General features: G+C 50.0%; 10 protein-coding genes, 1 long non-coding RNA gene and 6 other non-coding genes across 17 annotated transcripts in view; 9 read left to right on the top strand and 8 right to left on the bottom strand.

Annotated features, from left to right (window-relative positions):
- Positions 1-3,726, bottom strand: part of USH1G (USH1 protein network component sans) — an 8,998-nt gene extending 5,272 nt beyond the window's left edge. The window contains exon 1 of the mRNA XM_009819070.2: positions 3,563-3,726. Within this exon, the coding sequence (XP_009817372.1) occupies positions 3,563-3,726 (164 nt within the window). The remainder of the gene's footprint in view (positions 1-3,562) is intronic.
- A 3,876-nt stretch (positions 3,727-7,602) lies between these two features.
- Positions 7,603-12,773, top strand: OTOP2 (otopetrin 2). The gene is made up of 6 exons (XM_009819069.2): positions 7,603-8,008; positions 8,490-8,626; positions 9,286-9,344; positions 10,018-10,151; positions 10,606-11,495; positions 12,603-12,773. The coding sequence occupies exons 1-6, from the start codon at positions 7,603-7,605 to the stop codon at positions 12,771-12,773; spliced, it is 1,797 nt and encodes a 598-aa protein (XP_009817371.1).
- Positions 12,774-20,774: 8,001 nt separating this feature from the next.
- Positions 20,775-26,534, top strand: OTOP3 (otopetrin 3). The gene is made up of 6 exons (XM_009819068.2): positions 20,775-21,165; positions 22,270-22,406; positions 23,150-23,208; positions 23,851-23,969; positions 24,640-25,571; positions 26,364-26,534. Exons 1-6 carry the CDS (start codon positions 20,775-20,777, stop codon positions 26,532-26,534), a joined length of 1,809 nt encoding a protein of 602 aa, XP_009817370.2.
- Positions 26,535-29,783: 3,249 nt separating this feature from the next.
- Positions 29,784-60,620, bottom strand: HID1 (HID1 domain containing). The gene is made up of 19 exons (XM_059828113.1): positions 60,555-60,620; positions 52,002-52,151; positions 49,464-49,634; positions 46,577-46,690; positions 44,229-44,335; positions 43,626-43,742; positions 42,470-42,692; positions 42,041-42,097; positions 41,804-41,944; positions 41,298-41,388; positions 40,520-40,671; positions 39,167-39,245; positions 38,331-38,495; positions 36,926-37,153; positions 36,320-36,426; positions 33,111-33,191; positions 32,624-32,715; positions 32,120-32,278; positions 29,784-31,655 (listed from the first exon to the last, which is right to left on the bottom strand). The coding sequence occupies exons 1-19, from the start codon at positions 60,618-60,620 to the stop codon at positions 31,592-31,594; spliced, it is 2,364 nt and encodes a 787-aa protein (XP_059684096.1). The 3' UTR covers positions 29,784-31,591.
- Positions 60,621-64,004: 3,384 nt separating this feature from the next.
- CDR2L (cerebellar degeneration related protein 2 like) lies at positions 64,005-82,210 on the top strand. Its single transcript, XM_059828275.1, has 5 exons — positions 64,005-64,083; positions 76,770-76,882; positions 78,190-78,338; positions 79,315-79,479; positions 81,325-82,210. Exons 1-5 carry the CDS (start codon positions 64,005-64,007, stop codon positions 82,208-82,210), a joined length of 1,392 nt encoding a protein of 463 aa, XP_059684258.1.
- Positions 82,211-87,423: 5,213 nt separating this feature from the next.
- On the top strand, positions 87,424-89,848 carry MRPL58 (mitochondrial ribosomal protein L58). The gene is made up of 6 exons (XM_059828305.1): positions 87,424-87,585; positions 87,942-87,975; positions 88,257-88,316; positions 88,959-89,041; positions 89,139-89,308; positions 89,606-89,848. Exons 1-6 carry the CDS (start codon positions 87,424-87,426, stop codon positions 89,688-89,690), a joined length of 594 nt encoding a protein of 197 aa, XP_059684288.1. The 3' UTR covers positions 89,691-89,848.
- A 531-nt stretch (positions 89,849-90,379) lies between these two features.
- On the top strand, positions 90,380-90,452 carry TRNAR-UCU (transfer RNA arginine (anticodon UCU)). Its single transcript has one exon. It is a non-coding gene; the product is annotated as a tRNA-Arg (tRNA).
- An 894-nt stretch (positions 90,453-91,346) lies between these two features.
- TRNAR-CCU (transfer RNA arginine (anticodon CCU)) lies at positions 91,347-91,419 on the bottom strand. The gene has a single exon. It is a non-coding gene; the product is annotated as a tRNA-Arg (tRNA).
- A 392-nt stretch (positions 91,420-91,811) lies between these two features.
- On the top strand, positions 91,812-91,884 carry TRNAR-CCU (transfer RNA arginine (anticodon CCU)). Its single transcript has one exon. It is a non-coding gene; the product is annotated as a tRNA-Arg (tRNA).
- Positions 91,885-92,396: 512 nt separating this feature from the next.
- Positions 92,397-92,469, bottom strand: TRNAR-UCG (transfer RNA arginine (anticodon UCG)). The gene has a single exon. It is a non-coding gene; the product is annotated as a tRNA-Arg (tRNA).
- Positions 92,470-95,773: 3,304 nt separating this feature from the next.
- On the bottom strand, positions 95,774-95,846 carry TRNAR-CCU (transfer RNA arginine (anticodon CCU)). The gene has a single exon. It is a non-coding gene; the product is annotated as a tRNA-Arg (tRNA).
- Positions 95,847-96,158: 312 nt separating this feature from the next.
- On the bottom strand, positions 96,159-96,231 carry TRNAR-UCG (transfer RNA arginine (anticodon UCG)). Its single transcript has one exon. It is a non-coding gene; the product is annotated as a tRNA-Arg (tRNA).
- Positions 96,232-97,776: 1,545 nt separating this feature from the next.
- Positions 97,777-101,752, top strand: LOC104252821 (5-hydroxytryptamine receptor 3A). Its single transcript, XM_059828386.1, has 9 exons — positions 97,777-97,822; positions 98,012-98,172; positions 98,687-98,731; positions 98,828-98,937; positions 99,589-99,755; positions 100,454-100,617; positions 100,771-100,981; positions 101,239-101,343; positions 101,508-101,752. The coding sequence occupies exons 1-9, from the start codon at positions 97,777-97,779 to the stop codon at positions 101,750-101,752; spliced, it is 1,254 nt and encodes a 417-aa protein (XP_059684369.1).
- A 1,018-nt stretch (positions 101,753-102,770) lies between these two features.
- On the bottom strand, positions 102,771-105,971 carry ATP5PD (ATP synthase peripheral stalk subunit d). Its single transcript, XM_059828222.1, has 6 exons — positions 105,929-105,971; positions 105,396-105,526; positions 104,608-104,704; positions 103,515-103,586; positions 103,109-103,171; positions 102,771-102,974 (listed from the first exon to the last, which is right to left on the bottom strand). Exons 2-6 carry the CDS (start codon positions 105,515-105,517, stop codon positions 102,843-102,845), a joined length of 486 nt encoding a protein of 161 aa, XP_059684205.1. The 5' UTR covers positions 105,518-105,526; positions 105,929-105,971; the 3' UTR covers positions 102,771-102,842.
- A 181-nt stretch (positions 105,972-106,152) lies between these two features.
- Positions 106,153-116,267, top strand: KCTD2 (potassium channel tetramerization domain containing 2). The gene is made up of 6 exons (XM_059828065.1): positions 106,153-106,443; positions 107,958-108,066; positions 108,719-108,810; positions 109,514-109,609; positions 112,227-112,352; positions 112,959-116,267. Exons 1-6 carry the CDS (start codon positions 106,153-106,155, stop codon positions 112,986-112,988), a joined length of 744 nt encoding a protein of 247 aa, XP_059684048.1. The 3' UTR covers positions 112,989-116,267.
- Positions 116,268-125,556: 9,289 nt separating this feature from the next.
- SLC16A5 (solute carrier family 16 member 5) lies at positions 125,557-133,744 on the top strand. The gene is made up of 4 exons (XM_009809595.2): positions 125,557-125,776; positions 129,813-129,956; positions 130,971-131,837; positions 133,503-133,744. Exons 1-4 carry the CDS (start codon positions 125,557-125,559, stop codon positions 133,742-133,744), a joined length of 1,473 nt encoding a protein of 490 aa, XP_009807897.2.
- Positions 127,647-131,005, bottom strand: LOC132318966 (uncharacterized). The gene is made up of 3 exons (XR_009484420.1): positions 130,965-131,005; positions 129,222-129,307; positions 127,647-127,681 (listed from the first exon to the last, which is right to left on the bottom strand). It is a non-coding gene; the product is annotated as an uncharacterized LOC132318966 (long non-coding RNA).
- Positions 133,745-137,869: the final 4,125 nt, after the last annotated feature.

The raw sequence follows: 137,869 nt of genomic DNA, 5'->3' as shown, positions 1-137,869 counted from the left end.
AACATCCAAAGCATCCATGACCCCCATTTTTGTAAGAAGGGAAACTGAGGCACGCCTCTGCAAAGCAACGCTGGGTGACAGAGCTGACTGCGGACCTGTCTAGCAGAAAGACACATCCTCACCTCTCCAGTTGTCCACTCCAAGGCAAGAAAGCCCTGGCTGTTCCCAGCCGAGGCCCCCAGACCCATGGTTAACTGGAGCTGGACTGATGCCCGCCACTGCCACGGCAGTTCGTAACGAACCGTGCTGAAGAATTACTGCCTCTGAGAAGCGGCAATTCTAAATGCCAGTTAGCCTGCCTTTTCCCAGCCATCATGTTAATTGAGTTTGCTTCCCTCGCTGGAGCCCAGCCAGGAGGAAGAAAAAGGCTTTTTGTGTTGCAAACAAGAAGGATGAGCTACTGCTGATCCCTCCATCCCAAACCCTCTTCTCCATCCCCGTGCAAAGGGGGCACAGAGGCACAGACACATCACCGGCTGTTACGGACAGAGCAATAAGCCTGCTTTCTTACCCCTTCTGTGTGAGTTGAGACGACGAACTTTCCTCAAGGATCCCCAAAGGGATTTATTATATTTTCTTTCCCCCTCCCCATTTCAGCCTTACACCACAACCTGCTGATCACGCAGGCGTATGAATGAGGCTCCTTCACTGATGACAGAGCCTGGATAATCCCAAGTGTCCATCAGCCTGGCCTGCAGCAGGGCAGGACGATCAGAGCCGTGATTTTTGCCCCCAGCAGCCCCCCTCCCTCGCCGCTCAGCACAGCCCTGCTTTCTCAGGGTGCCTCTGGCCAGCCTTGCTAGGACGTTTCATAACAGTCTGGCCCCAGCACTCAATCTCCTGGCTTGTCTGGGCACCAGTACCACTGCCCAGCGCTGCCAAGGAGGATTCAGTGTTGCTTGCTGCCGCCCAAGACTCCCACATCACCCCCTGCACCTTGGCATCCCCTTGCAACCCCATCGGAGGCTAACCAGCCCTCCCAGGCTCTGAAGCTGCCTCCCACCCCATCGCCGCACGGAGCCAGCCCAGCCCCGAAGCCTCCGCTCCCCCAGGCACTGCTCCACACTCTCCTGCCTCACAGTGCAGGGCTCTCCATCCCAAAGGAGGAATATTTTGACAGCAGACGCCAGAGAGAAATGCCCTGACATTTTGGGACACTCGGGGGTCCTCCCTCTTGCCCCCCAATTGTTATAGTGCAGGTGTAATGGTAACATATCCAACACAGAATTAAGTTTCATCTCTGAACAAGATTTAAATACCGTTGCACATCGTCCTAAGCACTAGCAGAGAATTCCAGGGTCGGCCCATGGGCTCTCCTGGGCGCCGCATGACTTCCCCTCTCTGGCACCCCTGTCCCCAGGCTGGGGCTCTCCTGCCTCTCGCAGACCCAAAACCAGTCCAGGGAGCAGAGGTGTGCCTGCCTCCGCACCGAGCTGGGCGAGGAGGCTTCGCTGACCTCTGCGTGGTCTTGGGCGAGGGTCTGACACACGGAGATGAATGCATGGATATAAAGGCATCCTGCAGCCCCACAGACACACACTTTGCTCCACCATCCATCACGTAAAGGGCACTGGGCTTTTGCCAGGCTATTTTCCCTGTCAGGAACAAATACATATTAGACTGTTAATTAAACAGCAGCCAAGCTGCACTCAGACATGATTGAGCCCACGAGGACCTTTTAATCCAATGTGAATTTATAAAAGGGACCCTCCATGGAAAAGCAGCCCTTGGGCTTTGTGGAGAGGTAGAAACTGCTGGCTTGGATGCGTGGATCGGCAGGGTGGGTAGCAGTGCTGCGGTGCGTCTTGTGATGGAGGCGAGCAATTTAAGGAGATATAATGATATATAATGAACGCCCATCCACAGCATGGGCCTTTCAAACTGACTTTTTGGCCATCAAAGAGCCTTTGGAACCATTTCTAACTCCGGTGTCTCATCCCCAGAGCTCCTGCCCTTGTCTCTCTGGCCCTGGGTGGCGATTCCCCTCCCAGCAGGAGCTCAGAGCAGGTTTCTGCTGGGCACAGTCTCTCCTGGGAGGTACACAGTAAGTCACACATCCCCCAGCCAGGGAAGCATCCCGGGGCTCTCAGCCCCGGAGCATCTCGGGATGCACCCCTCAGAGCGATGTCTTGCTCTCTCTCCTCCGGACTCTGAAATCATCCTTTCCTGAGCACACTCCCATTGCGCCAGGCACACAAGGACTTCTCAAAGTGACTCTGTACACAACCTTTCCCACCCCAGGATCTGAAAAGAAAATGCTTTACAACAGAAGGACAGCAATGTGTGGGGGAGCTCTGCCTGTAAGTACAGCTGGCCGGGGCTGAAGGTTTTGCACGAGCAGATGGGAGTATCAGGAGATGCTGAGAGCCCAGGAACAGGCACAGCGGAGACATGGCCGATGGGGTACGAGAGCTGCAGGGTGGACGCAGAAAATCCCTGCTTGTGAGCTGATGGCCCCACTGAGCCCCAACCCAACAGAGCAGCGAAGTGCTTCCGAGGAGGTGGGATGGACATCCAGGCTGCCGCCCTAGCACTATTCTTCAATATTAGAAGGAAATAAATGAAAATCAGCAGTACCACCAATCTCTCAGCACAAGGCGGAGGCCACCCCACTTTGGATGCCTTTAGATGAGGTGCTCAGAAAAGCTACCAGAGGGAGAAGGAAAGCACTGGGACGTGCTCCTTCGGGAGGTTGGTAAGAACAGGAGAGCCACGTGCTGCCCAGGAAGGAACTAGGTATGGCAGCTCTTGCTTTAGCACAGACCTTCTTGTGTGGTTCCCCCAACACCAAGATGTAACGCCCTCCAAGCCTGACAAGTCCCCTCAGTCCCAGTCCTTTCTCTCCACCACCATCCACGCTTATGGAGCCGGAGACCCTCAGATTTGGCACCCCGGGGTGAGGGACCGACAGACACATCAGCATCGAGCAGCCCCCATGGGAGAGACTGGGCTTAAAGAAATCTGCTCTTGGGAAATCTGCTGCTGAATTTCCTGGGCTCCAGGTGCACGACAGGCTGCCTGGGGGTCACAGATCCAGACCTTGCTTTGGGTAAAACAGACAAGTGTCACCTACCGCCAGCTGGCACTGCGCACATCTCTCTATGCGAGCATTTCTTGGGACAGAAGGAGCAGCTATTCTCTCTGTCCCCTCATTTAAAAGGGCTTTTTTTGTGGCAGTGACCCAGTATGCTACACTTCAGCTCTGTCTGTCTTTACAGGACCCGACTGTGAAAGCACTTGCAGGGGTGCAGGGGGGGACCCAGCCCCACCTGGGGAGCTGCAGGTGGGGTTTGGGGCAGGAGCAGAGTCACAGGGTGGTTATTGGGTCAGAGGAGCTGGGAAAACACAGAGTGGTCATCAGGAGCATCGGATTAGACTCAAAGCACACAAGGAGAGAAAAATAACAGAGGGGACGATGGGGGGGGGGGGGATGTTATGGACAGAAGCCGTCAATTTGTGGGGCACCTGCACCCATGCTGACCTGTGAGTGGGGAAGGGGGAAAGAGGGGGTCCCAGCTACTCTGTCCCCCGGGACCAGCACCGTGCATTCGCCAACGCTCACCCTCTGCTGACAATAAGGCGCAGGGCATCCAGGTTGCCGTGGTAGGCGGCCCATAGGGTCGGGGTCATGCCATCCTCGTCCGGTGAGTTCAGGTCCTTCTTGGTGGCTTCCTTCAGGAGGTCCAGGTAGCCGTCCCGGGCTGCTCGGTGGTACTGGTCATTCATGGTGCAGAGTGGTCCCTGGGCGAGCGCATGGGTGCCCAGGGGGTCTCAGAGGATGGGCATGGACGTGGGGAAGGGAGAGGTGCCAGGAGAGCCCAGCTCGACTCGGCGCTGCCGTACCAGTACCAGGACACCTGAGAAGTCCTGGCTGGGGAGGCAGGAGCTCCTCCGAGCCCTGAGCCCTGCCAGCCAGGCTCTCCAGCGCTTCCCCTGGGTCCTAAGCATCCTCCGGCCCTGAGAGCTTCTCCCAACAAACCTTTCACGCACCAGCTCCACCGCACATTAAAAGCTCCAATTAAGCAGCCTTGCTGCGTTGGGCTCAGCCGAGCGCTGCAGACACAAAGTCACGCAGCCTACACGACCCCATAGCAGGGCAGGCTGACAGAAAGGCTCAGGGGCCGTATCCTGCCCGATACCCCTGCCTGCTCCTTGCTGTGGCCACCCCATCTCGAGTGAGGGTCAGCAAAACCCCAGGGCAGAGCCGCAGGAGGAAGCGTGGAGTGATGAAGCGCCCCGCTGACTCCGCTCACAGCCCCCTCGGAGCAGGGCAGCAGCAGGGACACTCCTGCTCCCTAAGAGCAGTTTGGTGACTTCCCCCATTTCACAGCAACACCAGGGGTGTTCACAGCTCAGCTTTCCCTGGTTTAAAAAAAAAAAAAAAAAAGAAAGAAAGAACAAAAGGAAATATATAAATATTCCTATCCCCCCACTACCCTGCCTGCGCCCACAGGACTCTGCTTTCTAGGGAATTGCACAACAAACTGTACAACAGGAATCTGCAATAACCCAAATCTGTGGTAATTCGCACAGGCTGGAAAAATTCCCTTCCTCACCCCCTCTCCCTCTTTAGAGACCAAAAAAACCCCCCAAAACCAAACCCACTCCTGTCTGTGGCTCAGTACTTCCACCACGATGTGCACGAGGCGCAGCGTCTGGCCTCCAGTGTCTTTTATGCTGACATAGAATTTCTGGCTGCCGTGAGCCCTGCGGGGAGCTGGATGGCCCCAGGCAATGCCTCCAGGGCAGGATTCCCGGGCCCCGGGCCCCCTCTGCCGTCGGGAGAGATGGAGCCAAGCCTGGACATTGACCAAAGCACGGGGCTGTCATGGCATATTGAGCCCAACGGTGAATCGTATCCCTTGGGACATGCTGTCATAGACAAGGAAGTTCCTGCTCCTCGCTTGTGTGTTTTGCCTAGCGTGTCCTGGCTCTAGGGATGGAGATCTCTAGGGCTGGACCCCACGGCTGCCACCACGGCCCTGGGACAGCGAAGCCATGGGGGCAGACAGGGTTTGGAAAGGGGAAAGGCAAACCCAGCAGATGGGTGAGAAAGGGGGAAAAGAGTGGAAAAATGGGGAAAGACTAAAAGACAGCAGCAGAGAGGGCTGGAAGGTGATGAGCAGAGAGGAGGAAAACCAGAGAGAAATGCACCTTCTTTTTGTAAGCAAGAAAATTCCCCAAAACAGCAGGATGGCTCAAAAGCAGTCCCGGGTGCACCCACACAAGCCGCAGCGATTAACCCCTGGGTGACTGACACGGAGTCACTGTCCCGGCTGTCCAGGGACACCTGTAAGCATGTGCTTGCCACCTCAGGGAGGGTCTGCTCCCCCCACAGCTGGCTCACGTCGGCAGATTCGGACTCACGCACTCAGCCTCCCTAGGTGAGTTCTGACGGGATATACTAAACATCAAAGTATTTGGCGCTGGGATCCTTCAAGGTGAAAAGCAGCATAGTAACGTCTGCAGTTCATTACCGAGGTTATTTAATGATTCTTGTATTATTACTAATTAAGATTGTTATGCTGTATGGTGGCTCCCAGGGGGACTGGAAGCATTGCCCAAGGCAGTAAATGCTCTTTCCTCTGTTGGCTGTTAAGGACAAAAGAGGGAGGATAAATCAAGTGCATTTAGCCCAGGGGGACCCTGAACCTCTGGCCTCTGCAAAACATCCCATTATCAGCTCAGATTCACCTCATGGGGGTCTGGGCTTCCTCTGGGAAAGGCTACAGACTGAGAAAAGATCAACCACTGACCCCAAAGAGGAACCCCTAAGGATCAGCAGAGGCCAGGCAGGACAGACCCACTCCTGCTGTGGCAGCCAGCTTGTGGCAGCACAGCAAAGACACAGGAAGGTCTCCTTGGGCTGCAGAGTAGATCCTGAGCTCTCCTTCACCATCCCACACAGGTCAGTTTGATGTCCCTGTAGTGCTGCCAGGAGCACAGTGGTGAGCAGGAAGGAACGGGTCTGAGAAACACAGAGCAAACCGCCCCATCTCTGTGCTTGCCCCGGAGAAGGCAAGCGGCAGGAACATCTCCAAAAGAGGTGTCCTCATGAAGGAATAAAACTTGTCCCCATCCACTCAGAATTGCCCTGGGTCCCCCGATCTCCCCCACCAAAATAACAGCTGGGGTAAAAGAGATCTTGAGCAAAAGCTCTCTCCTCGCCTGGCAAATGCTTGAATCCCACCTGCGCCGTGGTTTGTAACACGGCTTCTTTCTCCTTGAAAGGAGAGAAGTTAAGCTCCTGAGGGCCACAGAAAGGTGATCGCAGCGTGAAAAGTCAAAGGCAGTGCGTCAGCAAAGGGGAACACGGATTCCAGTCCCCAAATCCTGCCCTGTTCTAGTACTAAACCTTCCTCATTGTTGGCACCATGGGTGGGAAAAGATTGAGCTGCCCTTGGCACTGAATAGATACAAATGCAATTTCTTCCTTTTCCTCAGAAACGTTCTGGGTGTAGAGCATACTGATGGGAATAGTATAGGGTGAGGCACAATATTTACTGTGATCAGCTAACCAGAAAGCCAAGCCCAAAATCATCAGCAAAGATAAGTTCATCACCTAAACCATCTTCTCTCAAGGGAAGAGCTCTCGTGCCTGCAGGTAGATGGGTCTGAATGGGTGGCTTTGCTCTACGGTGACCATGACCCTGCGACCGAGCGGTCCATGCCATGCTTAGCAGTGTTGTCATCTCATGCCCTCCCCGGGTAAATAACCTTTATCTTCTCATCTCTCTCCTGCTTCCCCAAAATCAGCTATTGCACAAAACAGATCACATGAGTTTCTCTGAGAAGCCCATGAAGCACTGCTGTCAGCTCCAGACATGGTATAAATCACAGAGACATCCCAACGGGTATAAATTCTTCGGCTGACCAAGCTGCAGCAACGGGGAAAATTCTCAGACAGCCTGGCAAGAGGAGAGATTTGGATTCCAGGCAGCAAAACAGGTTGGTGGAATGGCTTTGTTTCAATAGTTAATTTGCTTTGTTTCGGGCTTTTTATTGAGAACCAATGAAGTCCCAAGCTTGGCACAGCCAAAGGGCTTTAGAGGGAGTGACAGCGGAAATAGTTCACATCCTTCTTGCAGGGACTGGTATAAACCATGATGTGACGTTCTAAAGACTCCCAAGGCTTTCTTACCTTTCAGTGGCCTACTCCTCAGCCAGGAAGTATGACATTTTCTCGGAATGTTTAGTGGTTGACATTTAGAAATCAAACCACATTGGCCGTTTGCCCCAGGATATTTGATCCTGTGAGTGCTTTTCTGGTGCTTTTCCAATATCTTGCATCAATAAACACCTAAATGTTGTGCGACAAATTAGGCATGCTTTGTTAAACTGACCTGGGATCTCCCCAAGCAAAAGCATCTTAAGCAAGAACAGAGCCTTCAGGGAACCGGGAAGGGAAAGGTTCAAAATGAGCTCATCCCTCTTTTTGCGCTCCTTGTCTCAGCCTTCCCCGTTCCTCTGATACGTCTTCTCCTCCTCATCACATGTCCTGCTTTAGTCCAGCCCTGGACTATTCAAAATGAAATGACGCCTCTCATTCATGGGGCTCTCCTCCCAACAGCGTTAACCCTCAGCTAAGGCATTAGCTGAACCATGACCGAAGAGCCCGTGCGGAAGGACAGCGAGATCAGACACTCCAACTCCAGCATGGGCTGCGGACACAAGGATGACAAAGCCAGCCTGGCTTCGAGCCAGATAGCGTCTTTCAGCCACCAGCCTCATCAGCCCCCCTCCACTCCTGCCTCCAAGGAAGTGTGGAAAAAGGGCGGCCGCATGTTCTCCATCCTGCTGGCTGTGCACTTAGCCTTACTGGCCTGCACGCTGGTGAGCAGCGGGGCTTTTGAGAAGATTGCTGTGCACGATTATGATGTCTTCTTCCTTCTGACTGTCATGATGCTGATAGTCATCATATGGATCATCTTCTACCTCGTCGGCACCTCCCGGTGCCCAGATGCCATCCTCTGCAAAGACTCCCACGCTGGACCCATCTGGCTGAGAGGTAGGAGCTCTCGAAGGGCTAGGGCTGGAGGCGAGAGGCAGGGTGGACAGTTCCTGGGGGCATCAGTTATTACAAGGGAAATAGCAACCATGTGGGGCACAGCGTCCTTCTCCTGTGCTGGGGCACGGCACTGTACCCTGCTTCAGGTTAGCTCCTCGTCTCTCCACTGGTTTCACTGCCTGGTCTCCCTTTACCTGCAAGGGCTCTTGGTACTTTACACTAGGTTCCTTCCCAGCCTTGCCATTGCTCTTGCAAGAGCTGTTAGCCCCAGTCAGAGTACAGGGGTGACTGGAAATACCTTTCAAGCAAATTATTGTATGATTCTGTTGGTGCCAAGATAACTTGGGTGCTGGGAGAGGAAAAACAGAGGTAGAAGCAAAGCCTCTCCATGGCAATAGATCCTCTTCTTCCTCTCATCTATCTGCATTAACCTACATGTGCATAGATCTGTCCAACCACAGATATTTTGGTTCTTCAACAGGAGGCCTGATCCTATTTGCCATTTTCAGCCTTGTCATGGATGTGTTCAAAATAGGATATTACTCGAGCTTCTACAGTTGCCTGTCTGCGATCAAAATAATCTACCCCATTGTGCAAGCAATATTCGTGATGGTCCAGGTGAGGTGGTTGTGCTCTGTCTCAGGGAGGGGTAGAGAGACAGAGCCACCAGCGGCAGGAGCTCTGATCTCATGGCCATAGTTAACTCCCCCTGCAGCAAAAGCAAGTGGCTTAACTCAGCCCCCACCCAGCCCACATCTCCCTCCAACCACGACAACTCCCAGCTGCGGCAACTCACTTTAAGGCGTTGATTTAAACTTGTTCCCATCCTGCGACATTTTGGCTTATGCCAGGATGGCTTGTCACAAAGTCTAAGCAGCCCCCATCCACCCAGGTCTCCTTTCCCATGAAGAACAGAGAGGGAGGAGGACGGTCAGGGCAGGAACTGCCTCGCGGTTTGAAGTCCCTACACAGAGGACCATCTGCTCTGGGACAATACCAAGGAGGGAAGAGGTTAAATAGGGACAAGTTGGACAGGAATAGGGGCTGGCCATGGGCAGAGCAATGGCAGCGGGACAGGACAGGAGGAGCAAAGAAAGAACGTACCACATCCAGCAAATGGCCAGGGTTATGGGCTAGTAGGCTGGGCACAGAGGGACCCAAGTGAAAGAGGCTCCCCAGCTCGCTCTCTGCTGAGCAGGGAGATCCTGACTTCAGAATGATGTGATTTGCTTTCATGCTTTGTTGGAAATAACAATTTCTTCTCTTGCCCCTGCCAGACATACTTCTTGTGGATCTCTGCCAAGGACTGCGTCCACGTACACCTGAATGTTACCAGGTGAGCACTGCTGCTCTTTGAATCCCACTGGGCCACAGAAGACCTGGGCCACTGCAAACCTGCTGCACACTCTCACACAGTTAAGATGCAACAAGGGGATAATCCCATCTCCCTTAATGCTGGCCAAAACTAAGCCTGCTGAGTCTCCAGCTAGCCTTAAATTCCAGCTGAAGCAGTTGAGGTTTATGACCTATGGATCTAGCAGGGTTGGGATTCAATTCAAGAATACAAGCATTACTCAAAGCAGATTAGTATTAAATAAATAATTAGCATTAAATAAAATGATTCATAGCTGACTTTTGCTTTCCTGGGGAAGACAACAATGCAGTGGGCAAGCCTCAGGCTAAAACAAGATCTTGTCCACTTTTGCAAGACTGGATCGACTGGAGACCAACCCAGACCTATTAATCTGTTCACTGTTGAGAAGCTCTTCCAAAACCAACATGAGGAATCAGGCCTTGCTAATACCCATAAGCTTGAACTAAAGATGGGAAGAGAGTGAGAGCAGCAAAGCAAGGGTCAGGATTTCCAGCCTTGACTACTACAGAGTCCTTATACCACTTCAGGCAGCTCCCACAGTCCCTCTGAGCACATGCACATCTATAACAGGGATGGGAGCAACATGGCCTAGAGCCATTGCTTTAGTCTTACGAGCCTCCTCCTTCTTCTGCAGGTGCGGCTTGATGCTGACACTGACTACAAACTTAGCGGTGTGGATGTCAGCAGTGACAGATGAGTCTGTTCACAAAGCGCATTCAAAGTTGAAGAAGAACGTGACAGAGGACATCTTCAGATGGCTCCTGAAAGGTAATCTGCCCAGTTGTGAAGCCATCTGGGTCCAGGGAGGGAGCCCAAGAGCTAGAAATTGTTCTGCAAGTCAGGTTTTACCCCTTTTCAGAAGGCCTATCTACAGCTGAAGGTTCCTTTAAGAGAGCTGGTATATTAAAAGCCAGGTCTTAATGTTCATTTCTTAACCTGTATCACAGAGGAGTCAGAAAGGTGGAAGGCCCAGTACAAATGAGATGGGAATGAAGAAGGGAAGGAAAAAGCGAGATTTAACCTGCCACCTAACTTCCTCAGAAAGAACACGAGCACCAGAAAGCTGAGGTTGAAGTGTCCTTGTTTTCAAAGTGGTCACGTATTCTTCCGTCATCGGTCTTGTTTTTCACTGACCCTAAGTATCCAGTTCTTCAGGGCTGCTAAGAAGTGCTGGCTCCTTGTTTTAATACCACTGCATCTATGTGTTTTTATCTCGTTTCAGCGGGAATGAGAAGTAGCTCAGCTGAAGAATGCAATTGCAATAGCCAAATCTGCCAGATCTTCAAGAATGGCTACTTTTGGCTGTACCCCTTTAACATTGAGTACAGTCTCTTTGCCTCTGCCATGGTCTATGTCATGTGGAAGAACGTCGGACGCTTCATAGACCACCACTCCCACCACATTCACCGCCTGAAGTTCAGGCTCTTCCGAAGGACCTTCTTTGTAGGCATTGTGTTGGGCCTCATCATTCTGGTGAGTGGTTTGGGAGTCCTCATTCTTTATGAGGTGCAGGTAAATTCCAGCACTGAATCCAGCAAGAAGAGCCAAGCACTCACCATGTACTACATCTTCAACATTGTTTGTCTGGGCCTGATGTCTCTTGTCTGCATTGGTGGCTCTGTCATCTACCGGTTTGACAAGAGAGACATGGATCGGCACAAGAACCCAACCAGGACCCTGGATGTAGCCCTGCTGATGGGTGCAGCCTTGGGGCAGTATGCTATTTCTTACTACTCCATTGTGGCCATTGTAGCCAGCACACCAAGGGACGCTATCAGCGCACTCAACCTCACCTATGCCCTCCTAATGATCGCCCAGCACACCTTCCAGAACATCTTCATTATCGAAGGCCTTCATCGGCAACCCCCCAAAGAAGACCATAAGCACGATTCTCACCAGAAGGATCTTTATGGACTCACCTTTGTCAACATCAACGCAGTGTCCCTCCGTGTGCCCGACACTGGCAGCACCTTGGCTCCTAGCACCGCCTCTGGCACTGAAGCCATCCATCCTTCTGACCTCGTGCGGTCCCTCACCGCCCCCAAGAAGATGAACTGGAGGAGGAAGTTCTTAAGGGAGATCTCCATGTTCCTCCTGCTGAGCAATATCATAGTGAGTACATGCAGAGAGAAGAGTTTGGCAGGGGGGGGGAGAGGGAAGCAAGCACAAGGGAGAAGCGTCTGTGAAAGAAAGGATGTGGGCCATGCAAAAACAGTCCTTTCTGTGCCTCCGCTATACAGAAAACACACTTACTTTTATTTGTACGTGCAGAGAGCTGTGATTCCCTTGTCACTTAAAAGCAAGAGCAAATGCCCTGGAGTTCAGACATTTTAGGCTACGCCGATAGGCCTGTCACTTATCACCAGAATATCAGACAATAAAGTTGGTGGGTACAAGAGAAGAATCAGTTTCAGTATTTTTATTGGGTATTAGTCGATATGTAGAATAGCTTAATAAAATACGTTAAAGCCTTCTCTTACACCTCCAAAGAAAGGATGTAAAAGTGACAAATACCTGCAGTGAAGTCTGGGTTTTCTTGAGAAATGGCAGCACGACTTCTCAAAACCCATGGCTTAGGAGCCCAAACCCTGATCCCAGTTGCTGTGAGGAGAAACTGGTCACTGACAACTTCAGTTGGGGCTTCCACTTTCATGAGCAGCCAGGGGACTGCAGTTCCCTGCAAAAGAAATGTAGGATTATAGCTGTACCTCAAAGCAGCCAAGCACGTTACATCTCTTGAAAGCCTCCAAATCCCCAGCTAGTCAGTCACGTCATGCCCTCAAACCGATTTTTACATATGAGCTCACAAAGAATGGGCTGACAGCCTCCATACAACCAGACACACATGCTGGCTGAGCTTCTGAGCTCAGCATACACAACCGAGCCTGGGGAGACCAAGCTGCTGCCAGCTCAGCCCTACCCATGCTTGCTCCATCCAAGGAGTTTGAACAGGCCAGGCTCACGCTAACACACAACGTGCTCAAGTTCTTCCCCTGGTGAGTGCTTCAGCCCTTGGTTCCAGCCTGTCTTTGAGCATGAATCAAAATTGGGCTTACAACACTGGATCATACTTGATCTTAATGTAAACACAGGCTCCTGGCACAGGTCCCACGCTCAGAAGGTCGCTCTTTTCCCATCTCTTGGTAGCTGTGATTGCAGGTACTTGCTGTACCACACACCCTTCTCACTGCAATGTTATTCTCCCATTTCCTCAAACAGCTCTGGATCATGCCAGCGTTTGGTGCCCGGCCCCAGTTTGACAATGACACAGAACTGAACTTCTATGGCGATTCCATGTGGCCGGCCATCGTGGACATTTGCCTGCCCTTTGGGATCTTCTACCGAATGCATGCAGTGGCCAGTTTGCTGGAGGTCTACATCATGTCCTAAAGAACCTTCTCACAAGGAAGAGGAGATCCTCCTCAACCAATCCACCTTCTTCCTACCCCAGGGCTGGGAGACTGCCCAGATATCCCAAGGGATCCCCAGCACCGCCTGAATCATGTCCCCTTGCAATGTTGGGGCATTTATGAACCGTCAGTGAAGATGATCCAAAAATAGTCCAGATTTTATTTTTGCTACTTGTGTGTGGATGTGCATGTGTGTGTCTGAAGTTCTTGAAGCTTAAAAGAAAAAAGATAAAAAAAAAAAGGAAGGTGTCCAGAGTAGGATCATGGCAATTACCCTTGGTTCATGCAGAGACTCACCTTCCTTCTTAAAAGCCTGTTCACTCCATGCCACTGATGTACTCTCCAGCGGGTGCTTGGCACCCTTGGACGGTCAGTGCCTGCTTGCAAGCAGAGACCTGGTGGGTACGAGGGGCTAACGCAGGCATGGAAGGCAAAGAAAGGGAAACCACTTCAACTCCTGGTATGGCCAGTCGGAAACCACTCCCCTGCAGAGATGTGAAAAACAAACCAGTGACCACCAAAGGCTTTGGGAAACATTTTAATCTTTCCTCTCTGTATTGCCCATGGATATTGGCCCTCTTGACCCTTCCCTGTATCAGCCCCTGCTGTTTTCCTTCCTCTCCAGGGAGGCATCACTGCTGCCGAGTGGGTTTGCTCCCTGCAGCCTCCTCTTCCCGAGGGGCAGGGCGTCTCTACAGGAAAGCTGTGCATGTCGTCCTGGGCTGGCCCTGATACGGGATTGCTCTAAGCACACTTTTTTCCCCAGTTTTCCTGAATCGGGGGCTCAAGAACTTTAAAGATCATATGGGCAATACAGTCTAGGGAATGAGAAAGAGATTTTTCTTTTTTCTTTTTTTTTTTAATAGACAATGATTTTTTTTAATATACGAACATTTTTGTACGTAAAGTTATTTATTGATTTTCACTGTAACACTGCACTCCTGAAGGGACCTTCTGTGCCCTGCAACATAGAAATCAATCCAATCCCACGGGCAATTTGATCTCCCATGCCCTGAAGGGATGCTTGCGCTGTGCCCTCAAGCCTGTGCGGGCTTTGAGGCTGCGAGCACAGCCCCAGCACCCAGGCAGCCCCCGTGCAGGCAGCAGTGGGGCCCCAACACAGGTTTCTGGGTGCCTGCAGCTCTCTGTGAACCGCTGTATGATTGAGAGGGCTTTCAGAGCAGGACTCCTGGGCTGCAGGAGGTAGAAATGGGCCCCTCTGCTGTACTCAGAGTCCAAGCAGAGCCTCAGAAAGCCCACGCTGCCAGGCTGGGAGAGTGCACGCCAAAACGGCACAGCTGAGCTTTGTCTGTACCCTGAGACGTCAGGGTTTATTGTTCCAATAAAGATCACTGCAAAGGTGGCAGAAATCATCAAGCCTTTTCCTACAGACGTGTGTGCATCCGCCAAAGCAAAAAAAAAAAAATAAATGGAAATCACGATACTTGAAATGGAGTGATGCGATTTTCCACCCGACAGCCCAGACTGCCAGCCTGGGCTCACGCGTCTTGAACCACCTTTCCTCTCCAAACCTAGATCACCAAACCAGAAGGGACCGGTGCCTCTGGCTGGTCTGACTCCAGCCTGCCTGCCTGCCAGCAGCCTTTTTCTGAGGCAGGTAAAAGATGGGGTAAACCCTGATTTCCCCGTCCCTGAGGGCTGCACTGATCCAGCACCTCTGGGGTGGGTCGATCCTTCCCTTTCCGAGCCTGGGAGCAGCGAGGCAGCCTTTCCCAGCCCCACCAACCCAGCAAAGGCTGGGCTCTATTTTTCCCGTTGATCTGGTAAAGATACAATCTCTCCCTAGAAATTTTACCTTTCATGAAACAAAAGCCTTATTAATTTTAACTGCAGGAGCCACAGATGAAGTCAGAAAAGAGACGTAAACGGTGCACAGACGTCAGTCTTGCGTACACCCCTACATGTTTTAGCCCAAGCTGCTGATCTCAGACAGGGGCAGAAAACACTTTTAATCACTTACACTGTTCCTGGGAGCACACTGGCTTTTCCTCCTACGCACTCCTGCTGGTGCCTGGTCCCAGGTTCCCAGGGCTGGGCACACCAAGCCAGGCAGGGCAGAGTTTGAACTGCTCTTCTGTTCTGGACAGAGACTGCAGGGACACTCCTGGGGCTAAATAAACTCAGGATGGGTGCAAGGAGAACCCCATGACAGCCCAAGCAGCACTGATACAGGCAATAACCCCAAATCAACCTCTCCAGGGTGCTGGGTCAGCAGGAACCACAACATCCAACCGTAAGCCATCACTTTGGGATAAACCAAACCGCTCTGGGGACACCACAAGGACACCCTGCTAACCTGAGGCATCTCCAGACTGCAAGTGCAGGGACAGCAGGGATTTCCAGCCAAGGGCCGCATTCTTCTTCTGCCCTTCAGCCACATAAACGCGTTTTGGGAGAGGCGGCAGATAGGGTTCACTGATGGCTGGTTTCCTATCTAAATATCCAAGAAAGTGGACAGAGGGAAAGCGAGCACCCACAAGCCCAAAAAGAAAAAAAACAAAAAACCCAAAAACCCGAACACCAAGAAACCACTGTAAACACGGGCCCTGCTGTGGGCTCAAGGGTTGTCTACTAGAAGGTATCAGCTCATGGTCAGTTAATGTACAAAGGTATGATCTCCAAGGTTGATGGAGATCAGCCAAACGTCCCTGGGCAGCTCCTCAGCGCAGCCAGCGTCCCAGGTCTGTCACCCAAACCCGGGTGCTCCCTCGGAGCAGGCGCTGCTGCATCCTAGTTGCATGGATCCATGCCTTCCCTGGGACTCCGTGCTGCCAGGCGATGCTGCATGCTGGCTGCTCCATCACCACCCCTTCACTATGGACCCGGGACACACCTCCTCACCGCCCGGTTCGAGGGGGACGTCTCTCCCTGATGGAGGGTTTTATGGAAGGGGAGAACACCCCAAACGCAGAGTACCTGAGTAACGTGAAGGGATCCCACTCGGTCCTTTGTACACACGTCCTTGTGACAGATCCCTGCAGAAAAGCACTGCTGTTGGCTCCATCTTCCACACCTGGAAGGAAGGAAACTGAGGCACGGGAGCTGTGTGAACAGGAAGCTGTATCAGAGCAGAGAATGAGGAATGAGGCTGGGCCCCGAGGCCGCCGGCAGTGCGGTGCCGACTGCTACTGCCATTGCTTCAATTATAGAGCAGAGATCACATCTGCAGTAGGGGATGGGGAATGGGGACAACCCTGTGCCTCAGGGCGACTGTTCAAATGGCAGCTGTTGGAAATTAACAGCTACAGGAAAGCAAAGGGCTGTCCTGGGGCTCTCATGTCTTGCCAGGGGCTTCCAGTCTTGCTGGCAGTGGTGTAAATCCACCTTGGCCTGACAGGGAGCTGAGGACCTGCGGTGCTGCAGAGATTTGGTGGAAGCACTGAACCCCACGGATAAAAATCACTCATCAAGGGATGCCAGGGTTAAGAGCCCAGCTCTGGCTGAGCTCACAGATCTGCAGATCCAGCCACAAGACTTGAGCCACTTCCTGAGTGCTGAAAAGGTCCTGATCCAGACCCTGGCCTGAGGCACGCGGTGCCAGAGCCAGGGAGGGAGAGCAGCAAGGAGGGGAAGAGCTGAAGAGCAGGAGATCAAAAATCACTGCTCAGAAAAAAGCAGGGAAGCCCATAGCCAAGGCCAGAACTGAGTCATCACCCCACCGCTACCAGGGTTTCGCATCCCCTCCTCTGCTTCTTAATCATCTGTTATTTGAGGGCGAGTTTTGTTTTATTAGGGAAAAAAAGAAAGCCTTTTATCTGGGTGATTTGCTCTGAGGTGTGTCAGGGACAGGGGAGGAATCCAAGTTAATTATTACCTGTCAATGCAGCAGCTGGAAAGTGGATGCATTGCGGAGGTGACAAGGCTGGAGACGAGAGATGGGTTTGCAGCACAAGGCAAGGCGCAGCCTGTGAGCAGGACTGGCTCCGGGGTGTGCTGGGAGCCAGGGCTGGAGTTGGTGGTGGAGGAGACACTTCCCAGCATCCAAGGCAGTGGTCCTTGCCAGCAAGGAGCAACTCAACGCCGGCAGGAGGTCGAAGCAACCTGCACCAAGGGCCAGCAGGGAAAACGCAGAGCCGTGCTTCACGAGTGGAGCCAGCACATACCCACGGAGCCCATCCGCTGCCGCAGCGAGGGCATGGAGCTGAGGCGGTGCAGCACGGCTCACCCTTGCCCATGTTGATGAGGCTGCTCTTGGCAGTCACCCCCAAAAGGCGCTCACTCACCAGCCCCAGAGGAGACGTCACCAGCGCGGTTATCGGCAGAGGAGAAGGAAGGGTGTGGGCCAGCCAGGGAGTCGCAAGGCACACGGCTTTCCTCAGGCGGCCTTTGGGCAAACACGGCAGCTGGGCACGAACCTCCTTCCTCCCCGGGTCCTGTTTACAGATCCGCTTGGCCCAGCCAGGGTGTTATTACTGCTAAGTGCACAGATAACGCCATTAATAAGCACACTGCTGATAGCAGAGGGGCAAACATCACTTCTAACGTTTAGCAGCTTTCTCTCAGTCTCTGAGTAAAGGCAGCTTCTCCTGGGCAGAGCTTTATGTGATCGACCCAGTTCGTTCAACTCATCCTCTCCCTCCCTGCCCCGCTCCTGCATGGTTGCTTACTTAATGACTTGGTTAAACTTGTGTCAATATGTTCAAGCCAAACAGCTGCACTTCTTCAACATAAAGGCCAAATTAGGAGGATTAACCAATCTCCCAGGGCTTTACAATTCCTCTGGGTTCAACCTCAGGTCCAAAGCCAGGAGAGGACAAGTCAGGGGAGGAAGGACGCCTCCTCTTTGCAGCCCACATGCACGGTCCCATTGGCAAAACCACTGGAACACAGCAGGCCCCAGCATTTTATTTCACATCCATCTTTAAAGGAAAAACCTCCAGTTTCACTCAAACTTATTTACCGCAGGATATATTCAGACTCCTGGCCTCCATTTCCCAGTTCTGCAGTCACCCCAATTTAGGACAACATGCACTGAAAAACAGCCAGGCTTGTTAATGTCTTGCATATAAATTGTTGGCTTTGTTCAACAAGGAGGCCACCAAATAGCTCTTGGGAGGTCCCAGTTCCCTGCTAAGCTCTAGAATGGGGTCCGGAGAAGAGCCAGGAACCCAAAGGAGAGCCCGATTGCACTCAGGGGATCCCAGAGCAACAGCGCAAGGGGGAAGGACATGGTCCTCCAAGAAGGCTGGAGATTCTGATGCTCTGGGGGAAGGCAGAACAAATCTAGCCATGGGTAGTCATGAAAACCTGCCCAGATCAGAGCATCTGGGCTCCGCCACAGAAGTGCAAGCTTTTGGTCAGACATTAAATGTGACCGTTTTCCTGGCAGACATTAAAGGCAGCAGCTGCGCGGGCGCACACTGGGCGTTCTCGCCCAGGAGCAACGGGCCCCTTTCACTCTTGTTTTCCGTCTCTTTCGTCACATCCCCACACACGATAACCTGTGCTCCCTCACCCATTCCTACCCCTAATCAGCTTCTTGGGAAGTGTTTCGTGGTTCTGAACTCCCAGCTCATGTGTTTGCCAGCTGCAAGAACCCCAGGGCTTGGGAGTTCATCCCGGGACACACAGACAACTCCTCTCCTTCCACGGAGAGGTCCATCCTCCCTTGATGGACCCTCTCGGCTCACAAGCTCAGCCAGGAATGCCAAATCCCCATTGCCAGCCACAAAACCAAGGGGATCAGCTCACCACAGAGTCCCAAGACAGGAATCGCTTTCCCCTGCAACAGGAAAGGGAACTGGGACAGCACAGCTTGGACCTAGAGCATCCCTGACCCCGCATGGCTGAGCCTGTGGGGTTTGCACACACGGGTCTGGCTCTGAAGTCAGCATTAACAGGTTGTAGCTATCACCGGCCAAAGCAGCAACCTCTCTGCCAGAAGTGCATCAAAGCGGCACCTAGGCTGGACTGTGAGTTTTGCCTTTTGGGTCAGTCTGGGTATCTGTGCCCTGGATAAAGGCACAAAGTAATGGCATGCTTGAGAAAAAAAAGAAGTCTTAGGATCTACCTAAAAACAAGGGAGTGGGGAACTCAAGTGGATTTTAGCCAAAGCAGTGTGGCTAAGCACTCCCAGCACAAGCCGGTGCCAGGAGATTAGCTCTATACTTGCCTGAGCCATGGCACAAATTAGTCACCGCAGCTTGTGGTTTTACCAGTTGGCACATCCTGTGCCAAGGCCGTTGACATGGGGCAACCCAGCAGGTGTATAAAGGAGCTGATCCCCATTGGCTGCCTTTGGCAGAGCCGAGAGCTTCTCACTAAGTAATTAATGTAATGACAATAATAGACCCAAAGTAAACAAGGTGGAAAAAAAAATAAAAAAAATCAATGGGCTGGGAGCAGAGGCCACATTCAGCGGGGAGCAGTCCTGACGGCTTCTGCCTGCGCTTTGGTCCATTGGAAAGACTCACATGCATCCTGGTGGCACTCCAGCGAGTGGTTTTAACATCGGCTTAATCGAGGCTACGCCGGCAGCTTCTCCCACCTGGCAGGCAGCAGGAGGCTGCAGGGAGGTAAGGGCTGGGGCTTGGCTGCTCTCGGCAGCACACAGCTACGGGGTCAAGGGGTTGGGTCCACGGCAGCGGCTGCTGCGTGCAGCCCTGTCTGGGCACTTGGGTACCTCCTGATGCAGCCTGGATGCGTTTCCATCTGATCCTTCTGATTTGATGGCCTCTCCCCTCCCTCCCCCGATCCTGAAGCAGAGGAGTTATGGCTCTAGGAGAGAGGAGGGCGTTTGCTCCTGCGCTACTAGGTTAGGAGAGTTTTGGAGCCAAATGGGGAAGGGTTTAGGATCAATCTCCACTAACAGAAGTGCACTGAATCCCCAGAGACCAAAGGGAGACAGAGCGCCTCAGTGCACGTGCAAAGTGGGAGGGAAGCACTGAAATTTCAACCCCTTCTCAGGGCTTTGGGGGAGAAGTTATCTAAGACAAATACCTATAATTCTCCCCACCCTCAAACACCTCTCAGGGGTCTGCTTTCACTCCAGCCACCCCTCACTGCAGCCAGAGTCACTCTCTGGAGTGAAAGCACCCTTCCATGTACAGAATCTATAGAGAGGCTGATCTTGCCTGATTGCTGTACGCGAGCAAGGAGACTTCTTTCTCATGGGCAATACAGTCCTACCGAGATTTTTCCAAAAGCTGGATAGAAAAGCTCCCAGGCTCTGGGTGTCTATCTGGGCCAATCCCTCAAACTTCTCTGTGTCAGTGTGCTCATGGCTCTGTGCTTTTTCCTCTGCGCTACAAGTAGAAAAAGAAAGAAAAATGGGTATTAACTTTGTCCCAATCTCAGCCTGCCTGGGTGGGAGGCTGGATCTTTTTCCAGCAGCTTGGATCAAAACTTACAGACCCTCTTTTTATTCTCTCCAGCTCTGCCACAATTTGTGCAACCACACAAGGAGCGTGGTGTAATTCCAGCAGCTCAAAAACACGAGAAAGAGGTTGGACCCATCAGCCAAAAATCAAACAATCTGAATCTCAGAGCAGGTCTGAGCTTGCTCTGTATTTCCACCTAATCCTTACAGCAACAAAGGGAAAGGAGGAAACCTGAACCCAGGGCTGTACGCAGAGGAGGTGTGAAAGGTGAGGATGGGAAGGATCTGGGCACTTCTGGTCCCAACAGCTCCAAGTACTGGTAGGGCAGGGCAGAGACATCAAATACCCATCTTAATGCAGGTGTCTGTGGACAGCTTTTGGCAGAAGAGCCTTTTCCCAGTGTCCTGCAATCACTCTGTCCACCGGGAAATTTAATGCCTAACCTGGGCTACACACCAATCTCTTTTCCCCCTCATCCAGCTTCTGGAGAGGGACGGGGAAGCTGCAAAGCAAGCAAGGGAGGTCACCACACAAGTGGCTTTTACAACAGGGCACATCTCAGCATGCCTCCCACCACCTTTTTAAACTTTTTTAACCTCCCCTTTGTTCAACGCGGCAGGTGACCCCCAGGCAAACGAGCCATGTCGGGCAACAAAGTCTCAAGGCAAAAGCCCTGCCATCACTGCAAGAGCAGGTCAGCCTCAGCCCCACCAGGCACCTCCACAATCCACTACGAGAAGTTCTGGCTGTACCGTCACTGCTCTTCAGTGCAACAGAGGGACAGGCAAGCTCAGAAAGCTGGGCAGCTCTTCTCAGGGCTGCTGGCCATGAACGTGGTGTTTCTGGGCAGCGCCTTCATCAGCAGTATGATTTTCAACCACGTGTCCATCACGCTGGCAGACGTCTGGATCCTGCTCTCCATCCTCAAGGTCTTGTCCCTGTGCTGGATAATCTACTACCTGCTGGGCACCAGTCGGCAGCCACACGCAGTGCTGTACCAGGATTCCCATGCTGGACCAATCTGGATTCGGGGTAAATTCTGCTTTTATTTATCATCTCGTGCCTTTCCCCTTCTTCCCAGTGCTTGGAAGATAAAGAAATTCTTCCCCCACTACCAAAAAAAGCTAGAAGCCACAGGAGATGTAGTTAGGGCATTGGGAATCTCCCAGTGCCCTGCCAGCTTGTGGTGCGAGGCTGGGGGAAGACAGGAGCACAGCGGATGCCACAGAGAGGAGTGAGAGCAGCTGGGAAAGTCTTGAACTTGGCTTCCTTTCAGCCTCCAATGCAACCTCACTCTGCAGTCCCTTCCCAAAGCACAACCCAGGCATCCCACAGCAACTGAGCATGGTGGGAGAGACGTAGGGATGGTTTTAGGCATAACCATTTTGTAAAGTGAGAGGAGAACCACCACGTTTACCCTCCAAGGGCATCAGCGGCCCCATGCCACCCTCGTCCTTGTTTAACATCACAGCAGCCTTGTTTCCAGGGGAAGATTCCAGCCCAGTGAGCCACATCCCAGTGACACCCAGACTTTCCTGGGAGATTTCCCGTCAGTAGTTGCCCCACTTGTGAAATGACACTTCTCCAGGCAGCCCTGCCTCTGGTCTATTACAGAGTTTCTAATTAGCACACAGTCTTGTTAACTAAGCACGGAGAATTAAAGGAAGAAAGCTGCAAGGTACCTGAGTACCTAAAGCTGCAGAGAGGTGTCCAAGGTGAAAGGAAGAAACAATTAAAGGGTCCTAACTTCTGCAGACTGGTGCTGCCAAAAGCCTTAGCAGACCTGCGTTCATCTCAGGTTTTCTCCGCAAGGCAGAATCCATCACCTGCCATTAGCTTACCTCTGTCACTCCACATTGCACAGAAAAGGCCAAAAACCCTGTTCCCACCTTGTGTCCAAGCACAAGAAAACACCTTGCATCGTCTCAACACCTCAAACCAGCCGAAGAATGCAACCAAGTTCAGGAATCAGGCTTCCCTCTTGTCCCCTTCTCTCAAAGTCATGAGACTTCAAGGCAGGAAGGCCTCCAGCTCCACCCAAACCCGAGAAGCACGAGGTCTCCAGTCCCCAGCCAGGCTCAGATGCTCCGCAGACTGGTCTTTGTTTATTTACAGGTGCTTTTTCTGTTTGCCCAGGGTCAGTGCTGCTGTTTGGCAGTTTCAGCATCCTCCTGAACGTGTTTCAGATCGGCTACAGCGCAATTCTCATCCAGTGCAAATCCAGGGTGGAAATTGTGTTCCCCAGCATTGAAATCCTTTTTATTTGCACCCAGGTACTGCATTTTATCCTCCTGGAAGCTCACTTGTTCTCTCTGTCCCATTTCTCTGAGCCCAAGGGGTGGGGGGGAGTTGGTGCACGCGAGGCATTCTCATGAGGCGGACATTAAAGTATCACACACCATTTCAAATACCACCCACCCACACTCCTCATGTGCCAGACTGAGAGATGACAAAGTAGTGAGATTTAGAAAGAAATCACTCCAGCAATACCTGACATACTGTAGGATCAGGAAGAGTTTGGTTTAAAGCATCAAAGTAGGGAGAGAGGAGAGGAAATTTCGGATTTTGCTAGAGATGTCTTTGCACCAGCCTGAGACCCAGCCTCTCTCTGTCTGCTAATGCATCCCCCCAACAAAATCCTTTGCGCACAAAAGTATCTCACACCGTTTGCAACTTGTTAACTCTGATACCAACCCTCTCCTTTCCAGACCCAAAGCCACATCTGAAAAGTAAACTAGCTCCCATCTCAGCAGCAAATACCCATGTATATATGACAGAGAAAAGCAGATCTAGGAGATCTTTTAGGTGCAGGCGCACACAGGTGGCAGTCACCTAAGGGTGCCAGCACATGCCTCAACACCGAGCCGCAGGTACACACCTGCCCCTGCACCACTCGCACAGAGGCAGGTTTGCTCCCACTCAGACACGTGCCTTCTTGCCTGCCTGTCCCTTTTCATCGCGTGTGGCAGGCTGCCAGCTTCACCCGGCTCACGTCATTATCGTTATCGATTTGCAGGCTTTTTTTCTGTGGCATCACTCTAAGGACTGCATTCAAGTCCAGCACAACTTCACCAGGTACAAAGAGGGGGGGGAAAACTACCCTCTATTTCTCTAAAGAAACTCTTCCTTTCTGTCTATGATCTCCCTTATTCCTGCTAGAACTGTCTTCATCTGATCTCACATAGACTCTCTATATTCTGCACCACACAAGAACCAAGCTATGACTTGACCAGACCCATCCTCCTTCCATCGACCTGGGCTCACCAGCTCACTTCAGTTTTCACTTGTGTCTTGGACTGCTGCAAATCTTGTCGCTTCCTCCTAACCCCAAACACCTTCCCACTACATGGCTCAGGGACCAATTCACTGACTGGAGGATGAGGTGGGGCAGCCTCCCCATTCCTATCGCTGGGAGATGTCTCAGCCTTCCCTCCCTCAACTGCACGCAAACCTAGGCCAGTTTCACCAGCGAGCCTGGCATTGCCTTGCCCTGCTCCTTTGCAAATGGCCAAATGGGAACATACTCAGCCGTGTTTGTGTGTGCAAAGTCACACAGCAATGGCCCTATGCAGAACAGGCACAGATGCACAGTGCATATATCCGTGCACGGGTAAGCAAGAAGCAAAGGGCAGCACTGCATGGCAGGCGGACACGCGCTCAGGTCGTTAACAACGTCCACAGGCAACATAGTGTAGAAGTGCCTTTCTCTTCCCGCAGGTGTGGGCTGATGCTGACCATAGCCACCAACCTCCTCCTCTGGCTCTTGGCTGTGACCAACGACACCATTCACATGGAGATTGAGTCTCAGCTGCGTGAGGTGGAGCGGCGATTTGCAGGCAAGGCTCCTTTTTCACATCCCTATTTGTGTTAGGCTGACATAGATGACTTCTAGGGACGCAACAGTTCTTGATCTCAGTGACTCAGATATCACAACCAGCTCCCCCAAACACTGCGACTTCCCTATTATTGGAGGTTGTCTCGAGGAGATGGGCTATGCAGGGAGGACATCTTCATGTGGAGGGGGAGGACCTGATAAGAAACCCTGGAACTGAGGGCTAGGAAAGGAAAAGCCCACTATAAATTAACATTTTTGTTCACATTTACCTGTCAACTGCAAGCAAAAGATTGCCAGACTAGAAGAGACTCACATATGCTTTACTTTCTAAGGATATGGGGGGAAAAAAAAAGGGGGGGAGGAACTAATATTCCAAGGGTAGAGCTAGGGGAGGCTTTGCTGTGAAGGAAGGGGTGTCTCTCTGCCCCAGCACCTATGGTGTTGGCCAGAAGGAGAACTACATATTTGGGAAAAGACATTTGCTAAACCCTGTTATTCTGAAACCTCACAGCCTTGAGGACTGAGTGGCAATCGCTTAACTTCCTACTGATCACCATTTCTGAGATACATAGAGACAGATGTTGTGCCTGCACACAAGAAACTCCCAAAGATAGCCATGAAATCCAGGCCATCTCCCTCTTAATTGTTGCCTTCCTCTTCTCCTGCTCCAGGCAACGAGACTACCTTGTGCACGTGCCCAAACACAACCATCTGCAAAGTCTTCCAGAAGGGCTACATCCTGCTGTACCCCTTCAACACTGAGTACTGCCTCGTCTGCTGCTCCGTGCTGTACGTCGTGTGGAAGAACATAGGGAGACGCATCAGTCACCACCATGTCCCCCACATCAAGCCAAAGTTCAAGCTCCAAGGGGTGGTCTTTGGGCCGCTGCTGGGTGCCACTGCCGTAATCATCGGGATCTGTGTCTTCATGATGTACCAGATCCAGGCCACCGGCTCAGCCCCCAACCGCCAGGTCTTCGTAATGTATTATTCCTACTACATTGTGCTCCTGCCCCTGATGAGTGTGGGCGCAGTGATTGGGACAATCATCCACGCCTTGGAAAAAAAGGAGCTGGACACGCTGAAGAATCCAACCCGCAGCCTAGATGTGATCCTGTTGATGGGGGCAGCCCTTGGCCAAATCGGCATGTCCTACTTCTCCATTGTTGCCATTGTGGCCACTGACCCCAAGGACCTGTTGAACAGTCTCATCCTCTCCTATTCTGTCCTCCTCATCTTTCAGAACATCACCCAAAATGTCTTCATCATTGATGGGCTTCACCGGCAGCCCTTTGTAGCAGCAACTGAAGCCAGACACACAGGACACCCTGGGCAGCATACGGTGGCTTCAGAGCTACCTGGTGAAGAGGAAACCGCGACAAGCAGCAAACAGGAGCACACAGAGATGCCCCCTGGCAAAGAGGAAGAAATGAAAGAAGAGCAGAATCATGAAGCCTGCGACCAGAGACGAGTGAGCATGCTGGAGCTGGGACAGGAGATCCGGAAAGTTTCACTGTCCTATATCCATAGCTACTCTCACCTCAGTTGGAAGAGAAGAGCATTAAGAGAGATCTCGTTCTTCTTGGTTTTGTGCAACATCATAGTAAGTATTGCTCTCTCTGCTACATCACAGCTTGGCTGAGCCATGATGACCTGTGATACAGACGTACTCTTCTTGTCTTTCTCTTGGGTCACTATTCCAGACAAGAAACCTTTGCCCACCAAGTTTCAACCTACTGGTGAGGCAAGTCACAGAATCACTAAGGTTGGAAAAGACCTGTAAGATCATCAAGTCAAGACTGTTTTTTCTGTTAATACCCCACTTCCATAATTATAAGGTCTGTCTTTTTACCTAAGAGTTAAATATGGCCAGGTTTCCTGGGTGCAGGAAGGAGACAGCTAATAAATCCTTACATGCCAAACTTCTAGCCTCTAAAAAAATTATCAAACTCTCTAAGGGTGTTTCATGAGATAGGTGGAGAAACATGAGGCATGAGCAGTGAGTCTTTGTAAACATGAGTCTCCAGGATAGAAACTCACTCAATAAAGTACACTGTGCTCTGGGATCTTGAATCAACATGGATGGTCACTGCAGCCTTAATACAGTGAAAACAAATTGGCCAAGGAACCAGTGAAATTCTGTAGAAAGATGAAGCTGGCTGGGGCAGAATGAGGCCATCATTAGGTTTCCAGGAATTTGACAGGATTTTATTTATACCAAAGAGTCAGCAGCATAATCAGGGGATTTTCATTCTCTTCCCTAGCAGGGAGACTCCTCTGATAACTCCTGAAATATTCCTATAACCACTTGAGCCAGTGTTGAGATTAGAGTGCAGGTAGGAGACAGTTTGTCATCCTCTGACATCTGCCTTTTCTTTCCCTTACACCTCTTTAGCTGTGGATCATGCCCACATTTGGGGCTCACCCTGTCTTTGAGAACGGACTGGAAAAGTCATTTTACGGCTACTCCACCTGGTTTGCGATTGTGAACTTTGGCCTCCCACTGGGTGTGTTCTACCGAATGCACTCTGTCGGGGGACTCCTGGAGGTCTACGTCACAGCCTGAACCAAGCTGACTCCCCACCCCAGAGGCTGCGGTGAAACAATGGTGCTGAACAAAGATGCAGTAAGCAGTGGATAGGCACATGGAAGCTTCTAAGCTTTTTCCCTCCAGCTTCTGCTTTGACTTCTCTTTGCACAACATCTCCACGAGTTTCAGAAGAAAAGGAGGTTGTTTGATATTATCATTTTTTTCTCCACAGAGAAACAGACTTAAAGCCCATAAACAAACTGTCTTACTGCTCTCAGGAAGGGTGCATGCCGGTACTTTTCAGTAGTCTGCCAGTGGGTGCTGTATGGTAGCAAATGGGACTTTACCAGCTCCTATTGAAATCTTCCAGATAAAAGAATGCAAGAGCAACCTTCACAAAAGCAACAAAGATTGACCAACACTCCACAGAACTTCAAAAACCCACAGTCAAGGACCACCAGCCCCACCACTGCGCACCAACCCGCCACCCTGCAGCACAGAAGAGACCTATCCGTACCAGCCGCTCTAGAAGCACATGCAGCCACCATCATTCAGAAACAAACCAAACGTACACTTTTCATGTGTAATTTTCAAGAAGATGCTGATAGCTGCTTTAATGGTTGTAACAGGGAGTATTTCTGTTTGTTCCTGGTTATGATGTCTGGCACACCAACTTGTGCGAGTCCCGTAGGACCCAGGCCCACCGAAGTGCCAAGCTCTTGCTGCCAAGCTCAGTGCTGAAGAGCAGGACAGGCCTTCAGACTTGCGCCAGTTCAGTGCACCTATTCCCGTTATTGAAAACGGACGCTACAGCATTACCTTGCCTTACTGAATAAACACTATTTCTCCTTACAGGCACTTACATAGCCTCAAGTGAGAAGCACTAGAAGTACTATGGCTGATCTTTACTTAATGCTACTCGTGCATGACGTCATCACGAGTGTGTACTAGCAAATGTCCCACCCTTGCACACAGAGCTAGTTTAAGAAAGAGCTACTGCCAAATCTGCTGTGAATCCCTCCCTACCCCAACACTTCGATCCTCACTGCTGCTTTGCACATCCACAAACATTTTGCAAGGTGCACTGCGCACAAGGGAACACGGTTGTGCAGCGTGGTGCCTGCTCAAAGACCCATTAGTACTTGTTTCACAGGAGATGCTTGCTTTAAAGCACATGGGAGAGCAAGGGGGCTTGCTACTGTGGGTCCCAAATACAGAGCCTGATGAATGGAAATAAAAAAATTGAATTTTCATGTGCGTTTTGTGAAATCTTGGGGACTGCTCTGCACTCACCAGAGACCAGACTCAAAGTCAACTGATACTGACTTACACCACACGAGTTCAGCGGTTATATGGGATTTAAGGGCAGGCCTTGCTTTACAAGCAATCAATTTTTTGCTATGAAAATCTTTCGTGACTCTTAACCAAGGCCAAAGCAGCATGGTACAACAGGCATCTACATTATTGCTTCTGTTGCTCTGTGAATCAATCCCAGAAGCAGTGTGGGTTTAGGATCAGAGCCTATTTATGGGGTTTTTCTGTGATCCCCTACAAAAGCAGACTCCCCCAAGACACTGATAGCAATGAGAGCTAGAAACTCCTAACCACACACGTGATGCTCTCCTTAGGATTCAGCATTCGGGCAATGAGCACCTTTCTCTGAAACTAAAAGTGAGAATGACTGCACGAGTATGAACTTTGCCCAGGAAGTGTTTTTACTTAGGCCTGTGTCAACAAAAATATGTCATGAGAAATAACAGCTGGATAAATTAGGCTCCAATAAAGTTAATTATTATTCTCATTTCACAGTTTGTACCAAGGGATCTACTGGAGATATATGCCAAGGTCTGGTTCTTTCAAATGATAAACAGGATCTGAAACCTTCTTCCTCGTTATTGACAGCTTGGGGACAAGCAATAATGTACTTCAGGGGCAAACCCATGACCTGGATTTTATCTGCAGTGTAATAGACAAAACACTGTTTAAGTCACTGAGCCTCCACTGAGAAGGTGACTTTGGAGGTCTCCCACTGAGATATAAATACTACGTCCCGTACATACTACACACAAGTACGGGCTGTAATTTATTGCTGGTAAACAGGATAAACTACCCGAATACATGATTAGCATGAACAGGAATGAAGCCCACCAGCTCCAACTCTTACACACAGCCACTGTAGATCAGATAAGTGGTCAAGGCCCTCTATGTCCTTTCCTAACAACACCCAGTTCTAACACTCTAGATGAAGGTAAGAAATCCCACAACCGGCAACAGTAAAAGCACTCTTCCAGGCCAAAGAGAAATGTAGGGTCCGACGTTTCAGCCCTTTCACTTAGGAGGGTTTTAATCTCTGGACCGATTTGTGTCTACCTCCAGGAGAGCTAAAACTATGAACACACAGTTTGCATGCAATTAAAACTGCCTTCGGCTCCTTCACAAGACTGACAGCAGGGCTGGGCACAGTAATCTGAAAGCCTAGTGAGAAATGAGCTAGCCGTGACTCCTGAATCCAACACAGCCATGACAGGTCAGTGGCCCACCTGCTCCTTTGTCATCTGCCATCTGCTCCACCATCTTTTGTCATCTGCCACCCCTGAATGGCTTCCAGAGCTCTCCCAGGGCCAGGGTGCCTGTTTTATGGGTCTCAGCTGCAGAAAGATTTTAGTACATGGTTCACAAAGTCAGGAGACTCAATCCTGTTTGATCTAGTTCCTTTTCTGTACCCTTTGAGACAGTTACCTTTGATGATGTCTCATGCCGTAAACACAGAAATGGCCAAAACCACACAGTTCAGGCTCATTTTCCAGAGTGCAATCTTCATTTCCGATTACAAAAAAAAATCCACACACTGCAGAGGAAGCCAGCACATGGTCTCCTAGTAGCACAAATCACCCCAGCGTAAGACAAACAAGATTATAAACCTCTCTCTGGGAAAAAAATAAGCAACGAACTGCATGTTTCAGATAATCTTTATCTTTCTCTCTGTAAGTAAGCAAATAGTTTACAGTGCAAGTTGATTTCCACAGAACAAGGATCAGACTCCCAACACCAAGAAACAAACAAAAAGGTTTCCAGAGGAACTCACAAAGAAACAAAGCAGAAAAGAGGACGGAAGAGATCATGAGAACCAGCAGATCCATGGGAGGGAAGAGGCAAGCGCGTGGGACACAGGATGCCCCATTCCAGCTGTGAGGTGCAAGTGCCATACAATCAGAGGCTGGCCCCACCAAATCACATTCTTACATACGAGAGAGATTCCAAGTAAAACGGAGATCTCACCCTGTTTACAGCTGAACAGAGATGGGGTCAGGATGGGAGTAGTGCTATATGGCAAAGTGGGTTGGAGGTGGGGAGGTGGGTGGGGGAATAACCTCTCTCTATTTCACATATTTCTTATCCTTCAGCAAATCATTCAGGTTTTATTTCAGCTTTCTACTGGCCTAGGACTCCAGTCCACTTTCAGTGCCCAAAGGAGGAAACCACCTGACTACAAGCCAGCAGGAGCCAGCAGCACACTAGGGCAGCAACTCCCTCTAGGAGAGGATGGTCATGTTGCTATCACTCTGGCTTCAAAACTTAGGCAAGGGTTACAAGACACAGAAGTGTGTGCCATACCTGTCCCCTTTAACGTGTGAGACCAGTTTCCATGGAGTGATCTGACTCGTTCTAAGCTGTGGCAAACTGGCAAACAGCTCATGGCCAGTGATCCTCCCAAGAGACCGAATACCAGAGCACCAAGGACTAAGCTTTAGTGGAGAGGGAAAGGTCTCAGTTCATGATAGGACCCCTCACATTTCATTGTCTAAAAACCACACAGGTCTAGGACAGCAGCCCCTCCCAGCACAACCTAAAATTCGACTCAAACCCCAGGATGTCTCCACCTATCAACGTGCAAACCCACGCGGCTGAACCAAGCCAGCAACAGCAGGTCTCCCACCAATTCTAATTCTGGCTTCCTAGACTTTGCATACTTGGGACCCAATACATTCAAGATTGATAACTTGGTCACTAGCAAAGTGCCCTGAAGAACTGAACTTTGCCTCAGCACTCTCCACTCCGTAGTGACATGGAGATGCTTTTCCTCCTACAACTTCCAAATTCCTCCTACAACTTCCCTGAGTGCCTCCCTTAATCCCCTGCCTTAGACAGTAGTGTGCAAAAGACCCTTCCACTCCCTGCATAGCATCAGCCTGTCAGGCAAAGATGGAAGGATATGGTTCCTTTCAAACCCAGGTGACACTGTCCTTTCAGTCAACGGGAGAAGACTAAAAGAGTTCAACAGTCACGTCTCTTCTCCTTGCTCTCACTGAGCCAGTCCCTTCCTCCCTGTGTGCTCACATGGATTAAGCAGGGCTTTCCAAAGTGACACACACTCCATTGCAACAGCCCACCATGAAGAACAGGCTGCTGGGCCTGGAAGCCAAGGAAAAACTTCTCACGCAACACCAAAGCACTGGCTACTACAAAACTTCTTAAGCAGCTTTCCAGGAAAGGAGTAGAGAGATTCAGAATTGAGACACAAAGTTTTCCTTCAGCAGCTTCTCCTTTCATTTGGATGGGAAAGACTTGCCTACCAATATGCAACTGAGACACCAGGGAGATACCTGCAGCCAGAAGGGATGCCCCGGAAACTTGATGGAGCCACATGAAAGTAACTGCAGTTTCCAAACCCCATCTCCTGCAGGAATAGCAGCTTCTCCCTTGCACTCGATTTACAGCTAGTCTTTTTCAATTAAATGCTGACTCTGACCAGGGCAAGGACAGGGTCAGATTGGTTTCCAAACCACATCCAGGAGCAAAAGAGTAACAGAAGAGCTAAGAACGGTCTGATTTCTAGTGCAACCACAACAATGGACAATCCCTTACACATCTTTCACTCAAGGTTCCTGGTGAAGGGTGAGGGAAGAGAAGTGAGCTGGGGGGAGGGATGTCCAAGCAGGTCCCAATTAAAGCTTTAAATGACAGGGAGGTAAATGAAGTGATTGTCCTTTTGGTCTCTCAGCTGGATGTGAAACGCAGGAATAGCTGTGACGAAGCAGCACACAGCAGTCCTTAGATCCAGTGTATTTCTCTCAGTAGAGGTAAGTGCTCTCTTAGACCCGTTGAATTTCAAACAGCTTCACATCTGTGTCATACCAGATAGGGGGATCCACATTCCTGAGAAAGAAAAACAAGAGCCACTTTACTCTCTGTGGCCAGGTAGATGGAATTCAAATCTCACAGCCAAGATTACAGGAGCTGGCTGCACAGAACGCCTTCAACTTTGCAGAAGAGGAAATCACTAGTTGAGGGACAATGAGCCTTTAAAGGGATGACAATGTCTACAACATCCCACAAAGCGAGAGCTTTGCATGAAATCTCTGCACCATCCCCTCTAAGCAGCAGCAGGGAATAGAAAAGCTGCCCGTTCCCAAACAAGCAGTACTCCCAGAACAACTCCCTTCATGTTGCCCGCTTAAACAAAGTTTTGGAGCATTCACCCTAGTCTCTTCCAAGGGAAGAACATCTTTATATCCTGTAAAGATAAGACAATCCAGAGCTGGCCAAGTGCATGCAATTCTCTCTACAGGCCCCCCAAAAGTTTGGAAAAGACTGAGTTAGACTGCACCCAGCTGGTTTACCTCAAATAAATAACTCCCCACATGTAGGTCCGGAACCACATGGCAGTGCCCGAGTTAGCCTGGTACTTGCGAATGAGGATGGGGTGAGGGACAGGTAGCAGCCCCACCAATGTGCCATGCTGCAAGAACTTGAGGATCTCTGATTCATCAGTGAGCCCCCTGCAAAGAGACAGATCAGGAAGATCCTTAGCATGTCCCACAGACACCCCCAAAACTGCTGCAGCACAAAGTATCAGTCTAAACAAACACAGAGCCAGCGACTGTGGCCACCAAGAACACACACTCTCTCCACTGGGAAAAAAAACAAAAAAACCAAAAGAGTTGAGAAGGGATCAGTCAAACAAGAAGCTTGGCAAGCAAAACAACATCTCCTCTGCTGAGACTGCGATACTTTCAATTATACTTTACAAGGTTTCCCCTAGAGGCCCTCCAAATTCAAACTCTGCCAACCTCACAGAGCTCCTTAAACACTGCACAGCCCTTTCTCTCCAAAAATGTACTTACTTGTCAATACAGATCTTCTCCACCTGAGGGACCAGCACCTGTAAGAGCCGCATGATTGTCTGCAGGGGAAGCTTTGACTTCCAAGACATCACCTGTAAGTAGGAAAGCCCACAGGGAAATCGGTGCACTGCATGACTAGTTTTCCTACAGTTATCTCCACTATCTCTATAACAAATGAGGTTTACAAAAATCACGAAGGTCATCAATGAACTGAGTGCACAACAGCAATACAATAAATCCTGGACCACTAGAATTGTGAAGCCACTCAATGAAATTAGTGGGACACTGGTTTAAAACAGGTAAAACAAAATACTTCTTTGCAGATGGTAGTAAACTTCTGAAGCTTTGACCACTAGTCAAAGACATTCGCCGTGAGGAAATGCTCCTCTGGGGGAGCCTCTGCTGTCAGGAGAAGGGGGTGCGTATGTGGCATTTCTGCCACAACTCTTTTTCTCATTATTTATTTCCTCTGTCCAGACTCTCTTACCCAGTCAGGAGTTGGTGTCCACTGTCCACTGGAGGATGCACTAGAGAGACGCCTTCGATCCCGTCGGGGATGTGATGCCTCCTATCAATAAATATTATTTTAAAAAACCCAAAACAACCAAACAAAAGCAAATCACACTTAAGAGCAAGAAATACAACCCATTTTCTGCTGGCTTTCCCCCCAGCTTTTCCAGAGCACTACTGGGAAAGACAGCTCAACCTGTCCCTAGGACAGATCAAACCCCACCAGACCTTCATTCACCAAAACCATATGCTTTGACCCCATGAGTGTCAATATTTGACGGGGTTAAGTTGTAGGACCCTGTGGCAAGGTCACAACTCTAGTCACCATTGCTGACACTCTTTTGGAACAATCCATAGTGGGAGAGTTAAAATGGGACTGACAAAAGACTGTTCAGGCATGCTTCTTTCTTTTAGCACAGAGATTGAACAGCTAAAGGCCACAGCTTTTCAGACCTCTGTCTACTGAGTATCTCTGAGATTTTTCGTGCCCATCCTGGAATATCTTAAATACCGTTTTTCCAAGGGTGGGCTCTCAGCAACTCCTACCTAACAACCCCTGCCCCTTAAGGAACAACACACTCATACGCCCAAACTGTCACTAGTCACTTTTTGGAAACCTCTGGTCAAAAGTCCAACACCCAGTTCTCTCTCATTATTCTTCTCGCCATCACTCTGTTCTCAGTTCTCTTACACAGAAGACATTACTAACACCCTGGTTTTCCATATTGATGGTGGGAAGGAAAGAAGGAAATAACCCTTTAAAAATCACTATCAATCTCTGCACGAGGTAAAAATTGAGAGGTTTTATTCCTTTTGCAATGCACCCTGACCATTCATTAATACAGCCTAGAGCTGACTTTTCTACAAAACAAATGGGAACAGCACTTCCTTCCAACAGCCATCCTGCACTTCCACATGCATGGGCTAATTCACACGTCACCTTCACAACCAGGAACAGCAGGCTTGGGGCAGAGCTGTGCTGCAATCCACTGGAAGCTGACAGTGCTGTACCAGTTCTTTTCTGACTGGGGAACAGCTCAAGCCAGCTGCTGGACACAGATGTAATGACCCATGATTGTGTTTCATGGGCTGCTGGAAGAAGTAAACCTTTCTTCTGCAAGTTGTCAGCCAAGATCTCACTTAATGACAACATAATTAATTGTGTGCTTAAGACATCTTGCTGACCATGGGTCTTCATCTGGTACCAGGGAAGGCCAAGAAGGGTAAGTAAAACTGGTCCTGGAATATTCGGAAATTCTGTTCACTCCAGTTTATTCAAAGCCTAAACAGCAGTATTATTTTGCAATGTTTGCAGCTACAACCTTATCGTTCAGCCTGTTCAGCTTCAGTGCCGTGTCCTCATCAAGCTTCTAAAAATAAAATTCATAAAAACATAAAAAACTCTGATTTCCTTCAGATGACCCCACCCTCTTCCTCTTTTCTCCTCACTCTCCCACAGCCCTTGCCCCCTCACAGCTGCCATCCAAATGCTGGCAGCCAGCTGACACATTTAGGAGAGGTAAGACGGAATTATACTGAAATACAAAGGCTGTTGAACATTTCACGAGACACTTTTGAAATGGTTATGACTGATATAATGGGAGAACATTACAACAGATAAAGGAAGGAAATTAAATCAGTCATAAGGGTGGGTATCCTAAAATTTATCTAGTATCTATTATTAATTTATTTTAACTCAGTAGGTTGGAACCAGGTTGGAGCACAGAAAGAAGACAATGTTCAGATAGTCTGAAACACCACAATCCCTGGAGACAGGTGCGTGCTAGCTGACGTGCCATGAGATAGCAGCGATGATTCTCCCCATAGCATATCCCACACCCACTGCTTTACTGCCCTTCACCTCCTGTCTGCTTTTTGGCCCCCACCCCACAAACATTCAGACATGAAAATAGCATTGCTGGAGCCAGGTGGGGCAGCTAATGGGCAACTGCCTGTCTCAGACCAGAGGCCCACATGCGCACACAAGCAAGCAGAACAAGCAGAGAGGGTGAGGATATAATGGCGGAATATAGGAGTCTTCAGCCTGCTCTGCTAGATTGCGATGTCTTTGCAAACATCCCCCATTTGGACACTGATTCTGCAGTACTGTCTCAGCCAAAAGCATGTCGAGAGCAAAACAGACTGAAAGATTCTTGTAGCACCACCACAGTCCATAGCAGCCCATGATAAAAAGCATTATCCCATCCCAACTCATCACCTCCTGCCCAATTTGCTCCACACCTGGTGAGAGCTGGTGTGTCAATTTGGCCACTGCAGAGAAAACTCAGAGAGGAAAAGCTGGGCAAGTTATGCCTTTCACCATGGGGCAGCCATGCCTCCCTGTGCAAATGGATGCAATGCTCTCACTGCAATGAAATGGCTCAGTGGACAGTGAATGCTCAGGCAGAGTGTGAGGCAGCGCTAGGTGTATAAATGTGGCCTTGCTGAAGGAGGAGAGGACATGCAGGGCAGCCCTTATAAGACACTTCCTACATGACAGCCTAGAGGTTTTTGACACTGGACAGGAAAAGACACGGACTGTGGAGTTAATGGAGAACGATAAAAGACTACTGCTCCACTGAAATTGGAAGATAGCTCTTGATGGGGAAAACTAGCAAATGCCAGAAGGCTGACATTGCCACCAGAGCCTAGGAAACCAGCGCAGCCTTAATTCACAGACCGCAAAGCCTCTGTCTCATCTACATGGCCAAGCAGCCACCACTCTCAGGGCAGCATCTCAGCCAAGCCCTCATGGGAACACAACACCAGCTAGCCAGAAGATTCTGGTAGAGCGCTCCACCCCAGAAAGAAGGAAGAGGAAAAAGCAGCAGCAGTCAGAACCCGTGTTGAAAGCCTCTGGATCAGGAATACATCCCTTTGCAATTACGCACTTGCTGCTCTATCAGTAGCTTTCAAGGTGGAGAAAGCTCACTCCTCTAGTGTCCTAGCTCTTGTGTCACTAGCACAAACATGAAACACCCAAGATGATGCAACAGTACTTCTGAACCATGGTGTTTTCCAGCACAGTGCGCATGTGCATACTGCCTCTAATACGATGCCTTTCTTCAGTGGGCCAACCAGACCTCTCCTTCTAAGTCCCCCATTTTAGCTCATTTCACACCCCAGACCTTCCCTACACGCCAGAGTGTCTGGCCTTACCCCACTCCAGGGCTCCCCATCGCTCACAGCTGAGGGCGGGTTACCCTGCGGTGGAGGCTGTGAAGACTCAGGCTCCAGTGAACGCATGGTCCCATCCTCTGATACCTGCGACTTCTCCGTGAGCTTGTCAATTCCTGTGTTCAAAAAAGAAAAAGCTCAGAAACAAAAGAGAATTAAATACAATTAAAAGCAGGTGGTTCTTCTCTGCCCTACCATGCACAGACACTCTCTGCATCTGCTGGCATCTGAAATGCTCTAATTTCACCAGGAGAAGCAAGATCTAGCCTCGATTTCACCACTGCAAAGGAGTTCATTTGTCTCTAGGAAAATGCTCCCTGATGCAAGAGGAACACAGGTTCACATGGATATAGTTAAACTGAGGCAAAAGGTCAAGATTAGGGGAAAGGGCCACGTGGACACTAAGTCTGAGAGGAGAGAAACTCAAGGCAGTTTACTTTGTCTTGTTTGTGATCAGCTTGTGCAAACTGATCTGAAACTGAGATTGAGAGGCAGTAAGTTATTCACAGATGTAAACTCTTAATCTCTCCCACGCCCAGTGAAAGGGTGAGTCCACACCATATCTCGCAGAGAAAACAAACCTCTCTCCTGTTACAAAGGTAAACCAAAGCTGACCTGGAGTGGCCACCAAACTTGTCTTCAGCGTCCCTGGTTCAGCAGGAGCAGCAGGACGTGACCCTTCCATAGAGACCCCATCCTGGGAGTTGGTGCGAGAAATAGGCTCAGGAGTTTTCTTCTTGCGCTGCAGACCTTTCTGGATAGACTGTGAGTCCGTGGGTAAGTTGGCCAGCTGGTGAAATACATTCCGCTTGCGGATAACAGCGTAGACCAAATTTGAGTTCCCTGGGAATCAGAGCAACAAAATGAGCAGAGAAGGAAGACTTATAGAGCTTGGCCAATACAGTACAGCTCAGTGGGTACACGAAGCATGGTTGTGGAGACCCTGCAAGCTCAAAAGAGCCGTGCTTCCACACACAAAGGTAATAGCACAAGGAAGAAAGAGCACAGTTCGGTATCCTCTTATCCATTACAAAGCAGTACAGGAAATTCAGTGAAACCCTTCCTAGGCTGGAAGGCTGACAAGAAATGGCTTAGAGGCTGACATTCAAACAACTGAGAAGAAAAAGGACAGTGTAAACCATATGCTAGCACTTATTTTGGAGGAAAAGTTTGTTAGCCAAGATTCAACATTTCTCCATCTTCTAAAGAGCTCACAAAACAAATAAGGGGCATTCCATTTGAGGAGAAACAGGCAAGCCAAAAGGTCAGAATTCTTACTGTCTGCAATGTGGCAGAGAACAGAATGAAACCATCCCCTAAAATAAAAAACAAATCGCAGCCACAAAGGCTGTTTTAGGATCTGGCAACCACCACTTGCTAGATTTCCATTAGGGAAGCAGAATGGCCACTCTTGATTTGCAGTTTTAAAGCAAAACATCAAATTTTGAGCAGGGAAAAATAAGAGTTGCCAACAGGTTAAGGGACCTCGCTCTATTATTTCCTTGAGGTAAAAGACTGTCATGCTTTTAAGAGGGAAAGGATAAGGCGTTTCCTGGAAAGGCAGCAAGTGCTAGAACTTTGTTTGGATGGGGCTGTTCGGTCTTCAGCTCCAGTGACATGCCACAGCAGAACTGAGAGGCACTTCTAAACATTTAAGGAGAATGGAAGTTGTTTTGTCTCCTCACCTACATTGCTGAGCAACATGAGCAGTTTTGCAGCAGCACCCAGCCAGTCACAACTTAAGTGTTACATGCTCACTTTCCCTTCTTCTTCCCCTCTACCCACCTCATCTTCTGGTCTGCAGGCGGCTGAGGTTATGCTGATAATTAGCTGCCATCTCATTTTGCTCTAACCCAGCCTGTCTGGGTCAGGACCCAACACTGATTACCTATTAACCCAGCCTCTCAATCCTAGGTAAGTCTCCACGTAGCTGGTTTCTACACTTTCCCCCTTCTCTCATCTGTTTGGACTTTCTCTGAACTTCCATCTCATGTTCTCTTGGACTAGACTAGTCTCTTACCATCAAACTGGTACTGAATGATGTTATTGAAAACTTCCAGCAAGAAGAAAACGAGATGGTGGTTCTGGACAGCAGAGAACAGGAACCAGGTAGTGGAAAAAGCCTCCAGGAGATGCAGTAACTTGTTAGCAGCCACCATGGAGAGAGACTTCAGGTATGGAGACACTATGGAAGGCAAACAAATGAAAACTGGAAAAAGAACCAATGTGTATTTATTCACATAAATACACCACTAAAAACGTTGCTCCTACCACCTTCCCACCCTGCACTTCTGGGAAAGCCTCATGGAATAGCTGAGCCCAACAGGGTTCCACAGAAACATTTCCAAATACAAAAGAAGTTAAGCAGAGATATTGCCTAGTAAAAGCAGGCATTTCTGCTTTTAGAGCGTCTTGTGTAGTTTTACACTAGTAACATCATCTCTGGCGTGCCTCCTGAAAAGCTTACACAACTGGAGCCACCTGGACGCTCACTAAGCCCAAGGGAAGCCACTGCCACCATGAGGAGGTGGCACTCCCTGCTGGATAGGGACAGCACTGCCAACCACCCTCACCAGGCCTTCTGGCAAATGTCCTTCTGCCACCCCAGAGGGGCTCCAGGGACTCTGCTGCCCCACCCTCTGCCCCATCTGACTGAGCCCAGGCAATAACCCTGCAGGCAGGTCTGATCTGCAGCAGGCACCTCCAGCACCGACTAGAAAGGATCAGTTTCCAGCAGCAGTCACCTACACCGGTCAATGTTAAGGGGCACATGTAGCAGCGCACAGAGAGGGGAGTGAGAGCAGCCAGAGCTGTCCCCTCTGTGGGTTGTGGTTTCACACCACACACAGTGCTTACCGTTCACAACGATGGTGAGCAGGCAGTCAAAGAGAGGCTGCAGACGCTGATGGCCACTGGTTATGATCTTGTGAAAGACCTATGGTAAGGAAGGAGTTCTTGAGCAAGGCACCCTCTCAACCAAAACCAGTGCCACCCCTACACTAATCACTTCCTGACACCATTCCTTCCTAGGCTGGGCCCTACACGCTCCACAATTACACAGGTGGGGAAGGCTGCTCTCACTGCAGACTTGCGCTCCAGGAGTACAAGCTTTCATTTACAAGGAATCCTTTGGGGACATGATTAGGGCTCTACAACACTGCAAACAGAAACTGACTGTGAGTTATTCCAAAACACAGAGGCAGCCTGAGACAAAAATAAACCACCAGGAAGTAAGAAACATCTTCACCTCCAATGGATTTTGACTCTGAACCCTAATGATAGCTGCTTGAAATGCCACAGAACTAATCATTTCACATTCGATTTTAATGCAAACTTCTAACTCAAATGTTTGTCCTATTTTTCTTAACTATACCCTCAGACATGGAAAGATTCAACTGCCTCACAACCAGTTCAGACATTCCCAGTCTTGACCTTCCCACCTCTAACTGGCATGCCTGTAGAGAAGACCTGCAGCATAACGGAAATACAGAGATGATCTAAGATTAATGGAATGTAATAGCAAAACACATAGGATCATGAACAGTTCTGGTGAGCACATTTCTTCCTACTAATGGGAATCTCCTTTTGGAGGTTTATCAGAAGCTGCTGAGAGATTCTTCTCTGGCATATGAGCACTAACATGACAGGAGGGTAGCACCTGAGGCTGGTACTGCAAAACACACAGCTGTTTGTAGGCAGTATTGTGGCCCTCAGCACCACAGACTGAAAGATTAATAAAATCTTGCAGCAACCCAAAGCTGTAGGGTCGAGCTTGGTGCCACTGTTGTTCCCATTCTGACAGATGTGCTCCACACAGCTCTGGTCACTTGGGACAGAGCCAGCAATGCAGTCACATCTCCTGCCTTCCCCACCTGCAATCAAGTCTGGTAGAGACCATGCACCCATCCCACTCATGCCAGTCCCAGAGTCCTTTAGACACCAGTACAGCACCATCTGGGATCCTGTTCTTTGGGATCATCTCATGCAGGTGGAAATGCATCTCATGCATATGCACCCTGCCAGACACATCACCTCAGGTTAACAGTGTGCAAAGATCCCACCAGTGCTTGGATGCATCCCACACACTTTCTAGCTACTCAGTGGGCTGGCAGTCTAGGGAGGATGAGTATACTGAAGGAGGACAATTATTTGTGGAGGTATGAAACAGGAGTTAGAGGGACAGAAAAGAACTGCTGGAGCTGTACTCACTATGATGAGCAGATCTGCATGTGTCCCTGTGAAGACAGGGATATCCATAGGCACTCGTACAGAATACGGCTTGTTCAGTCGAACCCCAAAGTTACGCTCCCCACTGAGAAGCAGGAGGATAAAGACCCCAATGTGCATCAAGCCCACCCGTGCTGCAGGGGAATTAAAAAAAAAAAGACAAAAAACCTCACACATCACAGTGAGACCAGTGAACTCCTGAAGACAGAAAGGCAGTGAGGAGAGAGGAGAAACACCATGGGACTGAAAGAAAAACTGCACAAACAAGACCATCCTGATAAGGGATGCCAGTACCAGTGTCCTTCCCAAGCACATCTATGGGGCCAGTACAATGTTAAGTCTTGGATAGATCATGCTTTTCTTCATTATGTTCTTGATGTAAACCCACCACCATAGTAGGAAAGATCTGACTACTTCTTTCCACTACACAGTCATGAAGTTATGCCTAATTTACTCCCAAGGCAAGAGCAAATTGCTCATTTCTCCCTCTTCATGGGATCAGGGACACAGTTTTTGACATAAGGACACATGCTAAGGATCTCCCTTCCCTGTGCTGTGGTATAGATCATGTCCTGCTTCTAGTCTGTTACAAACATTAAAACCCAACTAACTGAACCACTCTACTCCATGACTCTAGAAGGCTAGGAACACGCACTCGAGATGCTATCACATCTCAGTGACAGGGAGGAAGTGTCTTAAAAACATTCTAGCTCAACTGTCAAGCACAGATCATCCCAAATATTGAAAATAACCAACTTACACTGGTCTGCTCTGGCATCATTGAGAAAATACAAGATTGGGACAAGGATATCCAGAACATCGCTGCTCTTCAGCACAAAGAAGAGGAATTTCTGGAAGAAAGGGGAGGATTTCAGACAATCACAAGCATATTTGGTTTTCTGCACCATCCGCAGGACTCAGGACAGGTAGCCTCAAGCTAATTAGTCTCTCAAGAACGTTCGAAAGGCTGGCGTATGCCACCAACTCTTCAACTCCGGTGTTATTTGTAGAGTTATTATAATACCTGCTCCAGCATTTGCCCTCAAGCACTGACATTCAGGAGCTGCAGCCTCTCTCACAAGCTGTTCCTACAGCCAGACCCCCCCAGCCCAGCAGCAGGGAGTAGTGCTGCTGACCAGAGTACCGCAGAGTCACTGCTAACTACCTGCCCACAACCCTTCACCAGGGCTCAGTCCAGCCAGAGCTACACCAGGCTCTGGGCAACAGGCAAGGGCTGACAAAGCTCAGCAAGAAGCAGACCCACACCTTGTTGAAGTCACAGAGTTTCCAGAAGAGGACGAGGAGTTCCTGATGGAATTGGATCTTCTTGGCAGAGTTTGGCAGGTAGGTCTGGACCAGTGGGTTTGATAACAAGCGGGCCACTCCTTTCAGGATGAACTGGAAATCCTGCCAACAGACCAGGAAAGAGACTGTGGTGGGCCCAGGGCTAATGCAATCAGCATGAAATCAGACAGGAAATAGTTCAGGACAGGAACACATTACCTCCTCTCTGTGTATTCTTGAGAGGTAATTCACAAACAGATTGTCTGGTCCAGGAGGCTGCATTCAAAGAAAATCAGTTAAAAGTCAAAGTATAACCACTGGCTCTGGGGGCTAACGTCTCTCATTTCAGCTTTCCTCTCTGAATGATCCAGTTTTAAACGCCAGGAGACAGAGCACCCCAGGGAACAGTAAAGTCAGGGGCTTTTCACTTACATGCTCCTGATTCAAGTCAGTGACAAAAACCTAGTGGTTTGGTCATCTACAGCTGTTTAGTGACCTACACGAAAGAAGCAGGACTGGGCCAGAGATAGCAGACTGCAAGGAGAGGAGTGGTGCTGGGCCCTACAGATCAACATTCAATGCAAGCTGCTGTAAGAGGACCACAGGGAGTTCAGGAGAGCAGCAAATACAGATCCCAGTGTCACTCACATCCACATCATCCATGGCCGTGCCAGTGGTCGTGCCATCCACGGTGGGACTTGAACTGGTGGAGCTGTCATAGTCCAAAGTGACAATCAGCACCTGCGCTGCCTCCTCCACCAGAGGCTCGCGATAGTCAGAGAAAAGCAGGTGATTGTAAGGAATCCCATAACCCACTGGGTCATAGGCACAGACGACATTCAGGAGCGATGTGAAGAGTGGGAGTGCATGTCTGGGGAGAAGAAAACATTCTCAGAAGGAAGAAGCCGGAAGCAAAAGGTGCTGCCTTGGGGAGGAACGGGATCTCTCTCCCCAAGAGTCTGGGGTCATGACAAAACACTAGCATCTTCTCTAACAGCAGCCCGTGACTGAGCAGCCCAGAGACAAGAGCTGACACTGCAGCTCCCAGATAGTCTCCTGGACTACAGCTGAGAGGGAAGGGGAGGTGAAAAAGGCGTGTGATCTCCCAGAAGGATCCTGTGCAGCAGTGTGAAAAAAGGGACAGGACCTCAAAGCTCTCTAGACTCTGGAAAGACAAAACTGTCTGCCTTCAGCCAGGACTGTGCTCCCCCAGGTAAGCAACTGTCACCTGGGGAGCTGCAGGTCCCAGAGGAGACAATGTCACTAGAGGGCAGCATTCACCCGCTACCAACACCACAAACCACCCACTGCAGCGCCAAGCTACCATCCCCACCAGGGAAGAGGGCCTACAGCAGGGAACAGGATCTGCCATTTCCCACAGGACAGGGATCAGTCCTGCATCAAACTCCAGTGAGCACCAGGCTCAGTCTCTCCTTTTGCTGCTGAGGAACAATTCTCACTAAGCAGAGATGCTAACGGGGTGTAAGTAAGACAGGCTGCCCAGGGAAGTGGTTGAGTCACCATCCCCAGAAGTATTTAAAAGACGTGTAGATGTGGCACTTAGGGACACAGTTTAGTGGCAGACTTGGTAGCGTTAGGTTAACAGTAAGACTCGATGATCTTAAAGGTTTTTTCCAACCTAAACAATTCTATGATTCTACGACAGGGACGAAGAAAAAGGACAACAGCCCCCTGATGTTGAAGGTAGCAAGTCCTATGGTCCCCCATTATGAACACATTCCAATAGAAGAGATCTGAAGGTATTTCTCTCTCTGGCACCCAGTTCCCCACCCTTCATCCTCACCTGTTCTCTGTAGAGCAGAAGAACTGTACCCAGGGGTTGGCGTTGCTGCTGTCCGAGGAGGGAGGCAGATACATGGCCTCAGAGAAACAGGTCAGCAGCAGCTTAAGCAGCTCTGTCCTGAAAGAAGGGAAAAGGAAGCCAAGGCCTGGAGCCATTCAAGAGCAGGGACAAGGTGCAGGAGACACAATCACTTACCACAACAACACATAAGGAAGGCTCAGTCCCATCTAGAAAGTCCTCCCCACAGAGAACTAAGCCCATTTCATTTCATAAGCAACACTGCTGTCACTGGCGCAAAGCTCAGCAGAATTGCTGCCTTATGAAAAAGAAATACAGTACAGAGCTCCTAGGCATTTTCAAAGCAGCAATGTTTTGCCAGTTCCTGTTGCAGACATTCTGACTCCTGTATCATACTACAAAAAGCTATTCAAATGGACAGATGTTTTTTTGCTGTGTTACCAGTCCTGTTAGCTCAGAAAGGAGCAAGGAGAAAGCCCCTTGGGAATCACAGACACCCAAAGAGGCAAGGGAGAGCCCATCCCCCTTAGATCCCCCTCTCCTGAGCCCAGTTTCTTTCCATTCTGCCTTTGCAGGCCCTCTTACCTATTCAAGTCATGGATGTAGTTAGGCTGTGGAGAATGAGCAAAGCCCACTCCTGCCTCCCAGATGTACTCACAACTGTCAATGGAATGGATATCTTCTGCTGTGTCCTGTAGGAGAAATAAGAGGTTGGACCACAGAAGGCAAGAGCCAGAGTTGACAGCACTAGTGGTATCCAAGGCAGTTCAGCCCCCTTTCAGCAAAGGAACCAGCAGAGAAGCATCCAGACACTCAGACTGTACACACCAGCCCCACCCAGGGAGCACCCCTGACAGAGGGCCTCTTATCTTCAACAGGTACTAAGTACCATGCAGAATGAGGCCCTTTGTCTAGCACGCTAAGGTGCAATGATAGTCACCTCCACTGAGAAAGGTGACCCAATGCCAAAGGATCCAAAAGACATTCTGTTCTCATTACTGGATGCATCAGCATCTCCTCTCCTTTCCCCCGCATCTCATGAAACACAGCCCAGGTCAGGACAGCAGAGCCTGAGAGCAACCAAGATGCACTTACGACCCCAACCACGACTCCCACAAAGCCAGCATGCTGACAACAGCTACTGCTGGCACAGAGGCAACTGCAGCTTCCTCCACAGTCCAGGCTTTTCCTGCGTTGTTACTCACTTCCTACAGATAGGCCAGAGCTCACCTGCTGTTAGGTTTCTCACCAAGCTCCTCAGAACAACTCTTGCTGAGATTGGAGTGCCTAAGACCTCCCTCCACAACCAAATCTTGAACATCTCCTGCCAGGCACAAATGCAATTACATCCACAAACCCACTTCTACCATGTGTTGACTAAGCAGGAACACTAGGAGGAGATAGCATGTTACTAGCCATCATTACAGCAGTTCCCCCGGCCTAAAAAAGCAGGTGCTGATGTCTTCAAAGAGCTCAGCCTTTGCAAGTAAGTGATGAAACACAGAGATGCAGGCACTGTGCATGACAGAGGGATCCCCAATTTCTAGCCTTAATTCCAGGGCTGACTTCAATAGGAGGACAAGCAGCAAAAGAGTATGGGTCATTCCCAGGTCTCCTTTGCCCATTCCCTCCCAGCTCTTACTCTTCCTCTTTACTCAGTTCTGCTTCAGCAACTATCCACCATGATCTGTATCTCCAGGGCCATATGCTGTTCTGCCATGAGCAGAGGTGGTTGTACCCATCTCTGCTCTTAACCTGCAGTCAGACCTGAGAACGGACGTCAGACCAGATCCAGAGAGGGAAAACAGCTAGGCAAAGACTGCAGAGGCTGCAGGCAGCAGACAGGCAGCTAATAGCAAGGAACATAAAACATTCACGATCTCATTGTCTAATTCAACTTGCCCAGAGCCCTGGAAAACCAGGCTAGCTGCTGCCAAGGGAGAAAAAGGGAGAAATCACAGGTGCAGCGTGGGGCAGGGCTCTCCCAGGAAAAACTGCTGTCACCCTGACTTGTGCAATCCATCCTAAGCGACAGCGAGTTCATCTGTTTCAGCCTCACTCCCACTTACTCTTAGCACATGGGTAGCTCTGAACCAGCCTCACCCCTTCATCCCCAGGTGACAGATTTCAACTCTGTTTCTACTACCCAGAAACCTCGAGCAAGCAATTTAGTACCCAGGTTTGTCAGGGAATTTTGCAGCCATCAAATACACAGTGGTTTAGCATGTTCATTTTTAATTTACTTCATAGCTATACCAAAAAAAAAGAGGGCTGCCCACTTTTCTTTATAGACTGGACCTACAAGAAACACCACAGAGTCATTGGTGTGGAGAGAGAAAGAGGGGGGGAGGGAGACACACCAGAATCTGTCCTTAGCAAACACCTAGTAGGAGACCCCTGCTTCAGGGAACTCCTCTGAAGTAAAGACAGTCACCATAAAGATCAGAACACTGTATCATTGCAGCAAAGATAAATAAGAGGGAGAAGAGGTAGAAAGACACAACAGAGACCATCTACTCATTCACATCACAGCACCTGCGATCAGGCAAACAGCTGCTTCCTGCCCTGGACTGCACCAAATTGCCAGCGAAAGGAACAAGGTGCTAAAGGTCTCTGCTCTGATGGCAACAACAGAAGAGCGGTTGTTTGCCAGCACAACCACGTTTTCCTGAGGGGCAAACTGTAGTGTGGGGGTAAGTGCCAGCAACTCTCACTACGACTCACCCAGCTGTCTCAGAACTTCTGTTTTAGAAGGCACAAACACCACACAGTGAACCCAAAATGTTGATCAATATTGGTCACTGCGGGTTCAAGCTCAGTGGCTCCGTATTTTCCTGCCTGCAGGTTTGCAGGAAGGTGCTGGGGTTTTCCAGGGTGTCCCCCACCATGCAGCTAATCTACCTCTATGCAGATAATCTCATGATTCAACTTACCACCGTGTTCCTCCGGTGGCTCTGCACAGTGAAATCAGGACAGAAGAGCAGATCTGCGACAGCAAGGAGCAACGACTCGGCCAGTGGCCGGGCATTTTCATCGTCTTCATCTCCCTAAAAGCGAGAAATGTGGAAGAGTATTGTCAGCCCCGGGTTAGCAAAAAGCACACAGTAACACTAGTATAACACAGCAAGAGAAAATACACTCCCCAAGAACACACAGGGAGGCAAGAAGTTACAGAGGAACAAGAGGGAGAAACACAGAAAAAAATCAGCCAGTAGAGGAAAGAAATTCCCCCCTGGAAGGTGACGACTAAATGGGAACAAGCTCTTTATTGACACCAAACTGAGCAGACAAAGGCCTAGAGATGTCAGGGAAACAGAAGAGTAGCACCGGACCTTGCCACGTAGAGATGCTTGACTTACTGAAGACAAAAGGAGAGGGAACCATTTACAGAAAAGGGTGTTTTACAGTCATGAAGGAGGGTGATTTGGATAATGCACAGAGGCAGCTATAGGAAGAAGCCAGCCAGCAGCAGTAAGGTGTAAAACCTCTCGAAGTCCTGGGTGGGCTGCCCAGAACTGCAGGTAACAGAACTGGGAGAGGCTGTGTGCATCATGCAAGGGGCTGGCTCAGCCTGCCATGGCAGAGCAAGCATAACAGCAGAGAGGATTTTGCCATCTCCAGTGTTCAAAGCAATCACTCGAATCATGCATGGCTACTCCTCTGCAACTGTTGCCACGGGAAACCTTGCCAGATCCTGCCTGTCAAAGAGCATCCTGGATGGGAGGCCTTCCCCACCACACACTGGTGCTGGGGGGAAAGGCAGGGAGCAGGAATGGTAGGAGCTTATCTAACTCGGCCAGGTCTCTGTCAGCCTGCGCACAACACGCAGCTCTTAAATCACAGCAAGTAGCTAACGGAGATAATAGCCTGTGTGGCTCTGACGTCTGTCTCAGCAACAGCAGGAAGACTACTGTCAAACAGATCCCGGATGTAAGGAGAGTCCCAGAGAGGATGGATGGTGCCAGCACAGCAAAAATGCTTTTATTTGGGCTCACAGTCAGACGTGACATGACAAGCATTAGGGTATTTCTTTTCCAAGAATGATCTTTGCTAACATCACCTCAGCCGCCAGAAAACATCCCTGCAGGCTCTGGGTACCATCACATCCAAAATGGGTGACACAAAACAAACCAATAGATCTGTACACAATACAGACCCCCTAACAGGAGAGGGAGCACCCATCATCCAGGAGCTCTGCCATCCTTCACACCATCATGAAGCAGGCAAAGGATAATCGCAGAGATATTTACTAACGGTCCAGGCATACCATCATCTTCCCCTTCAGTTCCCAGGACGAAATCAGCCTTCAGACAGCAAAGCAGTTGCCCCTAGATTAGGCATGACCCCAGCTTCCCTAACATCTCAGAGCTTTATTTGTTATCCCCTGCCAGGCAGCTCAGCCAGCCTTACAGCTGCTTCTGCACATGGTTAAATCGTGGTCCAGGGTGCTCCATAACAACTCCACTGACATTCAGGAGGCACAACGCAGCAGGAGGGCTCCCAAACCCAGCACACATGCACTGGGCTGGATCACCTTGAGGTGACCCCACCACTCTAAGGCTGAGAAACTCTCTCTTCCAGGTGCTGAACAAGGTGGAAAAACAGTAGTAACAGCAGCCTGGCTGGATCAAAGCACCAGGCACACGGCATGTTCCTTCCCAAAACAAGCTCCTCCATTGATAAGCCTGGCCGGCACTCCCTGGCTCCTGCAGGGATGAAAGGGTGGACAACCACCACCCTCCCAATCACACAGATCACATAACACAGCAGGTCAAGAAAAGACTTCCCTTTCTACCACCCAGACTTTCCCCTTGAAGTGGCCTCAGGCAAAATAGATTAGAGGTGACAGGCAGAGACAGCGCAAGGTGCAAGGTTTGTACTCCACCAACCACTGCCGATCCTTTACAACCTTCCCCAAGAACAATGCAGTACACTTAACATTCAGGGGAAACCACACTCTTCAGTACAGCCACACTGACCTGCAGATTCAGAAACTCATAGCAGAGTGCTCTCTATGCACAGAGCAGGCAGTTGCTGAGGGAGCAAGCAGGCAAATTCCTGGCCTAACTCAACTGTGTTTCAACACTATTTCTCCTATTTGCAGGACACCCTAAAGCACTTTCACCTTGTTCCTCTGAGAGACAGGGAAGAGCGCTATTGTGCCTGCTATCTAGACAGAGAAGTGTAGGGAGATTCAGAGACCCCCCTGAGATTATACACATCACTGACAGAGCCAGAAACAGTACCTAATTCTTTAGCCTTAATTCTTTAACTGCTCTTGCTCAGTTGTGGGCTTCACCTATCATGCTAGGCCCCTGGTTAAAACTGTATCACTCAGCTCGTAAGCAGGGTATTGAGTCATGATGCTGAGAGCTTCTCTGGCACTATTTGCTTTTAATATGACATTCTACTATCAATGGAAATGACACCCTATTTCAGTTTGACTTGAATCTTAAATCAACTTTAGTTAATGTCACTTTGGTTTAAGAAAGTCATACAGCCTTTAGTACCGCGCTCACGTTCATTTCGATTCACAACTTCAGTTATACTGGAAAAGCCTTCCTTCACATACCAGTGCTCTCCTACAGCTACACACCCAAGTAAATATTCAGGGGATACAGCAACCTGTGCAAAACAAAGCAGCTGAGGGCGAGAAGAGCAACAAGAATCGAAGGAAGGAAAAGAACTTAGAAGGTTCCACCTAATTTCTGACCAAGTAGAAATAACTGGACTAAAGTCGCCCCCCAAAGTATATAGGGTGTCCTTGGTGCAGCCTCCCCTTCACCCTCCAGAAAGAAGAATAAGTGCCAAGAGACAGACCCCTCCTCGGCCAGCCCCAGGGACAGTTGACCAGAAGAAACCTCTCCAGTCTGGGTCCTCGAAGATGTAAGGCAGGATACGGGTGAGAAGCCGGCAGCAGTTCAAGACTATTTGCCTCTCCTTCTCCGTGTGGCAGCCGCTCTCTGCTCCCTGCACCAGCTTCTCCACAGCCTGAAGGAAACAAAACCAAGGCAAGTAGCATTAGTCTGGACATAAGTTAGCAAGAGTTGAGCAGGTCTCACCAGCAGGTCCTCACATAGAGTTATAAGCAGTTCTTGGAGCCCGTTTTCTCAGAGTTCAACAGTACAGGTGCTGTTGCTGTTTGCAACACTGCAGAAATAGGGTTAATGGATCTTAAACAGACCTTTTTGAATTTCTACTGTCCCACTGCAAGAGACCTCACATGCCAGGGCTAATCCATGCAGCACACATGCTGTGCCACGTGAGACAGAGAGCCAAAGCACCAGAAGGCTCCTTCCAGCACTGCTCCATGACATCCCACACTGCAAAGAGCAGATTAGATTAATCAGCAGCATCAGGTACATGAGATGCAGGCAGAACCAAGGCAGCAGCACTGTGCTGCATGGTGTGAGGCACTGGCAGGGGAAGATTCCACAGAAACACACAAAGTCTGACATATCTGTATGTGCTGTTGCGATTACAGCAGGAACCTCTCCTGACTTAGGAGGTGGGAGCTAAGCTGCTGCCTGTAACTATTAACGGTACAGATACGGCCTCCAGCAGAGTCTGTCACAGTCCAACTGCAGAGGAGGGTGGTAGCCCAGGTTTCCCCCGCTCACCCTGTGAACAGGACTGCTGCTCTGGAAAAAGATTCTGAGCCGAGTCTCTGCAGTCCATCTGATCACTACTGAACCAGTCACACTGTGTTTTTCAGAATAGGATGTGGGTCTTGCCAGGCAGCAACCACAGCCCCAGGAGGCAGCGGCAGGAGGTTTTACCCACAGACAGAAAAGGGCAGCTCTTTCCCCCCAGCAACTGCACCGGCTTGCTTTTCCTCCCTGATCTCAAGGGGAAACAGAGGGGGAATGAAAGCCAAAACATTTAGCAAGGATTCACCTTGCTGCTTTTTAATTCATGAGGTCATGTGTCCCTGCTTATTTTCATAGCAGACTGTCTGGATCACTGACTCTGCTAGCCTGCGTCATTGCCTTAGTGGGTATTTAAACGCTGTTTGCGTAGTCTCAGTCTGTCTGCACGCTACTCTATGACTGAGCTTAACTATTTTTTCAGGCACATTTATGACGCTGTACAGTCTGAGTCCACAGCCACAACTGCAAATGACATTTCAGCCATGTTGTTGTGCTCTCCACGAACCTGCAGCATTGCTAAGCGCAGTGGCACACTGCACCTGGCACAGGTCAGGGCCCTCAGCCTGGCAAAAGCACTGCAGGAGTCTGTAGGCTCCTCTGACCCCGATATCCCAAGATCTAGGGCTCCTGGATAAACAGCCCTGCAATGACCAAGTCTCCCAACACATCTGTTTCCAGTAGGGAGAACAGCCCATATTTTAGTCTTGGTTTTGGGGGAAAGAGGACACAGAGACAAAGGGGTTATGTGGTCAGTACAGGTCTCCCCAGCCCTTCTTGATTCAGAAGCTGCTGATTGCCATAAGCCAGGAAAAGAACCATTCTATTTTTCCTCATTTTTGTATTCTTTCTCAAGTATCCACTACAGGCATCTGTCTGAGGCACGATTCCCAGTCAGAGGTACCTTCACTATGATTCAGTAGGTCTCATTCACATTTTGTAGACCAGGAAAGAAAAACAGGATGACAACAACCATTTAAAACTGGGAAAATGCCATTCCAAATGTTTCCAATACTACAAATTCAAGGCTACTCTTTGCATGGCTCAAATCAGGAGCATTATTAACACCTGCACTTTCCCAGGCAGAGTAAGTCTCAGGCTGTTGCTCACCAGCTTGACAATTTGCCAAACCTGACAGGGTAAGAGATGTGAGTCAATGTCCCTTGTGCTCCACACAAGGATGTGGCAACACCAGAAGCAGCATCAGGGATGTTCTGATGTCACAGCAGAAGGAAAAAAGGTCTTAAAATCTCTCCCCAACTTCATCCAGGCACTTGTACAGTGACAATCTCGACATCCCTCTGGGATCTAACAACTTGAAGACACACTGATGCACAGTGAGGAGCAATTAGATGCAGACAGGGAATCAGATATACCAGCCTCCCCACAAATATGCAGCCTTAGTACAACGTCCTCTAAGCAGGAAGCAGTTTACATAGCAGGCAAGACCCAAGAGGGCAGGGTGAAACACAGGAAGGGGACAAGAGGAAAAAGGCTTCAAAGTGAGCAAATGCCAGCTGTGGTCTGTGCTAAACCAAGAGAGGATGGGCTGAGAGTTACCATCAGGAGGAGACAGGGACAAGCAAGCACAGCATGTGGTACAAGGAAATAATATGATACCTGTCTGCCCCCTTGGGAGCCATAGGGCTATTGATCCAGGGACACCGCCCTACTAGCACAGCACCAAGGAAGAAGACAGCACCAACCTTACCTTATAACACAAAGTCGCCAAGTTAGAAGGTGATTCTTCTCTCACTGCTCGGATCTCTGCAGCTGGTACAAGGGCAAAGACATCCTGCACTGAAGTGGCTGTGTCTGCCCAGAACTGGTCCCAAAAGGCATCATCGGTTGCCTCCACGGGCTGTGGAGAGACAAACATGGTTACAGATGCAGAACTACCATTCTATGAGATCCAAACATGAGTGATTATGCCTGGCTTAGGGATGGGGCCAGGCACAGAAGAGGTTCAATAAAACATACTGGCACTGGTTTTGTACTTCAACCTCTTTGTTACAAGGGCTTTGGCCAATTTGACCTCCCAAACAGAGCATTCCCTCAGCAAGACATTTATGTGACCAACTGCATCAGACTGGAACTCTCCAAGTCTTTCATGGAGTCACAACATACATGAGGCCTCCTGCTTGTCTGCAACCTAAGGCATGTATTACAAGATCTTTACTAACGCACATGGGCCAGGCTGCTGTCACATACTCTACCACCCTCAGAGCAAGCCAAGGATGCCCTGAGCATGCACTGGAATTACTTACATTGTAACCAAAGTCTCTAGGAAGCAATCAGAGACATCTCACATTAGGGCACAAACAGACCCACAGAACTGACAGAGCCACCCCAAAGCACTTACAGATGCAACGGAATTGATCTTTCTGAATCAAATATTTATGGGGAACTGGACCCAGTGCAGCTGGTCGCTGCCAAGGCTTTGTTCTTAAAAAGCACTAAGTGTGCAATTCAAAGGCGAAGATGGAAGGAGGAGCCTGAGATACCAAAAAAAGCAATCCATTTCAGACCTGTGGTCTGAGAAACCCACTCCCCGTGCCTGGGAACACATCTCTCCCAATTACCTTTTCTGGCTCTGCAGATGCAGACAATCCCCTCTTTTACCAGCACTGTTGTCCCCTTTTCACAGTGAGAGAACAAGGATTCTCCTTGAGCCCACCCTGAAACCCCAGTGCTAGGGATGCTGGCCATGAGGACAGTCTGTTTGCCAGTCTGCAGCTGGAAAGACAGCTCTGTACAGCTGGCTGCAGAGCCCCAATGTTATTTCCTCCAGCTTCTTCCTGACAGCGGAGCATCAACTTAGAAATCAAAACAACAATGATGACAACTTGGACATCAGGTTATAGGTGGCTGAACAAAGCAGACTGGACCTTGCTTTGCCCTTTATGGCTTTGCAGAGCCAGAGAGCAGCGCTGGCCATTCAAGGTGAAGCAGAGGCTCAGACACATGGGGCCAGCAGTGCCTCCAACCCTGTGGAAGCCTGGCAATGACCTGCCACTCCCCAAAAGGTGAAAATGCCAGCACTGTTTGCTGAAGGCAAAGGCATCTCCATTACACAACATCTCAGGCATCCAAAGCCTGGGAGCTCTGAAGTAAAGACTTAACTTTTCAGCCAGTCTAAAACTTAGCACAGCCCTTCCCATCTAAATGCTGATACTTGCCAAGAGATAGGCATCGCCCAAACAAGGCTGGGAGTGCTCATCCAGCCCAAGGGTCCAGCTACAGGGGTGGGATAAATACAAGCTTATTTATGCCAAGCAGTGTGAAAGAGATAGATCCACGATTTCAGGCAGAAGAGGAAAATGGAAGCTTTTCCAGAGGAGTTTCCCCAGCCATGCGTAGGCACGGTGGTACGCTCAGCAGGTCAGAAGAGCCGTCCGCCTGAGCACCCCCAGTTCTCGGCTGGGGACGAGGGGGAGCCTCCTGCCTGCAACGTGCAGCGCCTCTGAAGCGAACAGCAGCTCTCACTAACTGCGATAATCAGCACCATGGGCGGGTCTACCATGTCAGATGGGAAAGGGGCAAAAATATGAACGTGTGTTTAACTTAAACAATTCCTGCCCACTCCCAGCTCTGCTGTAGTAGGCAGAAAACTTGCCCAGCTCTATGCTGTTTCCAAATGCAGCCAAGACACAGCTCCAGGGAGAACAACTCATTCACAGCTCTGACACCAAGAAGTGCTGCATTTCCCTCTTTGCTATCACCTCCTGAATTAACGGCCACGGTCTGCGAGCAGGTGATGTGTCACTACCACCCAAAGGCCAAAAAGTGAGAGGGGCAGGCAGGCAGCCTGCCCCCAAACTCGTATAGCAGGTTACTGCCCTGCAGCTCTCTTCCTTAATGCTCCATTGCCACAGAGGCTGCTTATTGCTTGTCATGGTCCTTCCAGCCATGCAATGAATCAGCCCAGTCTTTAAAATACAATCTTTAAAAGCAAAACCAGATAAAACCCCACACGTGTTTAGGCATCTTCTTAAACTCTGCTCTAGTACTGAAACACTTCATTTTATCACGTGGCCACCAAAGCAAGTTGCCACCAAACCTCTTTCCAAGGGAAGAGCAACTTTTTCCAAATGGTTCAAGACCACAGCTCCTCAGAGGAAATCTGTAGGAACAGCGAAGTGTTTACAGCCTGACTTTCAGCTTCCTGAGTGTGCGAAGGAGCTGTGCTCTTCTGCAACCTGGCATGAAATGCTTAAATGGAAGCAAAGCTATTTTGCAAATCTGATCTCCAATTACACTCCTCAAAAAGAGCTAAGTATTTGGAAATCCAATCTATGTAATGCACAAAACATCCTACACTTCCTACACCCCCTTTCAAACCACGTACCACAACCGCATGTATAATTGCCACACGTACCTACTGGCTGCCTGCCACAGCCACTCCCACCGACAACAGTGAGCAGCAATTGCTGCTAATTGGAGATCATGCATAAATAATGGCTTCACTCTCATCTAGAGGGGAAGGAGAAAACCATTTCCCTCCAGTAGACACAGATCCCTTTACCTCCCACTAGCCTGAGGCCTCCTCAGAGGTTGAACACAGAAGCTGTTTTACAGATGGTAACACAACAGCTAAGACAGGTTGAAGAACACTGTCTCCGACTAAAATGACATGGAAGTAGAGAAGCATAGCAGCAATTACCCAAGCTGCAACACTGGACGCTGCAGCCACATTAATGTCACGGCTGCCATCTTGGCAAGCAGATTATGCTAAAACACCATTTCTTTCATTTTTAATAGCTGCAGCAAGTCAACTCCTCATCCAACAGATGGTATCCCGTGTACAATCCTGGGCCATGGATTCAGTACTGAGTCACTCACCTCCCCGCAGCCCCCCTGTTTTAATTAACAGTCTGCCATCATGAAGCTACTTGAGCCACATAATGTTCATCTCCTTGATAGAGCATTACTGGATGGTTTTACACTGATTGTATTATGCATACAGCATCTCTGGGGATCTAAATATCCATTTCCTCATGCTGAGCTCACCCAACAACCTGTATCTATCTCACAGAGAAGGGAAATACAGAGACCTAGAACAGTCTTGTTCACCAGCCATGGATATCTTCATTTGGAAATGTCAAGATTTAGTTACAAGTGTTGGTACTGCACATGCTGCAGTAACAAATCCCATAGCACCGCAGCTAGCCTTGACAATGCTTTAACAAGAAGAGCTCACAAGGAGCTGAATCTTCACCAGCAATGCTCTGAGCTGGGGCCACTTCAGATCCTCTGGATCAGCACAGATGTGTCCTCTCTTGGTGAGGGAGCTGCAGCACACAGATAAGAAAGAGCCTGATGCACCTCCAACACAGGGCAGACAACCAGCTCTGCACTAGCGGTGCAATGAGAATGAGAACTTCATCGTTGCCGGAAGAATCAAGGGATCGGTAGCTCAACTCTACTCTGGAAACACGACTGGCACATCTGGAGAGCAAAGGAAGTTCCTGACACCCCCAAATCCCACCGCAGAGGCTGATGAAGTTACAGAGTAACTGTCAGAGAGACACGCTGCTGCCTGAACCAAGCATTCCATGCCAAAAGGAAGAGATGACTGTAGCGCAGAGTGGTTGCTGACAACACAGTGGGCAGAGCTGAGGTTATGTGACATCTCAGAGTGGGCAAGGAGGGAGACTTTTGCCTTCAGTTCACCTGGGCAAGGTATAAAGACCTCCCACTTGCATGCTGGCCACACAAAGGTGGAACCAGTCCTACTGGACACCTCCAGTCTTTATTTCCCAATAGTTACCAATGTTGGGTTTCACGTTCTTTAAAGCACACCATACACACATGCTCTAGGAATCAGAAAAGGAAGACGCTCCGTTTGCAAGCATCTTGCCAATTACTGAACAGAGAATCACAGCCCTGAACAGGCAATCCCCAGGCAAACAGGTACGTCACAGGAAACAGGAAAACAGAGTGGAGCTGACCATGTCCTATAAACAGGAAAAGGTCCCACAGCCTCCCCCCATTCGTTACTGTCCTCAGCCTGACGCTAGCACCACCTTCGCTTTCTCTTTCAGATACAATCCCTCACAAACTCAGGCACGGTGAGCATTTGCACCCTCCTCCCAACCAAGAGCTCTCTACACTTACACCTTTACATGGAATGCCTGTTCCCAACAATTCTTCCGACTGGTCCCTACCAGAGGGCTGTCCTTAAACCAATTCTGAGGTTGCTGCAAATCGCCAGCAGAGAATCAAAGGGGCAAGCAGTCACTAGCCTTGCTTACTGTATTCTCCTTTTGCTTCTTGCCGACACACCAACTGAGCATCCCACCATCTGAGATAGCAAAGCATTTGGGGACTCCCCTTTTTCTGGGACTCGACAGTAGAGCAGGGCCCTAGGGTTTCTAGCCAGTACTACGCAAGCTCAGATAATATGTAACAGCAGCGTGCTCATTTCCACCCCAAATGAGGCAGAACTGTGGAGTGTGATGTCCAGAGAGCCATTCATGCAGCACTTGATTGAGCTCTAGGAGATCAGGCAACCCTGCAGGGCCAACGGATTAGTTTTAGGCAATTCACACACCTTTGTGCCACCTGCTTGTGAGCCACTATGTAAAAGAAAAGTCTGAGGACAGATTTATTCAAAACATTAATAACTAGCAAGATTTCATCCCTGCTGCCAAGGACAGCAGCTCCACACAGATTTCAGAGCAACAGTAAATTTTTCTGTAGGACCTTTGCGGTCAGCAGTGCAGAATCAAGGAGACTCCATATGAGTCTGTCACCAGTTCTCTGCTCCCATGGCAGAGACAGTGTTGCAAAGGAAACTGGAAAATTACATTGGTGGAAGTCTGGCAGTGAAAGCCTAGGACAAAAGTCAGCTGTGTGAAGTGTTAGTTACAGCTTTGGTTTTAAGACAACAACTTTGGTTTTGATCAACCTGAGAGACTTGGATACTTGAATCAAGCTGGAATAGTGTCAGAAATAGGCTGCTAGAAACCAGCCTCTCTCCTAGCACAAGACGTACTTTTATCAGGCTCAAATTAACAGCCTGTTGTAGCACATCAGAGAAAAAGAAAGAACTGGAGTTTGTCCCTAGTGTTTGATCCTTCCTGTCTCTTTAAAAGCAGAGGCATAGCTAGCATTAAAATCTAACAAGCTAGTTCACAAGACCAAAATTTCTTATCTTCCAGTTGTTTGCCTGCAGAAACCATTTAATCACCAAGTGGCTGAGAAAAGAAAGCGTGTTTCCCCAGCAGTTAAGATTCCCAGCTTTAGTTTCCTGCTCTGCCACGGACTAGCTGTCATACTCACAACCTGCATTTCCTTTCACCTGTTAAGTAGACAGCATTTTTATGGGCAATTTGGGAGGGCTCACACATTCTCTATGATAAAGCACACCTGTTTCATTATTAAAAGGGTGGGCCCTATCAATTTAAAGGTGTGCAGTGTAATGTAATATATACATATAAAAAATCCTAAAGCCCATTTCTCCATGTGTGGTTATTAATATACATCTGTAGCATAAACTAATTCCTTCCTTCTGGTACTACTGCCCTTTTTTAATCACTGAAATCATTCTCAAGTTATTTTTTCTTTTTTATACTCCTACATCTTCAGAGTTTCTCTTTGGCAATTAAAAAAGTCAATTAAGTCAATTCCATTTGTGTCCAGACTTGGTTTGACTTTCACGTTCCGGGCTCTACGCGTGCTACGAGCATTCAAGTGTTATGTTCCTTACAGATTTATTTAATTTTTTTAAATGTTCACATGGGAACGCTCATATTCTTTAATTAATGAAAGCCTGGAGATTATAAGAACTTATTTTTAAGAAAAATCTAACTTCAATACCAACTCTGAACCTTCACCAGTGAATGAACAGTGCTTTCTGCTCAACCACTTCCTTCCATCAGAGTGCTAGGAAACACTGCATAGTGCATTACTAAGCTCACAGTTTCATGTTACGGATGATTTGACAAAAATCTATTTGTCCAGCTACCTAATACCAGAGGAGAGGGCTGCAAAAAAGGAGATATGCTGCTGCGAAAGCAAAGTGTATTTTGAGCTAATAGCTTTGAAGTAGGTATTTGACTCTGTCCATTATTGCAGCCTGGTCTTGAATCCAGGGTCTCATGGACTAGGAGGTTACATGGAGGTTGCTGCTGGTACAAGATCAGAAGGCTCCAGGAGAGTCCAGTCACGCATCCTGCACGAGCAAACACCAGTGCCCTTCTAGAGTATGTAAATATGGGAGCGCCAACACCCCACCCTTTTTCCACATGGCAGTTAGTCTCACCTAGACCACAAAGACGTGAAATGAATCCAGCCAAGAATGAAGCTTTTTCTCCTTCCTTTATTTGGGGCCCCACTGAACCTTCTTTCATTACACACGTCGATAAACCAGGGGAGGGGAGCGTTCTCTTCTTGGCTGGCGATATGAAGGATTGCCTTATACAGGATTTTCTCTGTGAACAGCGGACTGAGAAGACCCCTACTGGCTTGATTTCCCCCTGCCAATCTCACTTTATAAGCATGTTTCCCAGTGGAGGAAGAACAGTCCAAAGCTGAAGGCACTCAGATCTATTTGGCATCCGGAAGAGACTTTGGAAGAATCCCTTACAATATTAATTCATCCACTTCTCTTTTTGCCTAGGGATGTTGTGGAACATCCACAATTGGAGGTTTTTAAGAACATGTTCACAGAAGCCATTCCTGAGCAATGCAGATAGAAGCAATACTACTTTAGAAAGTATAAACACAATTTCTCAAAGGCTCTTCCAGCCTTACTTTCTACAATTCATTTTCCAGTTCTAGTCTTTGTTTCTTGAGTTCTCACACAGATTTCCTCCTCTTACTCTTTACCCCTTTGCATCCATACTCTTTTCTTCTGAATTCATTCCTCATCGTTAAATATCTTTCTGCCATCACCCCCAAGTTTTCTTAGCAGCTGTTATTCCCTCACCACCAAAGGCGGCTCAGAACAGCAATTCTCCATTATAGCTCAGAAGAACCTGAGATGCAATTTCTCAATAGAGCAAAACCCCTCTGCTCCTTCGACAGAAGGACAGCCTAGTAATTTTCTGCCAGTGTGCTGCTGGGCTCCCAAATTAAGGCAAGAACTAAACTAGCTCCCAGGACATAAGCAACATCTGTTAGACCTCTAGGCAACCACCCTCCCTACACACCGTCCTGACTTCCCTTCACTTAATTCCTTCTCCTCTTCAGCCTGCAGAAATAAAGCAGTATTTCACAAGTCACAGATGTAAGGTGCTTCTGCTGCAAAAAGCTCACCCCAACAGCACAGTTGGCCAACAGCCCTTTCAATCTGCTATTACCCAAAAACAGGGCAAGATTCTAATTATTGGGGGGGGGGGGGGGGGGGGGGAGAAGATGCAGAAAAGGGGGCATTGCCAAACCTTGTGGTGATGTAAACCTGCAGCTGAATACATTACGAGCTGTGGACGTCCCTTACAACAGCAGCGTCTTGGTCTGCTACCACAGGACGCTGTTTAGCAAAGCGCAAGATGTCAGAGGCAGCGAGTGCTGTGCCACCAGCACGGCCCCGCCAGACCTGACGGCTGCTCCCTGGAACCGGCCGGTGCCCCGGGGCACAGCGCGGCCTCACCGCCTTACTCTGCTCCCCCTCCATAACCGCACGAGACCTCTGGAGACCAGCGACATGGCAGATGGGACCAGCTTGCCCGGATCCCCCGTCGGCTCCCCAGCCCCAGGGCGAGGCCTCACCGCGACAGCCTGGACCAGAGCCAGCCATGGCCGAAGCCCCCGGCCGCGGCGGCGTTGTCACCTCCGCCCCGAGCCCTGCGGGTCCCCAGCAGCGTGCAGCGCTGTCCCCGTGCACAAGGCACCCGCGCCGGCCCTGCTCACCAGGCTCGGGCTGCGGTGGCAGCGGCCCGGCCGCCCCCTTCCCTCAGCGCCGGGGGTGGCTCAGGGTAGGGCCGGGGGAAGGGGGCCTGCCAGCCCGCCCCGGTTGCCTCCGAACACCCCCGGCCACCTCACAGCCGGAGGAGGCCGCGCCTCAGGGCAGGCGGGCGGCTCCCGACATGGCGGCCCCCCCCTCACCTCACCCACCTCCCGACATGGCGGCCCCCCCCCTCACCTCACCCACCTCCCGACATGGCGGCCCCCCCCTCACCTCACCCACCTCCCGACATGGCGGCCCCCCCCTCACCTCACCCACCTCCCGACATGGCGGCCCCCCCCTCACCTCACCCACCTCCCGACATGGCGGCCCCCCCCCCCCACCTCACCCACCTCCCGACATGGCGGCCCTCACCTGGGTCTTGGTGGTGAGCTGGATCACCGCCTTCCTGAAGTTGAGCTTAGAGTCGGCGCTGCCCATCGTGCGGCCCGGCTCGGCGGGGCTGCGGCCTGCCAGCCGCGGCGGGCAGGGCCGGGCAGGGCCGTCCCCTCACGCCGCCGATCCCGCCTCCCCTCGTCGGGCGGCCGCCGCCGCCATCCCCCTTCCCCGCGCCGGCGGCTCCCCCTGCCTCCCTCCCTCCTGTCAAACCCGGCCTCGCAGGTCCCGGCTCTCCCGCCGCTCCTCCCGCAGCCCTTCCTCCGCCCACGGCCGCGGCTCCTCCTTCGCCGGCCCCGCCGCCAGCCCTCCATCCCGCCCCGCTGCCTCTCCGCAGGCACCTTCCTCCTCCTCCCTGCCCCCGTCTCTCCCCTCCTTTCCCATCTCCGCCTGCCATCCCTTCCCCGCTTCACCCCTTCCCTCCCTCATCCTTATCCTGGCAGCCCCTTCCCTCCCTCCATTCCCTTTCCGCCCGCACTTCGCTCCCCGTGGCCGTGCTCCCCCTGCGCCCTCCCTCATCTCCCCTCTCCATGAGGGCCCACGGCAGAACACGGCTTTCCTCAACTTGCCCTTCTCCTCCTCCACCAGCTCCTCCTCACTCTCCCCCCTGCCCTAGGCTACCTCCACCTCCTCCCCTCTGCCCCTCGCCTTCCCTGACAGCCCCCTTCTCCTCTTCTTCCCCCACCTTTGCCTTCTCCCCCCCATCAGCTCCCTCTGCCCCCCATCTTGCCCCCTTCTTTCTCCCCTCTGCCCGCAGCCTTCGGCCGCTGGAGCCCCTTTGCTCTGCTGCTCTCAGGCACAAGCCCCACGACAGCCCCGTCTAGCCACTGCCAGATCCCCATCCGAGCTGGGATAGCCCAGAGATGCCGGGGAATGGCTCCAGCCTCTCCCCAGTCCTGGCTTGAAAGGGGCCAGGAGCAAGCGGGCTTGTAACAAGTACCCTGTGCAAGCACCTTGTAACGAGCTCGTTGCATGTGGTGGCCCATTAACCCTAACGAAATTCTGCCCACCTGCAAGGAGAGGATGTTTTATAACCCTGGGGACTGGGAAATCAGGATTTGGTCCTCACTGAACAGCTCAAAGCAGCTGTTGGAGGCGATTCAGAGTGGCCTTTGAAGCTATTGTCACTGTTTTCCGCACCGAGCAGCTCTATGAACTGCAAGCAGGTCTTTTTGGTGCCGCTGAGCTACATTTTACATGCTCAGCTCTGCAAACCTCCTTTCTTCGGCGGAAATAAGGTAATTCTAATCATTTTGCAAAAGAAAGCAATGTGCTGACTCCCCGGCTGGGGCGGACTGTGGGAATTCTCATTTATTGGCATATAACCTGTACAGAACTCACTAACGTTGACTGAGTGACAGGTCATATCTAAGACATTCTTGTAAAACCTACAGGAAAAAAGTATTTTCACAAAATCATGTCACCTGGCTTTTGCTGCCAAACAGCCTAGGACTTTGCATCCAAGCACTCACTCAGTATGACTACACTGTGCAGATAAATGATAATAATTTATTGTTAGGAACAGAATACTTTTCACAGGCAATTATTTTTCACAATTAATAGAATAGTTCCGTTGGAAGAGACCTAAAATGACCATCTAGTCCAACTGTCTGACCACTTCAGGGCTGACCAAAAGTTAAAGCATGTCATTAAGGGCATTGTCCAAATGCCCCTTCAACACCAAAAATTAAGATTTTCCCATTTCTATATTAAAATTGCTTAGAAAAAGATCTAGGACCCAGTCAGAGATGGCTTTCTCCCAGGCGCACCAAAAGTGTTTGATTATCTTTGCCAGCTTAAAAGAGACTCCTTGATTCTGGTCTGCAACTGCATTAAGGCAGAAGTCTTTCCAGGCAGCCAATGAATTTTGGGAGTATGTGGATGTGTACAGAGAGGTCTCTGAGGAGAGAAGGGAAGAGGAATGGTCTAAAATTTCGCTCTTATTCCCTGCTTTATTTCCCTCCTCTGCTGCTGTACCTGAGAGCTGAGTACTAGCCCTCATTTTAATCACGCAGGGGCTCTCAGCTGCCTGTCACTGCTGGATTGAACAGAGTTTTGTGACACAGATCCCATCTTTTCTGGATGCACGGTCTGCTGCTCTCGCGTAAACATCTTATATTGCCTTTTCTGTAGGCACCACTGCAAGGTAATGCAATCAAGTACAAATCCAGGGAGTTCCATCACACAGAAGGCAAAAAAAAAAAAAAAATCATCTAAACCCACTGTCACATGAGTTAATTTGGACCTTACAGTCTCTGATGGATTCCAGGGCTGACAAGGACAAATAAACCCCCATGGACCAAACTCCACACTAACAAGTAGGAGAAAGGCCACTTTCTCTAACCCTTATTCCCTGAAGCTGAAAAGCGAGTACCAAAATCCCAAGTCTTTTCTGAACTTACTTGTATTTAACAGACACATTTCCTCCTCAGAACCCCACAAATCCTCATTTCCCTCAATTTCAAGCTCCTTCCACCCTTCAGAAAGACACGAGAGTTTGTCCTCAAAAATAAGAGAGAAGCCTGCATCAGAAGCACTGATTTCTCATCAGGGTGCAAAACAGAGAGAACATAGAGTCAGAGGAAGCACTAGGGAAGACACAACGCTGAGGTGATGCTATGGGGCTGTTCGTAGGGGGTTTCCCCTTTCGCAGCCCCAGTTGGGAGCTTAGAAACACCCCGACCTTGAAGAACAACCCATCCAAAGCCACCAAGGCAGAGAAGGCACCGACATCCCCGCTGAAGGGTCCCAAAGCTTGCCCAAAGTCACCGAGAAGCCCATGGCAAGGCCAGGACACCCTCCGCATCCCAACCGCCGCTGGAGCGAGCCCTGCTCCTGGCTGAGCTCCCCGGGGGTGCAGGGACCCAGCCGGAGGCATCCCAGCAGGGGGGACCCCGCCTTGCAGCCCGGGTCACCCCCACCTTGCCAAGCCCAAACCCCGCTCCCTGCAGTCCCGCGGCAGGGCTGGGCGGAGAGGAGGAGGAGGAAGAGGAGGAGGAGGAGGAGGCCGGTCTCGCCTCGCCTCCCCCTTCCCTCTCGCCGCGTTTCCTTGCAGCATTTCCATGCTAGAGGTCTCCACCGAGCTGCGGAGAGAGGCTCTGCCTGGCTGCGCCGGGCCCTCTTCCTTCCTTTGTGCATCCCCCAGCCCCGTGCAAGCCGTGCCCCCCCCACCCCGCCCCGGCCGCCACGTCCCCGCTTCATCCCCCCGGCCCTGGAGGCAGGAGCAAGCCGCCCCCCCGGGCAGGCAGAGCCGGGGCAGCGGTGGGGCGCCGGGTGCCACGTCGTGCCACCCCCACCTTCCCGGCCCGGCCGGGGCACCGAGGCCGCATCCCTGCCCGCATCCCCGCCCGCATCCCCGCTCCGCGTTTTCGGCGGCGGCGGGGTCCCCTTCGGCGGATGCTGCGCGTCTCCCCGGGCCGCTGGTGCTAAATGCTGAGCGCCGACAGGATGGAGGAGTTTCAGAGCGAGGAAGAGGAGCCCTGGTACGACCAGCAGGACCTGGAGCAGGGTAAGGATGGGGGCACCCCGCAAGCTGCCAGGGCTGGCGGGCCGGGGCGGTGCGGGGGCAGAAAAGGGGGCAAATCCCGGGTACAGGAGGGTGGGATACCTCCAGTCAAGACACACATTTGCTTGGCAAAGCCAGCGCCTGGTCCTGCAGCAGCACCTCCGTGGAAATCTCCACTCCGCTGCTCCAAGTCCCTGTCCTGGCCGTGGGAAGTTTAAACCCGAGGGATAGAGGCAGGGAGCCCAGATCGGTCCTGAGCCCCAGGGCGGTAAAAAATTTGGTGTGTTACATCCACAGGGAAGCTGGTTCCCCAGAAAACTTGCTGCAGGCAGAATCAAACATGGGTAGTCATGACATTGCTTTCATCTCAGAGCAGTTGCAGGTGGAGTTAGCAGGCACACGAGTTAGAAATGAATGCATTGGAAATAATGTGTTGCTAAGATGAGGATGCTGAAAGTGTTTCTCAAAAGCCTTTGCTGTCCAAGCCTAAATCCAAAGGGATCTTCAGCTCCTAAGTCACCTAATTACTTCTGGAGATTTTTCCACTCAGCCATAAAAGCAAGAGAAACTGGGAAGGAGAAGAAAAAAAAAAACCACACAGAAAAAAAACCAAGGCCAAGTTTCAAACAGCAGAAATAGCCTTGTTAGAGGATAAACATTCACTTGCATAGTTTGTTTTGAAGTAACTGTACCTCCGTTTGCACTAGTTCTACGTAATGTTTATCCTATGGCTGGACAGTTGGTGGCTGATTTGGGTCTTCCTTTTGGTTTGGGGTTTTTTTTGGTTTTTTTTTGCTTATCTTAATATTTTGAGTCAACACGCAGTAAGTAAATAACCAGAAGTCCCATTTCAGGCCAGTGGCCCAGGAATGAACTGAACTGATTTGTCAATGTGTAGTGAAAATCATTCCTATCCAAATACGGTACCCCTCCGACGCGTTGCACTATAGGTACGGTAGTTATATATTTGCTTTAGCCAGCTGACTGTCAGCAGGGACGTGCGGTCCAGCTGCAGTGCCTCTGCCCACCGTCGCTCCAGGACATTATGTCATGATATAAAGTTTACACAACTTCAGCTGCAGGGCAGAGGCCCAGCAAGGAATGATAACCAGCCCCCCAGGGATTTTTGCAGCTGGTTTTTAACCCCCATTTCTCAGTTAACAGGAAGTATCAATAGCTGGATACTGGGCCCTGTTCTTTGAATCACAACACGCCAATTAAGCCAGGGCAGAGCACGGAGATGGAGCTATCAGCCGAATAAACAGTGCAGCCTTTGAATGCTCAGAAATTCACATTTCTCAGTGACGTCTTCCCATGGCTCACAAGGGGCCTGGGCACTGGTCCAGGGGCAGGATGCAGGCTGAAGAACAGCAGAACTATGGGTGAATATAGGGAGTGTCGAAAAACATGGGACCGATTGATTTTTTTTAGGCTAACGCTGTCCCTGGTGTCAGGTTCATGAGTCAGCACTGGCATGGTACAACTGGCTCACAACAATAAAAAACACCTTCTTGCTGCAGGCCAGCTTCCCAGCTCTGTCCCAGCAGCGTAAATGTAGAATAACTGCCTCCAGATGATGGATTGATGCTGGGGACAGACTCCACCTTTGAGTGCATACAGGACTGGAGGAAAACACAGACCCAAAACAAAGCCCAGCTGTGGGGTTTGCAGCCTCCTGTATGAATGGGGGCGGCACAGGCTTGCACAAACTCAGGAGGAGAGATGGGGAAGGCTTTAACTAAAATCAGCCAACTGGAAAGGTCCTACAGGGTAATTACAACCATAATTAATTTGCATGGTGCACAAAGCATCATAAAGGACGGTGCTAGACTTTGTCCATATACCCTGCACCTTTGCATTACAGCCGTAGCAGCATCTGGAGGTCTTTGGTGACGGCACAGCCGTGAAGCTGTTGGTTTGGAAATGGGGGGTGGAAGTACAGTGGAAGATGTCCAGCGTAGCACGATTACGAGGCGGTCGCGGGCCGGCATTACTAAGAGGATTGGCATGCCAGCGGCTCAGGGTCGCACAGAAGCCCACGCCTGGCAGCAGCGCCAGGAAGGCGGAGGACAAAAGCATAGGCTTAAAGACTGTTCCTTAGGAGCGAGGGGTGGGAGAAATGAGAAGCAACCTAAGCTAAGAGAGCGGAGAAGGTTCTTCTGTGAACCAGTTGGTTGCTGGGCCTTTATCATCATTTCACAGCATCATCAAATATTTATTACATTTACATCCAAAACTGTTTGCTAAGCAACGGATGGCTTAACTGGGAGCTCTGTGATGATTATGTTAATTAACCATTTTAGCACCACAGAGGAAATCATGCCGCCAGCTCCACTCCGAGCACCTGTTACTTTCCTCCCCATCCTCCACAGAGCTTTGGCTTACTGAAATAACTCCTTTTTTCAAGAAAATAAATGCCAATTGCTCTTTTTTTTCCCCCTGAAGTGCCCACAGCAACTGACTGCATCCACCACTTGCCTTGGAGGCAGGAAGATCTGGTCCCCAGCCTCAAGGCCCTCCCAGCCTTGTTCGAATGAGGCTGGTGCCTTTCAGATTCCTTTCCCTGTTTCCCACCGTGCTGGAAGCCTGCATGGTTCAAACTGTTGTACCGAGATGCCTTAGCATATTGAGCAGAGACTCAAATCCCAGCCAGAGGACTTGGCAGTGACATGGAAACAGTAGTGGTGTCCTCTGAGGTGTTTCAGTCTTATGATGTTGCCTCTGGGAAGGCTTTCTGGTTTAAAAAAAGCTGTGGAAATGGAGCTCTGATTGCTTGGTAGTGTGGCTTTGCCTATTGCTGGACTTCCCAAGCATGAATAGATGTTAGCACTGCTTTGGTTCAGCCACAGCCTCGCCTTCCATGGGCTGGGGAATCTGTGCCTCTAAGCATTAAAACCCAAATACAGTGACAGTGAACCTTTTTCCAGCCATTGAGAACTGATGCTGTGGCTACAGTTGCATCATACCCTGTGTACAGGGTGTACGTGCAGCCAGACCCCAAGAGAATGAATGAGCTAAAATTAGAGAGCCTGAGCTGGGGATAAGTGGGGACACCTTTTCTGTTCATCAGAAGCATTTGTGTTCAGAAGGGCTGCGTGCCAACTCAATTGCATCTGGATCCAAACAAGGCAGAGACCAGACCCAGCAGCTCTCCCTGCCAGCCACTTCCAGCCTTCATCTCCCCTGCAGCAATCTCCTAAGAGTTCTCCTTGCAGTCACCCCGCTGCATCCCCTGATCTTCCCAGCCTCCCTATCCCCCTGCCAGCATTCAGGTCTAAGCCAAAGACCACAGAGTGCAGCCCAAGAGGAGGGCTCTCAAAGCCACCTTTGCAGTCTCTGGAGCCTAAATGCAGCCGAAGTGCTGAGGCAATTCCTCCTGTGTAAATAAAAAGGCCTTGTACCACTCTGAGTTAGCCAGTGGGACCAGAGGTAGTACAAGAACCAGCACATCATCTCATTGCCGCTGCAAGACTGATAGGCCTCTCCTCCTGGGCAGCCACAGAAACTTTGGGGCCAAACCATCTGCAATGCAGGCTTAGGACTTTATGGCTGTAACCTCTAAAGGTCTCCAGATTTAAGTATCTTATTTTAATTCCTCCTCCTCCTGCCAAGCATCTGATTGCTTGCACGCTAAGAAGGAAAATGACACAAGGTGCTGAGCTTGCACCACTCCCAACTCATCCGTGTAAAGACACAGGGTCACCAGCACTCCGCTGATCAGCCCCTGACGTTGGGACGAACCCAGGGGATCAGTGCTAGCACCCATACCTGCCTGTTTTCTGCATCACCCAGCCGACGTGGGGTGGTCGCTAGAGCTGCAATTCACTATCGGCTTGCCCAAAGGATTCGCTGCACTGGGGAGCAGGCGGTACCCCAAATTTTGCCCCTCATGATGAAGTTATCCCAGCAGTCCAGCTCAGGGGACAAGCCACGCAGCTTGTCTGTCCTCCAGGAGCGCAGCAGTTAACTCGCTGTCCTTCCTCCCCAGCGGCAAGCCAGAAGGACTGTAGTAGCTGAGCCACTTACTTATTTAGCAGTGCAGTACAGCAGGTAGCTTATGGAAGTGGAAAGTTTTCAGTGACGAATTGCTGAGCTGCTTGGCAATGACAAGAGGGACTAGAAAAGTCACAGGAGACAAGGAAATAAGATGACAGGTTAGTCTGAGGAAGGGATGAGAGCCTCAAAACCTGGGGAGGAAAAAACCCCAAATATAATATATATATATATATATATATATTTGGGGGGGGTTTTATATGTATATATATATTTGGGTGTTTTTTATATATATATATGTATTTTCCTAGAATAAAAGTTTCCCCTGTTATGTGAAGGCAGCAAGAAAACAGGGCATAAGAGAGTCCCACACAGCAACTTCCAGGTCCCCCTCCTAGTCTCCCACAGAAGCTCCTTTCTACATCTGCTGAACCCCAGGCACATAATTCCAGCTGTGGGAGGGAACAGAATTAGAGGAACTGCTAGAAAGGAAAGGAGAAGCAAAGGGGAAAAAAAGAGAAAAGAAAAAAGAAATCAGAGTTTTCCATATCTCCCATCCTGAAACAATCAGCTAACAGTGGCATTTCTCCTTGGCAAGGCCATGCGCGAAGGATTTACGGTCCGAGTCCTGAAGGACATTCCTCCCATGGCAGCCCTGAGCCCGAGGGAGTGGGAGCCAAGGCACCGGCCGCTAACACCCTGCACGTGGAGGCTGTCCCCCCCACCCTGGCATTTTCCAGTCCTCTTTCATTTCTCCTGTACCAGGCAGCGCTGGCTGGTGACAGGGCGGATGCACTGACTCAGTGTGACAGTCAGGAACCACTTAGAGCTGTGACAGCACCACGGTTCGATCCTACTCCTGCTAAAAGCAGTGCCAGCGCTCAGGCTAACGCACGGCTTGCTTGCTCCTGCACACACTCCATCTCCTCTACTAAAAGGCCTTTCCCAGAGCAGCACAGTGGTATATTCCCACCTCACCCGACTAATACATCTGTGTGCGCACACCAAATGCATCATTAGGGCTTCTAAAGCTTTACTTAACCTGCTCAAAAACACATATGTGGGCCAAGAATTTAGGAAAATATCTCCAATACAAAATACCCCGGAGGAATGAGACCAGATGTTACACAACTGCCAGTCTTTGCACAGCTGGGAATTTTAAAGTGATTTTATGTTAGAGTTGTTCTTCATTTTTTTTTCCATGTGTATTTAACAAACAGTTATAAAACTTCTCTCCAAAAGGTGATAGTTCTTTAAATGGTTTAAACAGCCTCTTCCTCTGCAGCCTTCTGGGAAGTCACTCTAGTTTACCCCATGTGCAGTGCAGCTGCCCTGGCACTGCTCAGTTAACTTGTCTCCTCCCTGAAGAATTCAGTCTTTTGAGTGTGTAACATCCAGGTCCATGCTGACCTCTTCCAATTATGCGGATGGCAGCTGGAGCTAGGACATGATCATGTCATCCTCCAAGTTTTCTTGGCCCACAAGCAAATGGCGAGTCCTGGGAAGGCACTCAAGGTGGTGGCTGAGCACTGGTCTCTGCAGGAGGAGGCAGAGCAAGGAGCAGCACAACACCTCCCCCCGAGCACCAGTCTTTGCAGCAGAGCTGCTTCAGGGACACTGTTTTTGCTGTTGGGCTCCTGGAAGAAGCCTTGCCCTGCATCCTGCTCAGGACTAGTGATGGACATAAATAACACCATCTCAAGAGTACAGCAAGTATTTCATCACTCCCTTTCCTTACAAACTCGGACTGGAAGGCTACAGCACTGTGTTCTTCCTGCGTAGCTCCACAAATGGCACCGATCACTCACCTGAGGTCAGGACCTCTTCCCACATGGGCAGCATCTCCAGCCAGTACCGATGGCCAGGCACAAGGCAGCCGAGCTGTGTGTGAGCTTAGCACCTGGAGGAACAGGGCTTCAGAGCATTTCCCAGCAGTGGATGGGAAGGGAGCAGTAGTGGGGCAGCAGCGTGCAAGATGATACGCTTTTCTTCAAAACCAAGCAGAGGGACTGCTAGAGAAGAGGTGAGCAGGTTTTTGGTGTTGCTGCAGAGGTTCAGGCTGTTTTCTGCATTTAGCTGTAACACATGGCTGTGGAAGAAGGATCTTCTCTGTACCTACATGCCTCCGGCACATGAAAAGCAGCAGACAGGAGTAACCAGCAGCTGTGGTGCTGGCAGTGGTCTTGGGGGTTGCCGCAGCTGCAAGTAGCAGTTTTGCTGGAACTTGGTTGCTCCCCAAGAGACCAAACCTCTCAGGATCGGTGGTCCCACCTGCAAGAGGGAAGCAAGGGCAGCCAAGTTGGCTGGCAATGGCTCAGAGGAGGAGAATACGTTGTGTGAGCATGAGCGAGGCTGAAGAGCTGACATGGTTGTGGCAGCCCATTGCTGTGGGCACCGTGCTCTGCTGCGTGAGCACACTGACCTGTCCTTCGCAGGTTGCCTTTGCTTAGGGCTCTGCACATGCACAGTACTGTGGTGCAGCAGCAGCAAAAGCCAACATGTAATGTCTCCCTGGTGCTCATTCTCCTTGTCCATCCTGGGTCAGTTACAACCTCCTGCCCCCAAAACACACCAGTGAGATGAGATTCCCACATGGCATCAAGCCACATGTCTGTGTCTTTAGCTTTGAAAGAGTAAAAGCCTCTATTCACGGCTCTCTGCATCCCAACATAATTAATTAGTTGGAGCTTTGCTGCCTGGAGGAGGGGAGCACGCAGGAAAGCACTGGCTGCCTTTCTCCCTCCTGTTTCCTCGCTTCTTCTCCCCAAGAACTCCACTTGTATGTATTTATTTAGGACGCTTTCTGATCCAGGTGCACTATCAGAGCCTCAGAGCAACCAATCACTGAGCTCTTTGAAACCATTTTAGCCTACAAGGCAAACATGGCATCAAGGCTGTTTAGATAAGAGAACAGCAGGGAAAGATGCAGATGGGGCCCAACCATGGTCTAATAACATACTCTGTGTTATCACGCTCTAACAACTTGGCAAAATGCACACTGATTGCTGTGGGCACGGGGATGGGACTGCTGTGTATGTGTTTGTATAGACATATACAGCTTATAAGCAGAGGTAACCATCCTAGGTCTCAAATGTTAACATGTAGGGGAGGCCTTTGGGCACAGAATGATAAGAGAGCAGAAAGAAAAAGGTGAGCGTCAATTAAAATCAAAGAAGACTGATGAGCATCTGAGAAGAATAAAAAAAGAAGAGCTGATAGAAAGGAAATGCTGAATAAGACTGAAAGATACAGCAGGCAAGAAAGGGAGCGGCAGGGGCTGAGAAGGCTGGAGGACTTCCAGCACGGTACAGACAGTGCACCCCTGAGCCCCTTGCCAGGGTTTTCCACTCCTTGGTGGTGCCACTTTTGCTCAGGGGACTAGAGACAGCACAGAGGGAGCTGCTCTCGTTGTACTGTACTTGCCTCTGCCTTCTGCAAACCGCATCTCTCTGCCACCACCCGAGCTCCCCCCCTACCAGGGAAGCTCATAGAGCCAAAGGCTTTGCCCAGGGGTACGTAACAGATTATGCAAGAGAAAGAAAAGGGAAAGAAAAGGAAGGGGGAAAAAAAAAGCAAGCAGGAAATCCAGCAAATCTCATTAGGCTAACAGAAATGCCCATGTGCCCAACATCAGCTCAGCCCAGCTACAGCCACGGTTTGAAAAGGAGGGGAAGAGGGAGGATGGGGCTGTGCTGCCAGGGGCTTCGTGCACAGCCCTTGCCTGCACTCACCCAGCCCTGCCAGGGGCACCTTTCCCCCTTGCTGCATTGGGCTGCTCTGCAAAACAAACCCTGCCTTTGCGATACACCTGATTACACCAAAATGGCAGGTCCCCACAAAAAACACACAGAACATCAAGTGCAAAGCTGAATTGGGTAGGAACGTCCGAGTTATGGCAGCGTAAAATGGATGGAGAATCCACCCCTCAGCAGTAACACTGGTGGCTCTCTGAAAGCTCTGCCTGGTCATGGAAAACAGTCATCTCTGGAATGGGTATGTTGAAAACGCTTTTCCAGGTTGTTTGCAAGATGCTGTCAGATGGCACTTGTTTCTCTGCACCCCAGCACATTCCACTGCAAAAGCTTATAAGGGCTAAGTACACAGATTGCCTCCGTCACCTGTCATGGAGCAGTAGTAAGTGATATACAAAAGCTGATCTTCATTGTAATATACCCAGATGGCACAATCCCGTGCAACTAAGAAGAAAAATAAATGAGCAGCAAGTATACCCTACCCTGGGGTAAGCCAGCATAGCATCATTTATTTAGATTTTGAAAGGAATAATTGCACCTACCCTTGACTCTAAGTACCCGTGTGTAATGGAGCAGACAGCAAATGCAATTAAATTAAACGTCAACAGCATTAAACATCAGTTCTTAACTCTCAACCTACCCCATCCATCAGCTAACAAGCACCCTGAACTTCCTCCAGAGACCTCTACCCAGAGCTCTGCTAGCTGCTCCTCCCTGCTCTTTAGCAGGTGAATTCACCATCTGCAGCCCCAGCCATTTAGGAAGGGACCACAAGTAATTCCTTAATAGATGGTTAGCTGAAAAGAACCTGCAAAAACATGCACCATAACCCCCTGCTTTTTAGCTCTATGAGCCAAAAAACTTCTAACACCCCCCTACAATCCTGTCTGTCTTGCAGGATGGGGAGAGGGTTGGGCTATTTAAAGGTGAGGAGCAAATCACAGCACCCCTCGCCTGCGCTCGGAGTAGTGGGCACGTTCTCTCACAGCCTAAACACATGAATCCCTCAATGCAAGAGAGACAATGGGGAAAAACCCAAAGCAGCTGCTCCAGATGGTGGCTTCCTCCAGAAAGCTGTATTTACGAGGACCATCTGAATAGCTACTGGATCATTGTCGTGCCGAGATGAGCCAAAACCTCCCCTGCCCGACACCAGGCTTATACTCCCCTGAAGCCACAACCAAGAGATGCTGGGTGGAAAAAACCCTTCAGTGAGCGGGCTCGGCGACGACTGCTCTGCTCAAACAGATGCAGGCCAGCGCTGGGAAGGCAGAAATGGCTCCAAACCCTCTTTGAGCCTCATTGCAAGCTGCTGCGAAGGCTGGGGCAGCTGGGAAGTGCCCAGCTCCGCAGCAGCCCCATGCAGTGCACATCTGCCTGAGCCAGCATTGCCACGGGATGCTGCAGCGGGGGAGTACCCTGCAGTTTGTTCCTCAGCCTCTTTCAGTCAAAGACAACCTGCTACAGCTTTTGGATCAGTATTTTTTTTTTTTTTTTTCAAGTTTCCCTAGTGACACGGAGCTAGCAGAATTATCACTGGGTTGATGATGATCTCTGCAGCTCCAGGACAGCTGCCTCCTGGATATACTGCCTGGCCACGCTCCCCTGTACCAAGTGCTGCCTGGATTCAACTCCTGCTCCCTTCCCACCATATGGTCTCTCTTCTCTTCCCCTCCCTCCTTGTTCAGGCGCCTTTCCCACGGAAGCTTGCAGGGAAACGCAGCCTCCGTCCCTCCTTCCGCTTCGTTCTGTAGGCGCAGCTCTTTGTTTGGGGATGCAGGGTGTCTCCTCAGCTGGTGTTAGTTAGAAGGGTCACGTCAGTGCTTGCAGTACTGAGAGCCAGAGGGTACGGAGCTGGTGTTGTCCAGGACAGTTTGCATCTGCACTCTGCAGCCCTCTCCCAAATAGGATTTGGGTAACACTGCCCCCCCCCCCCCCCCAGTTTTTCCGTTGAATGTCGGCCGTTTCACAGCGTTGCCTTCAGCGCTGCGGAGGGATCGGGCACATGGAGCGGACACACATTGCGACCGCTCCCCACCACTTCATTCCTCCTTCTGCGTAGAGAGGGGAGGGGGAAGGGAGGCATCAGCATAGCTGCTAAATTAGGGCAAGTTGTACAACAGTGGCTGGCTGATCTGACAGCAGAGAAGCAAAGAGGAATACAAAAAATTGTGGGGAAACCCAGAAAAAAAATCCCCAAATTCCTAAATAGGTCTTCTGCCCCCCAAACAACTTACTGAAACTTCACATGCAGCCTCAGGTTTCCGAGATCTCCAAGGAGAGGAGCTGCGTGCTCCCCCAGCCCACGCAGAGCCACAATTAGTGCAAAGATCTAGAGGGATCTGGTCTAAAGATGACAAAAAGCACTTCCACACAGCATCCCCTCCCTCTCCCCAGTCTGGGGGAGACCAACAGGTGGGAAAGAGGACTCAGGCACGAGGGGAACGGATGAGACAGGATTACGGAGGATGCTTTGACTGTCTGGTAGACAGAGAGTGAGTGAGCGTGTGAAGACGGCTGAGGCAGTTAAAAGACACTAAAAGAACCAGCTCCCCCGTGTCCTTCAAGCCTGGAGTCTCCCAGGCCTTTATGCTCAAAATGGAAACCAAGAATCAATTTCCTCCTCAGAGCTCAACCCCATTCTTTCTTCTTTCCCACTCGTCCCCAAACGCTGCCCATTTCCCCCATTAAATTATTGCTGACAGAGCCCTTTAAATTACAATGCAGGATCTTGCACTGCCTAATCCACTTAACTCAACCCCAGCTGATTAAATTGGATGCCATATGGTGGGAGAGCACTGGTGTAATCCGCGGGGACGGGGACACACTTGACTCATTACCTGGAGCGCAGCACAGGGCCCTCTCACTACCCATCCCTGCGCCAGGGCCCTGCTTGCTGCAAGGGATGCGATTTGCAAGGTGCCAGTCTCCAGCAATGACAATGACACCAGCTCCGGCAAGGTGGTGGTGCCATTAAATACAGCTCCAAGCAGCTTAAAGACACAAATTGTCCTCCATCTCTGCTGGCATCTGGCTGTTTCCCCCATCCCCAGCTGGTGTAGCAAACACTCGGTCTCCCAAGGGCACTTGAGAAACTGGGGAAATTCGGTGCTTGGGGAAAAAAAAAAAAAATAGGTGGAGGAGGTCTGTCCATGGGGAAACGTGCCAGTATCTTGGTTGCGCTGATAGGTGGGATTGCAGCTCTCAGACCAGGTCACTGTGCAATGATGAGGATTATAATTAAAAAGGTCACAGCCTAGAATAACACGCTGCAATGCAGGCCACAGCTGGAGAGCACATTCCCATGGTAAAGGGGAGATTCGAGGACACACTGAGCAGATGTTAGCTGGATGACAGCTGGGGAGCCAGCCCTCCAGCACCGCTGGAGCCGCACGGAAAGAAACACAGCCATCACCCAAACTAATAACATATCAGCACTTCCCACAGTGCAGCATTACCCATCAGGAAAGCCCTATTCCAAGCACTGACAGCACTCCTCCCAGCAAGCACCGTGTCCGAGAGGTCAGTGTTAGTCTCATTTTGTGATGTGCCATTTGAAGTGTGAGAGATCAGTGATTTTCCCAGGCTCAGAATACACCCTAGGTATCCTGGTTCCCCTTCTTCTCATCTTAGTGACCAAGTATCCCTCTTTCCTAATCAACTGCGTGGCCAAATTAACCACTGAAAGAAATTATAGCTGCTCTCAGCCCTCGCAGAGCTTTTGCAAAACACATCATGAGCTGCAGACTAGAGAGAAGCATTACAATGGGCTGAGAAAATGCAGGAGACCAAGGTCCCCTCACACACTGCAGGATTGTCATTCCTTAATTACCTAAAACTGCATGATAACCATACTGGAGAGAGAAAGAGTAATAACACACATCAGGACCTGTTTCCTTACCTTTTTGAAGGTTTAAGGTCAGATTTTCAGTCTGTCACTGTAAGAGCAAGAAACTCACCTCTAAAAGCACCAGAAAAAATAGGAACCCACATGATCACAGGGGGTCAGGCTTTAAGAAGACAACCAATTTCTGTGAAAACAAGGAGTATTATCAAAGCTAGCTGTGCCATCCCAGGCCCCCAAACAGCATCACCTGAGGTGCTCAAGTTTTGGCCAATACAGGACTCAGAGGGTCCTGGGGCTTTTTCTTTACCCAGGAGGCAGCAAACCCAGTATTTTAAGCCAACTACACTGTCAACGTCTATTTTTCCCTGCACTTCTCCTAAAGTCCAACTATTTCAGTAGCTTCCTAAGGGCATTTAGAGGTGGCAGAGAGTGAATACAAAGCGGTTTGTCCTCACCCCAGAGCCGCCCCAAGGAAAGAGCCGCAGACCCGGCCGACGCAGCACTGCCCGGGTGGCAGATGCAGGAGGTGCTTCCAGCCCCCTCGGGCCACACGTGGTTTTATTAATCATGTCAGTCTATTAGCGGGTGATGGATGGAGGCTGACAGGGAAGGCAAGGCACTCCCTTCATTAGACATAATAATATAATTTACAGAGCATCCCCAAAGCCCCACAGGGCTTTACCAACCCTCGCTCCCATTCTGACGGATGCTGAGCCCCTCTCAGCCCCACAGGTCTGGGTGATAGGGGATGGAGGTGCTGAGCGCCTGCCACAGCCAAGCCTGGGGCCTGATCCTGGCTACGCAGTGTGTAGTGCAGCGCAGAAGGGTTATGCAGCCAGCCAGGCACCAAATCCTCATTGCACGGAGGAGCTGCAGATGTCCTGAGCTCAGCCTCCCCTTGCTCCTGCACCCCAGCAAGACAAAACAGGCCCAATCCTGTATGTCCCATAAGCACGCATCCATATCAAAACCTGCCAATAACACCAGTGCCGTCCAAAATTTGCCACTGTGGTCGGTGCGGTGGCATTCGGGGACCCCACGGCATCCACCCGCGGAGCCGTGGGAACTGCAGCAGCTTTGTCCCATCTGCTTTTCAGACTTGCATTTGGCCGCGGAGCTGGGGAAGACGTTGCTGGAGCGCAACAAAGAGCTGGAGGACTCACTGCAGCAGATGTACGCCACCAACGAGGAACAAGTGCAGGAAATCGAGGTAGGAACACAGTCGGGCCAGGGGTGGGGACAGAAGCTGCTCGGCCACCACTGTCACTTAAGGGCGATGGTGGGGAAGGGGCGCTTCCACCAATGCCAACAGCTCAGATGCCAGAGGAAAGGAAGAGATGTGCCACGGGGACGGGAGTTAAAGCCCATCCCAGCCCTGGAGAGGATACCCTTTTCCACACTAACTGGGATTTTCCCCCTTCTCTCATCCCCCCCGCCCCCCCCGCCCCGATGTGCACACCAGATTTTGGCACCAGGTTGCATCTGGGGCACGTTTGGCCTTTCCTGCCCATCCGCCAGCCTTCACACTGGCTTCTTTTTGCTCTGCTGCTGCTTTTCCTTGATTCCAGTTATTCATAATCACGTTTGTTCCCAGCTGGCCCCTCGGCACCCCCGTAACACAGCCCCCTTTGTTAGAGGCATAAAATAGCTCTTTCTCCAAGAGCTGCAATCTAAACCACTGTTTCAAGCATCCTTTGGGGTCAGGGCAGTGTTTCTAAGAGCCCACAGAACTGAACTTAGAGGATTAAACCTGCTGTGCCGGGAGGGTTTTCATCCACTGGAAAACTTCTAGGGATCTGTGAATTAAAAAAGATCGGAACCCCCCTGATTTAAAAAGACGCAGGGCAGGGGAGGGCTGCGAGTTCACAAAAGCAGCACGTGATGGCTGCGGGGATCTGACAGCAGATGTCCGAGGAACTGGTGCACGGATTTAGCCGTGCCCCCCAGCAGCCCTTCAGGAGCATGTCCATCATGGATTTGCGATCTGGTCCCAGCTGAGGGTAAGCTCTTGGGTAGGTGCCCCTGTCCCAGGATAAAAATCTTGCAATGACAGACTCACAGAAAGGGGTCTTTGAACACGCAGAAACCACGAGTCTCCTCACATTTCACGGACTCAGAGTTTCAGCCTGAATTCCCAAGGAAATGCAGCTTCTGCAATCGATCTGTCAGATGATCCATTAACCAACTGGCCAATTTCAGTCAACTTTGGTGAAGGGGCACAGTCCCAGGGATATCAACTTTCTTTGGGTACTGGGAATAAAAAAGCAGCTGAATAGAGAGAGACAGAGGTTAGTGGCCTTCACAGAGGGCAGGGGAAGTTCAACCTTATTTTAGACACAAAGTATTTACAGTAGGCAGGGGTATGAATATTTCCCCTGTGCAAAAGGGTTTAACCAGGTACAGGATAAATCAGCCTCAAAACACATTATCAGAGGAAGCAAAGGCTGTAGGAATTTCTGCCTGTGAAACAACCTGGATTTTGGATGTCGAGCGTTTCTGTTTCGCTTTTTCTTGCAGTACCTGACCAAGCAACTAGAGATGTTGCGGCAGATGAATGAACAGCATGCAAAAGTCTACGAGCAGCTGGACCTGACAGCACGGGACCTGGAGCTGGCTAACCAGAAGCTCGTGCTGGAAAGCAAGACATCCCAACAGAAGATACAGTGGTACGGCCTCCCCTCCTCCCACCGCAGTGGTGCTGTACCCAAAAGACCATCATTTCACCTTTCCCCTGCCCCAAAGCGCAGTGTGTCTTTGCTATTTGAGCCATTCTCTTATCAGTCAGGTTTTGCAGCTATTTACAACACGAGCTCATTGCACCAATGCTGGTTAGCAGAGGTCAGCCACAGCACAGACGCCCCTGGGACGAGGGCTGGATAGAGTGCCTGTAGCTGCCAGGAGAGAGGCACAGCAGCCTCTCCTCCTCCTCCACCTCCTCAGATGCGTTCCCTTGAAGAAGAGGCACATAATCGTATCAGGGAGGTCCCCAGCATGCAGCCCAGCAGGCACACTAGGCACAGATCCAGCATTTAGCAAAACCCTGGCTAGTCCATGCTGAAACACTAGTTTGTCAATAACTTTTTCTTTCCTAAAACAGGCCCACGATCAAGGTCATCCCTGGAAACAACAGACTAACGTATGTCCTTGCAATGCAGCATCTTTTGCAAACGATTGTGCAGAAAGGGAGTTTCAGAGCAGAGAGTTTTATAAACTGCATTCACAGCCAGAACAAAACTAAATCTCTGCCCGGTCTCTCTGTGTTTATCTCTACAAGAGAAACAAGAGGAAGAGAGTAAATAGCTCACCTGCTTGCTTTTAGTGCAGAGATATTCCAGGATAGTGCTTATGTCCCAGAGGTGACTGTTTTAGCCAACTGACTGGAGGACAGAGGGTCTCAAATTAGTACGATCCCTTGCTGCTGCTTCAATCCCCTAACCTTTTCTACAAACACCCCCATTCAAGAACAACCACACAGAGAAAGAACAACCACTGCCATGAAAAGCAAGTGCTGTCAGGCTCCCAGGGCACATGCTAGAAACTGGAAGCACCTTCCCTGGACTGACTTTCTCTATAGGGAAAAAACCACCTTTCAAAGACCTGTAGTGCCTGACTCCTCATCCATGCTCCCTCCTCTCTCTGCAGCTTAACGGAAACGATCGAGGGGCTGCAGAACCAAGTGGAAGAGCTGCAGAAGCAGGTGGAGGAGATGCGGAGCTTGGAGCAGCTTCGCATTCGGCGGGAGAAAAGGGAGCGGCGCCGAACCATCCACACCTTCCCCTGCCTTAAGGAGCTGTGCTCCAGCCCCAGGTACTGAGCCTTGCCTTTAGCAACCCCTCCAACCTTCTCCCCCACCTCCTCTGCCATGAACAGGGGATGCGGTGGGTTAGCACCTCTGGGGGTACACAAAAACCCACACAGACCCCCACAGAGATCTAGGGTCTGCATCAGAGCCTGAAATTCAATGCTGGAGGTGAAGGGAGGACCTCCCTCTCTCCTACCTGCCCACCTAAGCATGTGGCAGTGGCAAAGCAGAACCTCTATGATCCCAGCATCAGCAATGCCTCGAATGGGGAGACATAAACTCGTTTTCAGAGTACAAGAATAGCCACCCAGGAGGATCTGGATACCTCACGCAGCTGCACTGGGCCAGGCTGCCGGGGACAGGCGTTGCCTGAAGGGGCTGGGACTCTCCTGGCACATTGGCAGGGAGCTGTGCAGGAACACCCATCAGACAGGACGTATTGCTTGAGCTGTGTATAGCTCAAACCAGCCTCTCCCAGTACAGCCCACCCAGCAACACATCATGTGAAGAGGACCCTTACCTCAAGCTGCCTGTGCAGCTTCCCTTCCCGAACCAGCACAGCCCATTTTCCCTTTGCAGCTGCCTCCCAGCACAGGACCAGCATCTCTGGCTCACTGAAACCAGTTGAGATGGTGCGTTTTGTCCTGTATGACCCCAGTACCCCCCAGGAGCACCAGTCACACACCAAGATACACCACATGCTGCCAAGTGCTGTACAAACACCTTCAGCACTATTGCACACTTGATCCTCCTTAAAACTCAGCCACTGTGTTAATTCACTGACCTCGTGAGAGCATTTCTTGCTCAGCTTTGTCCATAATAGAGGCTTCTTTAAATAGATAAGCAATCAATAAACTTTGTTACTGAAAGCATCCCCTGCCAGAGGATATGAACAAAAGACACTTTTCCTGCAGCAGCAACGGGGATGTTATGACAGCATAACCTAACCCCCAGCAAAATCCACTTAATGTCTCTGTGATTCTTTTCCCCCCAGTCCCCCAACCCCACTCTCCCCCCAGTGCCTCGGGACCTCAGTTTGGCTTGCAGCTCTGCAGTTGGCTCTGAAAGTCAGGCTGCCCTTCAGTAACTTGGAAATCTGTTCAATACCCCCCGCCACTAGTCATGCCTCCCAGGGGAAGCCACGGCGCTTGCTTGTTTCCAATCTGTTCTAACCAGATAGGATGCCATGGGCACTTCATTGAGAAGAATAATCTGATTTCCCGACAGCAACGTGAGGGAAGGGGGAAGTGCGTGTTATCGCTTCCCAGGCAGTGAGCAATGAAGAAGGGGTAACTGTCGGAAGCCTCTTTCTGCCTCCCTTGCTGCATAAATATTCTTCCACTCTCTCTGGAGGACCTCTCAGACACAGGACAGCAGAGCCTGCGCTTCTGGTTTTCGGTTGGGTGGGGTTTGGGGTTGCTGGCAGGTGCAGTGATTAGTTGATGAACTCCAGCAGAAAAAACTCAAAGCCTACTCAAACTCTACTTTCAGCTTTTGAACTGGTAGCACTTGAACATTCATCCTTGCTTCATGGCAACGTTGGTGGTTTGTCCATTAACCGGATAAGTCTTTTACCTTTTAGGGTTTCATTTCCCTCCTGTGTTTCATCACTGCTATCAAATAAGACTGCAGGTTCTCTTAGACAGAGCCTGGTCGCTGTGTCCAAAAGAGCCACAGCCACTCCTTGTGGTCTCCTGGCACACGGGAGCAGGCGTATCTCTCTCCACGAGCTCAGGTTACCTCCTTTCTGGGCATCAGTGGAACTACTTACATGACGATAAGACACAACCTGAGCGCCTCATGGACTGCCACTTGATCAGACTCTCTCAAGGGTCTTTCTTCTCTTTCAGGTATGAGGACACGTTCCAGGTCCACAGCTCTTCCACAGAGTTCAACCAGAAGCCACTGGAGAGGGAAAATGAGCGTCTCCAAGCCATGGTGAACTCCCTGAGGTCCCAAGTCAACCAGGAGAAGCAGCGGAAGGAGAGGGTTGAGCGAGAGTACACCTCCGTTATTCAGGAGTACTCAGACCTCGAGCAGCGGGTGTGCGAGATGGAGAACTGCAAACTGCGCATCAAGGAACTGGAAGCAGAGCTCCTAGAGCTACAACAGATGAAACAAGTCAAGAAGTATCTGCTCAGCAGAGAAGACAACTTGTCTGAGGCCCTCCTCGAGCCACTGAATAACGCCCCAGAAGCAGACTACATCGACCTCTCTGAGGAGGAGGGAGGGAAAAGTCATGGGCCATCAATGACGCCTTCCCCAAATCACCCTGTCCGGAAAAGCTGCAGTGACACAGCCCTCAATGCCATCGTGACCAAGGATGCCGTGAGCCGGCACGAAGGCAATTACACGCTGCACGCTAACAACGTGCGCAAACGGGGCATGTCCATCCTGAGGGAAGTGGACGAGCAGTATCACGCCTTGCTGGAGAAGTACGAAGAGCTCCTGAGCAAATGCCGGCAGCACAAGGACAGTGTGCGCCACACAGGGGTCCAAACGTCCCGGCCCATCTCTCGCGACAGCTCCTTCAGAGACTTCCGGGGAGAGGGACATGAGTTGGAAGAGCGGAAAACCATGGAGAAGACCATTAGCAAACACGTGGAGGCGGTGGACAAGCGGCTGGAGCAGAGCCAGCCCGAGTACAAGGCTCTTTTTAAGGAGATCTTCTCCCGCATCCAGAAAACAAAAGCAGACATCAATGCCACAAAGGTGAAAAACAAGAGCAGCAAATGAGTCCTGCCTCTCTGCAAACTCCCACGTGCAATCGCAACAGCCAAATCTTCTCTTCAGCCCCAGGAAACGCCACGTGGCCCCACTGCTTTGAAGGTTCGAGAGGTCTACAAGAAAGAAAATGTCACAGAGGCTCAACTCACTTTTTTAAGCTTGGGCTCTGGACAACTTGTTGGAACAATTGTACATTGTAGTTAGAGGATTTCAGACACTGTATGACGGATCTCTGCATGAGTTGCTGCCGCTGCCAGACACCACAACAGCAACGTAAACCACACCACAAAAAAAGAAAACTGATCACTTCCTCCACCCTTTTCAGCTTGTCTTACAGCCCGATTATCTGCAAGCAAAAGCCTGGATGTCCTCCAGCATCCTGCCACAGCTGGAGCACAGTGTTTCGAAGTAAAACAAAAAGCCATCAGAACTTCAGGGGCTGTTGCAGCACACCAGCCCAACCCTTCACTTTGGTTTTATGGCTAAGAACCTACGCTTGTACCCGAGGGACTTCCATCTATGCCTTCCCCTTCCCCAAAGGGCAGTACGTTCTTGCTATTTAAGCCATTCTCTTACCAGTCAGGTTTTTCAGCTCTTTACAATGCAAACTCATTGCAACTGGAAAAACTTGAAGAGAACCATAAAACTGATTGTTCTGTCTTCGTCAGCGTCGCTTAGTATTTCAGTCCATACTCTCCAGACTTAGTAGGCATATGGGATTTCCTCACTTTAAATCTGCCCCAGTATTTTAGCCCACGTGAAGCACTGTGCCTGGTAGGAACTTAACGACCAGGGCTTTCCATAAGCTAGACAAGAAGTGCTATTACAGTATCAGAGACATGCTTTCATCTCATGGTCTGGGTACCATCCCTCTGTGCTGTGCTCTTCAAGAGGTTGCCATTGCCCCATTGTAGCAAACTCCTTAAACACAGCTTGCATGGGCTTGCAAAACTGACTACCAGTGACTTGCATGCAAGCAGAAGGATAAAGCATCATACTCGTATGGCGTCAGGAGCTCTGGCCCTGGCAGTAGCGCTGGTCACGCATTGCCCCACACATTTGCTCTGAACATCTCCCCAGTCGAGAGGGCAGATTTCAGTTTTCTGCTGAAAATGATCTGTCTTGGCTGAGATACTGTCTCCAAAGGTTGTCACCTCTCATGTTCCTGTTCACTTTCCAGCACTGAAATCTCCTCACTTTTGCTTCCACAGACATGCAAACACACAGCCAAAAGGCCACTGCAGTCTCAGGAATCACCAGTTTCCATTTTTCATTAACTAGATGTTGACCTTGTATGGTCAGACACCTGTTTTAGGCAGAGAAGCAGCATTTCATTACAGCTTAGGCAACACCCTGAGCATTGAGCCACAAGAGACGAGCAGTTCAGTGTAAGCTACCTATTCTGTACGGGCCTGGAGACTAACTTCAGGCCAGATTTGGATTCTATTTTCACCAGCTTACATCCCAAAATCTTGGGGAAATAGTTCAGATTTTTGCAACATTGAGATAAATAAATGAGAATCTGGCTTTGGAGGGGGAAGACTGTTAAAATGTAATTATCCTCCAAGTCTAGGGCCTTGACATTATGAGGAGCTACCTTTCTTTCACTTACCATGGAATTAATGCAAAAATACACACACACACCCCCCAAATACCCTCTTTCGTTAAGCTGAGTACCACGGAGGTAAGTCGGCAGGAGTGCGATGCCCAAACCATACCCACCCCAGAGGTCTCCTCCTCAAACTACCCACCACCAAACGCTCCGCTCTTCCATGCTCTGCATTTTCAGGTGCCCTATGGCCCCACACTTGAGAAACATTAGGAGCCATACGCACGACTGTGGCTACCAGCTCTGTAACAGTATGGAGAACCTTCATGCCTTATTTATTTATAATGGAAAGCAGTTGTCTAATAAAATAAAATAAATAAAAATGAACAACAACAGCAACAAAAGCATCCTTGTTGATTTTCTCAGAGCATTCACCACCCTATTACTTCAACATTTGTAGCAGGGGATATCTGAAGCAATGCTGGTTTAAGTCAGCCAGTGCTTACTCTTGCAGTCATCTGGTTACTGCAGAGGTGTGGGAAGAGGGTCGCCTTGACTTTCCATTTCAAAGAATCCTGGGTGAATCAGCATCACAGTTAAGTGTACAGCAGACTAAATATATTTTTAAATGCTTTATTCTCTTCTTGGATAAAAAGAAACACCAGCATTCTCAAAGCTGAGACTTTCTTTACAGCTCTTCTTACTTTTAAGAACAGCAGAAGAGTTACTTCTTGGATTTTCATGTACAATTTGGGTCAAGAAAATGCTTCAGGCTCCTTTGCAGAAAGCAGAGAGAATATGCCGAACTATACTACTGCATTATTTATATAACATACATTTTATGCACTTGGACTACTAACATTTGCCACACAATAGAACCCCTTCTTTTGTCAGCTCCGAAGTCTCTGTAAAACTGTACAATTTCTAAGCTTGCAATTCAAATGCTATTTTTGTTTTGGTCTTTCTTGAAAACCACACATCCAAAAATGACTGATGTAAGTAACACGATATTAGTATTTGGCTTAACAAAGGAACAGCTGCCGTCTATCAGCAGTTTGTTCAGCAAAGCGCTGAAGGCATTTTTTCTACATCCAAAAATATTAGTGGCCATATATATACGTCCTGATGACTGTGTGAGTCAGAGTCACTTGATTTTTTTCTTAAGTGAGGATTTCAGCAATCAAAGGAGGAAAAGATAAGCATCTTCTGCCCTTTTATCCCACCTTTTATCTAAACTTTTCAAATTGCATTGAAAACACCAAGGAAAACTACACAACTCCATTAAGAGGTAAGAAGAGAGTATTAAACAACCACACTGCTCAGCACAGAAACTGGTCTAATAGAGAGCAGCAGCTATTTAACAGCACACCCCCATGATTCAGGACAGAAAGAAAAATACTGCATGCAATTAAAATGGATGAGAAAAAGTACAATGTAATAGGAAATAATGAGTATTTTCAGAATTTGGCAAAATCAGTGACCCTATTCAGCTCACACCACTAAGATCAGTAAGGGCACAGCTTGTCAAGAATTCAGTTTTATGCTGAATTTGAAAGATGACATTTAGACAAGTGCATTTCCATCAGATCTAGTCTGGCTTCTTACTTTACCACCAGTTTGAGTAACCCTTCAGAAAAGCACCCATCATTAGAAATAAGGATGGACCACTTGAAGCACAAATTCAAGGTGTTTACAGAGCTTGAACTCTCACAGAGAAGAAGATTTCCTGATTCAGCAGTTTTCCCTCTCTTACATGAGCTGAGACCTTCTGGAAGGTCCCTTAAAGTCCCGACTTGCTCCTACCTTAAAGGCTTGTGCCCTCACTCACACAAGGAGCGACCGGCTCCTTGGACACATCAGCTTTTGCATCACGTTTCAGGGATGGCTCCTCACAGCTCCTGCTCACCAGTGACCACCACCACCAAATGGGGTGAGCTTGCTTTCTAAGCCACCATCAGTATTGAGGCAATTCATATCTCCAGCCTAGATGTCAAAGGCTTGGCTCTTCTTGGGTCACACCAAAGTGACCCCAAGCCCTGCCTGCCAGGGAGAGCTGTTTCCAACCATCCAAGCAGAGATCATTCTGCTTTTTGCCAAGGCTCTTTGGATGTCTGCATCAGCCAACGTAGAGTGGGAAAGAAGCAAAACCAGAGAAATGTCCTTTTTGATGGGTCTGGCTTCGATTGCGTGACCTTCAAGCTCCTTTCCCAGTCCCTCTGTGCACCGTACAATGACACTGACCTTGGCGTGTGTTACCAGCACAATAGTTGGTAAAATGAGTCATCCTGCTTTGGATATTTTACCCATCCCTCTGGCTACAAATCACAAACGTTTACCTGTTCCCTGTTAGAAATTAAGGTCACCAGATGGCATGGTTTGTCTCTAACAGTTCTGGTTTTTTTCCTTAAAGCATTCCGTTTTCAGCTGAGTTTGGACAGGAGAAGCAGAGCAAAAGAACCCCAGAACACAGAGACTCAATTAAAACAAAGCGCAGAGCCCTCCTTGACCCCCGAGCGCTGCTCAACGCCAGTCAGGGCAGACCGACCATCAACATTCAGGTCTTGCTCCTTTCCAGAGGACCGAGTTTCCTGATTTTGCACTGATTATCTAGGTGGGACCCAGTTCAGATCCTCAGTTGCATGCTGCCTTTATATCAGCTTCAGAACACCCATTTTATCTTCACCCACAATTTTAAACAGAAGATCGTCAGCTCCTGTCAAAACACCAGAGTTAATGACAGCCCCATCCCTTCCTGCGCATTTTCCTGCTGCCAGAAATAGCAATCCCTGCCCCTCCCGAACGCACACCCTGCTTGTCAGGCCAACGTGACAGCTCCAACAGGAGCAAGAGCTGAGGGATTCCACAAGTTCTTCACTCCACTGCGACCCCCCTCCACCTCAGTGTCTCTCTTACAGACCTGGAAACGTGTATGTGCTGCTGTATCATCTTCATTAAAAATATATGTATACACGTATGTATAAAAAGCTTTTTCGCACTCTTGAGCAGATGAAAATCTGAAAGCTGAAGCATCCCAGGTGCAAAAATTAGACAGTAAATAAATGCTGGGCGTGTTTTCACTTTCACGCCCCGCCGCCGCTCGCGAAGGCGCGGGGTGCAGGGGGGAGCACGCTGTCCCCCACCGCTGCCTGCGCCGTGAGGGGCTGGAACCGACCTGCCCAAAGCAGCCCCAGGCACCGGCGGCGGGGCCTCCCGCACCCCACACACCGGGCCCCGCCACCGCTCACACCGGGGCACCACACGGCCACCCCGCCCCGGCATCCCTGTGCCCGGCCACCCCTCCACCTCCCACAGCGGGGCGTGCATGGGCGCCCACAGACCCCATGCACCCCCCAGACGCCCCACAGCCCCCGCTCAGCACCCCACAGCCCCCGCTCAGCACCCCACAGACCCCCCCCAGCACCCCACAGACCCCCCCACCTCCTATACCCCCCCCCCGTTCCCCCCAGACCCCCCGTACACACCACCCCAGACCTCACGGACATCACACACCCCCCCACACCACACGTACACCCCACACACCCCATCTATCACAACTCCCCCGGCCCCCACAGCCCCCCCCAACCGCTGCCCGCGTAGGCCCCACCCCGGAACGCGGCGCGCGGCCGCCGTTTCCGTGGGGACGCCTTGGCGGAAGTGCACCGCGGGAGCCAAGATGGCGGCGCACACGCTGCGGGGCCTGTGCTGGCCGCGGCCGGGGCTTCTCGCCGCCCGGTTCTCGCAGCGGGCCGCCGCCGGGACCGAATACCGGAGCGCCTACAGCCTGGACAAGCTGTACCCGCCGCGGCAGGACGGCGACGCCGCCGCCAGCGCTCCGGTGAGTGGGGCGGGGGGGGTGGGGAAAGAAGACGAGCGAGGGGCGGGGGTTAGCGTGGGGCGGGCCTTAGCGCTTGAGTGACATAGAGTGGGTGGGCGGGGTTTCTCAAAGGGGCGGTGCCATCACCAGTGGGCGGGGTTAGTACAATAGGGTTTGCTAGTGTAGGTGGGCGGGGTTTAGCGGAAGGGGCGGGGTTAGAGGAAGGGGCGGGGCCGGGCCCAGGCCGGGGCAGCCCCAGGCCCCCGGGACGGGTCTGTCCCCCCGGGGCCGAGCCCGGAGCAGCGGCGGAGCGGCCCTGGCTCCCCCCGGCCTCGCCCCAGCGCCTAACGCGGCCGCCCCGTGGTGTTTTCCAGGAGGAGACGCAGCCGGCCGCCCTCGACATCCCCCTGGGTGAGTGTCCCCCCGAACCGCACCTGGGCCCCGGTGCTTGGCTGGGGCTGTCCCGGGTTAAGCGCCCGGAGGTGGGTTAGGTCCGGGCTACGGAGTCCGCGCTCGGTGCACAGAGCTAAACCCGGAGTGGGACCACCACCGGGTCACAGGCGTCCGTCAGGCCTGCGTGCTGCAGCCTGGATCGTCCCCGTTCCCTGCTGCCCAGCGCAGAACCGGCTGGGGACGCCTCTCCGGGTCAGCACGCCTTTCCGGGTCAGCACGCTGCTGCTCCTCTCTTCCAGCTCGCCTGACCGTCTCCTACTGCCGGAGCAGCGGCCCTGGCGGGCAGCACGTTAATAAAGGTGAGGAAGAGACTTTCAAGGAAAAAGTCCTAATCTTTAAGTTGCTTTTTTATACTTTGCGGTGAAATATGGGGAGCTTGAAATTAAAGAGCATCTTTGCCCTGTCTGATGCTAATTTTTCATTATCGTTACCCTATGTTTTCACACAACTTCTAAGTCTTCACAATGCTCGAGACCCAGTGGCACCATACTGGATTCTCCAAGAAACGCTCTTACCGGGATCGTCGCTGCTACACGCATCACACCAAACACCGCTTCTGTCTGATCCGTTTTCATTGATCAAACGTACAACAAGCCAACTGGATTCGGAAACTTCCCGGTGCAATAAATTCGCAGCTTAATTGACATAAACTAAAAATCCTTCCTGTTGTGCTATTGCCATTAAAAATAAGGTAGTTGGTGACTGGCAATAGCAATATATCTTGTAGTGTCTAGAAAGGGAAATGGCATGACAAACTCTAATTTAAAGTTTGTCTTGTGGAGTGGTATGTAAAAATGTGGCACGAGAAAAATAGCGATCTTTCAGGAATTAATACTGGAATCATCCTATGTTCAAAGCTGGCAGTGAACAGACTGAATTCTCTCATAAAACTCAGGAAGGCGAGCCAGTACGTTCAAAAAAGACCCTGTTTTTCCTCCCAGTGAATACCAAGGCAGAAGTTCGGTTCCACCTGGCGTCAGCAGACTGGATCCCAGAAGCTGCAAGGCAAAAAATGGCATCCATGGTAACTACCCTCCCCTTCCAGCCACGGGTTAAATTTCAGACAGAACGTGACAAGTCTAACGAGGTTTAGTGATCACATCACGTTTTCCCCTCTTTAGCACAGGAATAAGATAAACCGAGCTGGTGAGCTGATTGTCAACTCTGAAGAGAGTCGCTACCAAATGAGGAATCTGGCGATTTGTTTAGAAAAAATCAGAACCATGGTCACGGAGGCGACAGAGAAGCCCAAGGTGGTGTCTAAGGAGACTACACAGAAACTCATAGAGAGGTATCTTTATTGAAATGGCCTTTATTTGAGATGGATTCAGATTATTGTGTTGCGTGATTTAGTTTGTAGCCTCTTTAAACAATCTTCTTCATACTCATTTGGATTTCCTTTTCTTAAAATAAAATCACTGCTCCATTAGATCTTAACTGCTTTCCTGGGTAGCATCCCAAGAACAGGGACTGTTTTTTCTGTCTGTGGACATTTGTCAGCACATCGAGTCTACATTATAACTGTGCTCGAAGTTGAATATTTAAATGTTTTCTTTGTACACTGAAGGATCTTTTCATTTTGTTTTAGGGTGGAAAAAATGAACCGTGAACGACTACGACAGAAGAAGATACACTCAAATATAAAACAAAGCAGGAAGGCAGACTTTGACTGAGAACAGCGGAGATCGAAGTCCTTGGCATAGCATCTTTTTCAAGAAATGGCATTGGCAGCTGTAGATAATGCTAAACTCATGAGCTGGATTGAATAAAACTAGTCTAAAAATGTAAATAAAAATATTTAACATCTTCTTTTGAACCTAATGATATGCTTTTTTTTTTGTCAGCTACGGTTTTTTATTCTTTGTCCCCTTCATCCAGCCCGCTGCCCTCTGAGAGCACCTTCTGCTGCTGAACATATCAGCAGCAGTAGATTTGGGGGAAAGAAAGGGAAGAGTAAAAGCAGTCTAACTGCATATCTAAGTAGCAAATAAAGAGTATTCACCATTTCAAGCATTTTCCTTCCATTTTAGTTGATTTTTTTTTTCCTAACCAAAAAAGTACAGGTAATTTCGTTAAATTAACCTAAAGCCACGGCAGGAATTTGGCAGGAGGCAGTTGCTCTCTGTTAGCGCTAAGAGAAAGAAACCACCCTGTACGCACAGGAGGCTTCTGGCCCTTGAGGTAGAGCAGCAAAAACCCCTCAGGCTGAGTCTTAACGGGCTTCAAGAGTCCCTCATTAGTGGACCCTGTTTAAACAGAAGGAAGTTCCGTGGTTTCATGGGGATTTCACCGCCAGCAGCTCAGTTCACTGGGGGGATGTCTCAAAGATACTGAAATTACACTTTTTTCATCATTTCCCAGGGCCCCAGTGGCCTAATGGATAAGGCACTGGCCTTCTAAGTCAGGGATTGTGGGTTCGAGTCCCACCTGGGGTGAGGAGAGGTGGTTCTGTTTTAGGCAAAGACCCAAATAAGAGGGGAAAGTGCTCTCCGCTGGTCCCCGGGGTTTATTTGGGGCACAGCGAGGTGCACAGGGGCTCTGCTCCGACACTCGCACCTCTTCTACTCGTACCTCTCCTACGGCTGGTGCCTGATCCCCCCTTTGGAAGGGGGACTTTTGAGTTCTGCCCTCACACAGCTCAGCATTTACATCTGCAAAAAGCAGAGGGCTCAAATCCCACGTCCTCCCCAAAATGAGCTGCTGGGGTGGGACAGGAGCACAGCGATGCATCCTGACATCCCTGCCAGGAAACCCTGCCCCGGGCTGGCCGCCGCCGCCTCTGTGCACGGCATGGGGAGCAAAGATAATCAACTTTTCTCCTGCCTAAAACTTTTCTGCATGGGAGGGGATGGCTGCCAGCTTCCCCTTCCACAGGCAAAGGTTTCTGCAGCTGCGTGCTGTGCCCTGGCCCTTACAAGCGAGGCGGTGTCGCTGCTTCAGATGTATTTCTGACGCTGAAAGTCATCACACGAACATTAATTGGGGGAGCAGCAGCTGAAAGCACCCGTGACCAGGAGACCTCACTGCCACGTTTCACCTGCTGCTCAGGTCTCCCTCCCCGGATTTTACAGTAAAATTTGCAAGATTTTGCTTAAAGCCTTGGAGCCAGCACAGGCCACCAGGGTTTGGAGGAGACGGACGCTTCAGGGATTAAAAACGTATTCCCAGATCGTGCCTGGCACCATGGCAAGGAACCCCCCTTCTTGTTCACATCCGCGTATGGAGTTTACAGGAGCCAGAGGTCGGGGGTGCCCCGGGGGTGCCCCAGAAAGCGGGGAACCGCCCCCGACTGCAGCAGGGAACCCCCCACAGCCGGAGCAGAAAAGAGTCACCCCAGATGGGACTCGAACCCACAATCCCTGGCTTAGGAGGCCAGTGCCTTATCCATTAGGCCACTGGGGCTGCGTACAAACCTCTTTTTGGTGCCATAACTTAACTCTCTGATGGCCGGAGGGGCGCGTGCCCGCCGCCTGCGGTGGGGGGGTCCCACGCAGGACCCCCCTCCGGACTGAATATCCCCCCCAGCGCGGCAGCACCGTCCCCCCTAAACCACGCAGCTCTCCTCCCTCCACCGCCCAGGACAGCCCCAGCCCAGAAACTCCGGGGGGGGACAGGAGGAGGGGCTGGAGACCCCCGCCCCGCCCTCACCCCGCTCTCCCGCGGGAGCTGCCGGTGCCCGTGGCCGGTTGGCGGTGCAATAAGCCGCCCGGGGCCGTTCGCTCCGGACCCCGCGGGAAAAGCGCGGGGGGGGGGGGGGGGCGCGGGACAGACGAAGGGGGGGTGGCTTTTGCGCGGCCCCAGTGGCCTAATGGACAAGGCACTGGCCTCCTAAGCCAGGGACTGTGGGTTCGAGTCCCACCTGGGGTGGCAGCCGCCTTTTCCCCCCCCGCCACACCCCGGCAGCGGCGCCGCGCAGGGAGGGGCGATGCGGGGGGACCCCCTTACACACACGGAGCCCTGTGCCTCGCCCCAGCCCCGCGGTAGCTCACCGGGCGCTCCCCGCAGCGGTGAAAAGCCCCAGTCCGCGCCGCCCCCGCCCTTTTATCCCCCCCCCCCGGAACCGGCCCCAGCTGGGGCTCAGCCCCCACCCCGGGACCGGGCTCCCGTTCGCCTCCAGCGCCGGGACAGGGCGCGCTGCGCTGCTGCCCCGCCGTGGGGCAGAGCCCCGGGGGCACGAATCACCCCGGCCGGGAGACCCCCGGGGACTTGGGGGGCAGATCCCACCCCAAAGTTGCCCCCAGCACGGGCACCTTCCCTCGAGCTTTGCCCCACTGATACCCCCCGGGATGCTCTCACCCCACGGGGTATCGATCGCCACCCCCCCCAAGCCAGTGGCCCGCGGAAATTAAACGACTGGAGGATCTCTCGTGGCTTTAAAACAACCACGAAGGGACTCGAACCCTCAATCTTCTGATCCGAAGTCAGACGCCTTATCCATTAGGCCACGTGGTCCCCCGTTATTCTGCCTCGGGGACAGTGACACACAGCTGGGGGGTCCCACGGGTGGCCCTGCCAGCCCCACACGTCACCCACAGTCCCATCCCTCCAGAGGCTGCGGCTGCTCCTGCGGCCCAGCGCTGGTGATGGGGGTGAGCGGGCAAGGGGTCCCTCCCCCCCATGGGAACCCACATGCCAGTAGGTCATCATAGGACACCCCCCCGCCTCAGTTTACCCCGTGTGTGCTGATGGAGGCTGTGCCGTGCAGGAATTCTGCCGGCTGGAGGGGCAACATTCCCCTCCTGCCACCAGCTTCGCTGCCTGCTGCTCAAGCCGTGTTTCTGAGAATGCCAGGAACTCGGAACACAAATGCAACCTGAAATGCAAAGAGCAGACACCATCCAGGCGACACCCACAATATAACCCCCGACACAGAGCAGCTGGGGTCACCCTCCCGCTCCAGCTGCCGGGGGTACGCGTGTCCAGGCCTTCCCCGCCACGGCCCCACGGAAAGGCAAAGCCAAGATCATCATGTCCAGCCAAGGCCGTGTATGAGCCTTAAGCGGGAGGGAGGGAGAGTTTGACTGCCAGGGTGGGGCATTGCTGGTGAAGGAAGAAGAACGGGGACAGCCGGGACCCTGGGGACAGCCGGGACCCTGGGGACAACTCGTCCTTTCCCATGACAGCATTCAGTGTGGTGGTCACAGTGTCAACGAGCGGGTGACGGGCACCCTCTGTAACGTAGCAGCGCTACAGCATAATGGTGTGACGCAATGAGAAACACCATGGGCCTCGTTAAGCTCCTGTTCGTTATCAGTAACACCTCCTGCGTTCTCCTCCTGGTGCAGCTTTGCTTCTCTCCAAAACATGCGAGTCTCATCTAATCCTAAAAAAGAGTTTCCCAAAGCTGGATGCAGCGCAGGAAAAGTATTTTAACTTTTTTTAACTCTTCCACGGCCACGGGAGGTTTTGGGGACGTGTTGGTTCCTGGGGTACATTCCGCTCAGCTTTGGCCAGCGTGTCTTTTCCGACGGGTCTGTCAAATGGAAGCTGAGCAGAAACATGCTGGAGAGAAAGGGCTGCACGAGAGCACTTGTGCTCCGCGGGTGTGCAAAGCTTCCCGCTACGGCAGGCGGCAGCAGCCGGCAGATGAACCAGAGCACACAGCAGCAGCCCCCCAACTCCATCCAGCCCCGGCCCCCCCAGAGAGCTCACCAAGGCATGGGGGTACAGGGGGGTGTAGGGTACAAATCCCAGCGGTGTCGGAGGGGGAGAGGCCAGTGTGACGGGGGGGCACGGGTGGGCAGTGCCGCACCAGATGTGCAGTGGGGACGGCATGGCCAAGCGGGTCCGGTGCCCGACTGCAGAGCGGGGTTAGAGGGTCCGAGCCCCCCATGGCTGAGTGTCCCTCGGTCCCGGGGTCTCACGCCGGTGCAGGCAGGGCTCCTTGTTGCTGGCAGCGGTTGCCTGTGCTCACCCAGCAGCGGGGGATTTGCAGCCCTGAGAAAGCCTTGTGTCACCGCGGCATTTCTCCCTGGGGCTGTTTTCTTCGCTCTCTGCACCCCGGTCCTCGCCCACCAGCCGGCAAAGACGCTCCCACTCGTGAGGAGCAGCACAGGTTCAGCCTCCTGCTGCCCGAGACTTAGTGCTCCAGAGGCAGGAGAGGAGAGGACAGAAACCGCAGGAACAAAACCTGGTGCCGCCCGAGCGAGGCCATCGCTGATGGAAGTCCCTCAGCCCTCGCGGTGAACCAGCCCAGGCCCCTAGCGATGCTGCCAGCAGGACATTCCAGCGGGACTGCGGGTACAGCATCTCCAGGAGATGCAAAGGAACCGCTGCCCGAAGGAAGCCAAGTGATCATCTTGTTCCTGAAAGAAAAGCTCCCAAGAGCCACCTGATGCTATCCCACGTGTAAGAGGGATGCAAAAAATCTGCTCTCACCATGCTTTCAACCACAGCCCTGAAGCTGGTCACCCAAAGAGGTGCAAGTCAACTGGTCCCAGGCACTACCAGCCTGGAGGCACCCCTTTGAGCCCCTTTCCCCGGCTGAGCGACGCAGGGACCTGCAGCTCGGCTGCCTGGGGCTGCCGGCAGTCCAGCGCCCAGGGCTTCAGCATCTTTGCTGCTTTCCAGGCTGCAGAGTCATTTCCTCCCACACCTAACAGAGCAAAATTACTTAGAGAGAAACTTCGCTTTAGGTTTTACTAGTGTGATATCACCCTGACCGCAGCTGCCTTTTAAAATCCATTAACTCTGTAGGAAAAGACCCTCCAAGCAGCTTTTTGATGCAACAAACCTGAGATGGCATTACCCCAAAGGCACTTAGGCGGAGGACTCTGGTCCCAAGGCAGCACAGCCAAACTGTGCAAGCCCCCACCACCAGCCCCTCGCAGAGATGTGGTTTCGGGCAGGGGAGTAAAGCTTTCTTCCCATCAGAGCTTGTCCTCCTCCGGGAAGAGGTTTGCATGACACCTGCAAGGTAGTCACCCCAACATCAGTCGGCTTTTTGTGGGGGATCGGGTGCACTGATGATACAGGGAGCAGCCGGAGGGGGTGAAAACGCGGCTGAAATCCCCTGCTTGGCCCTGACCCAACCCAGATCCAGCTCTGCCCAGACAAGGCTAACTAAACAGCTTTAACTGCTCTGCTTTTGCACCTTCTGGGACACCTGGAAAGGTGCCCGTGCCCCAGCCTGAACCATCCTTTCATCAACACCTCTCCAAAAATCACCCTTTCATCTCCAGTCCCAAGGCAAAAGCTGGTCGTTACTCCCTCGGTAACAGCCCCGCTTGAGCACTCGGTACTGGGACCGCAGGACCAGCCCGACGAAGCATCCACCTTTGCACCGAAGCCTGGGGCAGTTTGTAGCTGCTCCTCGTTGATTCCCTTTTCCATGAGATCTAAGCTGGGACCGCTGGCTGGGAGCAGAGAACCGCGTCATCCGTACAGCGGCGCGTGCAGCCTGCGTACAGCAGCCACGGGCGCAGCCTGGAGCTGCCGTGGGGATATCTCTGCCCCAAACCGCCCGTCGTGGCCCACCCCAACCTCCCTCTTCAGTCTCCCCCTCCGCAAGCTCTGCAGCGGCTGCGCTCGCGTACGCGCGTCCAGCAGCGCTGTTTTATTTGCGCTCCTGGGTTCTCCCGGTGCGTTAACCTCCTTAATTGACATCCGCCACCGGGGATGGGGTACCTCTTCCCACCGAGCAGCCAAAGCCAGGCCCCGCCGGGCAGCAGCAGCAGGAGCCCCGGCAGCGCTGCGGGCACTAAAACGGGGAGAAAGAGGATGGAAACGGGGTTGGCACCGGCAAAAGTGGGGGGCTCACCCCAGATGGGACTCGAACCCACAATCCCTGGCTTAGGAGGCCAGTGCCTTATCCATTAGGCCACTGGGGCTGCGCAAAGCGCGCGCCCCGGCCCGTGGGAACGGCCCCGACCCCGGCGCCCGCCCCGCCCCGCGGGACCTTGGGCTGCGCCGGCGCGAGCGCGGTCGCGCGTGGGCCCCACGCGGGGGAATCACGCCGGGGCTCCGCGGGAAGGGGGAGCGGGGCCGGGCTGTACCACGAGCGGCGGGGCCGGGGCGGGGGGGGGGGGGGGGGGGGGGGGCACGGGACCACACCTGTGTTGGCTTTTTCCCTCCCCCGCCGCGATGGCAGAGGCGCGGAGGGAGAAGGGGAAAAGCTGGGGCGGGTTGGGAAAAAAAAGGGCCGACCACGAAGGGACTCGAACCCTCAATCTTCTGATCCGAAGTCAGACGCCTTATCCATTAGGCCACGCGGTCACTAGTGTTACAGCCCCCCCATCCCCCCCCCAGCCATGCTGCCAACCCCCAGCATCACCCCCGGGTCCCACGGAGCACCCCGGGTGCTGGGGGGGGACACCCGAAGACACGGGCGGGGAAGAACCGTGCTGCCGCAGCCGGGCCCTGGGGAAATCAAGCGTGGGACTTGCCGGCTGCGGTTGCTGCGCTGGAGCTGGGGGACAGTCCCGCAGCCAGGCCTTGGGGGCTCTGCTGGGGAGAGGCAGAAGCAGGGTGCTGCAGTGCGGGCTCCCGCTGAGCACCCCAGGCATCCCCTCGCCTCACCCAGCCTCGCAAGTGCCACGGGGATCCGGCTTCCCTCCCTCCTTTGCCCCGCACGGCGAGCTGCTGCAAGGAGGGACGTCGTGCAGAGCACTGCGCAGACCTCGCTGCAACGGGGCACGGTGGGTACCAAAGGTTTGCAGAACAACAGGGCAGATTGGCAGTTCCCGTGTGCTCACATCCCACCAGCTGCTGGCAGGCGTAAGGGATTGCTGGAGGCCAAGTCACCTCTAGCACCGTTCCGGGGGCTCAGCATTGTCCCACCTCTCGTGACACTGTCACCCACCAGTGTAAGCTCCTACAACCAACACAGCCCTCAAGCCCCAGCACAGAGGTCACCCCTACCTCCCCTTATGTCTGATTCAAACCCTGTCTTACGGCCCATACGCTTCCCATCTCCTATCTCAGACACAGAGGTCACAGTAATAAGATGCCATCTACGCTGTCCCAGTGGGATGGGACTTCCCAAGCACACAAGAATTAGAACCAGTCCCTCGCAAGGGAACCATCACTTCGAGCGCCTGGAGGTATCGCTGGAATCACAGCAAAAAAAAATAGGCAGTGATGGAGAGGAGGGCGGCTAAGGGAAAGAGAGATGGAGATGTAGGGAAAAAAAAAGTCTCTGAGCCTTTAATCTTAACCGTGAGGACGTGGAGAAGAACCTCGAGAGCACAGGAGATCAGCAAGGAGACAGAAACAGAAAATCAGTGGGTGTGTGAAAGGCTCAGCGCTTTGGGAAATGAGGACATACTCTACCGCCTGCAGCCTGGGCTGCTACAGAGCAGAACCGGGCCCAAAGGAGAGCAGACTCTCCTCCACCTCCCCAGCCCCCCTCACATTGCACAAGCACTAATTCCTATTCCATTTTGGTGGGGTTGCAGCAGACTCTCAGCCTGTAAATGAGACAAGATTTGCTTCTGAGTGGCTCTGGCTCATTGCCTTTTCTTTGTGGAGATGGGCCCTTTCTTTTCCTCTCCCTCAAATTGTTGGATTTTTTTTTTAATGACCTTATTTTTCCTTTACCACAACTAAAGGCTGCTCCCAAGAGCCAGCTGAGTGCATCAAACCATTAGCAAATTCTTTCTTCCAATGCAAAAAATACATAAAAAGTCTAGCTTCTGTTTACAAAACATCCGTCCCTCATTAATAAATATCAAATCAACTTCTACATAACAAATGACGTGTCCTGGAACGGTTCATAAGACACACGGCACCACTTGCCTCCTTATTTGGAAGCAGGAGACGATGCAGCGAGCTTTTATAACTATCCTCACCTTTTCTCTTGGGACAGGTAAGTTCAAGAGGGATAGAAAAGCTTTGAGGAATTCTGTTCTCATCTATGTGAGAGGGGATTTGCCTGCGTTAATGATGTTTTTCATATCCACAGTTCCATACCCTTTCTCTTCTGGTACATCTCTCTCTCACAGGTTGAGATCTTGCCTGATCCTTTTCTGATTCAAGTGGAATATTTTTTTTTTAGCGGGGGCTGCTCCGAGGTACGACTGCACTTACTACGATGTTGTTGAGCACCTGAACATTTCCTCTCACAGCAAGCTGCACGCACACATACTGCCCAAGGCAAACTTGAAGGAGCCTCTGGAAGTGAAGATGGATTTTATGCTGGTGGCTATTCTCTCTGTGGTAAGGACCCAAAACTCCTGTCGAGTCTTTCTAACAGAAAGCTGGGCAATTGCTAGATGGGGGTCTGAGTCTTCTGCCAGGCAGGGCTGGGCCAGCAAGGCCACAGGGATGAGAACCAGCCCCTTCCACTTCTTCAGCTTTCTGCTGTTTGAAAGCATTTTGGGAAGATCTGGAGTGTTTTCTCTCACCTACTTCCACGGAAAAGTTCAGAGGCAGGTTCAGACAAACAGCCTGCTTTATAGCAGGCTCTAAAAACAACCCTGCAAACCGAGCAATGCATTTACAGCGCACCGGCATGTAAATGTTAACAATAATCTTTTTTTTTTTTTTCAAACCACTGGACCGTATGCTCCCACTTTTCAGCCCTAGGACCAAGAACCTTGAGCTCCCCTCCTGAGCTGAGTTTCTGCAATCTGTGCTGTCCACTGCAAGAGCAACAGGGCAGAGCTTCTGGGCTCTGCATTGGATGTACCTAAGCAAATCAGCTAAATAGCTTCTTTTTTTGTTTCTCCAGGTTGAAAAGCTCCAGACAGTCACTTTTTACTTCGTGTTGGACCTGGTACGTCCCTCAAGAGCGTTTCTCTCCTGTGATGCCCATCACCATGGCTGGTGCTGAGCCCGGGACTAATTTCTCTCCTGCAACTTCTTCCTCCAGGAGTGGAAAAACGCTTTCGCAACCTGGGACCCGCAGGATTTCTGTAACATTTCCGAAGTCGTTCTGCCCACGAATACATATTGGTCTCCCCCCATCTTCATTTTAGAGCAGTAGGTTCCCCTTTCATTTTTATCCACTGGCTTAAGAGAAATACAATGGATGCAAACTGTTGGTATCATTGTAGGAAATAGGATAAACTCATATGGTTAAAAGTTGTTCCCATGAGCTTTCTGTAACCAAGAACCTTGTAATTCATGGCAACCACACTTTATACAAAGCACTTGTGGCTCTCTAATACTGTAACATCTCCAGAGATGTCCCATCTGGGCTGTAGTTAAAGCTGAGGAAGCATGAGAGACCAGCAGTGCCGTGGAATGGAATGACCCGCAGCAGTTTGTTGTAAGATAGACAACAGACCACTGTGGGTCTGACGGAGCGATGGGCACCGCTGTAGCTCGGGGTGGGGGCAAAGGGAAGGCAGCTCTGCAGCACAGCAGAGCCAGCAATGAGCCCCTGCCCCAGGTAAGAGGGGGAAGCAGAGGGGAGAGGGGAAGGAGTTGCCTTAGGAGGTGCAGAGCAACTACAAACCTTAGTCCAGCCCTTCTTCAAGCGTCAGGTTTCCTCTCCTCACTGCTACGTCCCGTGGCTGGGTGACGGCGCAGAGCCCCCCTGAAAGGACGCTTACAGCCCAGCCTTTTGCGGGACTGAGGAGCACTGCAGCATCTTGGAGCTCGGTTGTTCTCCACTTTTGTTTCCTCCAGAGTGAACGGACAAAACTCAAACTTGGATTATATGGCCGTCATGCACAACGGCAGCTTCAAATCTGCCCAGCCCTTCCAGGTTACCTTAACATGCAGCTTGATGATCCTCAAGTTTCCCTTTGACACCCAGACATGCAACTTGAGCATAGCTTCGTTTCTCTACCCAGGTACAGCGGCAAGCTGAGTTTTACCACAGCAGGGCTACATTTGCAGAAGGAAGAATAGATGAGATGGACCCTGGCTAACTCCTGGCCTCCCTTAGCAGCACCACACGCTCACACGGGGTTAGCAGGGTTGAAGTCATGTAACACCAGGGAAAATGAGCTAAAACACTGTCATTCTGTTTTGGCATGTTTCCCAGCAACATTTCTGGAAGCATCTGGATGTTCTGTGGCAAGTCCCGCCCCCCCGGGATTGATCTCTACAGACCAAGTGACTAGCAGGCTTCCTGCACTAAGGCTACTTGTTCACGTACAATTTTGCAGGACTGATCTTTAAACAGACCTGTAAGCCATGGAAACAAGAGGAAATTAAGGACTGCAGTCAGAGTTCATCCCAACAGGAAGGGTTGAAAAATAAACAGAGGTGACACAAAACCCTCCAGCTCCCATCCACAAAGGACAACCGTCCTAATTCACCAGAGATTTCCCCTCTGAGCCACATTCCCAGAGGTCCAGCCAAGTCTTTTCACCAGAGTCCCTTTTAATTTCTCCCTGACGGGCTAAGAAACCCCAGCAGTGCAAGAAATGTTGCCTTTCCCCATCTGCATGCACCCTTGGTTGGGAGGGAAAGGGAGAGGAAATAACTGACCTCTAATAAATACCTAAATTCTGCAGCTTCTCTCTTCCTCTCCCTCCTGCCCAAGCAGTAACAGACCTTGTCATGAAGACAAAACGGACACCAGCTGAGATGATGAAAGACAGCCAGAGTTACTTCCTAACTGATGGAGAATGGAAGTTCACCAACCTGAGCATCATTGAATACATAGAAGAGCTGGATAATGGAGAATTTTCTGTGGTCACCTATGTGGTATGACAGTATTTTCGTATTATGTTGCACTGATTGGCCACCAAAAAAAAAAAAGTACAAAACAAGATAATTTTCTACATTAGGGAACAAGCATTCTCCCAACACAGTAAGTTATCTCCTGCACACCTAAATTTTGTCCATCTTCTTCAACAGATTTCCATGGAGAGACGACCCACTCTGTATATTCTGAACCTGATCCTCCCAACGTGCGCCCTGTATCTTCTGGATATGGCTGTGCTGTTTGGACCCAGCTCTCTCGAGGAGAAAATCAATTTCCAGATTGCCATCATCCTCGGCAGCTCCATGTTAGCTGTGATTCTCAACAACATCCTCCCAACTTCCTCCAACAAACCACCCATAATAGGTACCCATCTTTATTGAACAAAAACTAACTGATTTTTACACAGGTACCAACCCTCGGGGAGGTCTTCGGGCATTTATGGACGCATTGATGAACACTGAAGTAATGAACAGCCAAGCTTTATCAGCTTGCTGCAGTTAGAAATTTCCCCTCCCCACCAGGCAACTGAACACAGACAGGATGACAGATTCAAGAAAACGATGCCAATTATCAAGCGCTTTCTTTGTTTTCATATCATTCTGCAGTGGTATTCTTCCTAGGCACCTTCCTGCTCATGATCATGGCTGTGTTAGACACCTTCTTCCTGTTGCACCAGCAGCGCAAATCCCTACGCTTAGACAAGGTTCTCAGAAGCTTCCAGCAAGGTAAAGCAACCCATAACCTTTTAAAACAAGTAGGTTGGGTTACCTGCATTTTACTGCAGGTTCTGTCGAGCGAGGGTGGGTTTCCTCAGGGCAACCAGTGCCCCAGGCAGTATCAGTCATGGTAGTCACCCCCTACACTGACACGTGCTATTTACTCTTTGCAGACGTGCACGCCAAGCTGGCGATGAAAGCCAAGAACAATCAGACCATGAAACACCTCGCCAAGGAAGGCGCCCAACTGCTGAACCTTCCCAAGAAGACCCAAGAGAAAGGGCAGCCAGCCAAGCCCCACTGGAAACTGCAGGAGCAGGACCCATTTCTACCAGTTCTAGAGAAGGTGCTTCTCTACAGTCACTTCTTTCTGTCCCTGGTTTTTTTTGCTATTGTTTCTATAAAATGGAGCAGCTAGATACCAGCTCTGCACAGTGCTCATTCAGTTGTTCTCCACTGTATTGCTTCTAACCCCTCCACTGTAATTATTTTCCTGCTTGATTCATAGAGCTGCAATTGTTTAAGTTCCCTAAATAAAAAAAAAAAATTAAAAAAACAAACACCACAGGGCATGAGATCTGCATGCTTAGTGCTTTGTACTCTAGTTCAGTAGAACCGCATACGTTCTTAAAAGTATTCTGTGGGCTAGCAAAGCATTTGAATAAAACAGCTGTGGAATTGGGGGATAACACCTTCATTCTATCCATCAGGAATTCTTACCGCAAACGTGACCATCAGAAAACAGGAGTTAAGGCCTTTCTGTTATGGAGTTGTTTCGATTCTGGGGAAAGGTGTTTAAGAATTCCACCTCAGATAATTAAATAAAACAGTTCAAGTCTGAAGCGTTTGTACTGTTGTTTCTGTGAGTTTCAGTGAGATCCGCATCATTCAGAAACCCAGGACAGAAAGAACAATAGGATCACCAGGATTAAAGTGGTGATACTTGGGATGTTTTAAAAAATAAAATAGTAACTTTTTTTTTAATTACCTCAACACATGTACATTTCTTCAACTCCTTTTGCAATTGGCTGTAACTAAACCATCACAACCAACCTAGAAAACAGCCCTAGTCCTCTGCTGTAGAACTAGTGAGACGTAGCTCCCACCGCATCGCAGATCACTACTAAATCTGCTCCAGCATCTCAAAAGGCTTTACACGTTCAACTTCTCAGCAACTATTTGCCTGCAATGGCAAAAGAACTACACTCCCTGCACCACATGGTTACAGAGGGGAACAGACAGGTTATTTGCATTACAGAAGATGCAACAGGACTCAGTTTTACCAACAGGTCTAGCTGGGATCTTGGTCCTTGCTGCAAGAACAAGCTCACAGTAGAAAAGACAAATTCCAGGAAAACTGAGCTATTTGCAAGTTAGTGTGTTGTTCCACATTTCCCAAAACCTTGCAACCTCATGTCTAAGATCTAAGCCACAGACAGGAGGGAAAGCACTTTATTTAAAAGATCATAGAGCCTGACAGTCGTTAGACAAACTGCTTCCAGACAAGTTTACAGATCAGCAATCGGTTTGTGGGGCCAGTACGGGTATTTCTCCTTGTCCAGTTTGGTTTCAGGGAAGGCTTCATGCAAGTCTTCAAATGTCATCTGTTCAAAGGGAATCATGCTTCTGAGCTTCTGAAGCTTGAAGTGGGAGCAGAGACAAATAAGTTACGTGTCACTCGTCAGCAAGAAAGAGCAAAGCACACACAAGTAAGAACAAGGCATGTGCCAGGCTGGGTTAAAAAGAATATTCACTAAGCAAAGTCCAGACTTACTTGTTGCTCATACTGGGCAATACGAGCTTTGGAAGCCTGCACGTATTCAGCAGTGCTCTTTGCCTGCAGGAAAAGAGAGGATGTGGTGAATACGGTTATGATAAACACAGTGACCTAGAGTGAACCTGCAACCCCATGCTTTAAGTTGACATTAAAATTCATCATTGTTACACCAGGTAAGTGGACAGAGTGTTGATTAAATCCCAAACAGCCAAACCCTTTCACGTGCAGAGACCTCTTGCTTAGCCTAAAGCCAGAGACACGTGCGAAGACCAGAGCCATGCTCTAGCTCAGGCTGCCCTGCCTGTGCAGATGCACGTACAGAACATCCCTTCCCTCTCACCCCTTCCCATCCTCGCAGAAGTCAGAAACAACCCTGGCATTAGGGAACAGTTTAAACACTTACAGCTTCCTGCTCTTGGGCATCAATTTTGGCAGTTTGTGTATCCACTGGCTCAGGAACCTTTAGTGCACTGAACTGTAAATCGAAAAAGAGCATTTTTTTTTAATAGGGTTTGTTTGATTGAAATAATCCTTCACACCAAGGTCATTTTCCCTAGCAGCAGGGAGAACTTGCCCTCCTTTCTTCCTAGAATATGCTTACAAGAGTGTAAGTTAAGGAGCTTTCAAAACTGATCACTCCAGCTTGACGGTGTCCTTCACAAGTAGCATTGCTCACCTGTGAGCTTAAAGCAATCTATCACCAGGACACGTAACATTACACACATCTATCACAGCACTGTAGAGAGCAAAGCACAGCATTGTAAGGAAGCAAGGAAGTCTAATACCAAAGACTTATCATTTCACAGGCTTATTTCCCGCAAGTCGAAGTTCCCAGATCCATCTGAGGTCACTGGGTCCTCCCAGCCTTGGGAGGCCAATTTTCACAGCGCCAGTGACACCACGAGCCCTTCAGCAAAAGCCTCGCTCGTGCTTTTCAATTCCTGCTTATAAAGAGGATGGCAACCCCTGCAGGCATCCGCCAGCTTTACGCATTCCTCAGCGTGCAGAGCCACCTTCTTCCATTCAGTGAGTTAGAATCACAGAATCACTATGGTTGGAAAAGACCTGTAAGATCATCAAGTCCAACCACCAACCCAACCCCACCATGCCCATTAAACCATGTCCCACAGTGCCACATTCACACATTCCTTGAACACCTCCAGTGATGGTGACTCCACCACTTCCCTGGGCAGAAATACTTCGAACGTTTGCTTCAGGAGAGGCACTACCCAAGAATTCACACCTGCAGCCAAAATAATTGATCAAATTTTTTTTCACCAACTTTCTCACCATACAGTGCCGCAGGTTTCCTCCTGAAAGATGGCACTGAAGTGACCTCCTCAAGGTTAGCGACACTGGTCTGCAGGATGTAAAGCTGGGGCACCTGCTAGTCAAAACCAACCTCCTCGGCCAATTCCAGTGTTTCCCTCTCAACACCAAAGACATTCCCCACTTAAACCTCCAAAGAGCAATACCCAGCTGGCAAAGATACTGACCTTCTTCTGAAACTCATCCACCATGCCAGCTTTAGCAACAACAGCCTTGTAGTGAGCCCAGTCGATGGCTGGGGGTTTCTCTGGCAGGGCGGCCAGCCTAAGGAGACGGAGGACAGCAGTCACAACCAGCGCTAGAACTAACCCCACGCTATCATTTGCTCTCAGCCAGTTACTTTCCAGAGTGTCAACAGAGCCTGCTAAGTTTAGTTTAAGTATCTTCAGATCCATCATTAACAAGCAGTGATGAACCAATTCTGCAAATCCCTCCACCCTTGAAACAGACTGCGCTATATGGACAAGAAGAGTTCAGCCTACAGTCCTGCTTTGCTTCAAACTACTATACAGCATCTGTAGGTGCAGCCCTGTAAGAAAGGATTAGGCAGTTTTCACAATACTGAGTTAGAGGCAATCGGCAATATTAACTGCAATAGCCAACAACATTTGTATCAGGCCACAGATGCTGAAGGATTTGAGAAGCCTCGTGAATCCATACAGCATTTAACAGAATAACAAAGCTTGCAAAATGTTTTGAACATGCCAAAGCAAACTGCTTTCACAGAACTGCTTTTTTATGCTGCACCTATTGTTTTACGCTGGAGAGGATTAAGTAAAGATTATTTGCCAAAAGAAGCCACCAGCTGTCTTGAAGGTGACCTGTTTTAATGCCTGTCAGGTCACTTCTTTGAGACCACAGTTACCAATGGCAGCTCAAGCCAGTACCACAAAGACTGAATGGTTCAGCTGAGGGATTGAACTGCCCCACAAGCAGGAGAGGGGCAGACACTCACCGGGCTGACAGCGCATCGTTGCGGGTCTTCAGGGCATTGAACATAGCCTTCTGGTTCGGGGGCACCCTCTCGGCGAAGGCCGCCCAGTCAATGGCCTTGATGGCAGCTCTGCGGCCCGCCATGCTTCCAGGCTGCGCTCAGGAGAGATGCCACCAGGCGGGTTATGCTGCGGGGGGAGCAGGCAGGGGCCAGCAACCGCGGGCCGGGGGAGGATGGCTCCAGCCCGGGAACGTTGGCACCGAGCCGGCCGGGCAGCACCGCGGGGAGCGAGCTAGGGCTGGGGGGACGAGGAAAGGGAGCACCGCTCCCTCAGCTCAGCCCCGCCGCGGCCTTACGCCCCCTCCCCCGGCCCGGCCCGGGCCCCCCAACACCCAGGCTCCCCGCGGCTTCCACCGGCCTGTTCCCTCCCCCAGCCCCGGGAATCCCTGTTCCCCCCGCCCGGCTGTCCAGCCGGTCCCCGCCCCCAGGACCCCGTTCCCGGCTCCCCCGGCCCCGCTCCCCCCGGCCCCGCCGCGCCGCTTCCCCTCTCTCACCTTCACTGACCGCCACCGCCGTCCCCAGGCGCAGACGCGAGCAGCGCCGGAAGTCCCGCCCCCGCCGCCCAATCAGAGCGAGGCCCCACCGGAAAGTGTCATTCCCGTCCTTCCCGGTGACCGCCGCTGGTGCCCCGGAAGTGCTTTGCGCGCCGGAAGCGGCGGCGGAGCGGGCAGGTGCAGCGGGTGGTGATGGTGGCGCGGGGGCTCTGAGCGGCACCACCATGGCCGAGCTGGCGGCGGCAGCGGAGGGACCGCCGCGGGGCCGCACGCCCAGTCCGGGCCCCGGGGGGGCGCCGGGGCCGCCCAGCCCCCGTGCGGCCGGAGCGGCGGCGGGCTCCGGCGGGGCGCTGTCCCCGCCCGGCGCGGCCCGACCGCCCGCCGCCTCCAAGTGGGTGCGCCTGAACGTGGGCGGCACGTACTTCGTGAGCACCCGGCAGACGCTGTGCCGGGAGCCTAAGTCCTTCCTGTGCCGCCTCTGCTGCCAGGACGGGCCCGAGCTCGGCTCCGACAAGGTGAGGCCGCGGCGGGGGCCGGCCCCCACCCCCGGGACGGCGAGGCCCCGGGTCCGGACGGTGACCGCCCCTCCTTGAGCCGCCTTAGCCCCCTCGGCAGCCGCTGTCACCGGGGAGCAGCGCCCCGGCTTGCTATACGGGCAGGGTGACAGCCCCGGCTGCCGGTGTCCCCAGGGCCAGAACCCCCGAGGCTGCTCTGCGGCCCCAGCAGCCCCTGACCCTGCGGCGTGGGTAGGCCGATCTCCACAGCAGCCCCGCTGCCGCGGTCCCCGGGGCACATGTCGCTCTGACACGCGCCATCTCCTTGTCCCTCGTGTCCCATTACATGGCCACAGATTTGGCCACATCCCCAAGTCTGCCCTCGTGCCTGTAACAGCCGGGTGCTGCAGGCACCGATGCCCTCCACCTCCCGCAGTGACATGACTCCCCTCAAGGAGCAAACCAGCACCTTCCCACACTGGTTATAGCAGAGAGGGAACTAAAAGGAAACTTTCCTAGAAACAGGAATTTTAATGATTTCTCACCCTGAGCATGTATTTGTTTCAGGGTTTTTTTTTAAATATTTCACTTTGCTCTTATAAAAGATCACAGTGCACATTCCTTACATGGGTGGATGGTTTTGAAATCATTGCAGTTTATCTTAAGGATTTTGCAAACAGTTATTCTTGTAATTGCAAGTTTTCTGTAGGATCTGCTGCCTGAGGTTTTGTGACTATTTTGTGGGTAGGTCAGACTGAGAATTAGTCAGGTGTCTTGTCACTCCATTCAGAGTTTCATCAAAACATAAATCCTGATTGTGATCAAAACAGCAGTCACCAGCATCAGTGAATAGAGGAGAGAACATTTCAGAATGTTTTTTCATAGTTTTTAATTGCTTTAGAGCAGATTGATTGGCAGGACAAACATTGCTTTAAAGTGATTTTAGGGAGTGATATGAAAGACTTCTGGACAGGCTTTGTCAACAGTTCATCGCTGGGTCAAGACACACTTTTCGTTGTGAATTGTTCATTTGATGACAGTAGTTACTGCATTGCTAGAGACATGGCTGGTGCACTGCAATGTGCATTTTCAGTAGTAGAAAGAAGAAAAAAGAGAGCTACTTAAACCATCAGATGCTGTTAGCTAGAACTGGAGATCCAGTTTTCGTCCAGAGTATCCTAGTAAAACTAGTCTGGAAAACAAATTCAGGCACAACTGCCAGCTTTTGGGTTTTATTATTGCAGTGAAGAAAAACTGCTAAGCCCTGCTTTTCTCTCCAGGTATATAAACTCTGTTGGTAGAAGTGCTTAATTTAAAGCATCTGCCAGCATTATTGAGCTGCAGCATTTGTAGCTGAGTTCAGATACTGAAAAAGAAAATGTTGCTTTAAATGTGGAGTCATTAGTACACCTTTCACAGGCAGATGAACCCAGGTTCTCAAAGAGAAACCGTTCAATTTATTGTTTTCAACTGAAATTATTTTTTTCCTGGTACCACTTAACCATCCCTGCTTCATTCCTGTACACACTCAACAGGATGAGACAGGGGCATATCTCATCGACAGAGACCCCACATATTTTGGTCCAATACTGAACTACCTCCGACACGGGAAGCTCATCATAAACAAGGAGCTTGCAGAAGAAGGTAAGAGAAAAATACAGGGTGAGAACTGCAAACGCTGTTTGATCGCTGTATCCAAGAGCCATCATCAGAAACTGGCCTGAGCGCGTAGGGTTCCCTGCATGGCAATGTGTAAGGGTGTGAGCAAGCCGCATTTCCCAGTAGTGCTGTTAGTACCATTAGCTTCTCAGAAGGATGCTCATTAACAGGGATTAAATAATGATTCTGTGTCTTCCTGAAAGCAGAGGCCTACAGCTTACAACACAACCCATCACTGTTCTGCTTAGCTCAAAGAGTTCTGTTAGCAGAGCAGAAGATCTGTCAGCACATCTCCCCTCCCTCCACAGACAGCAGTTCTCTACAAGCAGGCAGCCTAACGGGGCTGTGCGAGCAAAGTAGAGATTGTGCCACGAGGTTTCTGATAATCCCAGGGAAAGGGGAATAAGCTTTCTTAAAGATCCTCTAAGTCACAAAAGGAGACGACAGCTAGTTGGTCATTTTCTTTCAGTCTGGGAGCATGAGATCAGTGGCAAGTTCTATTCAGCATGTGGGGATTTTCTCACACCTGGGCTAGATTTGCAGTCAGGAGCAGGTGTTGCATCCTTGTAGCAGAATCACCTTCATTCTACCCTGTACAAAGTAACAGAATTTCTCTCTGCTTTTGGTTCCTTTCTAGGGGTACTGGAAGAAGCCGAGTTTTACAATATCGCATCTCTTGTGCGGCTGGTGAAGGAGCGGATACGGGATAATGAGAACAGAACCTCTCAAGTAATGCACAGGAACATTTGCGTTATGAAGTCGGTCATTTTCTGTAGCGCAGTAGATGGACGTATGTGGCTGTAGACACTTCTAGTAGCAGTTCTTTGGTTTAGTAGTCATCTTTAAAAGGGAAATAAGTGCTTTTAGGTGGATCCAAGGCACAGCTAGGGAAGAGTATCCATTATGGCTTTATAAGCACAGACCACTGAGTCATCTTGTCAGCACTGTAGGGAAAGACAATGAACAGTTAAACAAGAGGGGCCAAGACCAAAGATGGGTAGTTATAAAGCAAAACGTACTGCCTTGGTATGTAAAGAATAGTTCAAACTCTTCCTTCTCTAAACCATTTTCTTCCCTTTATATCTGTGTTTCTGTGGCAATTTTTCCCATTGCTGCTCAGCTGATAACACACACAGTAGATTTAGTTTCAGAAGATAAATGTTTTCAAAAAGCAGTAAATGGCTTTGAAAGTCAAAGAAGTTTTACTTTCACTGGCCCTTAGACACCTGGAAGGCTTTTAAGAGAAGTGTGCCAACCACATGTACCTGTTTTAGAATTGGTTGGATGGTCAGAAGCATGAAACCTCAGAAAGCCTGTGGGGCTCAGACTTCCTCAACGAGACAACAGAGCAGGAGAGGCTTATTAATTTCCTAGCTTGATACAGGTATAACAATTACTAAACTCACACTTATTTTTATTCTCTGTGCTTTAGGGACCTGTGAAGCATGTGTACAGAGTCCTGCAGTGCCAAGAGGAAGAGCTCACACAGATGGTGTCCACTATGTCCGACGGGTGGAAATTTGAACAGGTACCATTACCAAAGAACAGCAGAATCCCTTTGAAAGCTGCATATGCAGTAAGCAGAGTTGGCTATTTAATTGCAGTTCACACTGCTCTTCTCTCTTGAATAAGCAGTCTGAACTGAGCTGCAGTCCACTTATGTAGAATAACTGACAGGGAAAGGCAGAATTCACTCAAACTGCCAAGAGAGATTTCATTTTTCTCTCAGGACTTGTATGCTTGTCTAATCCCAGAGCAATTCTTCCCTTCTCCTGCATTTCATCACTTATACCAGGCCCCAGTACAACAGTTTTATCCAGAAATATTAATAGAGCCATGAAAAAACACAGGATGACTTTTCTGGAAGCTCAGAGCATTTGCTAAAGAGGCGCTGAGTGACATGAGAAATACACTTCCTGCAGATGCCTTTGTAATGCGGCCTGTTTCGGAGCTAGGTGTCACTGAAGTTGCATATGGCATTAGTTCCAGATTTGGTTTCTGGAATCAAACAGTCCTCTTATTTAGGAAGACAGAGAACTGGAAACCAGCTGGCCTGCATGTTAATGCTATATTAAGAAACTGCAGAATAGGCCCTGTGGATTACAGCTCGGCTGTCTTCCCAATTAGTCCAGCTTCAGTACAAGTGGATGTTGTGGGAAATGTGCTGACACAAAGCGAGGGATAGGATTAGCAACAGCACTTTGCATCACTTGTTCATATATATCTGTTCTGTAATGCCTGAAAACTCCTATTGCATAGTGGAGAGGCAGCCAAAAACTCTTGCCCCTGTGAGCCAGTAGTGAAATCTTGGACCAAGAGCCCCTAGCTGCTTTATGGAAATGCAGTTCTCCAACACCCAGGTTTTGCTGTCCAACAATTTACTTAACAGATGTTGCCTTTCACACATGCACATACACATCCCCAAAACCAAAAGGCTATAGGCAGTGCCCACAGGAGTCTGCACGCTTACATTTTTCCTAGTCTTGCTTTTCAAATCTGTAACGATAGGGTCAAGATACTGGTTACAGGCAAGTGCTGGCATGTTCCCTTCCTGTTCATTCCCTCCCTTTGCCATCCACAACCTTTGCACAAACCAGAGATCCCTGGCAGCCTCCTCCTTTCTGTACACCGAAGCACCAGGAAAATTCCCTGCACATCCCATTCCAGCACACTCCCTCCATTAGGAGCTGTTCTTGCCCTCCCCTGGGACTTGCATTCAGCTCAAACACCCCCAAGGGCAGCAAGCCTAAACAGGACAGACAGATACGATGCTTTGGTCAGGGCTAGACCTCACACAGCAGTACAGCCACTCTCCAGCTGTGAGATGTCCAGACTGGGTCACAGAGCAGGAGCATGGCAGTGGTGCAGCACGAGATGTGTCCCACGCTGAAACGGGCCCTGCTGGGAGGCACAGTGTAGCTGCCGTTAAGGTCTTTTCCCAGATGTGCAACCCAGTATGGCTTCTACGCTCCCCCAAATCACACCACTTGGCATGCTGAGACGTGTTAGGAAAGATGGTAACAGATCTACATATTGGGGACAAAGAGAGCCTATTGCTAAATCTTAGCCTGGATGCCAGCGATTGAACAGAGCAGACATTCCCTTCATGGGCTCTTTGGATCCAGTCACTTCCTAACATCAAAAAGACTGGTTCGGAAACCTGTATCTTTTTTTATCCTGTGTCTATCTTTTGTCCCCAGCACAAACATCAAAACCCATTTAAAACAGTACTGGAGGTCAGTCAGTACAACAGCCCCCCAAATCTTCCTGCAGCTGCACTGTAGCCATATAGTCAGTCATCTGTCTAGGAAGGCTGTTGACTGCATCTGTCTCACTTAAATATGGAACTCTCTCTTCTAAAATCCATTGGGACATGGAAGTTAGGGTGCACGCTGCATATTAAAGTTTCCTAGATATACACAGTTGCTAAGATTCACATTGCTTTCTTCAGATCACTTAGATTTATTATCTGGAAAGCAGAACTGAGTTGTAAATGACAGATTAGCTCCGCACTCCAGGATGTCCTTTTAATGTAATAATGATAAAAGAGACAGATGGGATTTCTTCGACCGAGTCCAGACCCCTCATCACAACAGTAATAGAATATAATCCCATTTATACATATATAAAACTCCATCTTGACAGCATCTGCGTAAAGAATAGTGCCAGTTTGCCACATGTCCCCTAGTTAATCTAACATCTGTCTGGGGTGAAGAATTGCCTTTCCAGTTTTTACACATCAAAGTCAAAAGACAAGTTGGGAGGCGAGTTCAACATAGTCTGGACCAGGAAGTCTGCGTTGCCTGCCCCATATCTGAATTAGCTGGATATTATATATTGCAAAATTTGATGTGTTTTTCCTTTTTCTGCCCTCAGTAATTGGAAAATATTCTGTTGTGTTCAGCATTACAGTATCAGGCTGGAATTTCTTCCTGGGGCTCCAGGTGCCACGAGAGGGCTCTGGAGCTCAGCTGTGTCTCTGCCTTACACACACACAGGAAAACCTGTGACACGGGAGGCTACGGGGAGACACTTCAGGGTCAGAACAGGTCTCACTAGACAGTCATACCTCACAAAGCAATTGTAGGAATAAAGCAAAAGTCAAGACTTACTGATAGTTACCTTGTCTGTCTCCTATTGCACAGCTAATCAGCATTGGATCTTCCTATAACTACGGAAATGAAGACCAGGCAGAATTCCTCTGTGTTGTGTCCAGGGAGCTCAACAATTCTACCAATGGCATTGTCAAGGAGCCCAGCGAGAAGGCAAAGGTAAGGCATCTGCTCAGGTGTATTGACTTCAATTCCCCTATGCAAAGAAAAAGCCCTTCTTACACTAGCAGATCTGTAATTTGCCATAGCAGATCGTGTACCAGCTTTCCTATTTCCTTTTGCATGCATGATCTTCCCCTCTTGGAAGATTTCCTGGTTTATTGTAGGACAAGAGCTAAGGCTCTTTGTATGTTTCAAATTAAGACAAAAAAATTGGAGGAAAGAGATAGACTTGAAAAGGGAGGACAGCATAGCAAGGACCTTTGAGATTGGTCACATTTTGTGGTTGAAGGGTATTGCAGGGAGAGACAAGCTTGCTTTTTTTTCCCCTCTTTCAATCCACTTTTTTTTTCCCCAGGATAGCAACAAAAGGCGACATTCTTAACTCCTGGCAGGCAGCTAAGTAGGATTTGTAGAGAAGGGCTCAGTCAGCTTTAACCAGCCTGTCATTTGTTACAGTAGCATAAAAGCCAGCAAGCTACTCTCACATTAGTCTGTCTTTCCTTTTTCTGAAAAAAAAAAAAACCCCACAGCAAAAAAGGACTCTGAATATGAACTTTTGCATCTAAACTTGTCCAAGGTATTTATAGAAGCTCTCTTTTTCAGATTCTTCAAGAGCGAGGATCACGGATGTAATTCAAGTGTCCGCTCCGTTAAAACTCCCAGATGTCAAAAGGGCAGTCCAGCTGGGCAGAGCACCTCTCCGCAGTGCAACCTTGCCCTTGTACAGTAACCAAGCTAATGCAAAGCAAAGCAAAGCCGAGCCTGTCCTGCCAATGGCGAATAATTCTGGTCATAACCAAAGGCTTCCCTCTTACCCTGGAAACCAAGGAAGGAAAAGACTCTTCCGGTCGGGTAGTCCTTTCCACAAGTATTTGTTTTATTTTCTTGGCCAGCGCTGTATTGAATTTTTCCAACAATGGCTGGGCCGGATTCCCAGTCAGAGCCTTTGCGAAGGTTGCTCAGGTCCACAGGCCCTTGTAACCAGTCCCACCTTCCACAGGCTGGCATAGGTGGGAAGATCTGTCTTTGAGCTGTGCAATTTCTTGCACCCAGGTCTGCCACCAGAAGAGTGCAGGGACCTTGCAGTGCTCGCCCCTCCTGATCAGCCAGCCCCCCAAATCAGAAGAACAGGGCTTTAAAAGGAGGAACAAAACAACCACTCAAAAAACCCACACAAACTTTCTCCATCCTTGCTTTGTATTTGTTCCTTGTTCAATTCCCCAGAGCTGAGTTTAGATACTAAGGGGAGGGGAGTCGTGTGTACGTCTAGCACACGTCTCGCTGTTAACAGTATTACATATGGGCTCCTGGCATTTTCCAAAGCCCATTACTTTGCATGCATAAACAAAGAGACCTGTGTTCACCCAGAATAGCGATAGAGTGATAGTTCTGGCCTTTACGCTTCTCTACTGAAGAAGAGTGGTGACATCTTCCCCTCCAATACCCTGTCACGGCCATATCTTAGCCTGGTGCAAAGTCACAAGGTTAGGGACTTGTTGCTGCCAAGTTCAGCTTTGCCTTGTTTGTTTCCAGCAGCATGGGCTCTTGTCTCCTTCCTTCTCACCAAGGGAGGACTTCAGGCAGAATTTATTTTGTACTGTAGCAAGCAGGTAGGTTTGTTTTACCCCATGAGATCCTTTGCGGAGGAGATCCCCTATTTTCATGCAGTGATTTATCTGCAGCCCCCTCATGTCCCCACCTTTAAGAGATCACCTCAAATTACAGAGGGCCATCACAGAGCTGGGGTGGGGGGTTTGGTGAAAAGTTGCCAAACTGTTGTAATGTTTCTTGTCCAAAGTGATGTGTCAACTTCTGTGACTTTTCCTTCTTTTTTTTTTTGGAATGCCTTGGATGGATGTGCAAAATGTTCGTTTGTGCCTCTCTTGAATTCTGATCTTAGCCAAACTGCAGTCACTGGTTCCCCTCTGTTAATCTGTGCCATCCCTAACCAAGGGCATGTCCCTCCTAGTCTGGTAAATGGAATTTCTTAGGAATTTGCTGCATGTTTTTCCCCTTTCATCCTGGCTTTGTTCTTTGTAGCCCAAGTGTCCAGGCACTGGGGTCTTTTTGAGTTGAGTCCCAAACTGACATTAAACGCGAAGCTTCAGAAATGCTGGAATTCACAGACATTGACAAGCTCAGAGCAGATGTGCAGCAAAGACCCTGAACGACATCGCTGTGCTCTGCCTCTTTTCACTCCTTCTGCACGTATTCTTGCCTGTTCTCTCCCATCCTGCTTTGCCAACATACCTCCTCCGGTGGAGGCTTTGCCTCATTCTCGAGAAAGACTGGTTAATTATCTGTGCTAGTTTAATCCTGGTAATGACAGACTGTGCCAAATGTCTTTGAATTCACGTTGTGTCAGTTACAGGCTGTTGAAACGCAGCTGGCTTGCCATCACGCTGAAGAACCCAGCTCCTCTTCTTCCCTCCATCTTCCCTGTTTATAATGTGGTGAGATGGTATTGGTGTGATTAGACCGTATGCCTTGGCTGGGCCTAAATAACACTGTGATGTGTATAGATATCTCTCCTCTGTCAGTATCTTGTAGCCTCAGTCATTATCTGTCTGTGCTCACAGCTAAGAAATCAAGAAGCGCATGTGTGCAAGTTAGCAGCCTAAAAAGCCCTTTAACACTCATCTGTCTTCTTTCCCTTCCTGAGAGGAGGGAGTTTCTGGGAACTGGTCAAGAAATATCAAACTAAAGGCAACAGGAACTGGTCAGACTGCGTATCACATCGATGCCAGCTGAGCACCTTGCTGTTCAAACCATGGAACTCAAAGCAACGCTAGTTGCAAAGGGAGACTTTCTGTCCAGTACAGCTCAAGCAGATAAAAATGATACCTCGCTGCTTTTTTGTATCACCAAAAATGCCATACTTGGTGAAGCCCACCGGAGGATTGCCTGATGCAAGAGTGATGCCATCACTCTCCCCTCTGAGCCAGAGAGCCTAAAAATTACTGTTACCAGTTGAGTGGAACAGCTACTTAACTCACATGCATGAGAAAGACTATCAAAGTTGCATCTTGGTTTTCCCCTCCACACTGCTCTCTGCAGCAAGGCCATGCTGGGGGTTGAAGACTGTTTGGGTTCAATTGCAGGGTCTTCAACAGAACACGTTTATGGTAGAAAACCAATCATTGGTACTGGACACTCAAGTTCTTGGGCGATATTTAGGACCAGGCATGCAGTCCATCCCGAGCAGGTACATTCCCAGTGGAGGATTCCTCTTTTCCTGACTGTGCTAGGTCACCTTTATGCTGAGACCAAGGCTGGTCTCGGTGTTATGCACCACTTGCATCCCTTCTGTGCTCAAGACAGGGCTTTTCCTTCCATTGCCTTTCACTCAGTCACAACTATATCAAAACTAGCACTGAATTAGGATGAAACTTGTCCCATTCGCTCTAAAAAAAAAAAGTAGCATGTTGTGGTGAGTAGGGTAGGTGAGCAGGGGTAGATCTACTGGATATCCAAGAGTGCTTGTGCCTCTTGGGAAGGGTCACTTTAAAACATTAATCCTGGGAATGGATAGTATGACACTTTGGGTTTTTTAAACTTTCCCAGTGGCCTAAATTGTTCCATTATGGCAAGACTGGAAATAACCTTTTAAAGTGTCTTTGTTTCTGCACATTTTTAAAAATCGATTTTTCTCAGGGGTGACTGAGTGGGCTGAGGCAAAGGGGGCATGGTTCGCTGCGGGGCGATGGGATGGAGCAGCTCCCCAGTCCTGCAGCTGGGCCGTGGGCTCCTCCCCTCGGGTTTGCCTGCAAACCCAGAGGTTTTGTACAATTTGTCACGTGTCAGTGCCCTTTGCTACTGTTTCTCTTTGTTTATTAAATGTGTTTGAATAACAGTTGAGATGCTGTGATTAATTTTTTTTCAATAAAGATTCTGAAATGGGTTTGAAAAGTTTGAACAAAGTCTGCGGCCTGCTGCTTTCTCTGCATCCATTTGCCACCTCTCCATGCAAATACTGCATTATGGGGAAAGAAATGTGCAAATTGGGTACCTGCTTCTGGCTCAAATTCATTTATAACAATGATTTGCCAAGAGGAAGAATATAATTAGATTTCTGAGTCCTTCTTGGTTACTTTCAGAGAGAAAGGCAAACTGAAGTGTGTTTCTGATTTTCTGTTATACAAAAGAATCTAAACTTCTACATTTATCTTTACCGTTTCCACGGACAACCACAAGCAAGTAGAACGTTAATACAAGCCTTAAACGTGAGTAGCTAAGAAAGGAAGAGGATTTTTTGTCAGCTTTCATTTGCTAAACCCCTACTCAACTCTGGACCAGCACACATGCCAGAGAGGTCTGACCATTTCAGACAGCTTTGCCCCTTCCTCTACCACAAAAGGCCCCCGCTGAACATCCGCAGAAGCTTGCAAACAGCTCTCCGCTTCCCACATAAGACCAAAGATACAAGGTTCTTGCCATCACCAAGACAAAACCAGAATGAACGTGAGAAAAGTAACTAGTTTCTTAAATCTAGCTTCCCCTTGCAGTGCCTGCAGCTGACTGCTGGGCAAGAGACTGCCCTGGGCATGTGGCCTCAGCCCAGAAGCCCTGGAGGATGTTTTATTAAGTAGTTGCTCTATTACCTGCACCCTGAAAGCTGCCAGCCTTCCCCGTGTTTGTGTCTTTAGTGAGACTGGAGGATTAGCAGAGATCTAGGTTCTTTCATGTTTATAAAGCATTGCAACTCAGAAATGCTTGAAACACAGAGGTACCAACAGATGGGCAAGCAGCAGGGAGGCAAAGAGGCAAACCAGATATTCAAGCTTTGGTGATGCTGAAAGTTGGATAATGTTGACAATTCAGGCCCAATATGGGAGAAGAAGGAGGAAGAGCAAAGACATAAGTGAAGAATGGGAAAATTTGGATTAATTTAGTCTTAATTTTGACTACAAGTGGCTGCTGACCACTGTAGCTTCTCTGAAGACTGCCTTGCAGGCACACTGCCTGCCTCTATCCCCACCGCGATAGGAGCCTCAAAGCAATTGAGCAGGGAGGGGGTTTGCACATCCCCAAACCAAGGTTTAACACCAACGCGGTGGAAGACAACAAGACTCTCCTCCCGTGGGGCCACACAGAGGGAGCTCGCAGGCATGGGGGGCAGAAACCATGGCTGAGCCAAGTCACCATGTAGCATGGGTTGATTTTTGACGGTACTTTTCAAACCTCCTTGACCCATCCCCACATCTCCGTGCCAGACCTGACTGCAGGTCTGGACTGCCAGTGAACTTGCCCAAAGCAAAGCCATGCTCAAGTGCCAGCAGCATCTTGGGCAGAGGCAGAAACTGCAGGGCTGGCACTGCTGACGCCGCATGCATATTTGATCATGTTCACAAGGTAGGACTTGTTAGCAGAATTCAAATTACAGACGGCGTTTCAGGCCTGCAGCCATAACCTCCCTGCCCTCCCGCTTTAGGACCGTCCTATAAGGCCACCTAGGCTGGAAAAGCCTTCGTGCAGGACATTTAACCAGCTCCAGGTCTGCCAGGCAGGCAGTTCCTCTAACACAATGCTACATCACCACGCAGAAGACAAGTGTCACTCAGTGGTTTGTGCAGAAGCCTCAAGCTGGAGCTGCCAGGCCTTTGTACCATCCCCATCCACTGCTGTGCAACCCACTTAACCCCTTTCAAAAACAATTTCTTTACTTCTTGCTGCAGAAAACACAATGCCCAGCATTACCAAGCAGCGAGAGGTTGTGCTGGATAGGCAGCAGCACTGCATGCGTTACCTTATCCAGAGTAAAAAAGGAACCCTGTGCACCATCTCTTAATAAGAAGGTCCTCCTGTTGCCAGGGGCCAGGCCAAAGCTCAGCTCTCCCTGTTGCCAAAATCCAGGCTGCACTAGATCTGTTGCAGCAGCAAGAGAAGAGAAAAAGGAGGACGGTTTGCAGCAGAACTGGCCTCAGCAGAGGGTTAAAGCCCTGGCTGTTGGCTGGGTTTATCAGAGCACCCCAGGCTGCCTCCAAACCGCGTTGCCCCAAGAAGATGTGGGATGCTCAGTGGAGGCACCTCCCCAGGGACAAGCAGCTCCTGTGGGTAAGGGGCTCCGTCCCTGGGGCTGTGCCACCGCCGAGGCAGGAGGTGGACGGCAGCACAAAAACACCCAAGGAACTCAGTGCCTGCCCGTGGCAGGATTTGGTCCCTCCTACCCACCAGAGGCAACTGGGGGAAATAAATTCCCCAGGTGGCTTTGCCAGGTGCTTGGGAGGAAGATGAGTAACAAAACATCGCTGAGATTTTCTGATAGCCACAAAGTCAATAAGTAGCACACACATCCGCACTATGGCAGAGGGACTCCAAAACCCCTTTAACAGCCTTTTCTGCATTGGAAAGGGCATAAAAGGAGCAGTCCCACATCCCTCCTCTGGAAGGAAAGGCTCAGGCTCCCACCAGGGCTGAGCCCACCGTGTGTGTCCGGGAGCCACCTGGCTCCCTGGGGCTGGGGCTCACCTCTCCGCAACACCAAAACTCCCATTAGTCACCCCAGCTGGCAGCTCAGCTTGCCCCTGCCAGTTTTGCCTGGAGCACAATTCATTTGTTTTTCCAGCCTGCCTGCTCATGTCTGTGGACAGAGAGGAAACCCAAATTGACATTAAAGATAGGAAAGGGTTTTAGCAGCACCTATCAGCATCTGACTTCTCAGCCTGGGGCTCCAGCAAAAATGCTGCTGCATTTCCCCTCTCCGCACATGTCTGGGAGGGTGAAACCCAGCGGCGCAGAGGTTTGGCCACAACCGTAAGTACATCTTGCACAACACATACGCTCCTCTGCTCTGCCTCAGGCTCTCACGTAAAGACGAAGGTCAGTTCCTTACTTACCCACCCATCTTCACCCAGAACAAAGTAATCAAGCCAGATCTATTTGCAGACAGAAAGCCTGCGGATATTTTCAACCCAGCTTACTAACTTGTTTGGGAAACAAGGACCTTAGTCATGTCCTTCCACCTAGATCTGGTTTTCAGGCAGCCACTGAAGGTTTAACCCAACTTTTATACAGGCGAATAACCCCCATGTACCCTCTCCCTTCCAGGGCTAGAGAAACACATTGGTTTCTCCAAGCCACAGTAAAGAAGGAGCTGCAACCCCCTAGTAATTACTTTCAGATTGTGGTCTCACAGATGAGCAAAGGCATCGATATTTGACCTTCTGGCGATATTTCCTATGAGAGGCCTTCATCCCTCCTAGGGGTTCCCCAGACTTCAGCAGGTGGGAGTCTGATGCAAGTCCATTGTCAGTCTGAAGCACGAGGAGTTCTCAAGTTCCATGGGTCTCAAACAGATCGTCAGTGAGCTGAGAGCTCAGCTGGTCTCTGCGTCACCAAGAAAATCCTTGGGAAAGGCAAGCACCTTCCACCCGTGATTTAGCTCAGGGCAGTCTGGGCAGCAGGTCCTTCAGCACAGCAAGGAAAACACGCACCAGTGATCTTGATGAATTCAAATGACAGTGGCTAAAAATGAGGAAAACTGTTTGGGCAACCAAGCAAAGAGCCAGGCCCTTAACCCAGGCACTGACTTCAAGATGTCTCAGAAAAGCAGGCAGATTAATCACCAAAGGGCTAGGAAATACCTAATGAACAGTCATCCTCACGCTAATATTTCAGTGGGTTTTCATATAAAATTTGAATGCAGAGAAACATGTAAAAATTAAGAAGGGGATGGTCATATTTGCCAAACCAAAGGGGTTTTGCCCATGAAACAAAGGCTCAAGGCCACATTTTGCTGTTTCCACACACTCCTGACAATATGACCCTAAGGCACACAGCAACCTGCACTTCCCAGCAGGATGAAGAGCTCCTGTCTTTCCTTTTCCAGGAATCGCAAGGCTGAACATCATGATCCCTCTGGGTGTGTGCAGGAAGAGCCTAGGTGTCAGCACTAAGTTGCTGGATCTCCTTTCCTGCCCTGTTTTGACTTCTAGGCATCACCTGCACCTCCCTTGGAGCAACTGTCCTTGGACAAGAGACCCAAGCAGGACCTGGCTGGGATGGCAGAGCATCTGCTGAGAGCAGCACAGCCACAGCTGCTTCTTTTGGCTAGCTGGAGCTCAAAAACCTGCTGACTTCCTAAAAACCATGCTCCACAAGTTCTGGCTGCACACCTTCAATCCCCCACAACCTCCTCCACCTGCCCCAAGGATCCAGCAGCCAGCCACAAGGAGACACTTCTCTTGATCCTTCACCCACTAAGTCCCTCATTCCTCATTAATAAAAGCTAAGGTAAATGACAACTAAGAGCTTGATAAGATCTGTTCGAGGGAAACCCCCACTAGCCACTGCTCAAGGTCCCCAGATGTCAATCCCTGGGAGAGATGGGCTGCAGCAGGGTTAGACTCACCCACAGCTGCAACACAGCCCATTGCCCCCTCCCTGCGCCTCACCCTCATCTACTAGCTAGAGTTTTCATGCAGCTGATGAGAAGGTAACTCCATTTCTTCAAAAGCCCCACTTTTCAGGGAACACACCACCCTCCTCACCTTCACAAACACAGGAAATTTCTGGAAGAAAAGCACCAGCAGCTTCCAGATGTTCTCAATAACCTCAGCCAGGTTGCTAGTGAAGACCTCCATCCACGTGGGTAGCCCTGTGCCAGCATCAGTCCCCGTCTCTGGTCTCTGCCCCGCTCCCAGGGCAGCACAAACCCACAGCACAGCGCAACGTGGCAGGTCAGGGTGTCTCACAGCGTGAGCCAGAGCCACTTCCAAAGCCACCTCCAGCATGAATTTATCCAGCAAGCACATCTTTCTCAGACTCATCTCCAGAGCCATCCCCGTCACCTCGGGGCGCCGACCTGCCCACCTACTGCACAAAGCACCGGTTCTGGGAAAGCCACAGGCAGCGACCGGGGTGGGGGGACAGTGGCAGTCAGGAGGACAAGGGCCAGCTTGCATGCAAGCCATTGGCAATCACCCACCAGCCGGAGATTTGCCACCAGGGTAAAGAGCAGGGACAAGCCACATCTTGCTGGATTCCTGCGAACTGATGGGAGCTGTCAGTGCATGCTCCGGTGCCAGCTGCCTCCTCAACCCCCACTTCCCATCTCCACGCCAAGCCGCATTATTCCTGGTACTGGCTAATAGTCATTAAACATGGTCCCAAAATTTCTCACCTGGTGTTACACCCGCATTATTGGTGACTAATGAGCACAAAGCAGCTAGGCAGATCCAAAGTCAACCCAGAGGAGTAGAAAGCAGTGGTGAGACAGACCAAAGACTAGGCTAGGTAAGGAGCTGGGCTTAAATACAGCCGGGGAACAAATGGGGTGGAGGGGGTGTGGGAGGAGGCCCCAGATGAGGCTGGTCAGACTAATTAAGACCTATTAGTGCAGGCAGGACCTTGATGCCCTTTGCAGGGGGAGGACGTGAGAGCGATGCTATGGGAGCTGCTTGGGAAACTCATGATAAACCAGCACTTCCCCCGTCCTTGGCCCGGTCCCGTTTTTCCAGCACCAGCAGAGATGGTCCGTAGGGGTTTTGCCAGGGCTGTTCAGATCCTGTCCCTCCCTCAGTCTCAGGCCAGGAATCTGTTTTCAGGTGCTTGGAGAGCTTGGTTTTTGCTGAGTCTGTCTGGGTTCAAGGGAAGGATCAGAGCAGGAGTTTAATCTGGGACTGGACCTGGGGCAGGAATAGGTCCCTGCCCCGAACTGCTCTAAAATCTCACAGCTGAAATGTCACTTAGTTTTCCTCGCTTTTAAAAAAAGCCCAAACCCAAAACCAAACAACCCCACACACACGCTTCCCCTGCGAGATTGAATCTGTCAGACGATTTGCTAATCTGGATCTCTGGAACAAATTCAACTAGTCTTTCCCAAAAGCCATTTCCAAGCTCTGAGGCATTTGCACTTTGGTTTCCAGGCACGTGATCCGCCCCAAAACCACTGCTGAGGCTCCTGAGCTCAGGACTGGCTTACAGAGCCACAGCATTCTGGTAAGGACATGCACAGAGCAGGGGACTTGCAGCCACCTCCACCATGTCCCAGGCATCCGCCTGTCCCTTAAGGGCTCCAGCGACTGCTGACAAGTGACGTCCCGCAGACACAAGCCCGTAGTGTTGGGCCAGGCTGCACCACTTGGGCCAACGCTTTAATCAGAGCTAGATCTGGATTCTCTGCGGTCATCTTACTGGGTGACCTTGGAAAAGCCAGCTGGGATATAATATAACGTAGCTGGGAGAGGACAGCAAAGCAAGCCACGATCTCAGGATGAAAAGGTACTTAAAAAGTCACTTATAAATGTATTTACCAAGAGAAGTGCTTAGCTTTCCTACCCCCAACAGACACTGAGTGACCCTAAAAAACAGTTTACCACCCCACGCAGTTTACAGTAAACATCTCGCTCTGTGCATGCAGCCTATTTTACACATTCATAAACTACATGTCCGGCACACACCGGGGCTGAGCTGGGACGGCAGGAGGGTGTTGCTGCAAGCTACGCAGCATGATGCAGAGACCTAACGTACCATGAACAAGAAACTTTCTTCTCCATTTCCATCCCTGCTCCCACGCCACAGGCATCGTCCGGTCTCTGAACGCCCCTCCAAGCCCCGTTGCTGGGGGCAGCGATTCTGCCTCCCCCACCAGCCACATTCCTGCCTTCCCCGCTGGACCCTGCTGCTGGGTCTCCCTCCTGAGCAGCTGTAGGGGAGAAGTGGCCTGCTCTTCTCCCCACGGAGGTACCCACCAGCTGCAAGCTCTTACGGAGGACGATATATAGATACCATCATCATTTGCAGGCTAAATATAAACCTTTTCCTAGGAGGTGAGCTACATAAACACCCTTGTGTTTCTCAGCACAAAGGGCTGCCTGTCCTTGCAGGGAGCAGCCAGCAATCCTCATCCCAGCAGCTGCTTGTCCCCCATCACAGCTGAGGGAAACTGAGGCACAGAAGAAGCAGGGAGAATCACTGTGTGAGCACTCCTGGTGTGCTGCCAATAAACAACAGCTACTAGGGCTGCTCCATCACAACTAGGGAAATCCAAGAAGGCTTGAATGCTGGTGTCTTGGGGGCCACTGGAAGAAGGAGAAACATTCAGACCTGAATGAGAGAGAATTAGCTCATCAGGGCAGACAGTGACTGGCAGAGAGCAGCCAGAAAGAAAGACTGAAACCAGTAGTGTGCTCCCCCTTGTCCCATCCAGGGCACTCGTGTGTCCCCAGGCATTGCACGGGCTGGGAGAGGGAAGCACCTTTGCACCAGTCCATCTGCTCCCAACAAAAGCTCACTGTTTGCAGGAGGCACCCAGGTGTGGCTATTGCTGTGAACTTCAATCCTATTCCCAACACTCTGAGCACGAGACGATCACGTGCATGCGAAAATCTGCCTGTGTTTTCCAGATGTTCCTGTCTCTCATGTTCACGGCTCGACACCAGGAGCAGCTGCCTGAGAACATCGAGCCCATAGGAGCACAAAAGCACGCGCTAGCCCGACACCTTTGCACCGTCCATCCTATCTAGTTACCCTGGGAAGGGTTCAACCAAGGTTTTGCGGCGCTGCTGTCGTTCGGTGTAGCCAGCGCTGGAACAAATTCGTTCCTTTACCTTTATGCAGGCAGAAGGCAGCGAGGAGGCAGCGATGAGGCCACGCGGCGCTTGGCAGCACATCTCCAGGGTCCTTGCAGTGACGGTGCAGGTTGGGCTGCCCCGGGTAAAAGGTGTCCCTGCAGCCAGGGGCAGAAGGGGACGCAAGCCATGGGGTCTGCAGCCCCACTGGAGAGTCCTCCCCGGTGAGCAGGCGCACAGGGAGATGTGAGGGGAGCCAGAAATCTTCTGCTGGACAAACCCAAGAGTTGGACAGGGCAGTGGGGAACAGAGAGGAGCTGTGCTTCTGCCTTTTTTTGCAGGTTTGCTGTTGCCGGGGAGAGGTTTTAGGCTGTCATCCAGCTAATTCACACCAGAGAGACAAGCACTTGAATTAGTTGCATTATCTGCGCCCAGCTAAAGTGGACAAAGGATTAAAGTGTGCTGAGCACCACCACCGTGATTTGCATCTCAGAGCCCCTTCCCACGGGCCCCCTCCGCTCCCGGCCTTTTTTTTTTTTTGGCTGTGAGCCAGCCGGCATAAGAGCCCTGTTTACAGAAGTGATGCCTAGGTTAATATTGCAAAAGACTTCAAAGCTTTTAGTCGCTACTGAAGCAGAAGTATCTAACCGTGGGCCATGAGCTGACCGGGCTGCGCACACAGGGGATGAGCCGCCCGCACTGCGCCCGCAGCCACGCACTCGCTACCCTTCGTTTGACCAATTCTGGTCTCAGCCTGAGGTATGAAACTAACTTTCTGAGTGTGCCGCCATGGCGAATTTGAAATAATGAGCGAGATCAAGCTAGTATCCATTTTTATGAAAACTCAAATGTAGCTATTGTTTTAGGGAGAACCCGCTATTTGAGTGCTAAACAAATATTGCACTGTGCAGTGACCTTATGGGCACTTTTTTTAGCTCATCCAGCTGCCAAAGATTTTTTTTTTTAATGCCTGTTTATTCATGTGGAGAGGATGGGGAATGCTATTACTATACGTTTCGTGCTGCCGGTCTCAAAGAAATCAAAACTGGGATCTCTCAGAAGAAGCTCTAGATCTAAACAGAGCTAAAGCAAAAGCCTACCTGCGATCACCAGATCCTAATTAATTAATGGCTTTAAAAGTGTTTTTTCACCACTAGCACTTTGTAGGTAGGTGCAGTTTTCCTGAAAGGTTCACACTGAGCTCTGCTGCGACACGCAAGCTTTATAAGTCTCTATTTTTCTTGGCATTTGCAGAGGTTTTCCTTCTCTTCTCAACATGAGGACTGAGTGACCTTAGCAATTGCCAGCAAGGGGACTCTATATGACGAAAGCAGGTGAAAGGGAAAATAAGGGCGGGAACTAGGTAAGGCCAATTCATACCTCAGAGGAGGTGTGGTCCTGTTCTGTACCTGGCTGTGGTCACAGTCTTGTGAAATATAAAAGGGGAAGGCAGTTGTTTCTCAAGCAATCTGTTGCCAGGATCCTGTAGCGAGAAGGAAGGGAGGTGCTAGAAGAAATGCAGAGTAAGAAGTCTAGAGCGTCAGCTGCAAAAGGTGTGGGACGCACCGGTGCCTCTGAGCCTCGGCAATACCACCAGCCCTTCTCTGTAGGTCCGTTCGCTGGGCTGAGGGTTGCATGGTAGCTGCACTACCTTCCTCCGCAGGCTAGCTTAGGAGGAGAAAGAAGCCATCATGTCCCAAGGACAAGCAGCAGGACGCAAAGCGGCCAAGCCCCAGGACCAGGGATGGGCATGGATGGTCCTGCTCGCCGCAGTGCTGCTGCAGGGGCTGACGCTGGGCTTCCCTTCCTGCATCGGCATCTTCTTCACGGACCTCCAGCATGAGTTCCAGGCCAGCAATAGCGAGACGTCATGGTTCCCGTCCATCATGGTGGCCGTGCTGCACGGAGGCGGTAAGTAACGGCCGCAGGGAATGCCCTCCACCACCTCCTGCGGTTGTGTTGCTGATGATGGGCCGTAACAAGGGCACTTTTAACATTTCGTTAAGGCAGACAGTGGAGGGGATTGGGAGGTCTGAGCAGACTGGCTGATTGGCAGTGCACCGCATCTCCCAGCCACTTTGATCACACAGTCCAAAGCTAAGCGTCCACAGATACCAAGCTCTCTTTTGCCACTCTAAGAGACAACCAAGACCCTTGGTCAAGAAGGTGAATCCCTTTCTCAGCTCAGCTTCTCCAGATCAGCGAGAACTTAATTATTTCCCATAGCAGCTCTTTGAATAAGCTGGCAAGTAGGGCTGGAGCTTGGGTGCTTTCTTGATTCATCTTCTGTCCACGAGAGCACATCTCCTTCCATGTGCCACATGACAACGGTGTTCTTCATGGCTGAAAAGATGCCAAAAGCCAAGCTCCTCCAGGCTGCTATCTGAGGCAGAGCGTTAAAAGCAACTCCTTGGGCGGTGGCATAGAGCGCACACCCAAGCAGGCATCAGGGTGGACGTGAGTATTGCTGGATTAATGCAGAATGTGGGTCAGGCAGCACCCTCCAGGTGAAGGCGATGGAGGGAGGATTGTGCTTTGCAGATAGTAGAGTGAATCACCATTTTTTCTGCCCAAAGAAAATGTGGGAGCTGCACAGGACAGGGTCCCCAGATCCCCCACCCAGACTGATATTTCTGCATAGAAGAGAAAAACAAATCCCCAGCAGCTCAAGGACTTCCCAATGAGAGATCTGTGTTGCTGCTGACCCCTCCACGTGCAGTTCCTGTGGTTGGTTTATCAACCAACCACCCAAACCTCACCTAGGCAAAAGAAGTGAAGTATCCAGTGATGCCCATGAATCTGAGCTGCTCCCTGAGTTCATACCTGCCCCCTTCCAGTACTGGTGAAAGGTGACACTACAGCATGAAGAAAAAAAAAAAAGCAGAGCCCTGAGTCATGCTGATGTGAAGGCTGTGGCAGGTTCAGTCTCCCCTGTGCAGGACTTGGCTGACAGACACCCGACATGGGAGAAAGAGTTTGTACCTTAGCAGAGGCAGTTGGGTCCAGAATTGCAAGGTGCAGACGGAAAGAGAGCTCAGGGGAAGCAACTACAGGAGGAATTATCACTGAAGGTCAGCGGAAATAGAGCAGTGCTCTTGGGGCTTTGAATTTGGAAACTGCTGGGCATTGCCTGTGCTGCCTTCCATCCCCTGTGGTCCTGCTGTGGTTAGTGGGAAGGAGCCAAATGGGACCTGCTGGCTCTGGGAAATGGTCTCAGGAGCAGCTCAGTCCCAACATGTCCAGAAAGGACAGGACTGGGAGTATCCACAAGAAAATATCAATTATCCTATCTTCTTTAATGAAGTAATTGTTTTGTAGGAGACTGGAACCACAGTAAAAGGTAATATAAAGACAGCCAATAAATAGATCTAAAAGTTATAAATTAGACAAGGAAAGAATAGCCTTATGTTAATTATATTCCCTAACAGTATTTGTCAGGGCATAGCTAGTGAATTGCAAGAGAGCTGTTACTTTGCTTGCCAGTTATGTCTCCTATTGCAGGTTGTTACAGCAGAGGAGCGCTTGTTCTTCTCCCCCAACAGCGTAAGGCAGGAGTAACACAACCATAAACCAGGAAGAAAAAACAACGAAAAGCCAGAGATAAAAGACTCCCTCTCAGGCCAAGCATGTACGGCTTTTGCTGCAACTTCTGACCTCCTCTGTAGTGGGCCAGGCTCTGTTTGATTCAGGTTCTCCGGTTACATCCATCACCTTGGCACTTAAACCCTTTCCAAAATTGCGTTCTGCTTTGTCACCAGCATCTCTTAAAGGTGCTTCTCTCTTCTCTTCTCCTTTATTCTTTTTCATTCAGAAGAACTGAAGGGGAAAAAAAAAATGTGTTGCAAAAATTGGTAAAGAGGAAAGGAAATGGACAGAGCAGCCCGTTCTCAGAGCGGTCAGGGGAGTGAGAAGGTCCCACGTGGGAGAATGAACCTCGGCTCAGCAGAGCCGTGGAAGGAAACAGGGAAGGGCACAGTGCAAACAATAGCTCCTACTTATTAAGCCAAACATATCTCATTACCCATACTATGTTCCTAGGTAAAAGCAATTAATGATTATTTTGTTATACAAATCATTTGAGAGACCGCAGGATCCTATGGCTGGCTCTGAAAGGGGAGTTCAGGCCCTTGCAGGTTCCTGCTTCCAGATGCTCAGGCACACGTAACTCTCTGGACTTGCGCTCATACAAATGCAGCACTTTTGTTGGTATTATTTTTGCAAAGGAAAGCACAAAAGCCGCAGGCAAGTGAGAAATAATGTTTGAAACCTAGAAAGCAAGTTAGCAGGAACAAATAATGAAAAACCCTTATGATTTTCAGAACCAATCTCATTATTTTCGAGTGTTCAATTTCTGACTTTCGGCTACTTGGGTTGGTTAAACAGCAGTGCCGTCCTTAATGTCTTCAGCAGGAGGAAAAATAATCCAGTCACCAGTTTGCCGAACACTTTTTCAAAGGCCAGTTGAAGTCTGAGGTGAAAATCTCCCAAGCAGATCAAAATACAGACAGCTGCACTCCTAATTTTAATAATGTTCCACTGTTCGCTTGACTACGTGGATTTTATTTCAAACCAGACGTTGGTTTAGGTCACAAATATGCCACAGGTTATTTTCCCTGCACCGACTGACTCCTAATTCTGAAGCTTACAGTCATTTCGCATTTGCTTATATAATCTTAAGTCTTCAGAAGAGGGAAAAAATAATAAAACCTGGAAAACCTTGAGGATCCTCAAAGGAACAGGAAAAGAAACTCTACCTTCAGATCCTCTTCTGCCAGAGGACGCAGAGAGAAGCACGTTTCCCACTGACGGTCTGCAGCTCTGACCTAATCTTTTCCTACCCCAAAATGAAGGATGTTAAATGTCGTTAACAAACTGTTAATTTACCACAGCCTCATGGAGTTCACCAGAAGTCTATGAAAATTAAAGAATTAACTAGGCTTAAACACACAGCTCCATGCCTATTTGTTCATTGATTTTCTGATGAAATAACATAACTCTTTCCTAGTAAGGTCTGCCGGCAATGTATGTACAGAATAAACCCCAGGCTTCTGTCCATCGGGAGCACCCGGGTCTCGCTGCCGCCTCTGCGCTGTTTGTGCCGGAGGTGTGGGAGTGGGAACCGGGGTGTGCACGGTCTGCCCCTAGGCTTGCATCCTCTTGGAAGTGGACACAGTTATACCTACCCACCCCTGCCAGGTATGCCAGGACAGGCATGTGCAAAGAGCCGTACTGACAATAACATCGTATTATTTTCCTGGGGAAGATAACATGCAGGACAGCTGCAAGACTCCACAAGCTGCAGCTTGGATGCTACTGCCTGAAGATTAGATTGATTCCCATGCAGACAGGAATATACCTCTCCAGCCGTTTCCAAATAATCCTCCTCAATGACGTCTATTTTTCTACCATTCTTGATCTGCCTTGTCTTGAAAGGAGTTTCACCTAGGTAGCAGGACACCAAGGGCAATTCAGGAGATTTTGTGGCAGAATGTTTGAAAAACACAGTGAAACGAGAGCAGAAATACACAGAAATATCACCCTGCTTAACATCTCTTACTCGGGGGCATAGAAATACAAGTCCTCTGCTTTTTCAAATCATTCCCAGAATTTATATCATGTGAGAACACAATTACACTTGAAGGTCCTTCTTCCATTCCATTTCCATTCCATTTCCAAGAGTTTTAACTAAAATCCATCACAGGGAAGCTTAGAAATCCTGTCTGATGGCCAAAATCCAAGCAGATCACAGGAGCCTTCGCCTCAGCTAACAAGTTGACTATGCACTTGGGAGGATCACGGAATATATTCCTGGCTCCTCTAGTACATTATGCTGCTGGGACAACCCTCAGGGCCTCTAGGCTAAATCATTTGATAATTGGAGCAGTCCAGCAGGTACAAAATATTTCCTTGCTCCCTAACTGCTTCCCTTTTGCTTCTTTGCTGCCAGGGCCCCTCTGCAGTATCTTGGTGAAGCGATTTGGCTGCAGGTTTGCTGTGATGCTGGGAGGTCTGCTCAGCGGAGTGGGCATGGTGTCCAGCTCCTTCTGCAAGTCCATCAGCCAGCTTTACCTAACAGCCGGCCTCATCACTGGTAAGTACCAAAGAACAGCAGGAAAACCCAGCTGCTGTGTTTGACTTGAGAGATGGGAGATGGTGAAAGTCCCGACTAAGTGCTCATGTTTTTCCATTCATCTGTGAAATAGGATAAATCAAAAGCCCTGCAGCGCAGCAGGAATCGTATAGCAGCTAGACTTGCCCGTCACACCCCTTTAACACACACCTCATCCAGCCAAGCTCACTGGAAAATGCTTCTCTCTGGAAAAAGCTACAGGTCTCCAGAGGATGAAACGGAGAGCAAAGATGTCTGTTCTTTTTAGTAGCTTCTAGGCCTTTTGTCTTTGAAGAAGGAATTTTATTTTTTCAGTCTTGGAACGTAATGTGTTGGGACAACGTCCTTCCCAAGTTCCTTGGGCTTGTATTTCACCACTCCCAACCTGGGGAAATGTGGACACATCTTTTTCTAACAAAAGAACCTGTTGGTTTTGAACAGAAGTAACAGATGGGAACTTTTCCTTTCCAAATATTTCTCCTATGTGACTGATATTCAACTCTTGCTTTTTTCTAACACAGAGAAATTAATTGCTTCAGCCAGGTTACTTTGGGACCAGTCCTGTTGGATCTTGCAAGCTAAGCTGTGCCCACTGCATAGAGAGAAAAAACAAGTAACTCCCTGAGCCCTGACGAAAGTGTCAGGAAAGCAGCACTGCTTGTTGCCTGCTGGGTATAAACCCCAAGTTTTTAATGAACAATTCCATAACAACTATAGGAATGGCAGTATGCCCCAGACAAACATCAGCTTAGATCAGTCTATTTAGTATACCCAAGAACACAAAGAGTTTGATTTATGCACACCATCCTTCTTCCTCCCTTCCGTGGGGTTTCTGAGTGTTAATCACTGGGGGTTGTGCAGCCTGGCAGGGGAGGAAATGCTTCAGTAGTAGATGAAGTCACCTGTGGGTACACCCCGGATTTGGGCTCTTTTCACCCTTTAAGACAATGCAGAGGGATCACGCACTGTCATTTTCTCTTTTATTCTTACCTTTAGGTCTGGGATCATGCTTCAGCTTCCAGGCAGGAGTGACTGTTCTGGGCTACTACTTTGTACGGTGGAGAACTCTGGCCAATGCCATGGCATCCACTGGCGTCTCTCTTGGTTTCACGCTGTGGCCGCTGCTTTCTCAATACTTGCTGGATGAGATGGGCTGGAGAAACACTTTTCTTATCTTTGGAGGAATACTATTGAACTGTTGTGTTTGTGGAGCCATCATGAGACCAGTTCAGCTTGCATCAGGGTCACCACTACAGTCACCCAACCCTGGAGACGAGCCAGGGAGAAGAGCAGAAGAGACACAGCTGTCCAATGGAGCATCTTCTCCCCACCCCGAGCTCCAGCAGCAAACCAGAAGGAAAGCATGCTTCCAGATGCTGCAGAAGTACCTGGCTTTTGACATCTTCTGTCAAAACAAAGGTTACCAGATTTACACTGTTGGAGTGACATGGATGATGATGGGGTTTGCATTACCCCACGTCTACCTTGTGCCTTATGCCATCCAGAACGGGGTGGAGGAACGGAGGGCAGCCCTCCTCATCTCTGTTATCGGGTTCATCAACATCTTCATACGCCCTTTGACAGGGCTGCTCTCAGGACACAGAGTCTTCACAGGGAGACGCATCTACCTGTTCAGCCTGGCTGTGTTCCTCTGCGGGCTGAGCAATTTCATTTGTGTCATTTCAGCTGAGTTCAGTGTGCTCATCATCTACTGTGTCATCCTCAGTATAGCCATGAGTGGCGTCGGGGCACTCACCTTCCAGGTGCTGATGGATGTGGTGGAGATGGACAGGTTCTCAAGTGCTCTAGGGCTCTTCACCATCCTGGAGAGCATCACTCTCCTCATTGGACCCCCTCTCACAGGTGAGAGAAGCTGTTAAAGCAGGCTGGGGAAAAATCGGTTGTTTAGAAACTGGTGACAAGTGTTTGGGAGCATAAAGAAGAGAAATGAGGGAGTTTCCAAATGTGTGCAGGCAGGTGAGTTATGCAAAGTGAGCAATATAAAAGGGAGAGTTAGAAAGGAATGATCAGCCCCTTCTCACAGCTGAAAGAGGGTCATTTCTGCAGCTGCCCAAGTGTCACTGCAGCGACAGCGGATAGTGAAAAAGTTACCCACTTGGTAGGCAGTTTTATAGGGATGGGAGTGAGAAAAGCTTTTTTCCAGTGAGTGGCAAGACACAGAGAGGAATTACTGTGGTAGGATCTTGCTGTCTATGAACCATTTCACTGCTTAGCTAGTTTGCATTGTCTTATCTACGAAGTCTCAAGGAATTGTGAACATCCCATTAAACAAATTAACTGTGATTGGAATGATTACCAGTCCTACATTATTCAAGAGCCTTATAGTAAAAGCTGCTGTTCACTCTTCTTTCTGCGTTCTAGAGTGTATTCATTTTTCTCTGGAGACAAGAAAGGAGCTAGTTATGACCCCCAATCCAATAAATTATTCACAGATTTCACAGTTGACTCCAAATGCCACTAAGTGACCTGTCCAAGACGCACCTGCTCCTGCAGTACAGCAGCAAATTCAAAAGACTAACAAACAAGAAACATGAACCTGAGCATGAAACCGCGATTCAGGCTTTAGTTCTCTTCTTCAGACAATGAATTGTGTGCCATGCAGCAGGAAAATAATGTCTGTTCTAAGAATGGGATGATAACATGCACCATATTTCATGGTATTCCCTGACATTAGTGTGTCAGCCACTTTTCTCAAAGTGCAAAAAAGGTCTTTTCTTGGACATATCTGATAGGAGTGGCAGATGGGCAAAACAAAGTACAGTAAAAGCAGCTCCATTTCTATTTGTAGTCCTAAAATCTGCCAAAGAAAAGTGCACTATGAAAAGAAACATCACCAATCTTTACTGAAGAATACAAGCAAACAAACACTATTCCAGTATTTCCATATAAATAAGCAGCCTATAGAGAAGGCATCATATATTTGACCTGAGTATCATCTTTCTATCTCTAACATTAGTGTTAAATTACTCATTTGATATATCACGCTTCTACATGTTTAATATTGAGGGCACTTAACGTTAGTCATAATGCTTGCTGTGCTGTGAATTTTCCTCCCCCTGATTACACACTATTAGAGACAAGTTTTCAGTTTCGAGACCCAAACACGTTGATTTCTGAAAAATTTCTCTATTTATTTGTTCTATTTTCTGACCTGGATGTAACAGGGTCACTCATTACAAAACCCAGTGAGTGGCAGTGGCACAGGCTTCTGCTGAGCAAACAAAATGAATCAGCAGGTTGGGGAAAAGTTACAATTTCCTTTCTTTCCTGATTTTTCTGTGTATTGAGAAATACTTTATACAGAAGCAGAAACATCACCTGAGCGGTGAATATAAAAAACCCAAACAACCCCTAGAATCTAGAGATGAGAACTTAACTCATCTGGGAATGCTTATCTTTTGTATATGGCAGTTTGCTGAATGATTTAGGTTTAACATTTATGCAAATGTCACCCAGTTGCCTTTAGTATGCATCTTCTCTTTGGCTAAGCTGTGGCTTCTATTTCAGGTCTCCTGGTGGACATAACTAGGGATTTCCACTATGTCTTCTACAACTCCAGTTTCTTCCTGATATCAGCTGCATTATTCATGGGGCTCAGCTTCTGCGCTCTGGAAAAAAAAAACAAGTTGAAAGAGGCTTCAAAAGTACCTTTGGATAATCCCTCCAGGTATCAATACAACGAAATGCCAACTGAACCACAGCCTGAGAGTCAATCCCCTCCAGCAGTTGTGTACATCACAAGCATATGAAGAGAAAGAAAAGAAGGGGGAAAAAAGAGGAACGCAAACAATTATGTGGCCTGTACAAAGCTACACAAGGGCCAGCACTGACGGCAGATGAGGAAACAAGTGTCTGCTTTCCACAACTGTCACCATCCTTCTGCCCTGCGCTTCCACTCCGTGGGGCCACATCAGACTCCATGTGAGCAATCCAGACCGCAGGCTGAGCCCAGAACCCAGCGCCAGCCAAAGAGCCGAAGGACAAAGAGAACCGCGCTTTCCTAAAGCAAACCATGGGATAACAGCCATGGTAACTGGCGCCGAGAGACAAAAGCTGTGTCAGTTCAATTGGTTTGTCAGTGCCTTTAAGAAGTCACTGGAATTTCACATACGCATTTCAGTTGGTAGCGCTGGACAATACGTATTAATGGCTATGCTCAATGGTAGTTCTTTCACAAAGAAGTATTATTGCCTCGTCTGAACAGGCAGTTTTGGTACAGACATATTAAATTTCCTGGTTGCTTTCCATGTAGCGGGTGGCAAGACAAACGCTTTCCACAGGAAGTGTGTTATTACTTTCCACATCTCTAAATATTATATGGAGGCTGCTGCATGGGTTGCAGAACTCAGCCAAGTCTCTAGTAAGATAAAATACTTTCTCCTACGAGGGGTGTGTGTGTGTGTGTGTATATATATATATATATGTACGTATGAGTTCTTCATGCCAAGGACATTTTCAAAGCTTCAAAGGTTCAACTCCACAGCATCAAAAAGAATAAAACCCAAACCTTAGAGTGCCTGCTTTGTATAACTAGTGATATCTCAAGCGATTCTTGATATATCAAAAAACAGGACTCATGGCTTGTGTAAATGCACTTCTTTCCAGAATTAACTGGGACCAACTTTGGGGGCAGGTGGGGGGGGGCAGGAAAGGTGTTACTAGACCTGAGAATAAGTGTATGCGTCCTTATATAGGGCCAAACTCAAAGCCACTGTAGTTACCTTGTGTAAATGAATTTAGCTCTTTAGTCTCAGACTCTCAGACTTAATTACACCAGCATTGTCATTATAGAGAAGTTTGCACAAGCATAACTTACATGTCTTAAAAGTACAAGCATAACTTACAAATAAATCCGTAGGGAAAATATACTGAGAAGAGTCAGTGTTACTGACTTTCATATCCATACAGCCTTGTCTGTAAGTGGCTTTTCTTGCTACACTCCTGGGAGTTACACTTGTAATACTAAGATGAGAACTGCATCAACCTCCAGCCTCTCTCAGCATCAGCTCGAGTTGCAAACTGTTTATATGTTGTATCATTCCCGATCTGACAGAAGCAGATACTCACAAAGCACTGGAGATGAAGGTTACTCAAGACATTAGAACCATCAGAAAGACACAAGCATAAAATGGGAGTGAAATGGAAGAAGGAACAGTTTTCAACTCAACTGCAGTGCTTATCTTGAGAACTGTTATACCAAATTCCTAGCTACAAAACTACAGTTCTCATAAGAGCTGGAGGCTCCCCAGACAAAACAAACCAACCAAAAAAAAATCCCATACTGGATGAAACCACTGGAAAACTGACTCCAAGATCTTCAGAGACTATAATGGCTTCACAGCTGGCTTTTACAGTGGTATCAGCCCTTCAGAAGGGTTGCTGCTCCCACCACTCAGTAGTACCTGTATTTCAGTACTGCTCTAGGATTACTGAACCAGTAGGATTTGCATTTCCTGATCAAGGTGGCTAGTGGGAGACATACATATCTAATCTCTCATCACACATGTTTATTAACTTGTGTAATGCTTACATGGTCCATAACTACAAAGTAAACAGGGACTGGTGCTTCTCAGCTTACCGAAACAATGACTGCTGTACATTCCTGCAAAAAAGATGGGGCTTTCCCCCTCTCAAAAAAACCAATAAAAAGGGATCAAGTCCCAAACCTCTTCTAGCTATTGCGAATAAAACAGCTAAGCAGCTGAACAGATTGCCATTTTTTCTGTGTGTAATTCTTAATTTTAAATTCTGTTCACCTTTCTACTTTCCCTCTCTGTTTTCTTCCAGAAATACAGGGTCATGTTGTCCCAAATCCTCCCACCACTACAAATGTCCTGGCAAAACCAGGCAAGATATGGTGTAAGCTACAACCTATCAAAATTTATCACAGGAAAACGAAGGTTAGTTGACGGAGCAATAGAATGCATCTCCTGTGTGGAGCCAACTGCTCTGTCTGCAACGATTTAGCTCTAGCTGGCTCATGTGCAAGCAAATGTATAGGCTAACACATGCTTGCAAGATATAGGCAGGGGGGAAAAGGTACTCGCCAACTGAAGCTGACACACAGAGATCAGCTCCTCCTACACCATGGCAAAGAAATCTGTTTTGACTGTTTCTTATCTGGATACAGCAGTGCAAGATAATTTAGGACAGAAAGTTAGGAGAGCGCTTTATAGAACTGCCTTTTGATACTCCCAGACTGAATACCAGGGTCACTGGGACTTACTTGCAAAGGCAGAGAGATGTTTCTGGGAAGAAAAACAATTAATTCACAAATCCATTATTTTAACGTTTCTCAACTTGTTGACTAAAAACTTTCTAGCAGCCTTACAGAATTTCAGCTGCCTGAAAACTGGGTTGTCTCCCCTGGCTACTTTCCACTGACCCTTTAGAAGTAATCCACAACCCACAGGCTGGAAACAAATGTTGGAGGGGGAAGAGGTAACATTTTAGGCTGTGTTTCCACAGGTAAATTAGATGTCTGAGCTCCCATAATAGAGAAAACTACCCCCCTTCTCTCCTGTTACACAGCTCTCTGCTCCTACTTCTCTTTTCAACCCGAACTCCAAGCTGCCCTGAGCAGGAGCTTTGTAAAGCGTAATTGAAGGGACCATGCACACTGAGCATGCTACAGTATAATAAATATTCCCCCTCAGAGCTATTGTACAGGAGCAGTAATACTCAGTCCTTAAGAATCTTGAGGCCCAGAAGAAAAATAAAGCAATAAAAGTTCCTTTCATTAGTTTAAGGACGTCCCATTACGCAAGGCAACCACAGCTTAATTGCCACCATCCCCTGGAGCGGTTTTTTTTAACACCTACAGACAGTAACATAACCCTGGCTTTAATTATGGACAAACACTAATACCTCAGCCAGGTTACAAACCTCTGAGAACCAGCAAAGCAAGAAAAATTGACCAGAAATAAATGTCCCTCGCTTCCCTAGTCCCCTCTTAGCCCTTCCTGCTCCCTTTATCATTTGAAGTATCGTTAACCTTGCAAGGTAAGCATTCTTGCAACAAGTACCTTTCCTTACTGCAATGAAATATTCACCAGGAAGTTCACACTGAAATATTGCAAGACTGTGATCCTTAAAAGCCTTAGCTACTCTGCCAGTGTAATTCTTGGAAAAGTTTAATAAAAAACAAATCAAAGAAGGGTCACTAAATTTAGACGTTCTAGAAGACGTCAGAAGTGCAAAAGCACTGAAATGAAGAGCTTGGCATGCTGTTTGCAGACTTGGCTAGTAACTGCAAGAAAGAAACATAACTACTAGAAATGAAAATTCATTGACTTTTAACTGTGGTGTGCCATCAAAGTCACTAGACTAGCCCCTGAAGCTGTGAATACCCCAGCTATACTAGCCCATTCTGTGCTAACTATTCTGGCAAACGGCAAGTGCTCGGAGTATTCAGACAATTAAACAATATAGCCAATATTGGGTGAGTAAACAGCCTGAGTAAGAGGGTTACATACCCCAGCCAACCCTGCCTACTGCCAAGTGATCTTTCTGGATGATCAGGACAAACTCCCTGCAGTAGGCCAGCACAAAGTCAACAAGCGCACAGCTGGTAACAAAGCAGGTGAGGTAAGCAGTACTAGCACGGTCTGCAACTCCCGCAGAAAATCTCCGAGGACTACCAAACCAGAGGATGTTATCAAACTCTCCTCCAGGAGGCAGCTCCAACACAGCAAATTAAATTGAAAATATTTCTCATAGCTCTTAACCAGCTTTAACTAAACTCAGTGCAAGACAAAGGCTAGAAAGAGCATGGCTCGCAGCTCCCAGGAAGACAAGTACAAGCGTTCCTCTCCTCCTGGTTACTTCTCACCATGCACCGAACAGTGTGAGCTGGAGATGCATCACCTGAAACT

Source organism: Gavia stellata, chromosome 22 (genome assembly GCF_030936135.1).
Source record: "Gavia stellata isolate bGavSte3 chromosome 22, bGavSte3.hap2, whole genome shotgun sequence".
In the NCBI taxonomy this organism is placed as follows: domain Eukaryota; kingdom Metazoa; phylum Chordata; class Aves; order Gaviiformes; family Gaviidae; genus Gavia; species Gavia stellata.
Note: the sequence above shows the minus strand (reverse complement) of the source record. Positions and strands in the feature narration are given on the sequence as shown.

Bases quoted from the DNA above. Each gene is read 5' to 3' on its own strand.
- LOC104252821 (XM_059828386.1), top strand. From the start codon at position 97,777: ATGCAGCGAGCTTTTATAACTATCCTCACCTTTTCTCTTGGGACAG. The intron at 97,823-98,011 runs GTAAGTTCAAGA...TTTTTTTTTTAG, and splicing joins CACCTTTTCTCTTGGGACAG to CGGGGGCTGCTCCGAGGTAC. The intron at 100,618-100,770 runs GTATGACAGTAT...CTTCTTCAACAG, and splicing joins TTTCTGTGGTCACCTATGTG to ATTTCCATGGAGAGACGACC.
- KCTD2 (XM_059828065.1), top strand. From the start codon at position 106,153: ATGGCCGAGCTGGCGGCGGCAGCGGAGGGACCGCCGCGGGGCCGCACG. The intron at 108,811-109,513 runs GTAATGCACAGG...TCTGTGCTTTAG, and splicing joins ATGAGAACAGAACCTCTCAA to GGACCTGTGAAGCATGTGTA. The intron at 112,353-112,958 runs GTAAGGCATCTG...TCTCTTTTTCAG, and splicing joins AGCCCAGCGAGAAGGCAAAG to ATTCTTCAAGAGCGAGGATC.
- CDR2L (XM_059828275.1), top strand. From the start codon at position 64,005: ATGCTGAGCGCCGACAGGATGGAGGAGTTTCAGAGCGAGGAAGAGGAG. The intron at 76,883-78,189 runs GTAGGAACACAG...TTTTTCTTGCAG, and splicing joins AACAAGTGCAGGAAATCGAG to TACCTGACCAAGCAACTAGA. The intron at 79,480-81,324 runs GTACTGAGCCTT...CTTCTCTTTCAG, and splicing joins GAGCTGTGCTCCAGCCCCAG to GTATGAGGACACGTTCCAGG.
- ATP5PD (XM_059828222.1), bottom strand. From the start codon at position 105,517: ATGGCGGGCCGCAGAGCTGCCATCAAGGCCATTGACTGGGCGGCCTTC. The intron at 103,172-103,514 runs GTAAGTGTTTAA...CTTTTCCTGCAG, and splicing joins ATGCCCAAGAGCAGGAAGCT to GCAAAGAGCACTGCTGAATA. The intron at 102,975-103,108 runs GTAAGTCTGGAC...TCCCACTTCAAG, and splicing joins TTGCCCAGTATGAGCAACAA to CTTCAGAAGCTCAGAAGCAT.
- SLC16A5 (XM_009809595.2), top strand. From the start codon at position 125,557: ATGTCCCAAGGACAAGCAGCAGGACGCAAAGCGGCCAAGCCCCAGGAC. The intron at 125,777-129,812 runs GTAAGTAACGGC...CTTTGCTGCCAG, and splicing joins GGCCGTGCTGCACGGAGGCG to GGCCCCTCTGCAGTATCTTG. The intron at 131,838-133,502 runs GTGAGAGAAGCT...CTTCTATTTCAG, and splicing joins CATTGGACCCCCTCTCACAG to GTCTCCTGGTGGACATAACT.
- MRPL58 (XM_059828305.1), top strand. From the start codon at position 87,424: ATGGCGGCGCACACGCTGCGGGGCCTGTGCTGGCCGCGGCCGGGGCTT. The intron at 88,317-88,958 runs GTGAGGAAGAGA...TTTTCCTCCCAG, and splicing joins CGGGCAGCACGTTAATAAAG to TGAATACCAAGGCAGAAGTT. The intron at 89,309-89,605 runs GTATCTTTATTG...ATTTTGTTTTAG, and splicing joins ACACAGAAACTCATAGAGAG to GGTGGAAAAAATGAACCGTG.
- HID1 (XM_059828113.1), bottom strand. From the start codon at position 60,620: ATGGGCAGCGCCGACTCTAAGCTCAACTTCAGGAAGGCGGTGATCCAG. The intron at 40,672-41,297 runs GTAAGTTGGTTA...ATTCCCCTGCAG, and splicing joins TGATGCCAGAGCAGACCAGT to CACGGGTGGGCTTGATGCAC. The intron at 39,246-40,519 runs GTGAGTACAGCT...TCCTTACCATAG, and splicing joins ATGCAGATCTGCTCATCATA to GTCTTTCACAAGATCATAAC.
- OTOP2 (XM_009819069.2), top strand. From the start codon at position 7,603: ATGACCGAAGAGCCCGTGCGGAAGGACAGCGAGATCAGACACTCCAAC. The intron at 10,152-10,605 runs GTAATCTGCCCA...ATCTCGTTTCAG, and splicing joins CTTCAGATGGCTCCTGAAAG to CGGGAATGAGAAGTAGCTCA. The intron at 11,496-12,602 runs GTGAGTACATGC...TTCCTCAAACAG, and splicing joins TCCTGCTGAGCAATATCATA to CTCTGGATCATGCCAGCGTT.
- OTOP3 (XM_009819068.2), top strand. From the start codon at position 20,775: ATGTCGGGCAACAAAGTCTCAAGGCAAAAGCCCTGCCATCACTGCAAG. The intron at 22,407-23,149 runs GTACTGCATTTT...ATCGATTTGCAG, and splicing joins TCCTTTTTATTTGCACCCAG to GCTTTTTTTCTGTGGCATCA. The intron at 23,209-23,850 runs GTACAAAGAGGG...CTCTTCCCGCAG, and splicing joins GTCCAGCACAACTTCACCAG to GTGTGGGCTGATGCTGACCA.